General features: G+C 42.3%; 2 protein-coding genes across 2 annotated transcripts; both read right to left on the bottom strand.

Annotated features, from left to right (window-relative positions):
* Positions 1-18,567: 18,567 nt before the first annotated feature.
* chrnb1l (cholinergic receptor, nicotinic, beta 1 (muscle) like) lies at positions 18,568-56,096 on the bottom strand. The gene is made up of 11 exons (XM_060924906.1): positions 56,006-56,096; positions 47,848-47,981; positions 44,414-44,458; positions 43,825-43,934; positions 43,418-43,526; positions 43,162-43,309; positions 41,073-41,258; positions 39,237-39,460; positions 32,393-32,574; positions 18,852-18,993; positions 18,568-18,708 (listed from the first exon to the last, which is right to left on the bottom strand). Exons 1-11 carry the CDS (start codon positions 56,094-56,096, stop codon positions 18,568-18,570), a joined length of 1,512 nt encoding a protein of 503 aa, XP_060780889.1.
* A 5,152-nt stretch (positions 56,097-61,248) lies between these two features.
* Positions 61,249-134,328, bottom strand: chrnb1 (cholinergic receptor, nicotinic, beta 1 (muscle)). The gene is made up of 11 exons (XM_060924898.1): positions 134,174-134,328; positions 130,891-131,024; positions 101,805-101,849; positions 101,153-101,262; positions 89,877-89,985; positions 81,081-81,225; positions 80,732-80,920; positions 77,862-78,085; positions 72,069-72,241; positions 64,858-65,005; positions 61,249-61,699 (listed from the first exon to the last, which is right to left on the bottom strand). Exons 1-11 carry the CDS (start codon positions 134,232-134,234, stop codon positions 61,553-61,555), a joined length of 1,485 nt encoding a protein of 494 aa, XP_060780881.1. The 5' UTR covers positions 134,235-134,328; the 3' UTR covers positions 61,249-61,552.
* Positions 134,329-144,179: the final 9,851 nt, after the last annotated feature.

The raw sequence follows: 144,179 nt of genomic DNA, 5'->3' as shown, positions 1-144,179 counted from the left end.
TCTGGGGACTGAGGAGACAAGTTGCTCAAGTTTAGGGATAGGAATGTTAACCCATTCTTGTCTAATGTAGGATTCTAGTTGCTCAACTGTCTTAGGTCTTTTTTGTTGTATTTTCTGTTTTAAGATGCGCCAAATGTTTTCTATGGGTGAAAGATCTGGACTGCAGTCTGGCCAGTTCAGTACCCGGACCCTTCTTCTACGCAGCCATGATGCTGTAATTGATGCAGTATGTGGTTTGGCATTGTCATGTTGGAAAATGCAAGGTCTTCCCTGAAAGAGATGTCGTCTGGATGGGAGCATATGTTGCTCTAAAACCTGGATATACCTTTCAGCATTGATGGTGTCTTTCCAGATGCGTAAGCTGCCCATGCCACACGCACTAATGCAACCCCATACCATCAGAGATGCAGGCTTCTGAACTGAGCGCTGATAACAACTTGGGTCGTCCTTCTCCTCTTTAGTCCGAATGACACGGCGTCCCTGATTTCCATAAAGAACTTCAAATTTTGATTCGTCTGACCACAGAACAGTTTTCCACTTTGCCACGGTCCATTTTAAATGAGCCTTGGCCCAGAGAAGACGTCTGCGCTTCTGGATCATGTTTAGATACGGCTTCTTTTTTGAACTATAGAGTTTTAGCTGGCAACGGTGGATGACACAGTGAATTGTGTTCACAGATAATGTTCTCTGGAAATATTCCTGAGCCCATTTTGTGATTTCCAATACAGAAGCATGCCTGTATGTGATGCAGTGCCGTCTAAGGGCCCGAAGATCACGGGCACCCAGTATGGTTTTCCGGCCTTAACCCTTACGCACAGAGATTCTTCCAGATTCTCTGAACCTTTTGATGATATTATGCACTGTAGATGATGATATGTTCAAACTCTTTGCAATTTTACACTGTCGAACTCCTTTCTGATATTGCTCCACTATTTGTCGGCGCAGAATTAGGGGGATTGGTGATCCTCTTCCCATCTTTACTTCTGAGAGCCACTGCCACTCCAAGATGCTCTTTTTATACCCAGTCATGTTAATGACCTATTGCCAATTGACCTAATGAGTTGCAATTTGGTCCTCCAGCTGTTCCTTTTTTGTACCTTTAACTTTTCCAGCCTCTTATTGCCCCTGTCCCAACTTTTTTGAGATGTGTTGCTGTCATGAAATTTCAAATGAGCCAATATTTGGCATGAAATTTCAAAATGTCTCACTTTCGACATTTGATATGTTGTCTATGTTCTATTATGAATACAATATCAGTTTTTGAGATTTGTAAATTATTGTATTCCGTTTTTATTTACAATTTGTACTTTGTCCCAACTTTTTTGGAATTGGGGTTGTATAAAAACACAGAACATTAATAAATTTTAACATTGTTAAATTCCTCAATGTACCGCAAGTTGGCCTAATTGTTAGTGTGTCTGCGCCCTGACCAGGAGATCATGAATTCTACTTGCGGTTAGGTCATACCAAAGACCATCATGAAAATGGTACCTACTGTCATCTGGAGAGTCATGCCACAACACAGATGTGAGTAGGGAGTCAAACTCTTGTGGTTACCAGAGGACCAGCTCCCCACTGTAACCCAAGCTATATAATAGGTGAGAGGCCAAGGGTTTCTGAAACGGAGATCGGCGCTACCTGATGTGCCTTGTGTACTTGGATTTTTTTTTATTCCTCACTGTACTGTAGCAAAATAAACTGAAATCAAGTGAAAAAGTAAACATACTGTAAAAATATGCCATTCATAAAGAATGTTGAATACAGTAAAATAAGTTCCATGTAGTTTCCAATATTAACATAAAGAAAGAAATCACATTTATTCTGCCTCAGCATCATGAATCTGGTCTGGGTCAGGCCAGAGATTCTTATTAATATCACAGGTAATATTAGCCCTAGCCAGACAAGGGGGGACCTTGCATACCTTATCCACCCCTGGCAAGCCTCAACTGTAATATCAAAAAAGCAGAGTTTGGGGTCTCACTCACAGACCTTCCACCACCATGCCAAAAAACAAACAAACAAACAAACAAACAAAAAAAACATCCAACTCCTTAATGGGGTTTAGGAAAGGAGAATATACAGATATAAAGATGTTGGTGAATCTTGGGTTGTTTGTGAAACAGTCACAAGCAGCCTGGTGGAAACTGACTGCCCCAAACAACATTGCATGGCTGCTCTGGTTGTTCTGGTTCCCTCTGGTCTAGTCAGTATACATGATCTAGAGACTATTGACTATTAGACTATTGACTATTAGACTATTGAGGAAAGTCAGCAGAAGCATGGTGCTGTATGGACTAAGGTTGGCATGGCAGTGGAGGACTCCCAAGTGACTGATGGCGGTGCACATGGTCACATTTCCCCCTTGCAGGCCAGGGACATTCACAATGGCCCAGTAGCTAATTATGTACATCTCCCTTCTCTTCCTTTTTGGTCAGACTAAATCCTGCTTCATCAACAAAGAAGAGTTCATGAGGAGTGATAGGCCATCACATAGCCTGTATTTTATCCCTCATCAAAAAACTCCCGTGCAGGGAATATTTTATGCCTTGGAATATTCCTTCATCCTCAAAAACTCTCTTTTGTATCTCACATAAGCGAATGATATTGTCGGCTACAACCATATTTATGATTTCCATCTCTAGCTCTTCTGAAAATAGTCGTCTTCTGCCTCCATTAGGTAGTCTTCTCTCAGTTCTGCAAAAATACAAGTACTGATGGGATTACTGCAAACCGTCCATTTTACAAAACAAGAGCATACAGTAATTCCAAATTAACTGTATGTATGTAATATGCTACAGTAATACAGTGCATTTCAGACAGTGTACAGTACAATAAAGCAAACAGCTACATGTATGCCATGTAACAGCGCATAGTACAACACTCCAAAATTACAGTAAAGAAGAGTGTGTAAATTACATACCTATGTTCCTTTCTGAAGGTCTGGATTATAGAAGCTCCTCTGAATTGACTCAGAATCGGCTGCACTCTTTGCCCAGCTTCCCTCATCGACATCCCATGGACAGGGGCATAAACAACTAGAGTTGCATGAATCTCATGAGAAACTATTTGTCTCCTTGCCCTTCCTCTTCCACCTCCTGACCTGTATCCTCTTCCTCTACCTTCAGGTCTTTATGGAACCATTGTTCCAAATCAAGTGAACTGACACAGGGCCCTTTAATCTATGAGACTGGCATGTGAGCAATTTTGACTCTTAGTGTTTCCATCTTGGTAAATATACGTTCATTGAATTTAAACTGTGATGACTGACTTGAGTTAATGGTATTGAATTCAAATCTTTTCTAAATGAGAACATGGTTCAGCCAGTAATAATAAGAAGGGACTTCTTATAGAGCGGTGGCTACAATTATCAACACCTTTTCAGATTTACCAATAAAAACAATTTTGCAAAGGCAAGTTTCAGTTACAACGGTTATCATTGGTTAATTAATCAACCGGAAGACCCTCCTCGCCCTTTGATCTTGTCATCTGATGACACAGCTCATTACTTGAGATGGAATTTTTTTAGCACGATCAGCAATTTGAAGAAAACCCGGACGTTATCATCACAGGTAAGCATGGTGGAAAGATCATGGACATGTTTTTACTGATCAAATTCACCAATATTTCATAATCTCCTTGTCGAAACCTACTTTGTTTCTTACTCTTTCATTTGACAGTCGCCATTTTGTATCTAAACGTGCGTTTGAAAAGTCATGCGAGGTGTGGATAATAGTGATCACTTTCACCGGTGTCCACCATTATCGACACCCTGTGGAATTAAGTGACATTTACAACTGTTATGGATCGATCTTTGTGTAACATTGTTGAAGTAGATAAAGTCTCATCTCATCATCTCTAGCTGCTTTATCCTGTTCTACAGGGTCGCAGGCAAGCTGGAGCCTATCCCAGCTGACTACGGGTGAAAGGCGGGGTACACCCTGGACAAGTCGTCAGGTCATCACAGGGCTGACACATAGACACAGACAACCATTCACACTCACATTCACACCTACGGTCAATTTAGAGTCACCAGTTAACCTAACCTGCATGTCTTTGGACTGTGGGGGAAACCGGAGCACCCGGAGGAAACCCACGCGGACACAGGGAGAACATGCAAACTCCACACAGAAAGGCCCTCGCCGGCCACGGGGCTTGAACCCGGACCTTCTTGCTGTGAGGCGACAGCGCTAACCACTACACCACCATGCCGCAAAGTACAACCCCGATTCCAAAAAAGTTGGGACAAAGAACAAATTGTAAATAAAAACGGAATGCAATGATGTGGAAGTTTCAAAATTCCATATTTTATTCAGAATAGAACATAGATGACATATCAAATGTTTAAACTGAGAAAATGTATCATTTAAAGAGAAAAATTAGGTGATTTTAAATTTCATGACAACAACACATCTCAAAAAAGTTGGGACAAGGCCATGTTTACCACTGTGAGACATCCCCTTTTCTCTTTACAACAGTCTGTAAACGTCTGGGGACTGAGGAGACAAGTTGCTCAAGTTTAGGGATAGGAATGCTAACCCATTCTTGTCTAATGTAGGATTCTAGTTGCTCAACTGTCTTAGGTCTTTTTTGTTGTATCTTCTGTTTTATGATGCGCCAAATGTTTTCTATGGGTGAAAGATCTGGACTGCAGTCTGGCCAGTTCAGTACCCGGACCCTTCTTCTACGCAGCCATGATGCTGTAATTGATGCAGTATGTGGTTTGGCATTGTCATGTTGGAAAATGCAAGGTCTTCCCTGAAAGAGACGTCGTCTGGATGGGAGCATATGTTGCTCTAGAACCTGAATATACCTTTCAGCATTGATGGTGTCTTTCCAGATGTGTAAGCTGCCCATGCCACACGCACTAATGCAACCCCATACCATCAGAGATGCAGGCTTCTGAACTGAGCGCTGATAACAACTTGGGTCGTCCTTCTCCTCTTTAGTACGAATGACACGGCGTCCCTGATTTCCATAAAGAACTTCAAATTTTGATTCATCTGACCACAGAATAGTTTTCCACTTTGCCACAGTCCATTTTAAATGAGCCTTGGCCCAGAGAAGACGTCTGCGCTTCTGGATCATGTTTAGATACGGCTTCTTCTTTGAACTATAGAGTTTTAGCTGGCAATGGCGGATGGCACGGTGAATTGTGTTCACAGAAAATGTTCTCTGGAAATATTCCTGAGCCCATTTTGTGATTTCCAATACAGAAGCATGCCTGTATGTGATGCAGTGCTGTCTAAGGGCCCGAAGATCACGGGCACCCAGTATGGTTTTCCGGCCTTGACCCTGACGCACAGAGATTCTTCCAGATTCTCTGAATCTTTTGATGATATTATGCACTGTAGATGATGATATGTTCAAACTCTTTGCAATTTTACACTGTCGAACTCCTTTCTGATATTGCTCCACTATTTGTTGGCGCAGAATTAGGGGGATTGGTGATCCTCTTCCCATCTTTACTTTTGAGAGCTGCTGCCACTCCAAGATGCTCTTTTTATACCCAGTCATGTTAATGACCTATTGCCAATTGACCTAATGAGTTGCAATTTGGTCCTCTAGCTGTTCCTTTTTTGTACCTTTAACTTTTCCAGCCTCTTATTGCCCCGTCCCAACTTTTTTGAGATGTGTTGTTGTCATGAAATTTCAAAATGTCTCACTTTTGACATTTGATATGTTGTCTATGTTCTATTGTGAATACAATATCAGTTTTTGAGATTTGTAAATTATTGCATTCCATTTTTATTTACAATTTGTACTTTGTTCCAACTTTTTTGGACTCGGGGTTGTAGATGAAGTACTTAAAAAAATAAAAGTAATAATAATTATAATAAAATAATACTTTTTTCTGATTCATAACAGAATGGAATGATTATAGAGTATTTGGAATCCGATTGCAATAAATAGAATTAGACCAGATTCCTAGCATATAAACAACTATATGCTAGAAATATTCAGATTTTTCGATTCCATTCAGAATTTTTTTTTGCAGTTTGTTGTAAATGTCTACCACATATTACAATATCAGTCGACATTTTATATTTTTAGATGTAAATTTAAAATCTCAATTTAAAAAAAAATATCGACCTTTGACCTGGATTTTCATGTGGTTACAATGTCAATTGCCTTATGACATTTATTGGTAAACTACAAAACTAGAAATTAATACAAACAACAATGAATGATTAACCCTCGTCCTACCATGCTATTTTACACCTTAATCTTACCATGTGGGGTCCGTTTGGACCCCAATACTTTTCTTTAAAATTAAAGCTTATAAAGACAAAATCACCAGATAAATTTTGTTCAGAACATTTTGTATTAATAACAGCAATACACTAAAGGGCCCAAGGCATAAAGAACACACTTAACCTTCATCCTACCAGCCAATTTTACATACACAAACTACCAGGCGGGGTCCGTATGGACCCCAGGAGGGAATACCTTGAAATCAATGCAGTAAGAACCAATTCAATGCAGCAAACAGACATAACTTTATTGAAGAACAAAATCCACTATGGCTGAATATCAATGATGTATTATAAATGCAATAACATTGCAATAATATTGCAATAACTAGCATACATGTAGCAAATTATAGCGCCACAAAAAAAAAAAAAATTGGCATTATATACATGATTTTTGCAGCTCATGCAGCTGTAAAACATTCTGGTTACAACTTAGGTCTTTTCTTACAGAATTTAAAACAAAAAAGTAATTGTAAAATAATTTAGGGCTTTTGTTTTGCAGCCTGTGCTTATTGCAGCAGTGGGGTCCACATGGACCCCAAGAAGGAATGCCTTGGTAGTTTCATTATGGAACATAAAAGAAATAAAAGAAGTTAACTTTCAGTGTGCTATTCAATTATAAAATAAAAGACAGATAAACTTTACTCTGGGGTCCGATTGGACCCCAGTAACAAATTAATTATACCTTCACAATGCAAAAAGCTGATCTTCCGGTGCTTTAGTGTTTTAATTAAGACATAAATTCCGACAAATTCATAAAACGGTGAGGCAGTATGTCACATATTTTTAAAATGGCAAACAAACATATAGGTTCGGGGTCCAGATGGACCCCACTTGGTAGGATGAAGGTTAAAAGTGTGATCTAGGAAAATACTTTGAAAGTGGGTAGAAAGTGGAACAAAAAGATTAAACACAGGTTAAACATTATCAGTTCATTTGTTTACAAACAGAATTACTTCCTTATTTACATCAGCACCAACATCGATATGTTTATATAAAATATATTTTGTATCAAGGGGCGGCACGGTGGTGTAGTGGTTAGCACTGTCGCCTCACAGCAAGAAGGTCCTGGGTTTGAGCCCAGCAGCTGTTGAGGGCCTTTCTGTGTGGAGTTTGCGTGTTCTCCCCATGTCTGCGTGGGTTTCCTCCGGGTGCTCCGGTTTCCCCCACAGTTCAAAGACATGCAGGTTAGGTTAACTGGTGACTCTAAATTGACCGTAGGTGTGAATGTGAGTGTGACTGGTTGTCTGTGTCTATGTGTCAGCCCTGTGATGACCTGGAGACTTGTCCAGGGTGTACCCCGCCTTTCGCTGGGATAGGCTCCAGCTTGCCTGCGACCCTGTAGAAGGATAAAGCGGCTAGAGATAATGAGATGAGATGAGATGTTTTGTTAACTTAATACCACATACCAATTATTATTATTATTTTTTAAAATAAATTATCATCTGGGTGTCAATGATTGTGGAACAGTATCAATAACTGTGGACAAAGGTGTCAATACTTGTGGAACGATGTCACGTGATCTGATACGCTAAGTAATCGGGAATCAACTCATTTTTTTCCTGTGGAAGTTTGAATAATTATTCATGCACATTTTATGTATTGAAAGTCTTTTCTACTTTTGCAACAGCCAAATTGCAACATTAAGGTGTCGATAATTGTGGCCGCCTCTCTTGTGTAGAGTTTCTGACAAAAGGTTCAACAAATCTGAATCATGCGTGAAAACAGGGGAATATTGTTTATAGTTTTGGGAAATTGTACTGTTTTTTGGTAGACGGCATCATGATTTTGGATATTTAGTCAATAGGCCGAGTTATAGTGTGTAAGTGATCGAGAAAAACTGTCAGCACATAATAAATATTTATGTGACATACCTGTATAAAAACGTACATTCCCATAATATGTTTTATAATTTAGTTTATTTCCAATCTCATGTCAGTACACTGTTGCCTGAAAAAGGCCACAACATTCCTGATCATAGCTATGCTTTAGACAGGAATAAAGGAAAGAGAGAATGTGGAATGAGACAAAACATCTCTTTTCTAAGATTATATGTGGAATTGGTGTGTTTCCTTGCTCAAACACACTTTCTAAACCTAGTGATTAACTGGTGAAGTGAATCCTTTGTCTTCACTTTAATATGAATAAACTGTATACTGTACACTTGTTCATTCATGCAGTGTGGCAGCAGTGCAGTGCATACAACCATGCAGAGCTTCAGGTAATATACTGCTTGAACATTGTAAAGGGGGGAAATTGCACAGAATGAGTTGAGAGGAAAAACGCATCCAGTTGGTGATCCTGTAGTTATGCGGGTGGAAATGCCAGAGTAATAAGAGAGGTCAGAGGCCAGACTGGTTCAGAGGAAGATAGGAGATAAGAAGGCAATGGCAATGCAAATAAGCACTCTTTACAACCATAGTGAGCAGAAAAGCATATCAGAAAGTCCAACACATCGAGCTCTCTGGTGGATGGTTTACAATAGCAGAAGTCCACACTGGGTTCCAATTCTGTCAGCCAAGAACATTAACCTGAGGCTACAGTGGACACAGGTTCACTGAAACTGGACGGAAGATCAGATGATGTCTCAAATCAGCCCGTCTGGTACCACCAAATATTGCACAGTCAAAGTCACTGAAATCACATTGTTTCCCCATTCTGATGTTTGATGTGAACATTAACTGATGCTCTTGATATATCCTTGACTTGCAAGCAGGCCCGCCAACAGGGGGGGACAAACGGGTATGTTGTCCCGGGCCCAGGAATGGGGGGGGGGCCAGAACTGGGCTCTCATGAAGTTGCGATTATTTTATCTCATCTCATCTCATTATCTCTAGCCGCTTTATCCTTCTACAGGGTCGCAGGCAAGCTGGAGCCTATCCCAGCTGACTACGGGCGAAAGGCGGGGTACACCCTGGACAAGTCGCCAGGTCATCACAGGGCTGACACATAGACACAGACAACCATTCACACTCACATTCACACCTACGGTCAATTTAGAGTCACCAGTTAACCTAACCTGCATGTCTTTGGACTGTGGGGGAAACCAGAGCACCCGGAGGAAACCCACGCGGACACGGGGAGAACATGCAAACTCCACACAGAAAGGCCCTCGCCGGCCACAGGGCTCGAACCCGGACCTTCTTGCTGTGAGGCGACAGTGCTAACCACTACACCACCGTGCCGCCCGCGATTATTTTATTTCATTTCAAAATGTGTTGATTTGGGGGAGAAATGTGCTATATTTGCATTCAATAAATGATTTCTAGATCTTTTGCCTTTATTGTCTTTGAAAAAGGCGTCAAGAACCCCCTACCACCCCAATGCAAAAATGGCTTGGTCTGACTCTTTGATTAAGGGGAAAAAAAGACATCGTTCGATCATAGCGCTTCAACAATCAGCGTGCGTGCCATTTGTCAACATGCACAAGTCAGGAGCACAGAAAAAAAAAGAGAAAAAGAGAGGAAGAAACCAAGAGACTCAGGGGCTCACTGCATAAATATTTAAAAAAAAAGATTCGGATGATGCAGCAGGTACTAGCAAAGGCAGTGGGGCAGCTGAGCCAGGTAAGACACAGCCAACTTTTTCCAGCCCCGTAAAGTAACCCATAGTTCGAATTACGGGGGGTACTGGGGGGTACTATACCCCCCAATGAAGACCCAGTACCCCCCAAAGAGACAAAAATATAAGTTTTGGGGGGCGTCCGATATTTTTTCTGATATTGTGAAAAGGAATATATAATTCAAACCAACTCCCATTCGGCATTCTTATTGTAGGAACATTTTAATGTAAATTGATTTCAGACAGACACCCCTATTGTGGACCGTACCATTTTTAGTCACCGCAGCGCTAGAACGCGCTAGAGCAGGGGTTCTCAAAGTGTGGGAGAGTCAGACCCCCCCCCCCCCCCCCCGCAGAGAGCAAATAAACAACAGCGCCCCCCCCCTACAATTTTTGTTGTTGCTATACACTGTAAAAAAAATCCCGTTGTTTTTACGGAAAAAAACTGGCAGCTGGAGTCACCAGAAAAAATCCGTAAAATATACAGCAAAACGGTAATTGCTTTTACAGCACAGCATGTACATTTTACAGTTTAAAGTAGCAAATATAACAGAAGTCCAGTGTTTTATATGCTGGATTTAACTGTAAAATGTACAAGCTGTACCGTAAAAGCAATTACCGTTTTGCTGTATATTTTACGGATTTTTTCTGGTGACTCCAGCTGCCAGTTTTTTTCCGTAAGAACAACGGGATTTTTGTATGCTGGTTTCAATGATCTACTAGACAGATATTTTTTTGGGGGGGCTTTTTTCACCTTTATTGAATAGGACAGTGTAGAGACAGGAAATGAGCTAGAGAGAGACTGGGAAATGACCTTGGGTCAGAATCGAACCCGGGTCCCCAGATTCACGGTATGGCGCCTTAGTCGACTGAGCCACGACAGTGGCCATTTTTGTATTTTTTTTAACAGGGCAATTATGTAATTTTAACTATCACATTCTGTTTTAGTATTACAGTTTGTCTGTGTTTAAACTACAACAATTTGTAAATTCTACAAAAAAATATGATCAATTCAACATATTCTTACTGTTAAATTAACAGTGGTATTTGGTGAGGAGTTTTACAGTATATTGATGTAAATTACACACTGCTTCATTGTTTTTGTATTTACAGTTTTTTTATGTCATGATTTTACATAAATTCCCTGTTAATTCTACGGACATTTTTTACAGTGTACTTAATGTTCCATTCGTATTTAAAAAAAAAAAAATGGGTGTTGTACACATTTTAATTTTTTTCTTTTACACATTTTAAACATCTGTGCTTTTTGAAAGCATCTTTTTTTTTTTTACACATTTAAACCATATGAGCTTTATTAAAACATCTTTTTTTACACATTTTAAACATCTGTGCTTTTTGAAAACCTCTTTTTTTTTTACATATTTTAAACATCTGTGCTTTTTTTAAACATCTTGTTTTACACATTTTAAACATCTCATAGCATCGTTAGCTAGCACCTCTTGGCAGACAACACACTGTGGCAGTGGAGCATCTTCAGATCCAGTCCATGAAAATCCAAACTTTAAATAATCGTGGTCATACTTCCTTCTTTTTTTGCTTGGCCCAGACTCTGTCTCCTCACTCACTTTAGCTTTAGGTACTAAAAATCGATCCATTTTGTCTCTGGCAAAGGCTAGCTGAAGTTCGCTAAATGTCCGCAATAGTAACTTATTCTGGTTTATTTTTCCTCATGTTGCGCCCCCCCCGAAGAACTCTGGCGCCCCCTAGGGGAGACGCGCCCCACACTTTGAAAAGCCCTGCGCTAGAAGCAACAGCTTCTAGTCCACACCATATTCAGTTGATTCATCAGATACAGTCCATGGGTTTGCAGCAATTTATACAGTCTGTGGTTTGCAGCAGAAGACGTGCATTGGTAATGTTAGTTGCTAACCAACTTTTAGCCTGTTGAAAATGTGTTATTTTACAACTTTCATTTATTAAAGTGATTTGTTCTTTCAGCTCATGTCACATCTTTATACATTGAATTACTTACTCACTGAGGCCAGAAGGCTACAGTGGACGGACATTAACGTTAGTTACCAACATTAGTTAGCAAGATAAGCTAAGTCTCTATTTAAATCAAGCTTATTACAGTGTGGTATAGAAATGATTCTCATTTCAAAGGAGAAGAACTCCATATGTTTCCATTCTCATTTTATCATGAATAAATTGTGCCCTTCTGAAATTCATTTGGCACATAGGCCCATCCTGTGTGTGTGTGATTAGGCACAAGAAGTTCTGATGTAGGCCTACCTAAGCCTATGTAAAATTACAATCAGAACCTCTGGGGACTGGGGGCAACATAAAAAGAGCCAGGTAGTAGGCTAGCCTAGGCAAAATAGCCTAGTACATGGATGTTTTCTATTGTTTTTACTTACATTCCTTTGTATTATTTTTAAGATAGTCATAGTTTCATCTGAGTACCCTGTTTGAGTTTATTCACAGAGACAGTAGGCCAAACATGAGGAAAATAAAAGGGCCAGACATCAGGCATTTTTTTTGGTGCTAAAAGAGTAAGTAGTAAATATTAGCACTAAGATCTACAGACAATTACAGTACAAGTGTAGGTGCAGTTAGGTTTTATACACTGTTCATGTGAATAAAGAAAATGGGTTCCCAGCAGACAGGAGAGGCACAGCAGGACGAAAGAGAGCAAGACATTCAGCAGGACTGTTCTGCATGTGTGTATGTGACTCATTTGTAGTGTTGATAACCAGTTTGTTCTGACAAAGAAGGTTATCAGGTTGTACTGCTGTTTTTCTTCTGTGGTAGTACTGTATGGTTTGTCATGCTTCTTAATGACATTAAAAATTATTGTTCAGAGTTATTGTGTTGAGTTACTGACACCGACTTCCATAGACGAGACGGGACAGGACCGGGGGGGGGGGGGGGGGGGGCGATTGATATGATAGTGGACCATGATGGTACCCCCCAATTATGGTGGGGTAATTCGCACTCTGAAGTAACCCCAACCAAGGCACGCGCGGCACGCAATTCATGTTACAAACGAGGGGAGAGCAAGTCACACTGAACACCATATCAAACGCACAGGGCATTGAATCATTTCATAACCACAACGGCTTAATAACATTGTGTTTCATATATCTGATTGAAGCTAAGAATATTCACATTAGCCCGCAATCATATCCCGCCGTTTCTCGAGCGGTGTGTTCTTCTCTGCTTTTCGCACTGGACAGTATGCACGCACGCACGCACAACAAAAGTCCGGCGCATTGCATTTCACACCTGAATAGTTGGAGACTAAGGAAATGTTAAAATGTTAAAACTGTAAAAATGTTGAAATGCTAAAATGTTGACCGGTTGAATGGTTTTTGAATACCTGTCATTTAAGGGTTGGAGTGAGTAGAGACTGGGATAAGCAGTGATGGGAATAACGGCGTTAGAAATTAACGGCGTTACTTTTTTTAGTAACGAGTAATCTAACTAATTACTTTTTACATCGTTATAACGCCGTTCCCGTTACTTACAATAAAATACTATGCGTTACTTTATTAAAGCTGTTCTCATCTGGCACGCTGCTCGTTCAGCCTTTCTTTACTTTGCTTTCGTGTGGGGCGGGGAGACACGAGACAACGGCATAGTAAGCCAATCAGAGTAGATTTTGACAGCATACGTAGGTAGGCCACGCCTACTGCACTGCGCACTTTTTCAATCAGAAGACCCAGCGATGGCGAGCGGTCAGCCCGGCACTGCGCTTTCACACTGGAAATACAGCCATTACTTTTCATTACTTGAAATAAAAGGCAAAAATGTCTACGTGCAATGCACATTATGTCGAGGAACAAAGCGTTTGTCCTCGTCAGTGGCCAGTAATTAGTAACATAATTTTAATAACTACAAAAATATATTACATTTGATAGATGTCTTATCTCACATTGTCCCACAAAAATATTAATATAGTGTAGATAACGTTACTAATTGGTTCTGTTAAGTGTCCATTTCAGTCATTAAACACATTTAACATTCACTTTTATTATGATTACACTAATTGAATTTGATTTTTTTTTTTTGAGGGGGAACAAAATGTAACGGAATAATTACTTTCCCTGGTAATTAGTTACTTTTATCACAAAGTAACTCCGTTACTAACTCAGTTACTTTTTGGGAAAAGTAACTAGTAACTATAACTAATTACTTTTTGAAAGTAACGTGGCCAACAAGAGAGGTGTGTGTGTGTGTGTGTGTGTGTGTGGGTTGGCCGGGGGGGGCCCATTCAGAGCATTTTGTCCCGGGCCCAGCCAAAGCTGTCAGCGGCCCTGCTTGCAAGTGACGTCAAAACAAAATAGAAACCTAGATGTTGCCATGTTGGTGGATATATAAATACGGGGTCAAGTGACATTCCACACAAAACATAGTCATGCGTGCGCAACTCTCTTTGTTTTTCCACTGCTTTAAAGGTCCCATGGCATGAAATTTTCACTTTCTGAGGTTTTTTAACATTAAAATGAGTTCCTCTGACCTTCTTAAGTCACCCCAGTGGCTAGAAATTTCATAATGTGTAAACCAAACTATGCCCAACATTTGAGAATGGCGTGTCAAAACTGCGCGTTGATAAGCTCTTCCCTTTACTACGTCAGCAAGGGAGATGATCCCCACGCCCCCCCTCTGGATTCCCACCCACTGTATGGATTGCCCCGCCCAGTTGTAGTGAGGAGACCATAGAGGACACAACAACATGGCATCACCTAAGCGAGCGAAACATGGAAATTGCGCTGTACATGGATGTGACAACATAGAAAAGAGTCTGTTTTTACTGCCGACAGGAGAGCCCCTGAAGACGCAATGGCTTAATTTTATTTACTTCAATAATACGCCGTCGAGTCTACCTAAGACGGTGTATGTTTGTCAGAAGCATTTTCCTGAGGAATGTTTCCACAACTTGGGACAGTACAGGGCAGGTTTTGCACATCAACTGTCACTGAAGCCTGGGTCCGTACCAAGCATCCCTGCCTCATCAGCAACAAACACCGAACAAGTAAGTGTATAACTGGTCGTTTTGCCGTGTTTTAAAATCGGTGCGTTAGCCTAGCAATGGCTACATTAGCTGTGCAGCTAACCACTTCCTGCAGTTAGCCAGGTAATCTGCGCTACAAAACTAGAGCATGCAGCATGCTCTGTTAAACTGAGTTTAGTCTGGAAATTGACTGTAACTTATGAGCTTATGTTTGACTATTGCTCCACAATGCATGTCTTCTGTTGGATAAGCGATATGTTGCTGTAGTTGCTGCTTCTATCCTCTTTGGTTATGGAGTGCGTGTTCAAGCCTAGGGTATTATACGTTCATAAACTACCACTCCGAACACTCTCACTCTCTGTTCTCGTGTCATGTTGAGTTTACGAAAGGAGTCCGAGGGAGAACGGGGTTTTGTCTTAGCAGCGTGGCTACAGGCGCTGATAGCAGCGAGTATGTGTGTGCGCAGCTTGGTCAAGCCCCTTCCCCTCCCCCCATGGCCCGCCCCCACCCTCTACCCTTCCCCGCCTCCTGCTTCTCATTAGCAAAACGACGCACTGGGAAAAGCACTGAAATGGGGCTTTCTCCCAGGAGGCTATATTTACGTGTCGAGGGTTCATTTCGAGAAAGGCTGCGGATATAACATCTGGAAGCCTCCACAAGCCCGTTTAAAGCATCAACAAACCACCATGCCATGGGACCTTTAAGTGATCTTTTAGCTCTGCCATATCTTTGTGCTGTATATGGTTGTGGTCACAACAGTACTCGTGACCGTGGCACGTTCTGATTTTTTAGAATTCCATCCGTGACTTGGAAAGAGGGCGAGGAAACTCTGAGGCTTAGTATGGAGAGGAGACGAGCACGGCTGAACAACATCGGCAGGGCTGATCTAACTCAAAACAGCTTGTGTTTGTAGTGATCATTTTATCTCAGGTGAGATTCACAAGCTTTCTCAATAATAGATTAGATTAGATAGAACTTTATTGATCCCTTTGGGCGCGTTCCCTCATCATGGAAGAATTTTATTTCGTGTTGTGAGAATTTTGCTATAAAATGAGCATTCTCTTGTCATGGTTCACTCGGTCGTTGTTATAATTTTAACACGTGTATTACCATTTCGCTTCTAGGAGCGCCAGCAAAATTATACGATAGAAACAATCCAGACTGGGCACCCACTCAGAAAATGGGCTATGTTTCATCCAAGGTCAGACTTGATTCTTCAGCAGCCAAACCAGATAGAACGCGATATCTGGGTACTCAATGGTTGGTAGAAGTGTCTTATCTTCAGAAAAGTCTGACTTTTTAAAATAATATGGGTCAAAACCGCACATATCTATCTTCTCTTTGTATTGAATCTTCGCTCGACCATTCAAATCATTGTAATACTGAGAAAATTCAGCATTGTTTACAGACACGCTTTCAGTGGCTGCCATCCTAGTTGCTTTGTATATCCACCATCATCACGGGTGCTCATGACATAGCAAATTTTGATCATGTGGTTGCAAGTCATCTATATCTGCATGATAGTATGTATTGTGCTGCTGCCACCTGATTGGCTGATTGGATAGCTGCATGAATGTGTTTCTATTAAAATGTCTGGTAATTGTATTTTATTCACAAACAAATGTTTTCACAGAGTCACACTGATTCAATGAGAATACAATTTTTTTCACAGCAATGCACTGCACATTTTAATCAAAGTGACACTGCATAATGTACAAAATATTATGTCCTTTGATTTATCAGAGTAACCATGTTCCCTATACACACCCACCTCAATCACACCATTAAATCAGTACATGAAAAGTCACAGATCGTATAAAGACGTGAATGAGGTGCAGAATCTGAAGAATGCTTTGCAAGTAGGAAATTATTTGATCATGAGTCCATGCAAGAATAAAATTAGAACAAATGCAATACAAACAACTGCACTTAATGTCACATATACAGTGTCATCCACGATTACTGGCACCCCTTGTAAGGATTATTGAAAAGGGTTTAAAAAATCCACCTTTTGGTAACGTCACTTCATCTCACACTGAAAAATGAGAAAAATCCAATCTTTTATTGAAATAAATTCATTCAGTGAAAAACAGATCCCTCATCAAGTAATAACTATAACACCCCCCCCCCCCCATGTACCACTATTACTGGCACCCCTGGAGAGTATAGTGAACACAATGTCACTGAAGAATGTTTCCCATTTATATTGGACATTTTTGAGTTGACTGGAGTGTGTAGGAGCTTTCAAACTGTAATCCATGACTTCCTGATAAACTGGGATACAAATATGAGGTGACACAGAGGCCAAATTCCCTTAGCCATCCATCAACATGGAAAGATAAGAGAACACACAAACCAAATGAGGGAGAAGAAGTGTGTTGACTTTCATAAGTCAGAGAATGATGATTAAAAAAAAACAAAGCGAAAAAAGAAACAAAAAAACAGCTATTCGCCTGAAAAATTCCATTTCTACTGTTAGGGCAATAATAAAAAAATGGACACCACTTGGAACTGTTACAAACTCGCCTGGAAGAGGACCCAAGTTTATTTTGCCCCCATGTACTGTACAGTGAGGGGGGTAAGAGAGGCAAAAAATCCACAAGGACCACTGTTGGTGAATTACAAGAAAAAGTAAAATCTTGGGGTTTCCAAGTCTCCAAAACCACCATCAGATGCCACCTCCATGCCAACAGATTATGTGGACATTATGCCAGGAAAAAAAGCCTTTGCTGTCAGTTAAGCATAAGCACCTAGCGTTTTGACTGGAACTGTGTTCTCTGGTCTGATGGAACAAAAATTGAGCTTTTTGGCAATAAACACTTAAGGTAGGTTTGGTGTAAAAAAAAAAAAGGATAGCTATAATGAAAAAACCTGATCCTGATATAAAATGTAATGGAAGTTCTATGATGTTTTGGGGATGTTTTCCTCCAAAGGCCCTGGAAACCTTGTTAGAGTACATGAGATCATGGACTCCATGAAATTCCAGGACATTTTAAATCAAAATCTGGCTGCTTCTGCCAGGAAACTAAAACTGGGTTGTCACTGAATCTTCCAGCAGGACAGTGATCTGAAGCATGCATCCAAATCAACACACAAAAGGTTAGCTGACCACAGAATCAAGCTTCTGCCCTGGCCATCTCAGTCCCATGACCTGAACCCCATTGAAAACCTGTGAGGTGAGCTGAAGAGGCGAGAGCACAAGAGAGGGTCGAGGACCCTGGATGATCTGGAGAGACTGTGTAAAGAGGAACAGTCTGAGATGCCCTGCTCTGTATCTCCAACCTTATAAAATATTATCGGCGACTCAGTGCTTTTTTACTGGCAAAGGGAGGTCATACAAAGTAAGTTGTACAAGTAACAGTGGCACATGTTTTTGTTGAAAATAATTATTTCTTGATGAAGGATTTGCTTTTCTCTGAGGTTGTATTTTTCTCATTTTTTCAGTTTGAGATGAAGCTACTTCACCAAAATTTTGATACTTTTCTAACCCTTTTTGCTAAACTTTACAAGGGGTGCCGATAATTGTGGAGGGCACTGTAACTCATACTCTGGTGTCCTCTTCTGATTTGGCGAAGGAACTACAAGCTGAAAAATATCCAGTTTGCACTAAAAAAATCCGATGTTTTAGGCAAATGCTGGGAATTACAGTATGTAGAAATAGGTGAGTTGTCACAGATGCCGTGGAGAGACTGTGCATGTGATATACTTTGTAAAAGAGTATGGATGTGTGTGTGTTTGTATGTGTTGAATTAGGTTGGTCGTCTGGTGTGTGTGATACACTCATGGGAAAGGGTCCTCAGGTGTGTGATTGAAGCTGGCATCCAGAAACATGGCGAGGGTGCCCACGGTGGTGGTGAGGATGAAAAGCCAGAGGAAGAGGCGGTCCACAACCATGGCAATATACTGCCAGTCATCAGTCATCTGCCAGCACATGCAATCAGAAAATTAAATATTAAGCAGAGAGAGAGAGAGAGAGAGAAATGGCAAGAAAAGAGCAAACATATACCAATGGCATTTGGTGTGAAGACGTTTACTACATCAAACGAAACAAAAATCTTGCTCACAGTATCATCCATATCTTGTTTTTTCAGTTGCTCAGCCATGTATGTGATGGCAGCGATGGCAGATTTTAGATCAGGAGGCAGGATCAGACAGTAGCTGTCACTGTCAAAAAGCCTCTGTAGCTGCACTGTGTTATCAGGGTGACTGTAAAGCACATATGCGTGCACGTGCGCGCACACACACACACATACACACACACACCAGAAACTTTATCAAAAATAGTTTAGGCTGATGGTTTCTTTTAAAAGTAGGCATGTCTGATTTTCCCATGATATTTTTGCAAAAAAGAAGAAAAATGCAACATTTATTTTCCTAGATCTTTATCAACTTAAATATTCCTTTTGTTCAATTAAACCCTTTTATTTCATTTTTGAAATAACCAACAATAATTATTTACTCACACTTGTAAAGACTGTAGTAAAATACAATAGCCCATTAATTAAAATATTCCTTTTATTAAAAATAGAAAAAAGTATTAATAGATCAAATTTAAACTCTTCTGAACATTTTGCTACACTGTAAAAAAAGAATAGTTGAGAATACTTGAAATTTCAAGGCAACCGTCTGCATTAAGAATTTTATGTTTTGCCAACGATGTGCCCATGATAATCCAAACACTGTTATCTTTATTAAGAATTCTTAATTAAGTCAATTTTCAATTCCTCATTCTGCCAACATAGATTTTCTTTTTGCTGAACAGTGGCATTCACAGTAGTACAAAAAGGCAATCGAGGTTATCGCAATTTTTTTTTTAGATTTTTTTTTACATTTATTGGATAGGACAGTGTAGAGACAGGAAATGAGCAGGAGAGAGAGACAGGGATAGATTGGGAAATGACCTCGGGTTGGAATCAAACCCAGGTTCCTGGATTTATGGTATGGCGCCTTAGCCACCTGAGCCACGACAACATGAACTTCAATTGGAGAGAGAACCACACTGCCCAGCCCTTGCATTTGGGAGAGGAACCCCTGTGTCTTGGTCATTAAAAGCATGCGCTGAATAAACACCTGTGGCAATTATGTATTTTCAATTCAGATTATTCACTATTGTATATTTACACATCATTGAGGTGCACCCTATCAGTTTGATGTGGATTTTTCTGTTCGTTAATAATTATTCATATTTTCTTGTCCATTCAATTGTGAATATGGAATTACTTGAACAAAGCGTAATTCTATTTTTTACAGTGTACTTGATATTTTTCTTCCCTTTTCTTTAGCTTTCATGAGTCTGTTAAAAGGGTGCTCTGATTTCTTGTTAAATTCTATTTATGCAGTCAATCACACAACAGCTCTTTCCCATTTTAAATCTGTTTCTTGTGTGTTTTCGTGGCAGTAGAGCTGTGCTACTTCTGCCTACTGTGAAGTCAGGTGTATTCCCGCTATTTTCTATATTAGAAAATAGACTCTGCCGGCTAATCGAGGCAATTAGAGTTCAGAAAACCTAAGACATTACACAGCCCGATAATAATTGCAATTCATTTTTTATATAATCGATTCAAAATGTCATAAATTTTAATTGCAATTTATTGTCGCACTACATATAGTTACATACCAAAGATCCCTCCCAGAGACCACTTGACTCCTGTAGCCTGTCTCTGAATGCCATTGGAAAACATCACATGTATTTAGAGTCATTCCCTGATCACTCATTAAACCATTTCCACATTTTACAGTATATTGTGATATTAACTTATTCACAATTATATCAACAGACAGAAAACAAAATGCCATTATGAAGGCCACCCAAAACCAGTAGAAAACACTAACATTTAACACCAATTTCCAACAGGAGAAGTAAACACAGACAAAAACCTACAATTTAATATCCACTGATATACCCCAGCTTACATATACGCTTCTCAGGATGTGCAATAAAGTACTTAATGGTTTCAAAAAAGGCTACAAGTTATAAAAATAAAGTTTTGTACAATATCAACCCCCCAAATGTACAGTGCCTTGCAAAAGTTTTCATACCCCTTGAACTTTTTCACATTTTTCCACCTTACAACCACAAACTTAAAAGTTTTTTATTGAGATTTTATGTGATAGACCAACACAGAGTAGCACATAATTGTGAAGTGAAATGAAAATGATATATGGTCTTCAAAATTTTAAACAAATAAAAATCTGAAAAATGTGATGTGCATAAGTATTCAGCCCCCCTGCATCAATACTTTGTAGAGCCACCTTTTGCTGCAATTACAGCTGCAAGTCTTTTGTGGTATGTCTCTACCAGCTTTGCACATCTAGACAATGAAATTTTTGCCCATTCTTCTTTGCAAAATAGCTCAAGCTCAGCCAGATTGGATGGAGAGCGTCTGTGAACAGCAATTTTCAAGTATTGCCACAGATGCTCAATGGGATTTAGGTCTGGACTTTGACTGGGCCATTCTAACACATGAATATTCTTTGATCTAAACCATTCCATTGTAGCTCTGGCTGTATGTTTAGGGTCATTGTCTTGCTGGAAGGTGAATCTCCTTCCCAGTCTCAAGTCTTTTGCAGCCTCCAACAGATTTTCTTCCAGGATTGCCCTGCATTTAGCTCCATCCATCTTCTCATCAACTCTGACCAGCTTCTCTGTCCCTGCTGAAGAAAAGCATCCCCATAGCATGATGCTGCCACCACCATGCTTCACAGTGAGGATGGTGTGTGCAGGGTGATGAGCAGTGTTAGTTTTCCGTCACACATAGCACTTTGCATTTAGGCCAAAAAGTTCAACTTTGGTCTCATCTGACCAAAGCACATTCTTCAACATGTTTGCTGTGTCCCCTACATGGCTTCTTATGCCTGTCTTTCAACAATGGCTTTCTTCTTGCCACTCTTCCAAAAAGGCCAGATTTGTGGAGTGTATGACTTATAGTTGTCCTGTGCATAGATTCTCCCACCTGAGCTGTGGATTTCTGCAGCTCCTCCAGAGTGATCATGGGCCTCTTGGCTGCTTCTCTGACCAGTGCTCTCCTTGCTCGCTCTGTCAGTTTAGGTGGACGGCCATGTCTTGGTAGGTTTGCAGTTGTGCCATACTTTTTCCATTTTTGAATGATGGATTGAACAGTGCTTCTTGAGATGTTCAGAGCTTGGGATTTTTTTTATAACCTAACCCTGCTTTAAACTTCTCCAGAACTTTATCCCTGACCTGTCTGGTGAGTTCTTTGGTCTTCATGATGCTGTTTGTTCTTCAGTGTTCTCTAACAAACCACTGAGGCCTTCACAGAACAAGTGTATTTATGCTGAGAGTAAATTACACACAGTAGGACTCTATTAACTAATTAGATGACTTCTGAAGGCAATTGATTGCACTGGATTGTATTTAGAGGTATCAGAGGACAGGGGGCTGAATACTAATACACACCACATTTTTTCAGATTTTTATTTGTTTAAAATTTTGAAGACCATTTATCATTTTCATTTCACTTCACAATTATGTGCTACTCTGTGTTGGTCTATCACATAAAATCTCAATAAAAAATACTTTTAAGTTCATGGTTGTAAGGTGGAAAAATGTGAAAAAGTTCAAGGGGTATGAATACTTTTGCAAGGCACTATATATCACAAAATAATTTGTTTCAGGTTATTAGAATGTTGCTCACATAACCATCAACAAAAAACAAGCATACAATTTTCCTGCTTGTGGTAATTAATTAATTAATTCATTCATCTTCAGTAAGCACTTTGTCTCGGTCATGGCTGCAGTGACTCCTGACTCCAGTGTTTGTAGTCATGTTCTTACATTTCTAATTTTTGTAGTGACTTTAAACATTATGGAAAAAAAAGATTTTCGATCATCCAGAAAACACGAACATAATTTAGAACCAAAATGTCGTGCAGCCATCATGTTCAGATAATTGTGCGAACTTAAATTTGTTAGCTGAGACATCAACAAGATTTGTGAGAAATGTGTGTCCCACCATGGGATTTTTATACCAGTTGCTCTGTTTACAGAATGCATAGAAACTGCGTTGAAAAGCATGTGATATTTTGCACCGTTTTCGCTGGCTGATCCGGAAACTATCAACGAATAATCACCTCAATAGCGCCCCTACGGGATACATTTACCACTTTTAACATCATCCACGACTGTGTTGGACTGAGGCTGGTTTCAGAGGACTTGAGACAGGGACTCATTTTAAATGAATACCATGTAGTTACTGTCCAGAACCGGAAATGAGTCAACACTTGACTTGACAGCGTCCATTCATCATACATGTACTGACTGATTCTGAGTCCTGGTCTCCATGTCTTCTTTCAACACCACATACTCAGAGGTTAGAAAGAATAAAAACACATTTTATGACTGACCATCTTGTATCAACAATGGTTCTAGCTTTGTTGGTATCATTGTGTACAGGTTAAATACTTTTGCAAGGCCCTGTATGACTGCAGTATGTTTTCTTATCTTCAGTGTCAAGTGACATGATCATCCTTATCCTCATCACATTACCAACAATGGGGTGTATTTTCAAAAAGAGTAAGCTTTCCTGCAGAAGGTGTTGCAGTAAACTTGAATTTACTGGCATTTCCTGATTTGGTAGTTTCTGCTAAATTATCTACTTTATTTAAGATTTGCTACGAGAACCTGATCAGTGATTTGTCTCTTGTCTGTTGTAGGGTTTCCTCAAACCAGTTCTGAGGACTCCATTATCATCTCCTTGATCTCAGCTGATGAATGGCTTCATTATCTTAAAGAGTTTAATCAAATTTGTTGAGGTGCTAAATCAAATTCTGTGAAGAGTAGGGATTAGGGAAAACACGTGGCTGCAGTGGCGCCTCCAGAAATATTTCATAGGGGTGGCCAGATGGGGACACTTAAAATCTTGGGGTGGCACACCAAAACTAAAAGCCATAATTTCAGGATATCATTATACTGTTGTAGTAAACCAGCCAGTAGAAAACTATCAGAAAGACTGAAGGAAATGCCTACTGATATACTTTGGTTTATTGTGTTATATTTAATGTTACTAATGATCTAATGTGCACAGACTAATAACAGTACAGTTAACATTTTGAGTTCCACAATAATTATGTTTCATTGTGTAATGAATATACAAGGCACAAGGTGTACATTTATTGTAAACAAAACAACTACTGGAGACAGAAACGTCAAAAATCCGTCAAAAAGCTGCTGTAACAGCACTATTTAGCACTTAAAAAGCACACGTTACGACGCATACTTCCCCCTCTTCTTTTACTAAAGAATATTTTGACTTATTTACTTACTGGTAGTCTTCTCCGTCTTCTCTCTTAACTCCTTTTGAGGTCATTATTTACCTGTGTAGGTACAAGCGGCGGTCACGCGCACACGCTGAGCCGTTGCTATAGGAGCGCGCAAAAGCAGTGGTGGGGAGGGAAGGGGCTGCTGTGAGTGAGGGAAGATGATCTTCCCTCACTCACCGAAGATCAAGAGCGTCTTGCCTGGCTGGCTGTGCATTTGGGATGAACTGCATAACTGAGGCTACTACAATCTATACTGGCCAGTGGGGTGGCCAGTAAATTTGTAGGGGTGGCCACAGCCCCCCCTGGCCACCCCCTGGTGGCGCCACTGCGTGGCTGCGTCACAAATCATAAAACTATGCACTGTTTTCATAAACCACACACTATGTACCAGGTTTTTGGAGGGTAGTAACATCTATTTGAAACACAAACATTTGGCAATTTGTCATTAGAAGCTGTTAATTTAAAAATTCCCTCAAAGTTTGCTTGATCAGGTGTTCAATGTTTTTAGTACATTATCCAAGTATGAATAGTGCACAGTGTCTCACTGAAGACACTGTTCACACTCGATGTAGGTAAAGTAGGTAAAGTGCACAGTTTTACACATAGCCACTGTACTGAAAGCTTGTGCTTGTGAAAAGTGTAAAAGGAACAAGTGTACAGGCCTTTTGTGAAGTGTTCTGTGTTCTGTCTTTGATCATGTGTGTTTTCTCAAGGGTAGCTGAGTTTGTACACTGGACACCCCCCACAGACATCGCGACACAAAAACTACAGTACACATATCACCTAGCCACATCTGCCTAAAAGTAGACTCCATTTCAGATTTTTCAAGTGTAGATCATAAAAAGAATTCTCCCTGACACCCAATTATTTTTGTTTAGTGGACCGAAAGCTACTGAATTCAAATCACAGACTTCCAATTTTATTAGATTTTTAAAAAATAGAACAATTAATGAATTTAGAGCCACATGACCCTAAATTCTCTGCTATTTTTTCTGCTTCACCATGACCCAATTCAAGATACTACGTCATGCATGACGTGGTGGGCTTTCCCTGTTCGCGCAAGGCATTGTGGGATACAAATTTGAAAGAGGAGAGAAAAATGGAGGATGTGAGTGTGTGAATGAAATGTGAAAGACTGACTACAGTAATGGAAAATGAGAAGAAAAGACGTTATGTTACAAAGGAAAGGAAACGCAGGACCAAACTAATAAATATCGGTGGTCAGCGAGCACCTCGGGGTGATCAGCTGTTCGTTTAGCGACAGAATGATGTAACTGTCAGTGCACGCGCAAAGGTAAACCTGTAGATGGCAGTAATGCAACACTGTGGATGCCAGCTGCCGTAAAACCCTAAAGATGAAGGAGAAGATGACTAAGATAAGCGTACACATGCGCACATGGACTTCCTCTGTCTGCTTGACTGCACGAAGTGAACGATTTCATGCACATTATTTGCTAGGGAATCCCCTCAAATTAAATACGTTCCCAGCCATAGAATGGCCTGTTTTTTTGTTAATATCATATATCACAATGACCAAATTTCAGAGGGAACTAAATTTCACCGATTTTATGAAATCAAAAGGCCATCTACTTTTAAGGCTGCTTTATGTCAGGATGGGGCGGCACAGTGGTGTAGTGGTTAGCGCTGTCGCCTCACAGCAAGAAGGTCCGGGTTCGAGCCCCGTGGCCAGCGAGGGCCTTTCTGTGCGGAGTTTGCATGTTCTGTCCATGTGGGTTTGCTCCGGTTTCCCCCACAGTCCAAAGACATGCAGGTTAGGTTAACTGGTGACTCTAAGGCTACGTTTACACTAGACCGTATCTATCTCGTTTTCTTCGCGGATGCACTGTCCGTTTACATTAAACCACCTGGAAACGGGAATCCGCCAGCGTCCACGTATTCAATCCAGATCGTGTCAGCTCCGGTGCTGTGTAAACATTCAAAATACGCGGATACGCTGTGCTGAGCTCTAGCTGGCGTCTCATTGGACAACGTCACTGTGACATCCACCTTCCTGATTCGCTGGCGTTGGTCATGTGACGCGACTGCTGAAAAACGGCGCGGACTTCCGCCTTGTATCACCTTTCATTAAAGAGTATAAAAGTATGAAAATACTGCAAATACTGATGCAAATACTGCCCATTGTGTAGTTATGATTGTCTTTAGGCTTGCCATCCTTCCACTTGCAAGTAGTAAGTGATATGCGCTGGGATCACACACACAGCGGCTCAGTCCCGAATCGTGGCTTGTGCACTTCACTCGCGCGCTGTGTGAGCTGCACAGGGCCGGAGTGCGCACCCTCCAGAGGGCACTCGCTGTTCAGGGCGGAGTGATTTGGAGCGCAGGATGCCTGCGGAGCTGAGCGTATCCGCGTATTGGCGTTGCTGTGTGCACGGCTAATGGTTTTAGGGTAAACGCAAATCGTTTTAAGAACGTTAATCTGATGATCCGCTGAGTCGACGTAATGTAAACATAGCCTAAATTGACCGTAGGTGTGAATGTGAGTGTGAATGGTTGTCTGTGTCTATGTGTCACCCCTGTGATGACCTGGCGACTTGTCCAGGGTGTACCCCGCCTTTCGCCCGTAGTCAGCTGGGATAGGCTCCAGCTTGCCTGCGACCATGTAGAACAGGATAAAGCGGCTAGAGATAATGAATGAGATGAGATTATGTCAGGATCAGACTACATGAATTCAGCCTGATTTTGACATAATTTTGTCATGGCTTACAAATGTCCAGCATCAGGCCTGAATATGAAAGTCGTGAATGGTGAATGGGCCTTGTACCGTGACATAATCAAAGAACAGCATTGTGGAATTTGGGACGCCCCACAACATTCCAATGAAAAGTGTAGCAAATCAGAATTTTTGTATTTTCTTACCTAGTGTGAGAACTCCTACAGTGCATTCCTTGATAGCCATGATTGGCAATTCTTGACCCTCCTCCCCAACAACACGCAAGGACATGAACAATGATTTGTCAGGGTCAAACTTGTAGTGTTGCAAGTCTCCTGACCACAACACAGCAAGAATTTATGGCACTATGATTACCTAATCTGACCTGGTGACTAATCTGACATCATGAACGACAAAAATATCGTGTTGTCTGATCCCAGCATAAGACTCACCATGCCAGTGAACCACAAACTGAGGCTCCTCCCATAAGTATAAATCTCATGCAGAAGCTCTGTAGAGGAGGCAGGTATGACAAAGGAGAGTTGTTGTGTTCACAGACACACTGTGCCTATGGAGAGATAGACAGACACACCCATACACGCACACATTTGTCTTACTTCTCTTTCACTGATATAATTATTAACAGAGCTAATGTATGGCAAGACCAAAATCTAAATCTTTTAAAATGAAAGCCACTGCTTTTGTAAAACAACAACAACAACAACAACAACAACCTCCATCACCACTTTTCCTTGTGGGGACCAGCCAAAGATCCCCACAAGGCCAAAAATGGTCAAAAATATCATTCAGTGGGAGTCATACAGGCTTCACTTCTTAGAGTATATGTGACAACTGTGCATTTTCAAGGCACCTGTTGAATTGCTATGAGTTTGGAGAACCAAGGAACCAAATTAAGTGGAAGAGAGCAAGAGAATGGAACAACAAGTCATGAATTATTTTGTCACTCCAATCATCCAACGGTACAGAAACAGTGGGATAGAGAGAAAAAAGGGAGATGTAGGGTGAGAGAAAGAAAGAATGATGGAGCTATATAGTGCTTGGCATGCCTGCAAACATTCCCTTACTTTGCTTCAGTACCACAAACCGATGGGAACTCCCATTCAGTGCCTGACAGACATTCCTAGACAGACAGACAGACAGACACACACACACACACACTGAGCGGAATTCCACAAACATTGGACCATCATCTCCTTAAACACATTTTAACTGAACTATATACACATAGCACTAAAAAAAAAAAAAAAAAACCACACAAACAAAGATGCCTCTGTAGTTTGATGTTTCACCACTTCAAAATTTCAGCTATTTCTCTACATTCCTCAGCAGCATTCATCGTCTACGCATTTATCCACTCCTCCTCACTTCACCCGTACTTTGTGTCCTGGGCTGGATTAACCCTAATGCCCAAACTAAACAGGGGCTTAGAAGCTGGCGACAGTGGCTAGTGACTGGGTTTAGCTAGGCTGAAATCAAATGCCTTTGTAAGGAGAAAAGAAATGACTACAACCATATGACTGGAGGACCCCAGAGCTATGTTTACAGGCTCCCTGCATAATGTAGCAGGATACCGTTAGTGTAAGCTACAGACAGATTTACCTGTAACTGCCAGACAATCCCTTTCGAGGAAAGGCAGAGAGACAGCATGTGAGAGAGGAGTTGAGATTTTTCCCCCCGCAATGCTATAGAGCTCTATAAAGAGCGCCAAATCTTCTGCTTCGTACTTTAACAGCTGAACTCTTTCTACAGGGACATTCTTTAATAAGCAGACTACTGCTGCTGCCAAGTCTAATACAATTAGTCCACTGTGACAGGAGAGGAAATGAGATGACACACAGTGAAAATGATACCAATTGGGATGAGAGTTCAGCAGAGTTTTTGGTGTCCATTTAGTACCAACATGTCCACACTGGACCAGATTAATCCATGCTGTCATTAATGTATGCACAACCAAGGGACATTATGTACATTCTTTCCAAAAATCATCGAGTTCTACTTCCTTTCATTCCAAGAGCAAGTCCATCACCTCTCTTGGTAGTCTTTAAAAGGTTCTTACTTATTCTTTTTTGCAATTTTTGTCTTGGTGATTTAGTGGATTCAAAGGTGCTGGGTGTATCTCTGTAATCATTTCTCCCTTTGCTAATAATATTGTTACGATTGATAAATCTGTATTGTTAGATGAGTGCACACCTTGGGTGACTAATTCTTGTATCCATGTGTCCAGTGAGAGCTCTGAAGCGTTATGTGGAAGTGACTGCCAGCTGGATTACGTTACATTACATTACATTAATGGCATTTAGCAGATGTTCTTATCCAGAGCAATGTACAACATACCCAGAGCAGCCTGGGGAGCAGTTGGGGGTTAGGTGCCTTGCTCAAAGGCACTTCAGCCATTCCTACTGGTTCAGGGAATCAAACCAGCAACCTTTTGGTCCCAAAGCTGCTTCTCTAACTATTAGGCCATGGCTTCCCCCATGGATGGCCATTGACCAGCTGTTTATGTGCTTTGGAGAACATCATAAAGCTACTCGACTGTCTAAAGACAGGTTCAACTATGGGCTAAAGGAAGTGATCGTGTAAGTATACATAAACACAAGTCAATAGGTGACTTTTCTGTTAAATGTAATAAGACGCATACCATGACTATATCCTCAGTATCACTTACTGCAAAGGAATTCATTATCTAACTTTACCAGATTTTGGACTGAATGGTGCTTTATCGCAGCCTATGTGCTCTGATCTGTGTCATCATCACCCTCAGTAGACTACAGTATCAGCACCTTGAGCAATTCTTATTGGAAAACAATATGAAATTTATGGAGCTATTTTTGTTCTCAGTTGAGAACAGTGTCAGAATTGTGAGTGATTCACATCCTCAATAAAGAACTGCATCAACACTTGAGTGATTCTCATCCTCAAAACGGAACAGTATCACCACACTGAGTGACTCATATTTTTTAAGTACAGCATCAGCACTATTTATGAGTGCTGTCTTTTATTGTCTGGCAAGCTACAATTGTCAGGAGGTGTTACAAACCCTCATGATGACTTTGAAATATGGCCTCCACCTATTCCAAAGGAAAGTGCTCTGGAAATCCAGAATGAATTTTCAGTGAATAATATTTGTCATCAATATAGAATTTAAAAGTTTATATATCATCGACGAACTGCATAATGAATAACATCATCTGAATAATAAACACAGTACACAGAAAAGTTGTAACCCTTTTGTTCGAACCAAAAAATATTAAACTTATGGTTTTGCCATCTGTTCTGTTGTGTAATTTATACTTTGATTAGCCGATGTGTCTATGAAGTCTATGAAGTTTCATTTACTCCTCCAAACATATTTTAGCAAAAAAATAATGATGGAGTAAATAATCCACTTCATTGACATCATTACACCTGTGTCTGAGTCCATAACAAGCTTAATGGCAATGTCCATTTATAGTCCTGGGTATGACTTTAAACTGCAACCGGTGGTGAGTCTCAGGTCCAGGAGGACTTGAGTATTAGGAAAAGTGGGGTTACCCCTTAATCACCATTGCTCCCAGGTCTGCTCTGACCCAGAGTGGTAGCACCTGCCTGGGTTCCAGCTATGGGTTAAACAGTACATCACCAATAAGGCACTGGCAGCAGGGTGCTTTTCGGTGCAATGTGGCAGATGAACCCAACAGGGTCAATGGCACACCACCAGATGGCATGCGGAAGAGCCACTCAATTGGCCAATGGATGACATCACTCAGCAAGTCAGTTGTCACTGTGGGGCAACTTCCATACCCATCAGGTCTGTGACACTTTTGTGCACCACTTGGCATCAGGTCTGGAGGTCCAGAAAGACAACATGATGGGGGCACGACATCGTTTGTCTTACCTTACTGTGCAAGGCACTTCACTAGGAGAGGAGAATAGTATATGAGAGCTCATGAGGCCAGGCATTCCATGGTGGCTCAGCCAGGCCATTTGTGCCGCCGCTGTGGATGGCTCTGTTGCTCTGGTATGGGCCTCACAGCCCATCTGCATTTCTGTGCATCCTAATGAAGCAGTCATCATCGCTAGCGACAGACAGCCACAACCCCTTAATGGCAACATATTACGGAAATGTCACCAAATTGGGCTAGAATATACACTGCCTGGACAAAAAAGTCACCATTTGAATTTAAATAAGCAAATACTTTAACATAAAAACATAAAAAATGACAGTAGAACTCATGGCTATGTTTGATAATGAAAATAAGAGCATTTCCACATGCACAATGCGATGAGAGCTCACATGATTGGGACTAAACAGCTGTGTGGCCATGAGAAAGCCAAAAGTTGTTAGTGAGGTTAAGCAGAAGAAAAGGCTTCAATTTGCTAAGGAGCATAAAGATTGGACTCTGGAGCAATGGAAAAAGGCCATGTTGTCTGATGAGTCCAGATTTACCTGATTCCTGAGTGATGGGTCTGTCAGGGCTGGAAAAGAAGCGCATGAAGTGATGTACCCATCATGCATAGTGGCTACTGTACAAGCCTCTGGAGGCAATGCTTTTTCAGTTGGTCAGGTCAAGGCTCAGCAATGTTATCTCATCTCATCTCATTATCTCTAGCCGCTTTATCCTGCTCTACAGGGTCGCAGGCAAGCTGGAGCCTATCCCAGCTGACTACGGGGGAAAGGCGGGGTACATCCTGGATAAGTCACCAGGTCATCACAGGGCTGACACATAGACACAGACAACCATTCACACTCACATTCACACCTACGGTCAATTTAGAGTCACCAGTTAACCTAACCTGCATGTCTTTGGACTGTGGGGGAAACCGGAGCACCCGGAGGAAACCCACGCGGACACGGGGAGAACATGCAAACTCCACACAGAAAGGCCCTCGCCGGCCACGGGGCCCTCGCTTGCTGTGAGGGGACAGCGCTAACCACTACACCACCATGCCGCCCCAGCAAAGTTATGTGAAAATAAAATGAAGTCAGCTGCCGACCTGAATGTACTGAATGACCAGGTTCACATCAATAGAGTTTTTCTTCCCTGATGGCACGGGCATAAAATTAGAGCTCAAACTGTGAAAGAATGGTGCAGGAAGTATGAGGAATCGTTTTCACACATGAATTGGCCACCACAGAGTCCCAGGTTGTTGAAATAATGCCATGATGAATGTATGCCATAATCAAAGCTAAAGGCAGTCTAACAAAATATTACAATGTGCAATTTTTTTAATTTTTTGTCTGGGCAGTGTATTAGCTCATTGAAGCTCAACTCTTGGGGGGCATGTCACGTTGTGTAAGCACATGGCACAACTGTCACTGATTGGCTGCATGAACCTACAGCACTGGGCTCATTATGGTTAGTCCACAGCATCACTTCATATCATTTGGTGTGTTTTTTGTACGATTACTAGTGGTGCTGTTACACTTGGCTTAAAAAAAAAAAATCTTTAAAACATTTTTAAACACAGATAAGATGATATGGATGCCCAAAATGAAACCTTATATTGTTTTTCTTTTACCTTTGAAAGCTGGGTGGGGCCTAGTCCTGCTAGCCCATTAATATGAGCTGTCCCTGAATGTCACTTATCATTTAACTGATGGTTTAATTGATGAGAGACAGCTGAGGACATTATATATTCTTTTTTGCTTATTACCTTCCCCTCCATGGTGCAATCAGTTCAGGATTAATTTTTCGAATGAAATATTCTCCTCCAGGCCTGAGGTTGTGGTCAAAACGTGCAATGGGAGGGTCCTCTTTAGGCTCCTCCATCTGTACAGATTCTTCTGGGCGGGGTCTGAGCACACCCAGGTAGGGAGGCAGGAAATTGATGAACACCTGAGATAATCAATAATTCAGTAATTGGTAAACTGTAAATTCTTATTGGGAATAAAATGTGATTTATCGTTACTCTGAATGTGTAACTTTAAACCTTTAAAATAATTTACTTTGATTAATAATGTGTTTGACATTTAAAAAATATTCAATATATTTAAAAGCACATCTCAAAATCCTCATTTAATCTCAAATTAACTCACATTTTTCACAGGTAGACATTAGTAGGATTTCTGTATCAGAGTTTCAGCTGCCATGTTCTTAGTGATTTATCTGACATGATGTAAATCTTTCAAAAATATACCATAACCATGAATTTGTTTGTCAGTACCTAGCTAAGTTGGTTAGTGTGGATTTTAGCATGTAGGCTCTGTAGCTGAAGGTTTCCGAGTATCACATCATCTTCTAAATTTGGCAATCATAATCCCAAAGACATGGTGCTTATTTCATGATGTCACTGAGCTCATACATAACGTTCCACGGATATTTTAACAGAAGTACAGAGAAACTTTACGAGTTTAAAAAGACATAACAAAAATGAATTTGATACTGTCTTTACAAATCTGACCCAAACAACAACATATGTCACTGGAGTTTGGTATTTTGTGCTTACATACTACACTTGTTTTTTTTTGGGGGGGGGGGTTCATTAAAGGTCCCATGGCATGAAATTTTCACTTTCTGAGGTTTTTTAACGTTAAAATGAGTTCCTCTGACCTTCTTAAGTCACCCCAGTGGCTAGAAATTTCATAATGTGTAAACCAAACTATGCCCAACATTTGAGAATGGCACGTCAAAACGGCGCGTTGATAAACTCTTCCCTTGCCTACGTCAGCAAGGGAGATGATCCCCCCCCGGATTCCCACCCACTGTATGGATTGCCCGCCCAACTCAAAAGTTGCTGTTTGTCCTACCAAGCCTACTGCGCATGCGCGAAGCCTACTGCGCATGCGCAGAACACATGACTACATTTTGTAGTGAGGAGCCCATAGAAGACACAACATGGAAATTGCGCTGTACATGGATGTGACAACACAGAAAGGAGTCTGTTTTTACTGCCGACGGGAGAGCCCCTGAAGACGCAGTGGCTTAATTTTATTTACTTCAATAATACGCCGTCGAGTCTACCTAAGATGGTGTATGTTTGTCAGAAACATTTTCCTGAGGAATGTTTCCACAACTTGGGACAGTAGGGCAGGTTTTGCACATCAACTGTCACTGAAGCCTGGGTCTGTGCCAAGCATCCCTGCCGCATCAGCAACAAACACCGAACAAGTAAGTGTATAACTGGTCATTTTGCTGTGTTTTAAAATCGGTGCGTTAGCCTAGCAATGGCTACATTAGCTGTGCAGCTAACCACTTCCTGCAGTTAGCCAGGTACATGGGCTCGAGTTGTACCATTTTTTTAGACAGGGCGGACGGACCAGGGCATTCGCCCGCCTGGCCGTGCCCGACGAGGAGCGCTCTCGGCCGGCTTGGGAGGCAGACGGCAGCCCCTCCTGGAAGTGCAGTTTTACCATGGGCCTCATGCAGAAAAAAATGACAAAGTCCCACTGCTCAGTTTTACCATGGGCCTCAGGCGGGAAAAAATGACAAAGTCCCAGTTTTACCATGGGCTCGAGTTGTACCATTTTTTTTTTTAGACAGGGCGGACGGACCAGGGCATTCGCCCGCCTGGCCGTGCCCGATGAGGAGCACTCTCGGCCGGCTTGGGAGGCAGACGGCAGCCCCTCCCCATGGCATGCCCCCACCGTCTACCCTTCCCCGCCTCCTGCTTCTCATTAGCAAAACGACGCACTGGGAAAAGCCCCTGAAATGGGGCTTTCTCCCAGGAGGCTATATCTACGTACCGAGGGTTCATTTCGAGAAAGGCTGCGGATATAACATCCGGAAGCCTCCATGAGCCCGTTTAAAGCATCAACAAACCACCATGCCATGGGCCCTTTAAAGTTTTTTTGGATAGTAAAGGGTTCTGACTTCCTGAAAAAGGTTTCATGTGGATTCCTTGACAATAGGGAAACCCTCTGTTGTAGAGTTCTTACATTTAACGTTGAAGGGTTCTCTACAGTGGTGCTTGAAAGTTTGTGAACCCTTTAGAATTTTCTATATTTCTGCATAAATATGACCTAAAACATCATCAGATTTTCACACAAGGCCTAAAAGTAGATAAAGAGAACCCAGTTAAAGAAATGAGACAAAAATATTTCCGGTAACTGTTGATTAGTCCTGCACACCGGCTTGGAGGAATTTTAGCCCATTCCTCCGTACAGAACAGCTTCAACTCTGGGATGTTGGTGGGTTTCCTCACATGAACTGCTCGCTTCAGGTCCTTCCATAATATTTCGATTGGATTAAGGTCAGGACTTTGACTTGGCCATTTCAAAGCATTAACTTTATTCTTCTTTAACCATTCTTTGGGAGAACGACTTGTGTGCTTAGGGTCGTTGTCTTGCTGCATGATCCACCTTCTCTTGAGATTCAGTTCATGGACAGATGTCCTGGCATTTTTCTTTAGAATTCGCTGATATAATTCAGAATTCATTGTTCCATCAATGATGGCAAGCTGTCCTGGCCCAGATGCAGCAAAACAGGCCCAAACCATAATACTACCACCACCATGTTTCACAGATGGGATAAGGTTCTTATGCTGGAATGCAGTGTTTTCCTTTCTCCAAACATAACGCTGCTTATTTAAACCAAAAAGTTCTATTTTGGTCTCACCCGTCCACAAAACATTTTTCCAATAGTCTTCTGGCTTGTCCACGTGATTTTTAGCAAACTGCAGATGAGCAGCAATGTTCTTTTTGGAGAGCAGTGGCTTTCTCCTTGCAGCCCTGCCATGCACACCATTGTTGTTCAGTATTCTCCTGATGGTGGACTCATGAACATTAACATTAGCCAATGTGAGAGAGGCCTTCAGTTGCTTAGAAGTTACCCTAGGGTCCTTTGTGACCTTGCCGACTATTACACGCCTTGCTTTGGAGTGATCTTTGTTGGTCGACCACTCCTGGAGAGGGTAACAGTGGTCTTGAATTTCCTCGATTTGTACACTGTCTGTCTGTGGATTGGTGGAGTCCAAACTCTTTAGAGATGGTTTTGTAACCTTTTCCAGCCTGATGAGCATCAACAACTCTTTTTCTGAGGTCCTCAGAAATCTCCTTTGTTCATGCCATGATACATTTCCACAAACATGTGTTGTGAAGATCAGACTTTGATAGATCCCTATTCTTTAAATAAAAGAGGGTTCCCACTCACACCTGATTGTCATCCCATTGATTGAAAACACTTGACTCTAATTTCACCTTCAAATTAACTGCTGATCCTAGAGGTTCACATACTTTTGCCACTCACAGATATGTAATATTGGATCATTTTCCTCAATAAATAAATGACCAAGTCTAATATTTTTGTCTCATTTGTTTAACTGGGTTCTCTTTATCTACTTTTAGGACTTGTGTGAAAATCTGATGATGTTTTAGGTCATATTTATGCAGAAATATAGAAAATTCTGAAGTATTCACAAACTTTCAAGCACCACTGTCATAACTCATAGCAACTCTTTACAACCGTGGTGAGCAGAAAAGCATCTCAGCATGCAACAGCAGAAGACCACATTGGGTTCCACTCCTGCCAGCCAAGAACAGGAATCTTAGAATCAAAAACAAGTTCCTTTTAAAGTGGCTGGTGAGGGTATACCGGTACCTGAACATGCAATTATCCAATCAGCAAATCATGTGCAAAGTAATGCAGATACACATCAAGAATTTCAGTTAATTTTCACAAATTAGAATGAGAATTAAATCTGATCTAAGCAACTTTGATGGAAGTGCCAGAAGAGTTGGTCTGAGCATTTCAGAGACTGCTGACCTCCTGGGAATTTCACACACAACAGTATCCAGAGATACAGAATGGTGGAAAAAACAAAACAAAAACAACAACCCCAAAACACCCACTGAATGACAGTTTGGCAATAAATAAATGACCAAGTATAAAATTTTTGTCTCATTTGTTTAACTGGGTTCTCTTTATCTACTTTTAGGACTTGTGTGAAAATCTGATGATGTTTTAGGTCATATTTATGCAGAAATATAGAAAATTCTAAAGGGTTCACAAACTTTCAAGCACCACTGTATGACAGACTAGTGAAGAACCCTTATTGGTTCTAGATTGAACCTTTTTCTCCTAAGAGGGTAGTTAGTGTAACAAAGTAAACTTGCATAATGGAGCACTTGCATGTGACGTCACAGTCGATCCAGATTGTGACAGACGCCATCTTGTCGGTCAAACGCCATATTCCGCCTTCTACTTTTACTTCTACCTTTTCTTCTGGAAAACCCTACTATATACCGGTACAATTCTACTACAACGGCTGCGGCTACAAGCTCTCCCTACCTGTGCACGTTTTTTATGTTTTTTGTGTGTATTTTTGCGTGTTGTTCGTCTGTACTGGACTTCAATATCCACTACAACTGTATGGACTTACTGGACATTGGTTTCCAGCAGAAAATGATGGTTTGTAGCGATTTCCATCGCATGCACAACATTCCGGACGAGATAGCGAGACCAGCGGGGTCTCCATGGATTGTTATCGGAAGCAAAGCGAAGGAGGCGGCATCGGGAGCAGAAGCAAAAGCGAGGCTGCAGAGCCAGCCTGTTGACTAAGCTCAGAAAACAGCCACTCAAACCTCCACTGCTAAGCCTCTACCTCTTCAACGCCAGATCCACGGTAAACAAGACGGACGATTTGGAATTACAGCTGGAATTACCTTATTCTATTCTATAATCGGCTGGTCAGTGCTATACTCAATACTTAAGTGACTTACCCATCCAATGAGGATTCTTGTTTACAAGATGCCACATCTGAGTCGCTGACAAATCCTGAATTTCTGTAAAGATAACTGTCCAGAGATTTATAAGCATGCAGTGCTTCACCACTGAACAGCGAGGGAAAGTTAATGAGGTAATTATACACGTCCGGGTATTCCGCTGGCAGTTCAAAATCCGGTCGTGAAAACTCCGTCCGGTAAGCCATAAGGGTCACTAATCTGTAGATCGTTTATTTTAGACATATATCTAGTTATCTGTTCATTAGAAAAATGAGCCGTGTAGTCCGTCGGTTGAAATTGATCCATTCTGTACACGAGTGCAGCAGTATTCAACGGTGTTTTTGACCGACAAGATGGCGGTTGTGTACTTTCCGGTCACGTGACTGCAAGATCTCTATAACACTGTAAAAAAAGAATAGTCGAGAATACTTGAAATTTCAAGGCAACAGTCTGCATTAAGAATTTTATGTTTTGCCAACGATGTATGCCCATGATAATCCAAACTATGATAACACTGTTATCTTTATTAAGAATTCTTAATTAAGTCAATTTTCAATTCCTCATTCTGCCAACATAGATTTCTCTTTTTGCTGAACAGTGGCATTCACAGTAGTACAAAAAGGCAATTGAGGTTATCACAATTTTTTGGGGGGCTTTTTTTACTTGGATAGGACAGTGTAGAGACAGGAAATGAGCGGGAGAGAGATCGGGAAATGACCTCAGGTCGGAATCGAACCCAGGTCCCCGGACTTATGGTATGGCGCCTTATCCACCTGAGCCACGACAACATGAGCTTCAACTGGAGAGAGAACCACATTGCCCAGCCCTTGCATTTGGGAGCGGAAACCCCGTGTCTTGGTCATTAAGAGCATGTGCTGAATAAACACCGGTGGCAATTATGTATTTTCAATTCAGATTATTCACTATTGCATATTTACACATCATTGAGGTGCACCCTATCAGTTTGATGTGGATTTTTCTGTTCGTTAATAATTATTCATATTTTCTTGTCCATTCAATTGTGAATATGGAATTACTTGAACAAAGCATAATTCTATTTTTTAGAATTATCCACATCAAGAAAAATCCACATCAAACTGATAGGGTGCACCTCAATGATGTGTAAATATACAATAGTGAATAATCTGAATTGAAAATACATAATTGTCACCGGTGTTTATTCAGCGCATGCTCTGAATGACCAAGACACGTGGTTTCCTCTCCCGAATGCAAGGGCTGGGCAATGTGGTTCTCTCTCCGGTTGAAGTTCATGTTGTCGTGGCTCAGGTGGATAAGGCGCCATACCATAAATCCGGGGGCCTGGGTTTGATTCTGACCTGAGGTCATTTCCTGATCTCTCTCCTGCTCATTTCCTGTCTCTACACTGTCCTATCTAAATAAAGGTGAAAAAAGCCCCCCCAAAAATTGTGATAACCTCAATTGCCTTTTTGTACTACTGTGAATGCCACTGTTCAGCAAAAAGAGAAATCTATGTTGGCAGAATGAGGAATTGAAAATTGACTTAATTAAGAATTCTTAATAAAGATAACAGTGTTATCATAGTTTGGATTATCATGGGCACATCGTTGGCAAAACATAAAATTATTAATGCAGACTGTTGCCTTGAAATTTCAAGTATTCTCAACTATTCTTTTTTACAGTGAAGCAGCAATTTCCTAAAGTATAGTTTTAGCATATTGTTTTCAGCAGCTATAATACACTTGAACTCTGAGTACACACTGTATTGCTGAAGCCAGTAAGAAAGTGAATAAGGACAACTGGGTAACTCATCAAAACCTTATTGCTGTAATGATTCGTAGCATTGCCATGCTGGCTCACCTTGCGCACCCAGATGGGCATATAATGTGTACTGGGGGTCCTGTGGTGAAGGTTTAGCACCACAACACTGAGTACAACCGAGAAGGTCACGAGGATCATTGTAAACATCACATAATTCACAATAATTGGGATTCCCAGAGATGTCTCAGGGACTTTATCAGCCAGCAGGAGCATGAAGACAGTGAGGGCAATAAGGACAGAGATGGACAGAGTCATTTTCTCTCCTGTGGGGAACACCAAAGAAGATGTACCAAAGAAATGATTTAAAGGAGAATTGAAAGCAAATTTTTTATTATCAAAATTCTATTTCTCATTTTATTAAATATAGGAATGCATTTTTGATAGCTATTTTGTCACTGCTATAGCAAGTTATGAGTGTTTGAAATATGCTATGTAATATATCAGTCCATATGTAAAAGCAATGGCTGTAAACAAGATTTGTTGAGACCTGTGCAAGACATCGTAGGACGGAAGTAAAACATACAGCAGAAATCAAAGTGACCAACATCTGCCAACGTTGTCAAAAGACGTGCACGACCTCTTTCGAATGCTGATGTAATCAAGCTGGAAGTTTTGTTTGTTTTGATAGCAATCAGGAAAGTTTGAAAAAAGTAGGCAATAATCATCATTTAAACTCGTTTTTGTGCAATATTTTGTTTGGAAAACAGTTTTCAAAATGGCGGCACTGACACCTGGCTGACACTTCACGTTTTGAAGTCTCGCACAAGTGTCGTGAAGGTCGCGCGGATAAGTGACGCCTGCCGTGGACCAAACAACTAAATTCAACATGGCTAAAAAACGAATAGGCCAATAAGTTTAATATTTAATTGCAATTATTTGCCAATATGAGTCACAATATAAGGTTACTAAAATTGGAAACATAATTGAATAACACGTTAATTAAGAAATAAAGTAAGTGTAAAAATGACTTCAGTTCTCCTTTAAATATACAATCTTTGAGAGCACAAACATGACCCGAATGACTCAACATGCTGTTAAAACAATGTTTAAGCTAAACTTTTATAAGTTTCTAATGCTGACAAGACAAGCCTCGACAGGTTACTAAGGTTGCAGAAGAGAGGTGCCTGCATTATTCTCCAAAAGAAGACCAGAGAAGAACGATCTGAAAACTTGTTTAGAGAGTTGGGTTGGATCCCTTTCACTGATCGTTGGACTTTCCATAAATGACTATTTGCATTCAAATGCTTGAAAGAACTTTTCCCATCATACCTCAGGAACATGTTTACCCGCAATTCTGAAGTACATAACTATAACACTAGAAACAAATCTAACATCCACATGGTCAACAGATCATCCAAGTCTGGTTCTAGATCCTTCAAATATTCTGCTGCTCAATTATTCAACAGTCTAGATTCTATAGTTAAAAACTCTAAGCATGTTAAATCATTTTGCTCAACCTTTTGGTTATATATATAACTAAAAATATTCTAGATTAACTCTAAATTGTCCAATGTACTCAAACCTCTAAGTTATTAAAAATTTCACACTATTTCTTAAAGTTTCAGCTGTCAATACAAATCGCCATAAGTTGTAATATTTTTATCCACATGATCATATTTTTATTTATTCTATGCTATTATATATTTGCCATTCATTTATATTTATGTTATGCACAGCTTTCATGGAAATAAGTGTCAGCTTTTGAAACCCTGTGCCTAATAAAGTTTATTATTATTATTATTATTATTAAGTCTCAGTGTTTAAAGTTAACCAATGAATCACTTACACTGGCTGAAGATTTAAGCACTACTAAAAAGATAAAGACCACCACGAGCAAGTGTGAACTCTTACTGTAACTATGCTATGTAATCTCACCTGCCCCTGGTGGCAGATAGAACACAAATATAGCCAACACACTAGTAAGGATGCAGGGTACGATGATGTTGATGATGTAGAAAAGTGGTTTCCTCTCGATGATCAGATAGAACGTGATGTCTTCATAGAGGTCCTCCTGGATGTTCTTCCTGCTGGGTTTGTGGCAGATCTGCCATTCTCCATTCTCTGAGCAAAGATGACACAAAATCAACACTAAAATCCATCCATCCATCTTAATGCACTGCAGTAAGTTAAAGCTAGACGACCTTTCGATTTCATAAAATTGGTGAAATTTAGTTCCCTCGGAAATTTGGTCATTGTGATATATGTTTATTTCTGTAATATCTCACAAAATATCAGGCCATTCTGTGGCTGGGAAGTTATTTAATTTGAGGGAATTCCCTAAAAAATAATGTGCATGAAATCGCTCGCTTCACACAGTCAAGCAGAAGTCCGTGTGCGCATGTGCAGATTTACCTTTTACCGTGCACTGACAGTTACATCATTCTGTCGCTAAACAAACAGCTGATAATAATAATAATAATAATAATAATAAGTTCAACTTATATAGCGCCTTTCAAGAAACCCAAGGACACTTTACAATTATAGACAAAGAAAAAAATAATAACAATAAAACATAATAAATAAATAAGTGAATAAATAATAAAAAATAAAAGTAAAAAGTCCACCAAGTAGGGGTCAAGATGTAATTCCAGTGGTGTAGCAGCCACAGTCCCACCAAAAGGCGCATGAAAACGAGTCCCACATCTCCAGCACAGCCGCCGTGACGCCGTCAGCCACATCGCTCGAACACCACGCCATGGATCCACAAAGCGAGCACAGAAGCTCCACCACGCAGAGCGCTGGTGTGTCCCAAACTGCCTGCACAGCCGCTGCGACACCACCGAGCAACATCACTCGGAACATCACGCCAAGCATTAAAGCGCAGAGCGCTGGACAACCACGAATGTTAAATGAGCAGCGAGCTCACTGCAGTCCATAGCTGGGAGCACAGGCATCACCCACAGCGAACCAAGGCCTAGAGGGAACCAACGCCCAAAACTGGGTCCGGAGCTACACCACCACTGGCGGACAAAACACTCAAACAAACATCAAACTACACAAACACACAGAAAAAATAAATAAATAAAATGAAAATTGAAAAAGAAATAAAATAAAATAAAAAAAAAAGCTCTGGTGAGAAGCGGCAGCCAGAATGCGCACGACGTACTCTCAGCCGGAAACGCTGACCACCAGTATTTATTAGTTTGGTCCTGCATTTCCTTTCCTTTGCCACATAATATCTTTTCTTCTCGCTTTCCATTTCTGTCATTGGTCTTTCACATTTCATTCGCACACTCACGTCCGTCATTTTCCTCTCCTGTTTCAAATTTATATCCCATAATGCCTTGCATGAACGGGGAAAGCCCACCATGTGATGCATGATGTAGTATCTTGAGTTGGGTCATGGTGAAGCAGGAAAAATAGTGGAGAATTTAGGGCCATGTGGCCCTAAATTCATTAATTGTTCTATTTAAAAAACCTAATCAAATTGGAAGTCTGTGATTCGAATTAAGGAGCTTTCGGTTCAGTAAACAAAAATAATTGGGTGTTGGGGAAAATTCTTTTTATAACCTACACTTGAAAAATCTGAAAGGCAGTCTAGCTTTAATATCCAAACAATCTAGTCTACTGTACATGATGCACAGCACATATCAAATCAAATCAAGTTTATTTGTACAGCGCTTTTAACAATAAACATTGTCGCAAAGCAGCTTTACAGAATTTGAACGACTTAAAACATGAGCTAATTTTATCCCTAATCTATCCCCAATGAGCAAGCCTGTGGCGACGGTGGCAAGGAAAAACTCCCTCAGACGACATGAGGAAGAAACCTCGAGAGGAACCAGACTCAAAAGGGAACCCATCCTCATTTGGGCAACAACAGACAGCCTGACTGTAATATTAACAGCCACATATAATGCTTTGCAGTTTGTAGAGAACCTTTTTTTTTTGGATACAGGGCAGTTGGGAAAACATCAGACAGATGACAGGAAGTAATGTTCCTAGACACAGGAAGGGGACTGACCAGTAAAAGCATTTTCATCTATGACTATTTCATGAATCTCTTTTCCATCCTCATCCAAGCTGTACTGTAGGTCCACCTCTGAGGCGTCATACGTGTATGAACGAAACACCATCGTGCAATTCTGCCAGTCAAATGGGAAATAGGCCACCTGGAGAAACAGAGCTGCATATTAGCATTAGCTTTTATCAGACAATTCCTTGTTTAATATTGTTAAGTTGATGAATGATTGCAGTTTGTGCGACAGTTTTAGCTGTACCTCAATGGAGCAGGAGCTGCGGTATATAGCTGGAGGCAGCCAGGAAACCATGCCATTACTATTAACCAGCACATTCACATAAAGAGCAACATCAAACTGCCCATCATTACTGCAAAATGAACAAAACCACTTTCACTTAGTGCTTTTTAACAACATCTGAAATACAACAGATATAACTTTTGATACACTTCCAGATGCAAGTATGCAACACTGCTTTTGACTCTGTTATTTCCGCTGCATAGCTTTGGGTGCATGGACACAGAGGTCAGATATACACAGAGCTTAAACAAGAAGTTATGACAGGTTATGACAGGCTGGACGTCATATTATAGTAGAGCCACAGGATATAGGTGTAGCTGTAACATTTAAATATGAAGATGGTTTAAATATGGACAATGAGCACTCACTTGTTGATCAGGTAAATGTCTGGGCGCCATACTTTGGCAGGGGGGATTCGGATAACATCAATATTATCGTATTCCTTTGGATTCCAGGACAACCTGTAGTCAGACCACGCCTGAAGAAGGAAGGATGGGGAGGCAAAAGGAAGCAGGGACAGACAGAGGGAGAGCAATGGTAGGAACAGGGGTGATACGTAACATTACAGGCCGTTCCTGGAAATTTACCTCTCTCTAAAATTCAGTTCCAACCCCACACACCATCCAGATCATTAATAGTCTGTGGTTTGGGTCAGAACTGAATTACACATGAAGGTTTATTATCAGGAAACAGGAAGTGGTATTTTGATTTTATAATTGAAACTAAATTTTATCGAGCCCTCTTTCAGACACACAAAGAATGACACATTACTGTAGAAATTATAGCACACTAATTAGTTGCACAACACCAGAGAACATAAGAGACGTTACAAAGAAAGCAGGCTTGGAGCAAAACAGAGATGTAATAAATTCTAATTATACAAAGTGACAAGTGAATTAAGACAGAACAGAAACAGAGCCAATCGGTGCAGGAAGATAAATGGAGTGTGCTTCTCACCAGGTTCATATACACATTGGTTGTCATCTCTCCATTCTTCTCGTCCTGCAGGAGAGGAGACACACTGATAGAATCACGCGGTGGCTAAATCCTGCAGCAGTGGAACACTCAATCCTGTTAGATGAAGTCTAATGGCTCACGCATGGCTCGGCACTTTATTAAAGCTTTCATTAATGCCATAGCCAGCGATGAAGAAATGTTGGAAAAAAATAGTATTGTGTCAGACTATTTCATTTAGCCGTTGTCTTCTGTGATTTTTTTTTTTTTTTGAGCCCAAATAATGGTCAGTAGTCAAATTGCAATTAGTGGTTGAACTGAAAAACATTTACAACATTGTAAAACATTGGCTGTTTATTTGACAGTAGTTGGATGCTAAGATGTTAGTTACAGAGAGAAACACACGTTGAGACATCACTTATCTTAACATAATTCTGTAGTCATTAGATTTTAAAGGTAGACTGCCTTTTAGATTTTTCAAGTGTAGGTCATAAAAATAATTTTCCCTGACACCCAATTATTTTTGTTTAGTGGACCAAAAGCTACTGAATTCGAATAACATACTTCCAAATTGATTAATTAAAAAAAAAGAACGATTAATGAATTTAGGGCCATGTGGCCTTAAATTCTCTGCTATTTTTCCTGCTTCACCATGACCCAATTCAAGATACTACATCATGCATGACGTGGTGGGCTTTCCCCGTTCATGCAAGACATTTTGGGATACAAATCTGAAACAGGAGAGAAAAATGGTGGACGTGAGTGTGCAAATGAAATGTGAAAGACCGACTACAGTAATGGAAAGCAAGAAGAAAAGACATTATGTTCCGAAGGAAAGGAAATGCAGGCCCAAACTAATAAATATCGGCGGTCAGCCAGCACCTTGGTGTGATCAGCTGTTCGTTTAGTGACAGAATGATGGAACTGTCAGTGCACAGTCAAGGTAAACCTGTAGATGGCAGTAATGCAACACTGTGGATGCCAGCTGCTGTAAAACTCAAAAGAAGAAGGTGGTAAACCTGTGCATGCGCACATGGACTTCCTCTGTCTGCTTGACTGTGTGAAGCGAGCGATTTCATGCATTTTCTAGGGCAGCGGTTCCCAAACTTTTTTGGCCGCGCACCCCCTTCTATACTCCAACCAGGTTGACGCACCCCCAGTTCCCCAGTTTCAAAAAACACACGCTTTCTTATAAAGGCAGCATCTTTAATCGTGCTAAAATGATAACAAACATCGTTTGCCACACCTGCAGGAAACCACAAAAGTGAAGAAAAAAAACACCAAAGCTTTCTTACAAAGGCAGTACGTCGTGCTCGAATGAGAACATCGAATCACATTAACATATTATGTGCCCTCGTATTTGAATTAGATAGAATTTGATTGAAATGTAACAGTTTTAAAACGTTGCAACACAGTAAATGCGCAAATTCATTACAAAGTGAGATCACATCGAGGCGTAGTCTACCAGCCAGATATGGGGAAAATATATTATTTTCATCCGTGTTTAAAACACTAGCAACACAACCCTGTCATTACAAGGTTATGAAAATGAATTGAGAATGAATTTAATTTGCAAAAAAGTTAACATATAATAACAGTAAAAATAGCAATGATAATTATGAACATATGCATTTTAAAGAGATACAACAATTAAGGAGCATATCAGGAACAGATAAAGAAGAGGATCCATCTGATTGTGAAGTGCAGCGCTGGCGGCTCAGTCTGCAGCGACAGACAGACAGACAGACGGTGGGTCAGTAGGCTATATAGGTCCTATTTTCAGTAGCAGTATATATTTTTAGCAAGATCAATGCCATTTGGCCAAATACATACCAATATTAATGCAACGGATGGGCCTGCATCTTGGTACAGAGCTCTCCGATGTTTGGGGTAATTGAAGACAGTCTCAGCCTCAAATCTTTCTCAACATCTCCCAGTCTTTGCCGATGTTTAGTTTTAATTGCTGCCAAAGCGGAGAACCCAGCTTCGCACAGATAAGTTGTTGCGAAGGGCATCAAAACTCTCAAGGCCTGTTTTGCCAGGACTGTGTATGACGGCATCGACGCAGTCCAGAAATCCACAAGTGCCTTTCGCTTGAACTGCAACTGTAGTGATTTGTGGTCGCGTATTTAGTTTTGCCGATTTCAACCAGTTGAGCATCGCGAATGAATGAATGAAGCCACAAACTACTGCAGAACCGTTACGGCGTAGAAGAAGAGTTAAAAATCGCCATTACATTTTTTATCTTGTGCACCCCCTAGTGGCAGCTCGCGCACCACACTTTGGGAAACCCTGTTCTAGGGAATCCCCTCAAATTAAATAACTTCCCAGTCACAGAATGGCCTGGTTTTTTTTTGGCAGATATTGCAGAAATAAATATATATCACAATGACCAAATTTCAGACGGAACTAAATTTCACCGAGTTTATGAAATCGAAAGGTCGTCTCACTTTAACTGGATTACAATGTACTGTACCAGAACTCATTTTATTTTACCAAAGATCATTTCAATACACTTGTACTATAGTTTGCATACATAAAATGTTATAATTTATTCATGCTAGATGGTTTTCAGCAAATAAAATCATTCCTAATTGATGTGGAAAATACATTCTTTGGATTGTTCTCAAAGTGTCAAACAGAGAAGAATGGTAATCGCATTTTCCTATCTTAAAATGTTGGTTTGGGATCAAGAAGCCTGTATTTGGGACAAACTGCTGTGTCCCAAACTATGCAATCTTTATATTGCATCGTTATTGCATATTCTATATACCCTCACCGGCCACTTTAATAGGAACTTGTTCTTGATTCTAAGATTCCTGTTCTTGGCTGCAGGAGTGGAACCCAATGTGGTCTTCTGCTGTTGCATGCTGAGATGCTTTTCTGCTCACCACGGTTGTAAAGAATTGCTTTGAGTTACTATATCTTTCCTGGCAGCTCGAACCAATCTGGCCATTTTCCTCTGACCTCTCTTATCAACAAGACGTTTCCACCCACAGAACTGTCACTCACTCACCCAATTTTTTTTTTTTTGTTTTTCGCACCATTCTGTGTAAACTCTCGAGACTGTTGTGTGTGAAAACCCCAGGAGATCAGCAGTTTCTGAAATACTCAAACCAGTCCATCTGGCTCTCAAATCAACACCCATGCCACAGTGAAAGCCACACTTTTTCCCATTCTGATGTTTGAAGTGAACATTAACTGAAGCTTTTGATTTGTATCTGCATGATTTTATGCATTGTGCTGCTGTCAAGAGATTGGCTGATTAGAGAACTGCATGAAACAGCAGGTGTATGGGTGTTCCTTATTTTGCTAATTGTTTTAACCAGGGAGCTGGCTTTCCTGTGCATTTCCGCTCAAACTGAGCCCTGAAATACATAATACAGTTCATGTTTGTGTGTGTGTGTGTGCTCATGTGTGAGTGTGTGAAATCCTACCAGACTAATGAGCTGCACTAGCGTCATCCCAACTCTGACCATTACTGTCTCATTCCAGGCCCGAGCAGGACGCACCTTCAGGTTATAATCCTTAAATAGAGTCTGCAACAGCCTTCGCTCTGCCTCAGAACCTCCTAAATACAGACACACACAACATCTTTGTGCATTTAGTGAAGTGGGGCATGACAAGAAAAATTTACAGTGAGGACTTTTGGTGAATATTACAATAGATCATAGAAATGTCACATTTGTGTCAACAGTACTAAGGAAACCACACTGCGTGATCTGACCACATATCCTCATGCACAGGCAATGATTCTGAGACATGTATTTGAAAAATAACCAATTAGACAGTTTTGGTGAAGTTAGCGTTAGTGATAATCAAGTCAAGTCAATGTTTTTCTATAGCGCTTTTAACAACAGACATTGTCGCAAAGCAGCTTTAGAGAAAAATATAGATTTTGAACATATGAATGAATACATTTTTCCCTAATGAGCAAGCCTGAGGTGATGGTGGTCAGGAAAAACTCCCTGAGACAACATGAGGAAGAAACCTTGAGAGGAACCAGACTCAAAAGGGAACCCATCCTCATTTGGGTGATAACAGATAGTGTGCTTATAAATAACTCACTACTCTATGTAGGCCCTATATGGTCAAAAAGTGCAATTGTATAACCAGGAAATTCATTATAGTTTTAGCATAAAGTCTATTTTGTTGAAGTTATCAACTGTTTATTGATGGAGACTTGAGTGCAAAATTGTTCATGACAACTGCAGTCCTAAAGTTATAATGGCAGTTGTAGTCCTCAGCCATCATAGCAAAATTGTTTGTATTAATTGTCTAAAGCCAGCTTCAAAATGTATCTTTAAACTATCCATATAGGTCATCCTGCACAGGAGCGATGTGATGAGAACCTTAGCAAGAAGTTGGGCATCAGGATGGATCAGGCAGGTCTGGAGAGCAGTTATAACCCATCAGGAAGCTAACATTATATTTAACTGAATTGGATTGCCTTTAGAAATCTTATTTCCTCCTCACAAAAATATATTTCTTTATCATATAACCCGTACGAGGCGGCACGGTGGTGTAGTGGTTAGCGCTGTCGCCTCATAGCAAGAAGGTCCTGGGTTCGAGCCCTGGGGCCGGCGAGGGCCTTTCTGTGTGGAGTTTGCATGTTCTGTCCGTGTGGGTGTGCTCCGGTTTCCCCCACAGTCCAAAGACATACAGGTTAGGTTAACTGGTGACTCTAAATTGACCGTGAGTGTGAATGGTTGTCTGTGTCTATGTGTCAGCCCTGTGATGACCTGGCGACTTGTCCAGGGTGTACCCTGCCTTTTGCCCGTAGTCAGCTGGGATAGGCTCCAGCTTGCCTGCGACCCTGTAGAAGGATAAAGCGGCTAGAGATAATGAGATGAGATGAGATAACCCGTACGGACCCGTGTGCATGCTCTGAATAAAACTGTCGGGAAAAGTCACATGACTGGGCAGATACGGATTTTTGAATCTGGTCTGGAAAAAGCCGAATGTGGGCCCGAATGTGGGCCCATTTCCCTCGCTTCCACCATTTTTGTTTTGCTCTGAATTGTTACTTTGAAAAATGTCAATTACATTGTGGCAGCGGGGGCGTGGTCAAGCGCCGGTCTGTGACAGGAGGGCGGAGTCAGGGAAGGTAAGTGGCAGAATCACGCCACCTGAGAGCAATTAACCTGTTTGTGTGTCTTCCCAGTGACTGCGCCCTATATCAGGAGGGAGAGCGAGAGCAGAAGGAGCTCAGCCCTGAACCAGACGCCGGTTGTGTGTCTGTCATTGTTATACTGAAAAGTGTGGCAATAAAGCCCTTTATAAAACCTGATCTCTGTTCTGCCGTCCTCTGTGCTCCACCCACACGTAGGGTCTCTTACAGTGGTGCCGAAACCCGGGACAGTGGAGCACCAAACCAGCAGCCCCATGGAATCCTCCCCGTTCGCCGATCTGGTCCACGCCCTCGCCACGGCTCAGCAAAGCCAGCACCAGGCACTCGTTACGCTCCGAAAGGAGCAGGAGCAGCGCTTCGAAGCCCTGGTGCTGGCCCAGCAGGAAGATCGCGAGGCGTTCCGGCATCTCCTCGCGTCGGCGGGGTCCACCAGCGCTCCGGCCGCGGGCCCGTCTCCCCTCATTGTCACCAAGATGGGCCCGCAGGACGACCCCGAGGCGTTCATCACGTTGTTTGAACAGGTCGCCGAAGCCTCGGGGTGGCCGATGGAGCAGCGCGCGGCGCGCCTCCTCCCCCTGCTCACGGGAGAGGCACAGCTGGCCGCGCTACAGCTCCCCGCCGACCGCCGGCTGGCCTTCGCGGACCTCCGCCGGGCCGTCCTCCAGCGCGTGGGGCGCACACCGGAGCAACAGCGCCAGCGCTTCCGCGCGCTGCGACTGGAGGAAGTCGGCCGGCCGTTCGCGTTCGGCCAGCAGCTCCGGGACGCCTGCTGGCGGTGGCTGAGGGCCAACGATCGCGACGCCGAGGGAATCGTCGACCAGGTGGTACTGGAACAGTTCATCGCCCGCTTACCAGCCGGAACCGCGGAGTGGGTCCAGTGCCACCGCCCGGCGTCGCTGGATCAGGCAGTCGAGCTGGCGGAGGATCATCTGGCGGCCGTCCCGGCGGCAGGACAGCAGATGGCATCTCTTCTCTCCTCTTCTCTCTCTCTCTCTCCCCCTCCTCCTGTGTCCTGTCCTCGCCCCATTCCCCCTCCGCGGAGGCGGGGGCCGGCACCCCCCCAGCCGGCCCGCCGCACCCGCGGTGCCCTCCCGTTTCTCCCTTCTGTGTCTGTCTCTCCCCCACCTCAGGTGAGTGAACCCCAGATCACCGGTGCAGAGGGAAAGCCCGGGCCGGTTTGCTGGCGCTGCGGGGAACCGGGCCACCTTCAACAGCAGTGCACGGCAATGGAAGTGGGCGCGGTGGTTCGGATCCCCGACGCGCCAGAGGCCGCCCTCGATCGGGCCGGAGCGTATCGCATACCGGTGAGTATCCAAGGGGCTACATATCAGGCGTTGGTGGATTCTGGTTGTAATCAGACCTCAATTCGCCAAAGCCTGGTTCAAAACGAGGCATTGGGGGGAGCACAAGGGGTGAAGGTGTTATGTGTGCACGGGGATGTTCACAGCTACCCTTTGGTGTCGGTCCACATTATTTTCAGAGGGGAAAAATTCATAGTAAAGGCGGCGGTTAATCCTCGCCTTACCCACTCTCTAATTTTGGGGACTGATTGGCCGGGATTTCGGGGTTTAATGACACGCCTAGTCGAGAGTGGGTCCTGCCATTTGACAGGGGGAGGTCCCGGTGTCGCTTTGGCGGGAGCAGCTGTCACAGAGCCGTCTACGTCATCTCCGCGTCAGAGTGAGGAGCCGCCGGCTCCTCTCTCTATTGGGGAATCCCTCGCGGATTTCCCATTAGAGCAGTCGCGAGACGAGACTCTGCGGCATGCGTTTGACCAAGTGAGAGTAATCGATGGTCAAACGCTCCAGCCGAACGCCACCCCGTCCTTCCCCTACTTCGCGATTATGAAGGATAGATTATACCGAGTGACGCAGGACACTCAAACGAAAGAGCGAGTCACGCAGCTTTTAATTCCGAAGAGCCGCCGGGAATTGGTATTCCAGGCGGCTCACTTTAATCCCATGGCTGGACACTTAGGGCAGGATAAGACACTAGCCCGAATAATGGCCCGTTTCTATTGGCCGGGGATTCGCGGCGATGTCCGTAGGTGGTGTACGGCATGCCGCGAATGCCAGTTAGTAAACCCAGCGGCCATTCCAAAAGCGCCTTTGCGCCCTCTACCGTTAATCGAGACCCCGTTTGAGAGAATTGGGATGGATCTCGTCGGGCCATTAGATCGGTCAACACGAGGGTACCGCTTTATATTAGTTCTGGTGGACTATGCAACGCGATACCCGGAAGCAGTGCCTCTGCGCAATATCTCAGCACGCAGTATTGCAGAGGCACTCTTCCGCGTCATCTCCCGAGTTGGAATCCCGAAAGAGATTCTGACTGATCAAGGCACTACGTTTATGTCACGAACACTGCGCGAACTGTATGGGTTATTGGGGATTAAGCCGATCCGCACCAGCGTGTATCACCCACAAACGGACGGTTTAGTGGAACGATTCAACCGCACCCTCAAAAATATTATTAAAAAATTCGTAAGTGAGGACGCACGTAACTGGGATAAGTGGCTCGAACCCTTGCTGTTCTCAGTGCGAGAGGTCCCCCAAGCCTCCACGGGGTTCTCCCCGTTTGAATTATTATATGGGCGTAAGCCGCGCGGCATCCTGGACGTGCTGCGGGAAAATTGGGAGGAGGGACCTTCACAAAGTAAGAACGAAATTCAGTACGTTATGGACCTGCGCGCAAAACTCCACACGCTCACCCACCTAACTCAGGAGAATTTGCGGCAGGCCCAGGAACGGCAAGCCCGCCTGTACAACAAGGGTACGCGCCTTAGAGAGTTCACTCCGGGAGATAAGGTACTCGTACTGTTGCCCACGTCGAGCTCCAAATTGATCGCCAAGTGGCAAGGACCCTTTGAGGTCACACGGCGAGTCGGGGACGTCGACTATGAGGTGAGGCGAACGGACAGGGGTGGGGCGCTACAGATTTACCACCTCAACCTGCTTAAACTCTGGAACGAGGAGGTCCCCGTGGCGTTGGTGTCGGTAGTTCCAGAGAAGGCGGAGCTGGGGCCGGAGGTTCAAAAAGGGACATTGGCATCACGTACCTCTCCGGTCCCCTGTGGAGACCACCTCTCCCCGACCCAACTCACGGAGGTCGCCCAGTTGCAGACCGAGTTTTCGGATGTGTTCTCGCCCCTGCCCGGTCGCACTAACCTCATAGAGCACCACATAGAGACGCCCCCGGGGGTGGTAGTGCGTAGCCGCCCTTACAGGCTACCTGAACACAAAAAAAAGGTGGTTCGGGAAGAACTTCAGACCATGCTCGAAATGGGCATCGTCGAGGAGTCCTACAGTGACTGGAGCAGCCCGGTGGTCTTGGTACCCAAGGCCGACGGGTCGGTCCGGTTCTGTGTGGACTATAGAAAAGTCAACGCGGTGTCTAAATTCGACGCGTACCCAATGCCTCGTATTGATGAGTTGCTCGATCGACTCGGCACTGCTCGCTTTTATTTGACACTGGATTTGACGAAGGGATATTGGCAGATCCCCTTGACTCCACTATCCCGAGAAAAAACGGCCTTTTCCACACCGTTTGGTTTACACCAATTCGTCACCCTTCCGTTTGGGCTGTTTGGGGCCCCCGCAACGTTTCAGCGGCTGATGGACAGAGTCCTCCGCCCTCACGCCACATATGCGGCAGCATATTTAGATGACATAATCATCTATAGCAATGACTGGCAGCGGCACCTCGAACATCTGAGGGCCGTCCTTAGGTCGCTGAGGCGAGCGGGGCTCACAGCCAACCCAAAGAAGTGTGCGATTGGGCGGGTGGAAGTACGGTATCTGGGCTTCCACTTGGGCAACGGGCAGGTGCGTCCCCAAATTAATAAGACGGCAGCAATTGCGGCCTGCCCGAGGCCCAAGACCAAAAAGGGGGTGAGACAGTTCCTGGGGCTGGCTGGCTATTATCGCAGGTTTATACCTAATTATTCGGACGTCACCAGCCCGCTGACTGATCTCACTAAAAAGGGGGCACCAGATCCGGTCCAGTGGACGGAGCAGTGCCAGCGGGCTTTCTCAGAGGTAAAGGCTGCACTGTGTGGGGGGCCACTTCTACACTCCCCTGACTTTTCTCTCCCTTTTATGTTGCAGACCGATGCGTCGGACAGAGGGCTGGGGGCGGTTTTGTCCCAGGAGGTGGAGGGGGAGGACCGCCCTGTCCTGTATATCAGCAGGAAGCTGTCGGTGCGTGAGGGGCGCTACAGCACCATAGAGAAAGAGTGTCTGGCCATCAAGTGGGCGGTTCTTGCCCTCCGGTACTACCTGCTGGGGCGCCCTTTCACCCTCTGTTCGGACCACGCGCCCCTCCAGTGGCTCCACCGCATGAAAGATGCCAACGCGCGGATCATCCGTTGGTATCTGGCGCTCCAACCCTTTAATTTCAAGGTGGTCCACAGGCCGGGGGCGCAGATGGTCGTGGCGGACTTCCTCTCCCGTCAAGGGGGGGGGGAGTCGGCTGCAGGCCGGACGGCCGCCCGGCCTGAGTCGGGCGGTGGGGGTATGTGGCAGCGGGGGCGTGGTCAAGCGCCGGTCTGTGACAGGAGGGCGGAGTCAGGGAAGGTAAGTGGCAGAATCACGCCACCTGAGAGCAATTAACCTGTTTGTGTGTCTTCCCAGTGACTGCGCCCTATATCAGGAGGGAGAGCGAGAGCAGAAGGAGCTCAGCCCTGAACCAGACGCCGGTTGTGTGTCTGTCATTGTTATACTGAAAAGTGTGGCAATAAAGCCCTTTATAAAACCTGATCTCTGTTCTGCCGTCCTCTGTGCTCCACCCACACGTAGGGTCTCTTACATACATGTTCTGAAAAAAAAAGTTGTTATTGAGTCGTCATCAGATGAAGAAGACTGAACTGACTTGACTATTTTGTTTTTAAATCAAAGTTCTTTTGTGTAGATTTAATAGGCTTGTATTGATGTTGTCTCCGTGAGCTGACCCGAGTTTGAACTGACTTTTACTTGTGATGTTATCTTCAAATCATTTTCATTTTGAGAGAACAGTAAAGTCAGTTATATTTTATAGAATTCAAGCTGTTATTTCAAACTTGTGCAAATGTGATTCAGGATATACATGGTTTGATGTCAATCAAATAAAAAAATTGATTGGTTTGTTTTCGCACACCGTTGTTCATTGTTTTCCACTGTGTATCTTAGTTAAAAAAGGTTGTATGATAAAATGCTTATTGACTAAGTTAGGTTGGGCCGGACGGGAAAATATTTGGCCCTTGGTCGTTTGTACGGACTGAGCTCGGTCCATACGGCATGACCTTGAGCCAAATATTTTCCCATCTGGCCCGATCTAACTCAGTCAATAAGTACAAAGTATTTCCAAAATAGAAAATACTGTAAATAAAGTTTGATGCATTTAAATGTGTGGTGGTTTGTTTTGTACTGTGTATCATAGGGTGACTTAAGGTCTGACATCAAATAAGTATGTTGATTTTTTTTTTTTGGCATATTGCTACTGCAAGAAATAAATGATAAAATATGACTTAGTGATGTTTTACTTACTGTGATTATTACTTAATCAGTTCATACTGAATTTAAAGAAATTTTAGGTCTGAATTTGGAAAAGTATTGAAGATTTTATAAAAACCCTGCTCTTGTTGTTATTGATGTAAGAAATTAATAATAGAATATTACTAAGCTCAACATCTCAATATGTATTTTATTTTACTGAATCCTCTATATTTGTACAATATTAGAATATTTTGATGGAATTTTCTTTCAAATCTACATCTAATTGAGGATGGAAGTAAAAGCCTGGCTCATGTGTGTCCTAAATTGTTAAACATCATTAAAATAATTTTCAATCAGTTTTGACCAAAGGGTAAGTCATGCTTTTCTAGAATATGATATAAATATAATTTTTTTCCTTCACATGAAGATACTTAACACCTTAAGTACCGTATTTCCTAAGTGTTGGGTATTTTGTTTCATTCATGGAAAGAAAGCTTAGACAAAGTGAAAATTCAAAAACTCAGTATAATCGAATTCATCCTGTATTATGATATTTTTTGTCAATCCTTTTTTTTCCCCTGACACCTCTCTGTTTCTTTCATGCACAAACGCCATTCACTGTTATGACCATAAAGCAAGTCATGTGGCACCCGGCATTAGTGTTGGAGCCTGTCTACACCTGTGCACTGTATATTTTTCTGTTTATATTCACTGTACATTCCAAGGTCAAATAAGACTTTCGCACTGCCCTTTGGTACTTAGGATTAAATCCGTTCCTGTTTTAGAAATTGGTTTAAAACTGACTTCCAGAGATCATACCTGTAAACTGTCAACACACTCACGACCGAGTACTTAACTCGTTATCAAATACATCATATTTAAATCACTGAGCACATAATAACTGAATAATGATGCTATGTTCATAACATTATGAAACACACCAAAGACTAGTAAAAGACATTTGACGACGGCACATAAACCTATTAGTCTTACCTGTGAGAGCAAACATGCTACTGGACCAAAGAACCCAAAGCAGAACCTTCATTCCTCGCTCCATTTTGCCTGTTTGACTCACGTCACACATTGGCCCCTTGACCAGATCGTGATGTGTAGCACGTCTCACACACACACACTCACTCTCGGATACACACCAGATCTCTGTCCTTGCTCTTCTGATCAGAGGTTTGTTCAGAAAATAGATGTGTCAGGGTCGTGAATATGGTTCCTGTAACTGTATACAGTTTTTTTTTTTTTTTGCCTGAACTATGGCATGATCACACCATCCTTTCTTTCCTCTCTGGGTTTCAGTGCTCTGTAGATCTGTGGGATGATTGGCAGGACAGGGAATTATGGGATGTAGGGAATGGTAGGCACCAGTGGCAAGCACCTGTTGATGGGTTTGTGTGTGTGTGTGTGTGCGTGCGCCTATGTGTTTCAGTAATTGAATGAGAGGGGGAATCTATCGCAATAAGGGTATTTTGGCAGTAAGAACAAAGTAAAGTAGACAGCAGGAGCTTCTCCCCCACAGGATCCAAAGGGAACACAGACTCTCACACGGACAGAAAGTAGGCACCAGGCACGTCTCTCAGGCACCTTTCAACATGCCACACTTTCATGCTTTCATTCTCCTTTCTTTCATTCCTTGTCCCTCACCATCTGTCTTTCACTCATTCAGCTCCTGGCTTTATCTGCTGTGGTCAGTTTGTTCTTTGTGTCTCTCGGAGGTATGACATGCATTCACTGGGGCTGCTAAGTGTCACCAGCATAAAGCATTGGACACTCAATCATGCATACACACACACGCACACACATACACACCCACATACAGCTAAAAAAACAACACCACAAAAACAAACAAACAACCCACAATAGAACTTTATTGTATGGTAGTTATTTTTTATCATGTGAAATAAAAAAAAACACAAAATGGATACAACAACAACAACAACATTTAAATTAAAAACTTTATTTATGGAGCTCCTTTTATTCAATCAGTACCTCAAATTGCTGTACAATCAAGCAGTCAAATTTATTTCATTTAAATGAAAGTAGAATAAACAAAAGTCTTAATAGAATGCTATAATAAAATGAATGCTTTAACATAATGCAGGATTATAAAAAAAAGGATACAATTCTAACTACAATTCCTGACTTCAGAATTTCAGATGAAAATCCTTCAAGTTGTAATTACAAGTAGGAGTGCCAGAAATAATTCCCTTAAAAAAAGCCACCTGACATTTACATGTGAATTAATACAATTTAATGATGAAATTTATCTATGGGCTTTTTAGATATTTCATTTTTCACATGTAGGATGTACGGTTTATTTTTTCACATGTAATACACCATATGGGAAATGTTTGTGGACATCTGACCATCACACCCATATGTGTTTCTTCCCCAAATTGTTCCCACAAAGTTGGAAGTACATGATTGTATAGAATGTCTTTGTATGCTGTAGCCTTACAATTTCCCTTCACTGGAACATTAAGACCTGATGTGCTAAGGTTGGAGTGGAAGAACACATGTGGCCTGCACAGAGCCCTGATCTCAACCCTCACCTCACACCAGTGCCTGACCTCACTAATGCTCTCGTGGCTGAATGGACAAATCCCCACAGCCATGCTTCAAAATTGAGTGGAAAGCCTTCTCAGAACAGTGGAGGCTATTCGAACAGTAAAGGGGGATGACATCTATAATGGGATGTTTAACTAGCACAATATGGATGGAGAAGCCATGGCCTAATAGTTAGAGAAGCAGCTTTGGGACCAAAAGATTGCCAGTTTGATTCCCTGGACCAGCAGGAATGGCTGAAGTACCCTTGAGCAAGGCACCTAACCCCAGGCTGCTCTGGGTATGTTGTACGTCGCTCTGGATAAGAGCATCTGCTAAATGCCATTAATGTAATTGTCAGATGTTCACAAACTTTTGGTCGAATGACAATTATTTTCCAGTGTTATTTTTTCACATGGTGCTTTGTGGTTTCATTTTGCAGATGTGATTTTTCCTGTAGGAATAATTCCTTTTCACAATTGATCACGCATTTTTCATGCATTGTTCATTTCTGAGAGTAATTTCTATGTCTGTGGTGTTAAGGACATAACATGTTGAAACACACCTCCAGCTTCTGGTTTTTCACATGATAACATATTTTATCATCACATGCAATTTTCATAAATGCCTTGATATAATTTTTTTTTAAATGTCTAGTATGCATCTAAATACAATTTTCATTGTCATGGTTTCAGCTATAGACACTGGATTACATCCTTAACATTATTTTCTGAGGAAGTTACTGAAATACATCAAGCTAGCTGACTAGCTAACAATAAAAGTGCACACGTAAACATCATTATTACGTGTGTGTGTGTGTGTGTGTACCATTCAGTGAGCATGTGTTAGTCAAAGTTAGAAAACTGTATGAAGAGCATATTTAAAACACATATACCATCTCATTGTGGCTCCACAACCTGAACCTATGACCTCAACAGGAAATTGGAGGCTGGCCATCAGATACTACACCATGCAAGTTATAAATAATTGCACACTTTGTTTTATATTCCATCTATAAACAAGGGTTGATCCTGCCTGGGAATCCTGATACATTTTCTTACCATACACCACACATGAGTAACGTGTACAGGAGCACAGAGAATGTGGAAGATGACAGCACTGAGCTTCCCGCACTTCCACTTTAATTCTGTTTGGATACTAAGCCAAGATATATTCAGGTCAGATGAGAGCCAGCTGAATTAGTTGAGCTGTTCAAATGCAATACATGCTTGGCAAGTTAGCACCGAGTCCAGAATTGAACCGGATGTAACAGCAAACCGTTTTCCACAGCAGAGCCAAGTGAAACATAAAAGGGCAACAGAACATGGGAATTACGCTGATTTGATTAAACTCTGTGGCTGGTCCACAAAATAAGACATCAGAGGAACATGAGAAATTTTGACATGATGTCGACCATAACATTCTCTCGTATATATTGTATAAGCAACATAAATAATACATGATGCCCAAGATTTATACAAACAGAAGTTTTTTTCTTATTTTTTTAAACAGCTATTTGTTTTATTACAATTATCACAAACCACATTTGTACTGCAGGGGGGAAAGTTTTAATTTATATAGTGTGTCCTACCAGAGATGCCTTTTTTTTAGGAGAAATATTTAACAGTTATTCCATGAAATCGAGTCGTACACAAGCTGACAGCTGATGAGGCCTGTAGCTCCTAGTTGGCTATAAGCCATGTACATATGACAAGATTGAGTGGAATAACTGTTTTATTCTATCCACATTCACTGGATTTTGAGAAACAGAACATTTTTATTTTTTGTAAATTCGATAAATAAAACTTTATACAAAACATCCAACAAAATAATTTCCACTTAGAATGTAAACAAAACCGGCGAAATGACCGTAGCCATTTGTGAAAAATGTGTGAATAATAATTCTTGAAAAATAAAAAAAGATACGTTCTTACAATCAAATACTTTCATTCCATATATATATTTGTATTTTTTGAGGTTTTGTTTTTGAGTAGAGTTTTTATTTCATCCTCAGTTGATTCAGCAACACGCGCTGCCATTTTGTTTTTCTCTACTCACAGTATATGAGCTGATAGCCTAGTAGTAGATTAGCCAATCAGAGTGCTTGATTGCTCATATCCAGTGAATGTGGATAGAATAATTTCAATTATGCTTTAACAACATAGCTGAAAGTACCTTAGTTTCTGTCTGATTGCATGTGGATACCACAAAACCCTGTGGAAAATCTCAGCAACCTGAATTTTGTTGTATTGGTGGAAAACTGGATAAAGCTAGATAATAGCTTTGTTAAAACTTTCTCTCATTTTAGTCTTCTCCTAAGACCTTCATGATGAAAATGTAATGGCTGTAGTTAGTTAGCCAGTTCAATTCAATATTCAATTCAATATTTGTTTGTAGAGTGCCTAACAATAGTCATTGCCACAAAGTAGCTTTAAAGTAATCTGGATGTACTGTTGATTTATATCATTAATGAAGAAGAAATCAGAGGTGACAGCAGCAAGGAGAAAAAAAAAACAACGACAACCCAAGGCAGCCTGAGGATGAAACTTTGATTGGAACCAGACTCAAAGGAAACATGTAGGTGACACTGGCTAGTAGGAATATATTCAAAAAACAGTACTGTGCAAAAGTCTCCGGCACCCTATTTTTTTTCATACAAACTTTGTTATAGATTTCTATTTTATGACTTCTACATTACTGAGTTGGTACAAAAACACTTCAGAGTCCAAACGTTCATTTGTTTTCCAGCACAAAATTAAATGTTACAGAAAACAAATGTTTGTATCTGAGCAGCATATTCCATAAGAGAGCACTTTTCAGACTAATAAAGAAAATATAATGATGTCTGCTGGGTTTTGGTGCAAAATGAAGAAGCAAATGTGACAAAGTGTCCAGAAGAACTGTGGCTGGTTCTGTAAGATGCTCAGTAAAACCTACAGCTCATTTCCTTATAAAACTGCACTCACTGTACCTCAGACTGCTTTTTTTTTAAAGCAAAGGGTCGTCACACACCAAATATTGACTTTGTTTCATTTATTATGGCTTACTGTTATAGTATTTTTTTCATGTTGAAACATTTCATTTCATTATTTAAGCCATTTTTGGTCTAAAGCATTTTTTTACATGTGCCTAAAACTTTTGCACAGTACTGTGTATAAGAAATGTGTCAAATATTACAGATGATTCCTTTAACAACAGTGAATGTGAGTGTGGCATACCATCTTTCGAACTGGTAGTTACACTTACATTCTATCCATTATGAGCTGCATTAGTGCTAATTAGTTAAAGTGTCACTTCATGTCCTTGCATGACTGTACCTTCCGGCTGTGTTGCCGGAGCTCAGAAGGTCACATCGCTAATACAGCCACAGAGATCACATTCTCGGAACAGATGGAAGATCCTACCACTTTTCATTCTCCCACTCTCCCTGACCATCTCTTTGACGTTAAACTGCAAAACAACTGCTGTCTGTCTCACTGCATAACTCAGTGTTAGTGTTTTATTTTTTGAGAATTCCCTTATTTGTTGATATAGTTGATGCATGAAGGTTAAGGATTTATCTATGAGAATAACTTGCACACAGACATTCATGAGAATAAGGTATGAGAATATTACATCCAGGTCCTGACTAATAGATGGTAATTTCGTTTTGACTTACACAGTTCCTTTATTTAACACATCAATCTCATACATTTCTCAAAAAATATACATTTCTACAGAAACAATTTCTCATAACTGAAACAATAATCCAATACACATTACTAGTAAATAACACAAAAGCACTGAAGTGTGTCTAAAACCTGTGTTGCTTACTTGTCAGCTTCTTTAACATCCAGATTTGTAGACTGTACACTGCCTCCTTTGCAGACCACTTTGCATACTATAAAAGCATCTGCCAAGTGAAGAAACGTCAATAGCTAGCAGTATGTAAGCAACATACTGCCGAGTGCTGTGGAGTTCAAAAGGTCTGAGCGATGACTGCTAGGATCAAGGACTCACGAAGGGGTCAGTGGGAGTAGCATTGAAACTAGCATCAATAAAAATGGCCAGTGTTCCAACGGTGGTGAAGATGACAAAAATCCAGAGGAAGAGTCTATCAACCACCATGGCCACATACTGCCAGTCTTCCTTTAACTGAGAATGAAAGGGAAGAAAAAGATGAGAGTAAAAAAGAAATGATAAGGGCATGGGAAGAGGAAGGGGAAGAAAATGTGAAAGAAGGACATATTCACAGCAAACACAGCAACAATGTAAATAAAAAAAAAGAAACATGGGCATAGAGCTTTAGAATATTTCAGATTTCCGTCAACTATGCACAGAGTTACACTTTTTTAAAAAAATCTAGCTCACATATTGTTTTCTGTTTTCACAAGAAATGCACACTCGGCGGCTACTTTATTAAGAACACCCATCCACCTGCTGTCTGTCTGATGCAGTTATCTAATCAACCGATCCCTAGACAGCAGCACAATGCATAAAATTATGCAGATACAAATCTTCAGTTAATGTTCACTTCAAACATCAGAATGGGAAAAATTGTGATCTCAAAATGTGACTTTCACTGTGGCATGGGTGTTGGTTTGAGCCAGATGGACTGGTTTGAGTATTTCAGAAACTGCTGATCTCCTGGGGTTTTCACACACAACAGTCTCGAGAGTTTATACAGAATGGTGCAAAAAACAAAAGCCCTCAAATGAGCAACAGTTCTGTGGGTGGAAACGTCTTGTTGATAAGAGAGGTCAGAGGAAAATGGCCAGATTGGTTCGAGCTGCCAGGAAGAATACAGTAACTCATAGCAACTCTTTACAACCGTGATGAGCAGAAAAGCATCTCAGCATGCAACAGCAGAAGACCACATTAGATTCCACTCCTGCAGCCAAGAACAGGAATCTTAGAATCAAGAACAAGTTCCTATTAAAGTGGCCAGTGAGTGTACGTAGTAGCTGCACATATCAATCATTTTACTTGCCATTTCCTGCCTTTAGCAGTTGTGGTAATATATTGCTTAAAAAAAAGCCATCACTTTTAAGCTGTTTTGTAACTGCTCAACTCATGTGTGTACAGACATATTTCTTCAGCTTACTGGTGCTAGTAGAAACTCTGTCAGATTCATGGCCTTCAAACCCCCTGGACTGATGAGTAGTGAGCCTGAAGGTTCTGCTGTTTTTGTAGTATATACTTTCTTATTCCTTGTACATTTCCAAAGCGCAGCCACAGTTAATCTGGCAAATTGCATACATTTTGCTAATTATTCTGTCGTTCCTGCATAATTAGGAGTACTGAATAATATGCTGTCAGATGATTCACCTGAAAGTAAGAAATTGTTTAAATTTAATTGTTATTATGAATGGGGGTGCCACGGTGGTGTAGTGGTAAGCACCGTCGCCTCACAGCAAGAAGGTCCGGGTTCGAGCCCCGTGGCTGGCGAGGGCCTCTGTGCGGAGTTTGCATGTTCTCCCCGTGTCCGCGTAGGTTTCGTCCGGGTGCTCCGGTTTTCCCCACAGTCCAAAGACATGCAGGTTAGGTTAACTGGTGACTCTAAATTGACCGTAGGTATGAATGTGAGTGTGAATGGTTGTGTGTGTCTATGTGTCAGCCCTGTGATGACCTGGCGACTTGTCCAGGGTGTACCCCGCCTTTCGCCCGGAGTCAGCTGGGATAGGCTCCAGCTTGCCTGCGACCCTGTAGAAGGATAAAGCGGCTAGAGATAATGAGATGAGATGAATGGGGGTGGCACGGTGGTGTAGTGGTTCGCACTGTCGCCTCATAACAAGAAGGTTCTGGGTTCGAGCCCAGTGGCCGACGGGGGCCTTTCTGTGTAGTTTGCATATTCTCCCCGTGTCTGCATGGGTTTCCTCCGGGTGCTCCGGTTTCCCCCAAAGACATGCAGGTTAGGTTAATTGGTGGCTCTAAATTGACTGTGTGTGAATGGTTGGTTGGTTGTCTCTATGTGTCAGTCCTGTGATGATCTGGTGACTTGTCCAGGGTGTACCCTGCCTCTTGCCCATAGTCAGCTGGGATAGGCTCCAGCTTGCCTGTGACACTGCACAGGATAAGTGGTTATGGATAATGGAAGGACAGATGTTATTATGAATGAGTATGTTGCCTGTGTATGATTTTTGTGGTGGTGCTCTCAAGGGTAGACTTTTTTTTCCCCTAATTTAATGGAACATAACTTTTGAGGCACTTGACCTCACTGGACCTTAAATTAATAGAAATGTTCAAAAGGTCAGCACCAAAAGCAATGGTGAAATACGTACATTTACTGAATATACTGTTATGACAGCGAGGCATAGGGTTCATGCAATTATGATGTTTTAAATGCAGTTATCTCCTTATCTCCGATTATAAAGCCCATTCTGGACAGCTTTAGATGGCTGAATTAGATTATTTACTAACAGGCAGATATTTAACAGTTATTCCATGAAATCGAGTCGTACATGAGCTGATAACCGATGAGGCATGTAGCACCAAGTTGGCTATAAGCCATATACAACAAGATTGAGTGGAATAATTGCTTTATTCTATCCACAGTCACTGGATTTTGAGAAACAGAGCCTTTTTATTTCTCATCTCATCTCATCTCATCTCATCTCATCTCATCTCATCTCATCTCATTATCTCTAGCTGCTTTATCCTGTTCTACAGGGTCACAGGCAAGCTGGAGCCTATCCCAGCTGACTATGGGCGAAAGGCGGGGTACATCCTGGATAAGTCACCAGGTCATCACAGGGCTGACACATAGACACAGACAACCATTCACACTCACATTCACACCTACGGTCAATTTAGAGTCACCAGTTAACCTAACCTGCATGTCTTTGGACTGTGGGGGAAACCGGAGCACCCGGAGGAAACCCACACGGACACGGGGAGAACATGCAAACTCCGCACAGAAAGGCCCTCACCGGCCACGGGGCTCGAACCCGGACCTTCTTGCTGTGAGGCGACAGTGCTAACCACTACACCACCGTGCCGCCCTGCTATAAACATAATTTTTGAAAAATAAAAAAGATGTTTTTACCATCAATTACTTTTTCCCCATATTTTGTTGCTTTTTTGTATGGGGGGGTTCAAGTAGAGTTTTTATTTCTTCCTCAGTTGGTTCAGCAACACGCTCCATCATTTTGTTTTTCTCTACTCATGCTATATGAGCTGATAGCCTAGTAGTAGAGTAGCCAATCGGAGCGCATGGTTGTTCATATCCAGTGAATGAGGATCGAATAAACTAAAATATATGTACTCAATAAATAACTAACATCTAAAAGCATGTAAATGCAATAGTCTCTTACAGCTTCGTAGTCTTTTTCAGCTTGTAGCTGCTCAGCAATGTAACAGATAGCCTCCACAGCCGATTTCAGCTCAGGGGGCAGAGTTAGATGGTGACTGGGTCCATCGATGAACTTCCGCAGGTCAGTGCACAGGCCGTCTGGCTGGTACCTGAAATACAGTTCCATTACTGAATTAATTTGTGTTACTTCAGCAGGTTTCCTGAGCACAAGGCCACATGACTGATGTTAATTAGAGGAGTAGCAAAGCTTTTATTTGCAATTTTAATAAAACTCACAATAAAAAAAAAAAAAAAACACACATTTTGAAGTTTAGTTATGCAATGCATTTTCTTTGGTTTATTCATTTGGGCTCCTGAGGAAAGATTATCAGCCACAGATAGAACAGATAGGCTCCAGCTTGCCTGCGACCCTGCACAGGATAAGCGGTTATGGATAATGGATGGATGGAATTGAGAAATGACTTTGATGATCATTTTCATAAGTTGCTCATAAGCTCATAAATTCCTTGCTGTGCACTTGCACTTTCTGACAGTTATAGAAGGGTAATTATATAGAAATCATCCTATCAGGCGTCTCCCACATGAGGAAGGATTCCCCTTTGCATCTGGTTCCTCAGAATGTTTCTTCCTCATCTCACTTCAGGGAGTTTTTCCTTGCCACCGTTGCCTCTGGCTTGCTCATTAAGGATACATTTAGAAAAAATATATAGCTGGAATGTCTATATTTCTGTAAAGCTGCTTTGTGATGATGTCTATTGTTCAAAGCACTATACAAATAAAATTAAATTAAACTTGAATTCTCCTCATTTCCCTAACTGCATGTCATGAGGCATATTTAGTTTTTAACAAAGGTGGTTGGGTCTGCAAGGGCAAGTGGATGGAGATAGCCATCACTGCAGAACCAAAAGTTCAAGTGGTGGAACTGGACCTGAACTAATACATCTGATATGTCAAGCCCTAACCCACACAACACTGTACAACTTGAAACAATATACTTAACATACTTTTCCAGCCTGAAACACACTGTGAACCATCTCCAACCTCTGGCTTTATGGCTTGACTCTGCCCAGGTAGGAGGAACGCGAATGGATTTGACTTCACTCGACTTTTTGTTCTGCAATGAGTGGTACTTGGGAGTGGGAGGCTTGTTGATTTACAGTTGCATGTTGCAGGCAGGAGAGGGCTCTAAACACTACAGACCACTTCTTTACAAAGTCCATCCATCCATCCATCCATCCATCCATTATCTGTAACCACTTATCCTGTACAGGGTCACAGGCATGCTAGAGCCTATCCCAGCTGACTATGGGCGAGAGGCGGGGTACACCCTGGCCAAGTAACCAGGTTATTCCAGGGCTGACGCAGAGACAAACAACCATTCACACTCACATTCACACCTACAGTCAATTTAGAACCACCAATTAGCCTAACCTGCATGTCTTTGGACTGTGGGGGAAACCGGAGCACCCAGAGGAAACCCACGCAGACACGGGGAGAACATGCAAACTCCACACAGAAAGGCCCCCATCGGTCACTGGGCTCAAACCCAGGACCTTCTTGCCGTGAGGCAACAGTGCTAACCACTACACCACCGTGCTGCCCCCTTTACAAAGTCAAGATACTTATTTTCCATTTAATCTAAAACAAACAGGATTTTTTTTTATATTTGAAACTGACAGCAGTATAGAAAGACAATGATGACACTGAGCTACTGTGTGCTTCTACGGTATGCATGTTCGTATATGATCTGATTGCAGATATATTATAATCCCAAATTATAGCATGTCAGCTTCCCCAAACACAATTACCAAGGTGACTTTGGCTAGTGAGGACAGCAAATCTCTCTTTCCTTTCACATCTCTCTCTTTCTCATTTTTGTTCTTTGGTGACTGGGGGCTATTTGACCACCTGTTAAATTCCCAAAATGCAGATTATCTGGCTCACACAACAGCTGTGCTGTGTCTCCATTCCATTGGAGTGTCCTTTAACATCTGTTTCATTATGAAACCTTCTCACTCCATTATGAAGCCCTCTCCATCCATCCCACTCCTGACCTTTCATAGCAGCACCTTAGCAAGTTCATCTGCTGGCCCTTGCAGTGCAGTAATTGCATCATCCTGCCACCAGGAGGCAGAGTAGCTCTTCATTTCTTTCTGCACATGTTTCTTGATCCCTTCCTGTGGGCTGGTTGAGTATTTTGGGCATGCTGCAGTTGCTGTGCACTCCCAGCATGCACCAGAGACCTAAGCAGTACTCTTATTATAGAGGGATGTCCGTTAATTTGATTAAGTGCCTTATTAGTTCAGATGTTATCACTTTTCTATATTTACAGACACAATGTCATGCATTCACATACAGCATCCTGAGTGGAGACATCTCATTCAAACCACGTCTCATCTTAAAACATGAACATTGATTTGAAAAAGCATCTCAGACATTTTTGTTCTGATCCACCTATTGGATCAATACTGTGTAGGTAAGTAGAAAGTTTTAATTGTAATGATGGAAAGAAAAAAATATCAACATGAACATGTTTTACAGAAGACAGTGTGTCCTGATAAAGGAAGTTAATAATTTTCCTATAACAGCATGTCCCAAAGTGTATCTTCCTCTAATACCATAGCAAATGACCAACAATTACAGTTTTCATTAATTAAAGAATCACACCTCATACTTTTTATTCATTTATATTTATATTTATTGTTGTTCCTGTTATCACTTGCATTATAATAGCAAGAAAGAGCCATTCCTTCATCAGACTTTTTTTTTTCCTGTCTATTGTTTATAATACGAACACAGAACTTTTCATGTTCCCAAGAAATGGGCAAACTTTCCTGAACACTTTGGCAAAGTAAGGCAAAGTGTTTCAAAGCACTGACACTGGAGACTCCTTACATGAAACAAAGTTAATCTTACAAGAAGAAAGAAGAGAATCTGTACTGCACTGAGTGATAGAAAACACCCGGTCTAACTGATAGCAGCTAACAATGGATGTCGCAATAATTATTGCAATATGTGCAATTCTGTTCTCTTGGATAGTTATAGGTGGCACAGTGGTGCAGTGGTTAGTACTGTTGCCTCACAGCAAGAAGGTTCTGAGTTTGAACCTTGAGGCTGACTAGGGCCTTTCTGTGTGGAGTTTGCATATTCTCCTCGTGCCTATGTGGGTTTCCACCTGGTGCTCCGGTTTCCTCCCACAGTCCAAAGACATGCTGCTTAGGTCAACTGGCTACTCTACAATGTCTTGCAAAAGTATTTATCCCCCTTGGTGCTTCTCCTGTTTTGTCGCATTACAAGCTGGAATTAAAATTATTTTTTTCATTTGGGGGGGGGGGGGGGGGTTAGCACCATTTGATTTATACAACATGCCTACCACTTTAAAGGTGATTTTTTTTTTATTGTGTCACAAACAATAATTAAGATAAAAAAAAAAAAAACAGAAATCTGGAGTGCGCCTAGGTATATACACCCCCCCCCCCCCAGTCAATACTTTGTAGAGCCACCTTTTGCTGTAATTGCGAGTCTCTTGGGGGTATGTCTCTATTAGCACATCTAGCCACTGGGATGTTTGCCCATTCCTCAAGGCAAAACTGCTCCAACTCCTTCAAGTTAGATGGGTTGCTTTGGTGTACAGCAACCTTCAAGTAATGCCACAGATTCTCAATTGGATTGAGGTCTGGGCTTTGATTAGGCCATTCCAAGATATTTAAATGTTTCCCTTTAAACCACTCCAGTGTAGCTTTAGCAGTATGTTTAGGGTCATTGTCCTGCTGGAACATGACCCTTTGTCCCAGTCTGAAACCTCTGGCTGACTCAAACAGGTTTTCCTCCAGGATTGCCCTATATTTAGATATTTAGTGCCATCCATCTTTCCTTCAGTCCTGACCAGCTTTCCTGTCCCTGCAGATGAAAAATATCCCCACAGCATGATGCTGCCACCACCATGCTTCACTGTAGGAATGGTGTTCTCAGGGTGATGGGTTTGTACCACACACGGCATTTTCCATGATGGCCAATAAGATCAATTTTCATCTCATTTGACCAGAGAATCTTCTTCCGTTTGTTTGGGGAGTCTGCCACATGCTGTTGGGCAAACTCCAAATATGTTTTCTTAAGCAATGGCTTTTTTTTTCTGGCCACTCTTCCGTAAAGCCCCGCTCTGTGGAGTGTACAGCTTAAAGTGGTCCTATGGACAGGCACTCCCATCTCCGCTGTGGATCTTTGCAGCTCCTTCAGTGTTATCTTTGGTGTCTTTGTTGCATTTCTGATTAATGCCCTCCTTGCCTGGTCTGTGAGTTTTGGTGGGCGGCCTTCTCTTGTCAGGTTTGTCGTGGTCCTATGTTCTTTCCATTTTGCTATAATGGATTTAATGGTGCTCCCTGGGATATTCAAAGTTTGGGATTTTTTTTTATAATCCAACCCTGATATACACTTCTCCACAACTTTGTCTCTGATCTGTTTGGAATGCTGCTTGGTTTTCATGTTGCTTGCTTAGTAGTGTTGCAGAGTCAGGGTCCTTCCAGAACAGGTTGATTTATACAGACATCATGTGATAGATCATGTGACACTTTGATTGTACACAGGTGGATCTTAATCAACTAATTACGTGACTTGTGAAGTGAATTGGTTGGACCAGCTCTTATTTAGGGGTTTCATACAAAAGGGGGTGAATACTTATGCACACTCCAGATTTCTGTTTTTTTTTTTTTTTATCTTATTGTTTGTGTCACAGTAAAACAACAATTTTCACCTTTAAAGTGGTAGGCATGTTGTGTAAATCAAATGGTGCTAACCCCCCAAAATCCATTTTAATTCCAGCTTATAATGCGACAAAACAGGACAAAGACCAAAGGGAATGAATACTTTTGCAAGGCACTGTAAATTGCCGATAGGTTGTGAGTGTGAACAGTTGTCTATCTCTGTATTATTATACCCACATTCACTGGATTTGAGCAATCACATACTCTGATTGGCTACTCTACAACTAGGATATCAGCTCATATACCATGAGTAGAGAAAAACAAAATGGTGGAACGTGTTGCTGAACCAACTGAGGAAGAAATAAAACCTCTTCTTGAAAACAAACCCCCCCAAAATACAAAAAGCAACAAAGTATGGAAGGAAAGTATTTGATGGTAAAAATGTACCTTTTTTATTTTTCATTCAAGAATTATTATTATAATATTTTGCACAAATTGCAACTGTCATTTTGCCAGTTTGTTAAACAGAAATTATTTTGTCAGACATTTTGTGTAAAGTTTTTATTTCTCGAATTTGCAAAAAATCTAAATAAAAATGCTCTGTTTCTCAAAATCCAGTGAATGTGAATATAATAAAACAATTATTCCACTCAATCTTGTCATACATGGCTTATAGCCAACTCAGCGCTATGCACCTCGTTGGCTATCAGCTCATGTACGACTCAATTTCGTGGAATAATTGTTAATTAGCTGTGTTAGACTGTACCCTGCCTCTTGCCTGAAGTCAACTGGGATTGGCTGCAGTGACCCTGATGGATAAGCAGCATAGATAATGGATGTATGGATAGTTAAACAGAAACATTATCATGAGATTTAACTCTATGAATATTACAGACATACTGTCTTTACTCTTTGTATTAAAATGTTTTGAAATTAAAGAACATTCACCATTGTACATATTTGGTTGTGTTGGGCTTAAATGTTCTTGGAATGTTCTGGAAAGTTCATAATTTTTACTCATTTTTATCATTTCCTAAACTGTCCAAAATGTCCTTATAACTTCCCATTTTCTCCTCCATTTGGTCTTGGCCAATTCTTCGGCATCATCAGGATTCGAAATTGTGATCTCAGGACACAACTTTTAAAGATGCCCAGGAAAGGATCTCGTTTTGTGACCTGCTTCATGGCAGTTAAAAACAGTACACAGGATACACTCAACAGGAGTGAAACCACACTACAGTCCTGCTTCCTTACTTCTGCACAGATTTAAAACAAACACGCAGCCACGGCAATAATTCATAATTCTCTTGCTTTCACCCTGGTAATGACCCTGCTTAAGCTGATAGGTTCACTTCACCTGCCTTACATCTTCCTGCCATCTATCTCACGCTAGATCCTGAGTTGTGGGTCAGCAGGCACAACTGGCTAATCAAAAACAATTTGAGTAAAACATGGTGCTTGCAATGCCAAGACACGTCTTAAATCCAATTAAAAAGCGCAAAGTACTGCCGCCTCATCAGATCTCTTAGATATGCTCTCACCTCTCTTTTCCCTCTCATTTTCTCTCTTCTACTTTTCCTTAATGTTTCTTTCACTGACTAGCTGACATGCCTTGAGACTTTAGCCAAGTAGTAACATTTTACATTATGAGAGTTGTGATGCATTTTCATTAGATTCTCAATACTATACAGCAGGCATCTACTATAATTGTAAAGGATTAGCTACATAAAATTCATTGCTTACATATCCAGATAAGCAACTAACATGACTAAACTGAGATTATATCACCATTCAGTGCTTAACTGTGAGTAGTTTGTGTCTGCAAGTCAAAGTCCTTCCCGCACCATTCATGGCACGTTTGGTGGCGCCGATCTCTGTTTCGCAGCCCTCGGCCTCTCGCCTATATTACATAACTAGGGTTACGGTGGGGGGCTAGTCCTCTGGTAACCGCAAGAGTTTGACACATCTGTATTGCAGCGTGCCTTGCCAGATGGCAGTAGGCACCATTTTTATGATGGTCTTTGGTATGACCCAACCGTGAGTAGAACTCGTGATCTCCCGATTGAGAGGCGGACACGCTAACCACTAGGCCACTCGCTGGTAAGACACACAATTTGAAGTGGTTATATTTTGTTTCATGCCAGTGCTTATTACTTTTTGGCTCAGACATTTGTTTTGAAGAATAAACACTTTTGGCTTTGTCCAATCACATTTAAACATTCTGTTTTCATTGTACAGAAGCCAAAATGGTTCAAGTTAAAAAAAGGGAGTTGCTGAACTACAGCCAGGTTTTTATTTACATACATTGATCTGCTCTGCTATGGTGTTTTTGGAGTGCACAGTTCAGTCTGCTGAAATACCTTGCAAACAGACTGAGGCCTGCCCATTGGTGACCCCTGCAATACAGAAAACTCTAAAGCCGGAATGGCTTTTTTGTTCAACTTTTGCATTTTGTGGATATCATCTACTGCTTCACACATTCACTACCTCCCCCTGTTGATGGTGATCTTACCTGTTGGGTTTGGGAAAGAGCACACAGGTGTTGGGCTTTCGGATGAAGTATTCGTCTGCTGCCCGGCTGATGGTTTTGTGGTTCTCCTTCTTGTGTGGACGCTCGAAAGACAGCGGTGTTTCCACTTTTGGTCTTAGGAGACCCAGATATGGGGGAAGCATGTGGATGAAAATCTGCAGGAAAAAAATGGACCACAATGGAAGTAGTTATGATCTTAAGATGTCTGTTACTGTATTTCACATTTAACTCAAATTGGAAACCATTTAATCGACAACGTTTTATAGTGTTCATAAACTTTCCCATGAATTACTAAATGTTTAATGATAGCAGTTAGCTGAAGTGAAGTTCTTAGCAATAAATAGCATATATGAGATGCTTGCTTGCAATCAAGCAACATCTGGTTTGAACTTTCAAAGTTTACAAGAGTGTATAATAGTACTTGAAACGTGTTGACAAAAGAAACAAGGGGTCAGTGTGTAAAAAAGGTTGAGTATGTGATGAAATATAACAACAAACCTTGTCAGTGAAAGGCAAATGAAAGACAGGTGAGCTTGAGATTTTTTTTTTGCCTTGTACAGTCTTCTAAATGCCTCATGTTTCACATATGAGAGGTTTATTTTCACTGCTGTTAATGTTGACGGTTGTCATGCACAATTCAGCGAAAAGTTTAATGAGCATAATTTATATTTGTTACAGAGACAGTGCTTTAAATATAGCCGGAGTGAACACAACTTAAGACTATAATTTACGACCCTGTGTTTGGACTTTTTCCTTGAATAACCTTGAATGATAATAAAAAAGTAGTGGGATGGTGTGCAGCTGCCAGCTATTTAAGCTATGGACAGCAGAGGCTGCCAGGCATGGCTTCATGAAGTATGCAGGAGACAGAAAATTATGTGATGAGGGCTCACCTAGTAGACACACACACACACACACACACACACACACACACACACACAATCCCAGTTGCCATATTCATACAGTACCTCTTCTGGCACTGTCTGACCATTTAGACCACATACTGTACATGTACATAGAAAAGATGTAAAAAGTGCAAGGAATTGGAACTTGAGTTCATTGCATGCATTCATTCATTTTGAAATTACAAACAACAACAAAATGCAAATTAGATGTTCAAAATAAATTCTGGGTTTAAAACAAGAAAACATAAATGAAAGCCCAGATATGTATCAGCAAATATGGGAAGCAAGAAAAATAGACTAAAGATTACTGTTCATGCCTGATGTGCTGTTAATATGGATCACGATATGCTTTTTAAAAATAGTAAAATGGTGATGGTCTTTACAGATACTGCAATTTAATCACATTATATAATAAAGATATTAAAAATGTAATTCTACATATTTATTTATCCAATTTTAATGATATTCTTGATGAAAAAAAAACCCAAAGTGCACATCATAACTAGAGAATAGCTTGTGTGTACTTTTACATCAATTCTGTTCAGAGGTGGACAGTAACGAAGTACATTTACTTGAGTACTGTACTTAAGTACGCATTTTGAGTTTCTGTACTTTCCTCGAGTATAATTTTTTAGGAGACTTATAACTTTAACTTCACTACATTTGAAAGACAAATATCGTACTTTTCACTCCACTACATTTCTATCAAGGTCCTTGTTACTATGAAGCAGCTTTGAAAGTGGATGTTTTCTTTTGTTTTCTAAAACGTGATGTTTTTTTTGCAGGTGACACTGAGACAGCCTATCAGTAATCACTAGGGTCATGTCACATCAATAGACTGTATAAAATCAAGTTCAGTGATTTCTCCGCAGCATTATTTGAACACAATCAGTTGATGGCAGAATGGAAGGAGGTGGTTCTTCTGGAGAATGCACACACCCATGGTTATACCTAGAAACCATATTTCAGTTTTCTCTCTGGATTAAAGATTTGCTTTGTTTTAATTGTTTGCTTTGTTTGCCTAAAACGAACCACATCATGGCCTACAAAAACTCGCTGTCCAACCTGCGGAAGCATATTGAGGTATTTAAACATTTTATTCCAAGAGAAAGCTTGCAATAAAGTTGTCTGCGCTTTTAGCACTAGCACTAACATTGCAATAACTATGCAGTCTGGTTTGTCAAATTTGCCCGTCAAGTTGCTATAGCCTTGTCCATGGCTAATGTTAACACATAGCTGGTTAACTTGGACACTGTTAGTTGGCATATAAAAACGGAGTTACACTAACATGAATAATGTTAAGGTCAAGGTCTTTTTATTTGTCATTTCAACCAATCAGGACTACAAATCTACATATAACAACATAAAGTGCAAGAGTGCAACGAGTGCAACACTGCAGACAATCAATGACACAATAGACAAGCAATAAATGGAATAAACTACACAAATAACATTAAGTGCAGACACAAACAACATAAGGTGCAGAGTTGAGTATGCATGTTGTTAACTTATCTGAAGTCCTTTCAGAACTATATTTTAGCATAATCTTGCCAAATAAACAGAATGTAGAAATCTGTGTTTATCCATGATTAAAGGTGCTTATTCTACAGGTTCTACAAGCTAGTCAGTAAATCCAGTCAGTTGCTTCAGAGGCATTAGGTTTTGTAAGTGTTGTGGCAATAATACAACAATGCATTGACAGAAAATGTCCTTTTAAGACTGAAGTATTTTTAAAAGCAAGTACTTCAGTGCTTTAACTTTGGTAAAAATTTGACTGTACAACTTTCACTTGTATCGGAGTAACATTTGACCAGTGGGATCTGTACTTCGACTTAAGTAATGAAGTTGGGTACTTTATCCACCTCTGATTCTGTTCACCTGGAAATGTACTGCCATGGGCAGTTTTGAAAAAATATTTGGATTCATGAAGATTTGAGTTCTAGATTTGATTAAACAAACTAGATATCACTGGATTGAATTTTACATTTGAGAAACAATTAAAAACAATTCAATAATTTGTTTAAAAAATTATTTCATGGATTTCATGAAAATGAAATCATTTCTGATTTTAGTCTATTACAACCCCAATTCCAAAAAAGTTGGGATGCTGTGTAAACCATAAATAAAAACAGAATGCAATAATTTGCAAAACACAAAAACCCTATATTTCATTGAAAATAGTACAAAGACATCATATCAAATGTTGAAATTGTGAAATTGTATTGTTTTCTGAAAAATATCTTCTCATTTTTAATTTGATGTCGGCAACACACTTCAGAAAAGTTGGCACAGGGGCGTGTTTACCACTGTGTTGCATCACCTCTACTTTTAACAACACTCTGTAAACGTTTGGGAACTGAGGAGACCAGTTGCTGTAGTTTTGAAAGAGAAATGTTGTCCCATTCTTGCCTGATATACAATTTCAGTTGCTCAACAGTTTGGGGTCTACTTTGTCACATTTTGCACTTCATAATGCACCAAATGTTTTAAATGGGAGACAGGTCTGGACTGCAGGCAGGCCAGTTTAGCATCTGGACTCGTTTACTACAGAGCCATGCAGTTTTAAGATGTTCAGAAAGTGGTTTGGCATTGTCTTGCTGAAAGAAGGAAGGCCTTCCCTGAAAAAGATTTTGTCTGGATGGCAGCATATTGCTCTGAAACGTGTATATATCATTCAGCATTAATGATGCCTTCCCAGATGTCCAAGCTACCCATGTCACATGCACTAATGCACCCTCATAACATCACAGATGTTGGCTTTTGAACTGTGCACTGATAACAAGCCGGATGGTCCCTCTCCTCTTTAGCCTGGAGGACGTGGTGTCCATGATTTCTACAAAGAATTTCTACTTTTGATTCGTCAGACCTCGGGACAATTTTCGTTTCGCCTCAGTCCATTGTAAAAGAGCTCAGGCCCAGAGAAGGTGGTGGTGTTTCTGGATATTGTTTATATCTGGTTTTAACTTGCATTTGTGGATGCAGTAATGAGCTGTTTTCACAGACGATGGTTTTCTGAAGTGTTCCTGAACCCATACAGTGATTTCCACTACAAACATGTGTCTGCTTTTAATGCAGTGTCACCTGAGGGCCTGAAGATCACAGGCATCCAATGTCAGTTTTCAGCCTTGTCTCTTACATACAGAGATTTCTCCAGATTCTCTGAATCTTTTAATGACATCATGTACCATAAATGATGTGATCCCCAAATTCTTTGCAGTTTTACATTGAAGACCATGATTCTTAAATTGTTGCACTGTTTGTCCACGTAGTCTCTCACAGAGCGGTGGACCCCAACCCAGCTATACTTCTGAGATATCTCTCTCTGGGATGCTCTTTTTATACCCAATCATGTTACTGACCTGTTGCCAATTAACCATTTATTTATTTATTTATTTATTTGTTTGTTTATTTATTTTTTATCATTACACAACTTTTTCAGTCTTTTGTTGCCCCGTCCCAACTTTTCTGAAACATGTTGCTGATATCAAATTCAGAATGAGCATATGTTTTTCAAAAAGCAATAAAATTTCTGTTTCAACATTTGACATGTTGTATTTGTACTATTTTCAATGAAATATATGGTTCCCAAGATTTGCAAATCTTCACATTCTGTTTTTATTCATGTTTTACACGGTGTCTCAAGTTTTTTGGAATTGGGGTTGTACAAAAAAAAAAACTTTAAAATGAAAAATGACTAAACATGAGCTACATTGGCCCTGGTTTTTAACCAGTGCTGCTATTATAAGATGCTTTATGAATACAGACCACACAAATAAACATTGAAAAGCTGAAGTGATTTGATTCTGAATAAAAAAAAAAAAGTTTCATTTAATTTTGTATGGCGACCCTCTGCTAGTCTCTGCTTGATGTACTGCTTTGGAAGGACCATCTACCATCTACATTCATCTTTTCACACAACAAAACCATAACAAAAGCTTTCCGGAGAAACAGACTGACACTAAACTGGTCACAGTAATATTTCTGAGCCATGAATCTCAGGCATGTGCATACTTCAAGCAATGTTAAGCAGCTTAAACGAGTGACCATATTGCACACATTACATATTATTCATATTACTTCATTCCCTCATTAAACAGCTACTGAACATATAGTGAATCATATAGGAACAGGGCTCATAGTGACTAGTGCTGCTATATCACATTCTCACATTCTTCTCTGTCCACTGTTCTTACCTAGTTCATTCATTACACTGTTTCTATTACCCCAGAAAACCTCTTGCCCCAGTTTCTTTTCAATTTCTGAGTGGTGAGGAACCATGGTTACCCAATGATATGAAGCTGTGAACTCCGTGTGTGTGTGTGTGTGTGTGTGTCTATAAGTGTGTTCAAGTCAGGGTTAAAAAAAAATGCTGAATGGTGTATTTTTCCAAATGTGCAGTTTTATAGGAAAGTCATGATGTGGGCAAAGCTTGCTGCAAGGACAGCATCTCCTTTACTCATATTCACACTTAAATCAAGTTTTCTTTTTCTGAGCTCAAATACACTCAGTGGTTCAAACAAATAAGCTTATAAGGTCACCAATCGGGTGACCAGGGGTTTTAAATCTATGTGCAAACTTCCATTTGGAGGCCTTTAACTCTAAATCCAAAAATTTAAACTCCTTTCATGAAACCAGCTTTCCAAGGAGAAGTAGCATCTAAAAACTAGAGCCAGATGTATTTAAGGTTTAATGTTTGAACAGCTGGCATTCAGTAGAAATATCGCATTTCCTATCTGATTTTCATTTATGAAGAACTGTTTGCTAAAGACATCTGGTGAAGAAGAGTTGTATATCCACTTCTCTGACTGTGTATAACTCAATAGATTAGTGTTGGAAGATGAATGTTAAAAGTGCTGCACTCTTGGCTCACCTTGCGCACCAACAGGGGCATATGGTGGGTACTTGGTGAGCGGTGGTGCAGATTTAACACCACCACACTCAGAATAACTGAACATGTCACCAGGCTCATAGTTAACATTAGGTAGTTGACGATGATGGGGACACCCAGAGATGTCTCAGGGACTTTATCAGCCAGCAGAAGCAGAAAGACAGTAAGGGTCAGCAGCACATTGATGGACAAACCCATTTTCTCTCCTGCACAGAAACAAATGGAAGGAGGATAAGCAGAAGATTGGCATGCTTAAGAGATAATAAGGTCTTAGGCATTGACATGCATCAAGAAGAATATCTTTACCTTGTCCCGTATACACCCATGACACCCCAATAGTCATTTATTACACAAAGCTGTTTCTGTACATACATGACCCACAGAGTAATACAGAAAACCACACACATTCTAATGTACAGCTTCTTCCCTGAGGCTTCCTCACAGAAGTCACTGAGGTCAGATACCTCGGTCTGAGCAACTACATGTAACAGTGATTTATGGAGTGGATTTTACCAAGATAAAAAATGAACCTAGTGGTCACATAATGAGCTGTAACACTGCTGTTCGAGGCCATACAAGGGACAGCTTTGGTAAATCACCACTGGCTGAGTCAGAGTTTTAAACCAATTAATTGAATGGAACATTCTCTCACAGAGGAGAGTTTACAGACCAAATACTCATGGGGGAAGCTATGGCCAAATGGTTAGAGAAACAGCTTTGGGACCAAAAGGTTGCTAGTTCGATTCCCTGAACTTAAGTGCCCTTGAGCAAGGCACCTAACCTCCAACTGCTCTGGGAAGTGTGGTGGCATACCTTGTGTCTGATTAGCCAAAGAAAAACTGATGATGCGATTAAAAGAACCTGGCCATAATGTAACTAAATATCAGAAATCTAAACATATATATATATATCACACCATGTTATATCAAACTAGAAGGGGACATGGTAACATGCATACCTCTGCCAAATCACATATTATAAAAATCAAATCACTTGAACCTAGGATAATACTAAAGCTATACACCAAATTTTATCCAAATCTGTTCACTAAATTTTTGAGTAACATTGGGAACAAGCAAAAATAAATAAATAAATAAATACAAAATAAAAATCCTGGGTCCTCATACTTATCCAGATTTGCATCAAAATCTAATCAATGGTTCTTTGGTCCATGGCCCACCTTTCCTCAAAATTTTATCAAAATCTGTTCACTACTTTTTGAGTTAATTTGGGAAAAGTCAAGCAAACAAACAAACGGAGGTGAAAACAATCTCGTAATGAGCAGCTTTGTATTAAATTACTTATCTACAAAACAGTGTTTGCGTGTTCGACTAACAATGTGTTTCAGTGTTTGTGAATTATGATGAACTTAGTCATAGGGGTAGCACGGTGGTGTAGTGGTTAGCACTGTCACCTCACAGCAAGAAGGTTCTGGGTTCAACCCCAGTGGCTGACGGGGGCCTTTCTGTGTGGAGTTTGCATGTTCTCCCTGTGTCTGCATGGGTTTCCTCTGGGTGCTCCGGTTTCCCCCACAATCCAAAGATATGAAGTTAGGTTAACATGGGCAGCCATGGCCTGAGGTTGGGCTGAAGTGCCCTTGAGCAAGGCATTTTAACCCCAACTGCTCCCTGGGTGCTGTAGCATAGCTGCCCACTGCTCTGTGTGTGCGCGCGCTCATTGCTCACTTGTATGTGCATGTGTGTGTTCACTACTTTAGATGGGTTAAATGGAGAGGTTAAATTTCACTGTGTGCTTAAGTCTGTGCTTGAGTGTACATGTGACAAATAAGGTCTTCTATAGATTTTCAGCCACAGGTTATACTATGTTTCATTGATTTTCCATTTAATGATCAACTTGTAGTAGTATATGAACTATATTTTGGACTAGCTTTAATCTGCTCCTGAATAATTGCCCATTCAAATAGTTGGGGGCGCTGTCAAAGACTGAAAACTGATGGTTGCAGTTTGCTATTTGATAAAAGGTTTAGCTACATATTTCTCATTCCTAATTTAAGTGTTTATGTCTGGGTAAATGATTAAATGTAACTTTAACTAAACAATTGTAATTAGTAACATTTTAGTTTTCTCAATTTTATCTTTGTAGCTAATTGTTGTTTACTGTGATGACACCACTGGCTGGCTGCTTTGATAAAGCAGTAATGAAGTATTTCCTTTTAAGGTTAGAAATCCTCATGGTGATTTGATTAATTAAAGAAACTCATATTAGGATCAGTGTCTCAGCAGTTAATCTGTGCTACAATACACTAGATGTGTCCTTTCAAATGAAGATGGATCCTTAGCTTGGGGGAAAACCAACCACAAAATGTGAGAACCTAATGTGTCCAACCCAAGGCTGAGGATGTCACTTCTATTGTCAGAGAATTTATATACAAATAGAGAAACTGTCAAATCCATTCAGGTCAAGTTCATGCTTAAAATGAGTACACATAACTGAGTTAAAACCTGATCATATATACAATGTGGTTTGGGTTACCCCTTTAAACAATGCTGTGGATGACGCTGTGCAAACAACCAGTGAAACAAACAAACAAACAAACAAACAAAAAAAACAAAAAACAAAAAAAACAACAACATGGAAGTCTTTTTATTTACTATTTAATCTTGTTTTTCTTTTTTTTTTCTGGCAAAAACCATATTGAGTAAAGAGTGAATTCTGGGTGGAACTAGTGGGTCAAAACATCCCTCTAATTTGAACAAAATAACATCTGTAAATGATAAATGGTAATACCAGTCTACCTCTAAAAGACCTTTCCAATAGATTATTCCCAAAGAAATATGAATCTGTTACTGTAAGCTTCAAGAATGTGGCTGATTTGAGTTATTCGGCCTCACCAGCATCAGGTGGCAGATAGAAGTTGAAGATGGCGATGATTGTGATGAGGATGCAAGGCAGAATGATGTTGAATACGTAGTACATGGGTTTACGCTCAATGATCAGATAGAAGGTGATGTCTTCATACAGGTCCTCTTTCTTTACATTCTTCCTGGAAGGCTTGTGACGGATGTACCATTCACCACTCTCTGTGGAAAAGGCAAGCAATTAAGAGTGCAGGTGTGTGTTCATGTGTGTATTTTATTTAATCATCCAATGCTCTCCATAATGAAAAAATACAGATCTTTTTTCAGTACTCTCTCCCAGAGTCTGCCAAGGCTTGTCTGAGCTGCTTATGTGTATTCATACCACTGAAACCAGTGTCATAGATGATCTCTCGTATCTCATTTCCTCTCTCGTCAAGGGCATGCTGAAGGTCCATTTCAGAGGAGTCATAAGTGAATGACTTGAACACCATGGTGCAGTTCTGCCAGTCAAATGGAAAGTATGTCACCTGAAAAATGAAATGAAAGATTTGTGGGAAGACACAAAAATGAGAGTATGAAAATGGAGTAAACAGAGTCAGTATGTCAGTATTGTGTGTGTATGTATATGATGTTAGTATTTTTGTGTGCATGTGCCATTCTATGACATGCAATGAGAGATAGAAAGAGCGAGAGAGAGAGAAAAGAAAGAAAAAGAAAGAGAATAAGCAGTAATGAGCATCTGAGAGAGGACAAAGGATGGAGTAAGTTAGGAGAAACAGCTCAGATTAATGTGATGAAAATAGAGGAGACAAATATACAAGCCTGGAATACACACTTAAAGTTATTGTTACCACCCTGAAGTTGATTATTTTTCAATAAAAGCACATCCTATCAAAGATGCTTGAACATGCTGTTGCTAACCAACTCTCCTTTTTTCTCTCATAGAACAACTTCCTGGATCCTCACCAATCCAGCTTCTGAGCTGGACACTCAACCGAGATTGCCCTTCTCTCCGTCAGTGAGGCATTTCATGCAGCACATGTCGCCTCCCTCTCCTCTGTCCTGATTCTCCTTGATCTTTCTGTTGCATTTGACATTGATCACCTCATCCTCCTGTTATCCCTATCAGCTCTGGGGATTTGTGGGACAGCTCTAGACTGGTTCAAGTCCTACCTCTACAATTACTCCTTCCAGGTTACCTGGTCTGGTTCTATATCAGCACCATGCCCATTTACCAGTGGTGTCCCTCAAGGTTCAGTCCTTGGTCCGCTTCTCTTCTCCCTCTACACCCAGTCTCTTGGTCCTACCACTGCTATGGTGATGACACCCAGCTGTTTCTATATTTTTCTCCTTCTGACATATACATCCCCAGTTGTATCTTTGCTTGCCTGCGTGACATCCAGAGCTGGATGGACAACCATCACCTGAAGCTCAACCCAGGCAAGACGGAGGTAATCTACATTCCTGCTCCATCCTCTCCACCCCTGGACATTATCATTTCCCTGGGGACATCTCTAGGTCACCTTCACCCAGTGCAAAGAATCTCAGAGTTGTGTTTAATGACAAACTATCCTTCTCAGCAAACACTGCTGCAGTGACCTAGATGTGTAGATTCCTCCTCTACAACATCTGGAGGATCTGCTCTTTCCTCACCACCAACTCTACTCAGCTCCTGGTCCAAGCACTGATCCTGTCCTGCTTGGACTATTGTAACTGTCTCCTTGCTGGCCTTCCAGCATCTGCCATCAGACCCCTGCAGCTCATCCAGAACACTGCAGCTCACCTGGTCTACAACCACCCTCATTCTTCCTATGTTACCCCTCTGCTTGCTGACCTGCACTGGCTCCCTATCACAGCTTGCATCAAATTTAAGACATTGGTACTAGCTTACCAGGCTGTCAAGGGGTTAGTGCCAGCATACCTCCAGAGTCTGATATGCCCCTACCCTCCAGTCAGATCCTATGCCCTGCTACTACTGGTCGCCTGGCCCCTCATCCTCTCCACTTCTCCCCAGCCTGCTCAAGACTGCTGTCTGTCCTGGTTCCCTGTTGGTGAAATGACCTTCCTATTGAGGTCAGAACTGCTGACTCCCTGACCACCTTCAAGCACAGACTGAAGGCTCACCTCTTCAGGCTGCACCTCTCCCCTTCTTCCCTGCCCACTGTGTAACTGCATATCAGTCTAGAGCAACCCAGGCTGTGTACTGTCTAACCTGGTGTTAGCTGTTGGAGTTTTATTTTTCTGTATTTAGTTGTACTTTGTCATTTCATTTGGATGATTGGCTTGTTTCCTTGGCTGTTTGCTGAGTATTGGTACCGTACTTCATCAGAATATTACACTAAGTATTATTCTGTCAGTTGTTAATTTGGCACTAGAACTTTCTTGTCTAGAAGTTCAGCACTTCTTGTACGTACCTGACTTTTGCACTTGTTGTACATCACGCTGGATAAGAGCATATGCTAAATGCCATGTAATGTAATGCAATGTAATGTAATCCTGAAAGGTTTTATTTCACAGCAATTTGCCAATGTGTTTTTTTATTTATTAAAGAACACTATGTCACACATTTACAGTTACATTTAATGTTGAAGAAGGCAACACATTCGTGCTTTAGTGACTCAGGACTTTGGTGACTCTACTCACATCTGTAGTGTGTAGGCCAAAAGTATTTGAGCATTCATACAATGTGCACTGCAACCCCACTATAACGAGCTCTTTTACAATGAACTTTCGTATATAATGAACTGTGTTCATCCCCCCCCAATGACAATGAGCTGGAGTCTTAAAAAAAAAAACACATCACTGTGTCACATCCACGCATGTTAGCAGTTGGAGTGCACAGCGTGCTTGCGCGCAGTGCCATTAAGACTAATTACTATGCACCTGTTCTGGATTACAACACAACCACAGAGCACTCTTATAAAGACTCTCTAAACACACAGTCTTGGAGAAGGATTTGCACTATACCTAGTGTCTCACATTACCAAGCCTTGTATCTGTGGATTGTCTTTATGGTTTTGACTTTGTTTTGTGTATTTGAACTCTGCCTTTTGCCTTTGCCGTTCTCTTTGTGCCTTGTTTGACCATTGCCTGTTTTATGACCCTGCATTTGTCTTAGGTTTTTGAACTGTTTACCTGCCTGTTTGTCAATAAACACTCCCTGCAATTGCCTGCTTAAGGCCCGGTCCCACTGCACTTACGGATGCAAAGAGGATGTAAAACGTAAAAAAATCTTTGCCATCCGTTGGAAAACGCTATGCATCCGTTGTGTACTCATTGCATACGTGCTTCATACGCTCTATCCATCGAGCATCTGTCCACTGTGATTTCATCCACGCAAAAAGTTTTGAGCTGCACAAAACTTTTAGAACGGATGAACTTTCCGCCGTGTACGATGTAAATCCGCGACATATACGAGCAACAAACGTTCTATGTCTGTTATCATCCATTAAACGTCTGCTGTATCCTCTCTGCATCCTCTGGGCATCCTCGCAACTCACATCCGCTGCAGCTGAAAACGGAAAGAGGGAGGAAAGATAAGGTACATGAAACGTCTATTCATCGTTAGTAGCATGGAAATAGAAAGGATGTAAGCGTATGCATCTCGTATATAAAGTATTCAAAACGGACAAAGCGTTTATATCTGGGATGTATCTCGTATATTTAGGATGTCTGGAGTATGTCTAGAGTACGTAGAAGGACACCTAGCGGACAATCGATATTTTGTATAAAAAGGGGGAGAAAATCATCTAGTAGTAGAGATGTATCGATGTAGCCGCCAGCACGTCTTTCCGCTTTATGCTGACGGCGTGCGTGCTGCATCCCTTTATATCCGCGGAGCAGACGCAATTCATACCCCCCGCATGCGCAGTGAACGGTCTGCATCCGATATACATCCGCACAACATCCCCTTTGTTTCCGTTAGGCGTACGTGATGCATCCCCTTCATCCGCTATGCATCCGCTCTTTCTGCTATGCGTCCGCTTCTCAGTTATCACCGGTAACCCCTTCGGAGCTGTCATCCACTTCCATCTGCTTTCATCTGCTAGGCTTCCTATGAACATGCGTTTAACATCCCCGCTATATACTACCCACATCCGTTCTTTTCCGTTCTGTTTTCACAAATTTTCGCCAATTTTGTCCATTTCTGGAGCGGATGAAAACGGATAGCGCCACCCCCGAAATTTTGCTCGTCCGCTGTGTCCTTTTTGCATACATTTTGTGTCCATCGGCCAGTGGGACCGGGCCTTTACATGACACACTGAGCCATGCGTTCCTCTTCCTAGAGGACAAGCAATAAGTAATCAAGTCCACAGTCAAGTTAAAAATACATGTTAATGCCATAAAACAAAGGCTTAATGAGCCTTGCTTAGGTGTTGATCATTAACAATTATCAAGAACTTTGATCAATGGATTGATAAAAGGATGAAATGATTGCTGATACTGCAAAACTTACCACCTAGTTAAAGCACACTGGTGGCATTTTTATAAACTACCCCGCTCAGCCTCGCAGCGCAACATAAATGACATCAGTGATTTGCAACACATGAATGAAATGAATGTTGAAGAGTTAGAAAACATAGCAAGTCAGTGGGTGGACACTGACGGCAATACACCGATAACCTCCATCATTTCCATAACAGTTGAAGAAATCATCGCCTCCATTCGTGATCCTTTAACTCGGTCAATGCACTGTGATAGTGACTTGGAAGGAGAAAGTCATGATAAGGAGTATGTGCCTAAAATTTCACATACCGTATGACATGAGTGTTTGATGTGACAAGTAGGTCCATTTTAATATTACAAATTTTTCGATATCACAAATTATTTGGACATCCCCCAAAGAGTTCATTATAGTGGGGTTGCAGTGTATGTCATTTTAAGTCCATAAGACTTAGTCCCAGAAACTCCATGACTTTGGTTTTTGATTTCTTGAGTCAGTGTGTCAGGAATGGTGGTGGTAGACAGATGTAAGTACAGAAGACTTTTTATTATAAAAACAAGTCCAAACAGGCATATAATCCAAATCATAATCCAAAATCAAAACAGAGGACAGGCAAAGGTTGGGTGAGGCACAAACAAACTGGAAGAGGCAAGAACGAAGGCAGAATCAAAAGTACAAAACTAAAGTTGGGAACCAGAATAACAATGCAACAGTGTTGGCAGCATCCTTTTATGGGCATGATGATTACGCTCCAAATCACGAGTAGGTGTGTGCAATGATCAATTGTCACAAGGGTACACACAGTGCACTCTGTGCGTGAGCTCAAGCACATGAAGGAGTGACAGGACACCCCCCCCCCCAAAAAAAAGAGCTCCCTCCAAGAGCTAAAATCTTCTTTGAGCTGCCTCAGGGTAAATGGCCTGCCATGAGAAAATGTCTCCTCAGAGCTCTGCTCAGGCTCTGGGCAGATGTGGCACCAGATCCTCGGCTTAGGTGGGGGTTTAGGCTCGGGTCAGGCCTTGAATAAGGGCAAGGACATAAATGGAGGCTTGGATTCCAGTCAAAACATGGACTTGGGTTTGGGCTCTGGCCAGGACACAGGCTCCAGACAGGACATGGACATGCACTCCAAACAGGACATGAACTTGGACTTAGCTTCAGTGATGGTTTTATCCTCAGTGAAGCCCAGCAATGGAGCGACAATGTCCTTGAAGCCCAGCAGCACAGCAATGATGTCCTTGAAGCCCGGTGGTGGATTGACAACATCCTTGAAGCCTGGTGGCAGAGTGACAGTGTCCTCAAAGCTGGGCGGCATGGTGAAGAGCTTGTTCCAACTGAAATCTGGAGCAGAGGCCACCCTGTCGGCTCCTGGCTCTGGAGCAGTGGCTGCCCTGTCGGCCCCTGGCATTGGCGCGAACACTGCCTTGTCAGACCCTGGTGCTGACTCTGGAGCAGATGCTGCCCTGTTGGCCCCTGACACTGGAGCAAAGGCTGCCCTGTTGGCCCCTGGCACTGGCTCTGGAGTGGAGGCTGCCCTGTCGGCCCCTGGCACCGCTTCTGGAGTGGTGGCTGCCCTGTCGGCCCCTGGCACTGCTTCTGGAGTGGTGGTTGCCCTGTTGGCCCCTGGATGGCACTTTGGAGTGAAGGCATCCTTGTCTGCCACTGCATCAGCCTCTGGAGGGAAGTCTGGAGCGAGGGCATCCTCCTTTGCCACTGATGCCCCTTTTCCACCAAATCAGTTCCAGGGCTGGTTCGGGGCCAGTGCTTAGTTTGGAACCGGGTTTTCTGTTTCCACTGACAAAGAACTGGCTCTGGGGCCAGAAAAACCGGTTCCAGGCTAGCACCAGCTCTTTGCTGGGCCAGAGGAAAGAACCGCTTACATCAGCGGGGGGGCGGAGTTAAGACCAACAACAATAGCAAGACCGCCAAAGCCGACATAACACCAGCTAATGTTAGCTCATAACAAAGGCTAACATAACCATCTCACATTCAGTGTAAGTAAGAGTCAAAACATTATTAGGTTATTACCTGTCTCCTAGAATGTAATCGCCGTCCACTCAAAACCTGTCGATCAACACAAACATATTGGATCTGCTGTTTTCTGATCCCAATGAAGCACCATAAAGCCAGAAGCAGCAGCTGTACAAATGCGAAGTCATCCATTATTGTTGTTGTTGCTGCTTCTTCTTCTCTGTGTTGTTGTTGCATCGATGTTCTCCCCAAGGTTTATGCAAACGCAGCGACGTAACTGACGTATACAGTGACATAATGACGTGGCTCCCCTTAGCACCCCGAGCTATGGAAAAGCAAACTGGTTCTCAGCTGGCTCGCAAGTTGAACGAGTTGTGAACCAGCACCAGCACTGGCCCTGAACCAGCCCTGGAACTGATTTGGTGGAAAAGGGGTACGAGTTGGTCTCTGGAGGGAGCTCTGGAATGACAGCCTCTTCCTCTGCTGCTGTACCAATGTCTTTAGGGAGCTCTGGAGCAATGAGCTCGTCCTGCTGAAGCCCGGCAGCGGAGTGAAGACATCTTCAAAGCTGGCCAGTGAGGTGAAGAGCTTGTCCCTGCTGAAGCCTCGTGGTGGAGCGATGACATCTTCAAAGCCTGCAGTGGAGCCAAATCTCAGCCCCCCCCCCCCAAAAAAAAAAAAAAAAAAATATATATATATATATATATATATATATATATATGGGGGGTTCCTCCTTCTCTGCCTTGGCATGGAATTGTGCAGTGTACCTGCTCTCTTCCACTACATCCATAATTAGGCAACATATTCTGTCAGGAATGGTGATGGTAGACAGATGTAAGTACAGAAGAGTGTTTATAAAAAAAACACCTCCAAACCTCCAAAAGAGGTTTATAAAAAAAAAAAAACCTCCAAACAGGCATATAATCCAAATCATAACCCAAAATCAAAACAGAGGACAGGCAAAGGTCAAGCAAGGCACAGACAGACTGGAAGAGGCAAGGATGAAGGCAGAATCAAAAGTACAAAATTAGAGTTGGGAACCAGAATAACAATATAAACATTTAAGGCTTGGTATGGTTTCTGAGAACACAATACTTCATGCCGTATGTGTTGGAAGCATCCTTTTATGCACATGCTGATTACGCTCCAAATCAGCAACAGGTGTGTGCAATGATCAATTGTCCCAAGGGCACGCATAGAGCACTCCATGCATGAGCTCAATTGGAGCTCGATTTTCTTCATGTCAGTTTGTAATACATCTATTCAGTACTCTATCTTTTGACTGCAATCCAAGTCTTTTGTTCTGTTTTCATCTACTACTCAGTCCCCCCAGGATTCCGCGGGCCTTTTTTGTGATTGTTGCGGGCTAAAATGTCTGATGTTGCGGGGATTTTCCAAAAAATTGCAATGAAAGTTGTGGTGTTTTTTAGGTTTTTGTTGCGATTACATTGCGGGAGGAAGTGAAAGTTGCGAGAAATTGTTGCGATTTTCTCTTTTTGTGATTAAAATTGAGTGATATGTTAAATATTAAGTTATTACTGAAAAACTATTGATAAAAAAAAACAAAGACACTGAGAAATGGTCCTATAAACAACTTTACCAATATAAAAGATTACCAGGACTCCAAAAATGCAGAAAAATAGGCTTTACTTATCCAAATGCACCTGTTGGTTCAAAAGTTAAAGTGCATAGAACCTCACAGCACAACATGAAGTTACCTTAAAATATAATATAAATGCCTCAGCTTTCATGTAAGAAAAAAAAAAAAACTATTAACACTAGTACTGTGTGCAGGCAGTCTCTCCTGAAGACTAAATTAAACAATAATTATAAACTAATAAAATAAATAGCTCAGGCTTCACAGAAGAAAAAAAAAACAATTTGAACAGAATCTCACAGTATGATGCTGAAGCTGCCTAAACAATGGAAAATAAAATACCATTTTGGCAAAAATGTTGGCATCCATTAATTTCTTGTATTAAGTAAAAAAAATAATGTAAAGTGCACACAGTCCTTCACTGTAAACATAACACACTTTCAGTAACGGAATTTAAGCCTATATAAACACTGACTCGCACATGCAGTGTTGCCAGATACTGCTGACGTTTTCCAGTCCAAAATATGTTTAAAACCCGCCAAAATGCACTTAAAACCGCCCAATCTGGCAACACTGCGCACATGCTGCTTCTTTTGAACGTATACACGGAAGTAAGGCGGAAGGTAGTTTGTTGACGTCACCTCAAGACGACGCCAACGATTGGTCAAATTTGCGGGAAAGTTGCGGTGATTGGATATAATTGCAACACTGCCCTGAAATCGCGGGGATTGGTTGAATTTGCGTTGAACGCAAAATCCTGGAGGGTCTGACTAATGTATTTGTCCACAATGTGTCAGGTTCTTTACTACTGCCTCTTTCATCTTAACACTGTACCTAAAAATTGATATCCAAACTAATTTCTAATATTTTGAATATGGCACTGATTGATTTGTTCTGGTTTTTTTTTCTTCATGATCATGTGTGAAATTGTGTGTGAAATTGTCCATTGTCTGCACAGCTGGAACAAGGACTCAGGACATTTCTCCAATGTCACACAAGTCTTGAAATAAGGCTGAGATTCTGCCATTTAATGTAATAATCATGGTTCCATTTCAAAGCCAGAGTGCTGGAGTGCAGAGTAAAAACAAACAACGACAACAACACCAATACTGTGTCACTATCCAAATGTTTTGTATATTTAATAAGATGGAACATTTTTGTCTTACTTTTACACCACAAGAGCTGCGGTAAAGGGCAGGAGGGTTCCATTTCACTCTGCCATTGCTGTACACCTGAACATGAACACGTAGAGCCACTTCGAACACACCATCATTACTGCACACACACACACATAGAAGTGGAATAAGATGATGTAAATACTTTCACATAAATATTAGAGTTAAACATTTGCATATTCTTGAACAATTCACATAATATAGACATGTCACTATTTTAATGGTTTTGTCTTTTTGGATATGACATGAAACAGTGTTCAACAGACCTGCTTTAATGTGAATGTGGTATTTTAGCTGAACCAGGAATGCAGCATCCTCAAAACTACCCAAAAAAATACAAATCAGGTCTGGACACTACATTCTTATTCTAGCTTTAAGCTGAATGTTTATTTGCTTGACAAAAAGTACAGAAGACTTAATTCTCTGAAATTGGATAGGATGTGCCCCTGTGCCCTTCAAGCCTCCAGCATTCCTGGGGTGAGGATTGATACACACATACCTTTCTATTGTACACAGTGCCATTCCTGGTGATTCTCTGACAAAGCTTTAATGCAGGAATTTTCTCTGATATTTTAGGGAGGACTGTCCTCCCTTTCTACAATAGGTGAGCCTCCTCTGACACAGATATAGATATATACAGATGTATAGATATACATCGATCAGCCATAACATTATAACCACTGACAGGTGAAGTGAATAGCATTGATTATCTCATTACAATGGCACCTGTTAAGGGGTATATTAGGCAGCAAAAGAACAGTCAGTTCCTGAAGCTGGTGTGTTGGAAGCAGGAAAAATGGGACTGTGTAAGGATCTGAGCGACTTTGACAATGGCTAGATGACTGAGTCTGAGCATCTCCAAAATGGCACATCTTGTGTCTTGTGGGGTGTTCCTGGTATGCACTGGTTAGTACCTACCAAAAGTGGTCCAAGGAAGGACCACTTCTGGCAATCCAGGAAGGTGAACCGGCGAGAGGGTCATGGGTGTCAAAGGCTCATTGATTCACATGGGGCACGAAGGCTAGCCCATATTGTCCAATTCCACAGAAGAGCTACTGTAGCACAAACTGCTGAAAAAGTTAATGCTGGCTAAAACAGAAAAATATCAGGATTGGATTGGACCATATAGGCTAGCCTTTGTGCCCCATGTGACTCAGTGAGCCTTCGACACCCATGACCCTGTTGCCGGGTTACCGGTTGTCCTTCCTTGGACCAGTTTTGGTAGGTACTAACCACTGCATACCAAAAACACCCTGAAAGAGGTGCCATTTTGAAGAATGTCAATTTCAAATATGTCATACCCCTGTTCTGCTGTTCCATCTGTCCCTTTTATACAGACGTCAATGCTGGCTCTGTTACTACCAATCATTCTGGCTCAGCGGCGAAACAATACAGACTGTTCCACATTCCCTCTGTTCCACATTCAGACATTTTATACAGAACACAAAGTGGAATAAAGGTGTAAGATTTCTGCCCTGAACAGGCTGTATAAAAGAGGTTAATGTGAGATAGCTAGCCAGCTAGCCAATGGACGATAAAATGAGTGTGGCTTCTTCAGGATCTATTTCTACCAGTGGAGCAAAAATAAACAGAACATTTGGCCAGACTTTACCGAAATGTCACTTACTCAATATTAATTTCTTGTTTATAGAACTGCTGTATAAAAGCAATATTGAACTTGAAATCGTGCTATTATACTGAATATTAGCCGATCGCTTGTGTGATATTGTTTAATTGAAATGTGGAAATAAAACACCCATATAGAGCACATTTAATGTAAAAGTTCTTTGCTTTAAGTTTATAGGTACTGTTTTAAATAAAATATCCTATAGCACCAAATCAAAATGACAAAAACTTACCGTCAGGCTGTCTAAAAACTTATGGCTTGCAAAATGATCATTATTTATTAATGCCTTAATCTTATTTTGAGGTCTAATCAGCTCTCATCAATAACCAGTAATGGACAGCTGTCTTTGGACTTGACCAACAATTAAGGTGTGAGGTATATATGTCAGTGAGATTTCAGTATGTTTTAATGACATTATTTCAATCATAAATCATCATAAATTGACCAATAAATATATTTAGCACTATTGTACACAAACATATTGCTGTTCCATACATGTCAACTCTCACAACTTTGCCATGAGACTCACAAATTTTTGCACTGAATCATGCGCTCACGCTTCCACTATCAAATTCTCATGATTTTTCAGAAAAAAAATATATTCATGGAAAACAAAGCATTATCGATGTACCAGTGCATGCAATGTCCACTATGTACACGATTTTGTGTTTCCAGAAGCCCAGTGAAAGAGCTTTTGAAACGATGTTCGTGATTGGTTGACTGCAGGAAGTTGACCAATGAAATAGCGTCTTACTTTGTTGTCATCATTTCCACGTTACCGGTGGGAAAGATGCACATGCCGAAAATGAGTGACAATGATTCTGGATCAGAGGGCCGTCCAAGTTCTAAAAAACAAAATTTCCGAGTATCAAGGTGCAGCTAAGTATGATAGGAAGTCCAATTTCAACTGGACCAAAATCTATCCATGCATTATCGCTGATTCAGCGAGCAAGCACCATTTCTGATGCACTGTTGCAACAGGAGTATCAGTTGTAAACACCAAGGCCTTTGAGATGTTGAACTTCACATGCAAAGAAAGTCTCACAAAGATCTTAATAAAGCAAGATTGTCATCAGGATCACTCTTGACCACATTTGCAGCACAGACTTCTGTCAGTGAGAAGGTATATTTTTATATTTTTTCTGTCAATCCTGCGCACTATGGTGCATGCACCTGAAGGCGTGCCCTGGGCTACGTGCGCTTCGAGCGGACTCTAGCACATGCGCCATTAACGACACGCACCTGAACTTAATTAAGGAGCTATACTGGTATGTGCACCTATTTAAGGACTGTTCAGATGCAGTATCACTGTGAAGTATTACGCTACGTCAGTACGCATTACTGAGCCTTGTTTCTGATTTCCTGTTTCCTGATGCCTGTTCCTCATTCTCATTTTTTGCTCTGCCTTTGATATTCTGTTCGTGCCTTGCCCGACCCTTTGCCTGATTAATGTTTTGGATTTAGCCTGCTGATTTGGATTGTTTGCCTGTGTCTGTTTTTACGTTTGTATATAATCTCCATCACTGTTATTAAAAATACTTCCACACATACATCTGCCTACCTCATACCTGACAGAATACTTCGCCCTACCATGGATGTAGCAGAACTATTTCAGCATGCGATTCCACGCCTCTTCCGGGTGTCCTTATCTCAGTTCCTGGCCTCGTATTTCCAGCTGAGATCTGACTGGAGTCCCCTGGCACCCTACTATGGAATATATCATCCTAGGGGATTCAGCTTACAATGTGACTTGTTCTATGAGGACCTCCAAGAGCCCAAGCCAGCAGAACCGATCTGGGTAAGCTTTGTACTCACATTTATTTCTGGACGAGCATGCCATTGGGTGGATTTCCTCATCAGAGTAGAGCACCCATGCCTCCGGAGCTCACAGACCTTTTTTGCCATGCTCCAGTGTATCTATGAATCTTTGGAAAAGGGGGACTGCCATGAAATTTTTTGGGAGGGGTCTATCATGCCTGAGGCCGACGCGGCAGCAGCGGAGGAGGTCATTGCTCTAGAGTGCCTCCTAAAGGCCGGCAGTCCAGAACCAATCCCTCAGCCTGTTTTACAGTCAGCATCTGAACCAGAACCAGTTCAGCAGCCTGCATCAGAGCCAGCACCTGAATCCAAGATAGAGCCAGCATCTGTTCCAGTGCCAGAACCAATGCCAGTGTCAGAGCCAGCGCCAGCTCCAGAACCAGTGCCAGCACCAGAGTCGGAGTCAGTGCCAGTGTCTGCTCCAGAACCAGTGCCAGAGTCTGCATCAGTGCCAGTGTCTGCTCCAGAATCAGTGCCAGCACCAGAGTTGGAGTCAGAGTCAGCACCAATGTCTGCTCCAGAACCAGTGCCAATGCCAGAGTCGGAGTCAGAGCCTGAATCAGTGTCTACTCCAGAGCCAGTACCTATTCCAGAGTCAAGACCAGTGCCAGAACCTGAGCCTGTTCCAGAACCTGTGTCAGAGGATGACAGCGTGACCTCTGCCATAGCTGGTTATGAAGGCATCATTGTCCCGCCGCCACCTGGCTATGAAGACATCGTCGTCGTCGTCCTGCCGCTGCCCAGCTATGAAGATGTTGATGTCGTGCTGCTGCTACCTGACTATGCAGACATTGTTCTGCCGCCACCCGGCTATGAAGATGTTGTCATTGCCCTGCCGCCTGGTCAGGTCCATAGCGATGTGCTGACAGAGCTCGAGCCCATGCCTGAGTCCAGTTCAGAGTCCAAGTCATATCCTGAGTTTGAACTAGAGTCAAGTCCAAAGCCCAAGTCAGTTCCAGAGCTTGAGCCCGAGTCCGAGTCCAGAATTTGTATCCAGCCCAGAACGCGAGTCATCCCCAGAGCTTGAGACCAGCCCAGAGCTCAAGCTCACTTTCAGTCCTGGATCCGAGCCAAGTCCAGAGTCCAAGTCAAGTCCAGAGTCTGAGCATGCTTCCTGCCCAGAGCCCAAGTCATTTCTGGAGCCAGAGTCCAGTCCAGAGCTCAAGTCATCTCCAGAGCTTGAGCCCAGCCCAGAGCTTGAGCACACTACCAGCCCTGAGTCCGAGCCAGATCCAGAGCTCAAGCCTGAGTCATCTCCTGAGCTCGAGCCAGAGTTCAGCTCACAGCTCGAGCCCAAGTCCAGTACAGAGCTTGAGCCCAAGTCCTGTCCAGAGCCAGAGTCATTTCCAGAGCTCAAGCCCAAGCCATCTTCAGAGCCCAATACCAGCACAAGTCAGGAGTCCAAGTTTTGTCCTGAGCCTGAACTCAAGCCCCCACTGGAACCAAAACGAATGGATTTTTGCTCCCAGAGGGAGCTCTTTGGGGGAGGGGTTCTGTCAGTCCTGCATGCTGTGGCGCATGCACCTGAAGGCGTGCTCTGGGCTGCACATGCTTTAAGTGGACTCTAGCATATGCACCATTAATGACGCGCACCTGAACTTAATTAAGGAGTTACATATATGTGCAACTATTTAAGGACTGTTCAGATGCAGTATCACTACGAAGTATTACGCTATATCAGTGCGCATTACCGAGCCTTGTTTCCTGTTTCTGATTTCCTGTTTCCCGATTCCTGTGCCTGTTCCTTGTTCTCGTTTTTTGCTCTGCCTTTGATATTCTATTTGTGCCTTTCCCAACCCTTTGCCTGATTAACATTTTGGATTTAGCCTGCCAATTTGGATTATTTGCCTGTGTCTGTTTTCACATTTGTATATAATATCCATCACTGTTATTAAAAATAATTCCGCACATACATCCGCCTACCTTGTACCTGACATTATCGTGTTTGAAAAAAGTTGAACGTGACTTGTTTCAGTTAATATAAGCTCAACTAGATTGATTTGCAAAGTTGCTAAGTTAAAGTAAAATAATAGCTTATTTTGAACTGTCCCACAGATATGTTATCAGAAATTTATTGTCAAATTTTTTTTCAACAGGAACTTTGCATGCTGTGTTTGATATGTTTATTATTGTTACAGTAGCAGCCTAGCTAGTCTGTGTTGGTGATGGGAAATAAAAAAAAAATAAGCACATAAATGTATAAATCTATAACTATATAATTGGAAGTTGTTAATATATTATTGTCATAATGGTTTGGGGATTTTTGGTGATGGTATTACTTTGAGTAATTCACTAATTTTATATTCCTTTAATATTACCTTTCTAATTTATTTAAATGTTATAAACTCTAAGGAATAAATATTTTATAAATGATATTTAATACATAGGACAGAATATTAAATTTACTCAGCTTGTAGGAATAGTAATCTTTGAAGAAACAGTCAAGGCCATAGAACAGCTAAAGAGTGGTAAGGCAGCAGGAGTAAACAGCATTCCGCCGGAGATCTGGAAGCATGCGGGTCTAGCATTGCACACCAAACTTCATGAGCTCCTTGTCTGTTGCTGGGAGGAAGGAAAACTATCACAGGACCTCTGTGATGCAGTTATCATCACCCTGTACAAGAACAAAGGGGAAAAAAAATCTGATTGTTCCAACTACTGGGGGATAACCCTGCTATCTATTGCAGGAAAAATCCTGGCAAGAATTCTCCTGAAGAGACTGGTGCCCACCATTGTGGAAACACACCTCCCTGAGAGCCAGTGTGGCTCCAGAGCCAACCGGGGTATGACTGATGTGGTTTTTGTTCTCAGGCAGCTTCAATAGAAGTGCAGGGAGTGGAACAAGGGTCTGTATGTGACGTTCATCAATCTCATGAAATCATTTGACACTGTGAGCAGGAAAGGTCTGTGGCTGAACATGGAACGCCTAGGATGTCCCCCAAAGTTTCTTAGGATGGTCATCCAACTGCATGAAGATCAGCGTGGCGAGGTCAGACACAGCAACAACCTTTCAGAGCCATTTCCAATTGGCAATGGTGTCAAGCATGGTTGCATTCTTGCGCTGACACTTTTCACCATCTTTTTCAGTATGATGCTCCAGCAGGCTACAGATGAGCTTGACGATGAGAATGGTGTCTACATCTGTTACTGTACTGATGGCAGTCTGTTCAACCTGAGATGATTACAGGCCCATACTCATCCATGAGCTGCTCTTTGCTGATGATGCTGCCCTTGTTGCTCACATGGAGGCAGCCCTTCAGCGTATTACATCCTGCTTCGCAGAGGCTGCTCAACTCTTTGGCCTGGAAGTTAGCTTGAAGAAAACAGAAGTTCTCCATCAGCCTGCACCTTGGGAAGAGTACTGCCCTCCACACATCACCACTGGCAAGACAGAGCTGAAGACTGTCCATCAGTTCACCTACCTAGGGTGCACCATTTCTTCAAATGCCAAGGACGACAAGGAGATCGATAGCAGACTAGCCAAGGCAAACAGCACATTTGGCAGACTGTACAAAAGATTCTGGAGCAACAAGCACCTAAAGAGCACAAAAGTCAGTGTGTACAGAGCCATTGTAGTGACCACCCTCTTGTATGGCTCTGAGTCGTGGGTCACTTATCGACATCACCTGCGACTCCTAGAGCACTTCCATCAGCGCTGCCTCCACATTATCCTCAACATGGGATGAGTGACTTCATCACCAATGTCGAGGTCCTCCAGCAGGTGGAGGGCACCAGCATTGAGGCCATGCTGCTGAAGACGCAACTACTTTGGGCAGGGCACGTCTCCAGGATGGAGGATCACTGCCTGACTAAGATAGTGCTGTATGGCAAACTCTCCATTGAACACCATGCCAGAGGGGCACTGAAAAAGAGATACAAAGACTCTCTTAAGAAATCCCTTGCTGCCTGCCACGTTGACCACTGCCAATGGTCTGACCTAGCCGCTGACCGCAAGGCCTGGCGACACATTATCCACCAGGCTGTCTCCTCCTTTGAGAACTCCTGCCAGGCTAGCCTTGAGGATAAAAGGAGAAGAAAGAAGTACTGTGTGACAGCACCAAACCTGGAACAGATAGTTTTCCCTTGCAGCCACTGCAGTTGGACCTGCCTGTCCCACATCAGATTGATCAGCCACCAGTGCACCTGCAGTAGACATGAACAGCCCTCTTCATAATCTTTGCTCGTGAAGCCAAGCCATGATGAGTAATAGTAATAGATATGTGTGGAATAATATATGTTGGTAATAGATGTGTGCAAACAAGTTTTGTGTTCACCATGTTATTAATTTGTACAACCCTGATTCCAAAAAGTTGGGACAAAATATAAATCTCATCTCATCTCTTTATCTCTAGCCGCTTTATCCTTCTACAGGGTCACAGGCAAGCTGGAGCCTATCCCAGCTGACTACGGGCGAAAGGCGGGGTACACCCTGGACAAGTCACCAGGTCATCACAGGGCTGACACATAGACACAGACAACCATTCACACCTACGGTCAATTTAGAGTCACCAGTTAACCTAACCTGCATGTCTTTGGACTGTGGGGGAAACCGGAGCACCCGGAGGAAACCCACGCGGACACGGGGAGAACATGCAAACTCCACACAGAAAGGCCCTCGCCGGCCACGGGGCTCGAACCCAGGACCTTCTTGCTGTGAGGTGACAGCGCTAACCACTACACCATCGTGCCGCCCACAAAATACAAATTGTAAATAAAAACAGAATGCAATGATGTGGAAGTTTCAAAATTCCATATTTTATTCAGAATAGAACATAGATGACATATTAAATGTTTAAACTGAGAAAATGTATCATTTAAAGAGAAAAATTAGGTGATTTTAAGTTTCATGACAACAACACATCTCAAAAAATTTGGGACAAGGCCATGTTTACCACTGTGAGACATCCCCTTTTCTTTTTACAACAGTCTGTAAACGTCTGTGGACTGAGGAGACAAGTTGCTCAAGTTTAGGGATAGGAATGTTAAACCATTCTTGTCTAATGTAAGATTCTAGTTGCTCAACTGTCTTAGGTCTTTTTTGTCGTATCTTCCATTTTATGGTGCGCCAAATGTTTTCTATGGATGAAAGATCTGGACTGCAGGCTGGCCAGTTCAGTACCCGGACCCTTCTTCTACGCAGCCATGATGCTGTAATTGATGCAGTATGTGGTTTGGCATTGTCATGTTGGAAAATGCAAGGTCTTCCCTGAAAGAGACGTCGTCTGGATGGGAGCATATTTTGCTCTAGAACCTGGATATACCTTTCAGCATTGATGGTGTCTTTCCAGATGTATAAGCTGCCCATGCCACACACACTAATGCAACCCCATACCATCAGAGATGCAGGCATCTGAACTGAGCACCGATAACAACTTGGCTCGTCCTTCTCCTCTTTAGTCCGAATGACACGACATCCCTGATTTCCATAAAGAACTTCAAATTTTGATTCGTCTGACCACAGAACAGTTTTCCACTTTGCCACAGTCCATTTTAAATGAGCCTTGGCCCAGAGAAGACGTCTGCGCTTCTGGATCATGTTTAGATACGGCTTCTTCTTTGAACTATAGAGTTTTAGCTGGCAATGGCGGATGGCACGGTGAATTGTGTTCACAGATAATGTTCTCTGGAAATATTCCTGAACCCATTTTGTGATTTCCAATACAGAAGCATGCCTGTATGTGATGCAGTGCCGTCTAAGGGCCCGAAGATCACGGGCACCCGGTGTGGTTTTCCGGCCTTGACCCTTACGCACAGAGATTCTTCCAGATTCTCTGAATCTTTTGATGATATTATGCACTGTAGATGATGGTATGTTCAAACTCTTTGCAATTTTACACTGTCGAACTCCTTTCTGATATTGCTCCACTATTTGTCGGTGCAGAATTAGGGGGATTGGTGATCCTCTTCCCATCTTTACTTCTGAGAGCCGCTGCCACTCCAAGATGCTCTTTTTATACCCAGTCATGTTAATGACCTATTGCCAATTGACCTAATGAGTTGCAGTTTGGCCCTCCAGCTGTTCCTTTTTTGTACCTTTAACTTTTCCAGCCTCTTATTGCCCCTGTCCCAACTTTTTTGAGATGTGTTGCTGTCATGAAATTTCAAATGAGCCAATATTTGGCATGAAATTTCAAAATGTCTCACTTTCGACATTTGATATGTTGTCTGTGTTCTATTGTGAATACAATATCAGTTTTTGAGATTTGTAAATTATTGAATTCCGTTTTTATTTACAATTTGTACTTTGTCCCAACTTTTTTGGAATCGGGGTTGTATTTCTCAGTATGGGTTCCTTTGGTGATCACACTGGTACTGTTGTTGGTTATCAGTTGATTTAGAAATGACTTGGTGGCAACACAAATTGCATTACCCGTTTTCCTATAAAGTGACATGCATACGTAGTTTTGTGGTGAAAGCTTATTGAAATGTGATCATTGCACATCTTTCATTTTATGATCATATTGAAGTGTGTGATTGTTTACCTGGCATTGTATTGTTAATACATGTGGTGCCATCATGAAGCCATTTTTTTCATTAATAGTAACAACAAGGTGAAAACTATTCATCCTAAGGCCACCAATCCCCTCTTAACGTTGATAAAATCGTTTTCAGCTGGGGGGCTTTGCCCCCCCAGAACCCCCCACCAACTTTGTCCCTGGACCCCGGCTTTCTCACTTTTTTCATTTTGGGGTTGACAGCTTTGCTGTTCTACAGTACAGTTTTTCAGTATAGCAGTTTGATCCATCCTCTGTCATCTCTGACTCAGCTCAGTGGGGGGTTGATATTTAGCAGATTAGACATGTAATATGCCAGCACTAACTTTCAGGGGTTACTGTGATGGAAAGACATTGCCCTCCACATCTGAATTAATATTATTAAATGTTATAATTGCATGTGTTAAATTAGCTTTACTTGGCTGATTATGTATGATATACAGTACATCAATTCTTGTCATAAATGGTAAACTATTTAATCTGCATTAATATTTTCTGAATGTGAGGAGGAGGAAGATGCCATGCAAGATGCTGATCTTAATTTAGAGTTATGGCAAGACAATACAGATGAAAAGGGTAATTTTTGAAAACAATCAGTGGATTGCTCATAGCTTTACAAGTATTTTCGATATTGGAACTTTTTGCTAAATGAGAAATTATTTATGCAATGAGGCTTGATCTAATTAAATGTGTGTAAATAATTCAAACAATCTCATCTTTGTATAATTGTCGAATTAAAACATCAGTTTTACAGTGAACACTCTTCACATAAAGAGTTTTATCGAACAGTTGAATGGAATTTTAATGCCAGTTTTCAGTATAAAATCTAGCATAACTCCAACAATTATCAAAATTTTAAGAAACTTATAAATAAACACAGGAACTCGCATGTAACATTTCATGAATGTACTGTAAGTCATCTGGAAACTGGAATTTGTGGTTGTGAACAAAGAAAAAAATATTTAGATCTTTTCAAAATATTACATAATGTGGTTGTGCCAAATGGATGGAGCTTAATGTCTTCCTCTATTGCAGTTTATCAGTCAGATAAAGTTGAGGTCATGAGTCAAAAAAAACAACAACTCCTGAGTGGTAAGATTTCTCATACTACAATTTAAGACATGTTATAGATTTATATTTCATCCAGAAATCTGAAAAATGATTTCTACCTCTAATATCTTACCATGACAGATAAATGTCAACTTCGAACAAACTACCATTCATGCGTAACAGTAGTGGACAAATTGAAAGAGTGGCAGAAAGACTGGACTGAGTTTGTACAACTTGCTTTCGAATTGCATGTCCAGATCATGGTAACACACACTCACTTGTTAATAAGAACGATGTCTGGGAGCCACACTTTTGCTGACCGAATTCGCATTACATCAATCCCAGAATAGTTTTTGGGATTCCAGGCCAAACGGTGATCGTTCCACTCCTATCAGAGATATCAGACCTGAGTGTTATCCAGCAGATTTACTCTTTTTATGGCTCATATCAAAATGAACACAGAGTTTGGAACAAAAAAGGTGAAGGCAAATGAGGATAAAACATGCAGGAAACAAAGCGAGACGCCTCGGAAATGAGAAATCAAACCAGTTTATCATTTCATCATGTTATTTCAAAATTTCCTCCCTCCACCATTAATTATACTCGATGCAATTTCTCTGTGCAGTTGTCTGTGAATAATATCTGGGACATTTGAATAATAATGGTTCATTTTGCATAATTTGTTCTTTATTGTTTCTAGTGTTCATAGCTCGTGCATAATGGATGCATGTGTATTGTGTTGGCATTTAGGCTCAGTAAGCTTCTGAGACTGGCATTTCACAAAATGGACAAATAAGGCTTTCTACAATTGAAATGATGAGCTGGTTAAATATTGTTTTCTTGTTTTTTTTTTCCAATCTGCTGCCATTTCCTTCTGTTCTTGGAGCAAAAGCCAAAAGCATATCACAGCTCTGCAGTAACAGCACTCACCAGGTTCATGATGACGATGGTGTTCATCTCTTCATCTTTCATGTTCTGTGGTGGGAAAAGGGAAACACATGAGAAGAAATCTGCTAATTAATTGCAAATATATGTAAATCTTTTTGTGAAATAATGACACATTTTAAAGGTTATATGGGTATTAAGACTGAATGATTAATCTAATTTGAATTGCGATTATGATTTTTGTCTTTGTCACTTATGAAGCTGTGCTATCAAGGAGCTTCACTAAAATTAGCTTAGCTAAAGCTAATTGGCTAATTGGTGGGTTCTTACCACCCTAAACTTGATTATTTGCTTATACCAGGATGTCTCGAAGTTTTATTTCACTTAAATTGCAGCAACTGGTCAGTTATTAAATATATTATTGATTAAAGAACTAGTTTATCCATTTATAGTTACAACCCCGATTCCAAAAAAGTTGGGACAAAGTACAAATTGTAAATAAAAACGGAATGCAATAATTTACAAATCTCAAAAACTGATATTGCATTCATAATAGAACATAGATAACATATCAAATGTCGAAAGTGAGATATTTTGAAATTTCATGCCAAATATTGGCTCATTTGAAGTTTCATGACAGCAACACATCTCAAAAAAGTTGGGACAGGGGCAATAAGAGGCTGGAAAAGTTAAAGGTACAAAAAAGGAACAGCTGGAGGACCAAATTGCAACTCAATAGATCAATTGGCAATAGGTCATTAACATGACTGGGTATAAAAAGAGCATCTTGGAGAGGCAGCGGCTCTCAGAAGTAAAGATGGGAAGAGGATCACCAATCCCCCTAATTCTGCGCCGACAAATAGTGGAGCAATATCAGAAAGGAGTTCGACAGTGTAAAATTGCAGAGTTTGAGCGTATCATCATCTACAGTGCATAATATCATCAAAAGATTCAGAGAATCTGGAAGAATCTCTGTGCGTAAGGGTCAAGGCCGGAAAACCATACTGGGTGCCCGTGATCTTCGGGCCCTTAGACGGCACTGCATCACATACAGGCATGCTTCTGTACTGGAAATCACAAAATGGGCTCAGGAATATTTCCAGAGAACATTATCTGTGAACACAATTCACCGTGCCATCCGCCATTGCCAGCTAAAACTCTATAGTTCAAAGAAGAAGCCGTATCTAAACATGATCCAGAAGCGCAGACGTCTTCTCTGGGCCAAGGCTCATTTAAAATGGACTGTGGCAAAGTGGAAAACTGTTCTGTGGTCAGACGAATCAAAATTAGAAGTTCTTTATGGAAATCAGGGACGCCGTGTCATTCAGACTAAAGAGGAGAAGGACGACCCAAGTTGTTATCAGCGCTCAGTTCAGAAGCCTGCATCTCTGATGGTATGGGGTTGCATTAGTGCGTGTGGCATGGGCAGCTTACACATCTGGAAAGACACCATCAATGCTGAAAGGTATATCTAGGTTCTAGAGCAACATATGCTCCCATCCAGACGATGTCTCTTTCAGGGAAGACCTTGCATTTTCCAACATGACAATGCCAAACCACATACTGCATCAATTACAGCATCATGGCTGCGTAGAAGAAGGGTCCGGGTACTGAACTGGCCAGCCTGCAGTCCAGATCTTTCACCCATAGAAAACATTTGGCGCATCATAAAACGGAAGATATGACAAAAAAGACCTAAGACAGTTGAGCAACTAGAATCCTACATTAGACAAGAATGGGTTAACATTCCTATCCCTAAACTTGAGCAACTTGTCTCCTCAATCCCCAGACGTTTACAGACTGTTGTAAAGAGAAAAGGGGATGTCTCACAGTGGTAAACATGGCCTTGTCCCAACTTTTTTGAGATGTGTTGTTGTCGTGAAATTTAAAATCACCTAATTTTTCTCTTTAAATGATACATTTTCTCAGTTTAAACATTTGATATGTCATCTATGTTCTATTCTGAATGAAATATGGAATTTTGACACTTCCACATCATTGCATTCCATTTTTATTTAGAATTTGCACTTTGTCCCAACTTTTTTGGAATCGGGGTTGTACATTTAGTTACATTTAATACTGTGGAACACATCACTTATGCTACAGCAGCAATAGCCAGTCATCCCTTCACCAGTCCCCAAACACCCCAAAATTAAAAATGCAGCTTGTCATGTTAATCAAAAATAATGCCCAAAGTCCTCTGTCTTGAAGTCTTTCTTGTGGAGGAAAACTTTGTAATGGTTATAAAGTTCAGACACTTGAGACGTTTTCCATAAATGATTAAAAAAAGTCACCTTACAGAAAGGTTCTCCAGTCATTCTACAATTTTCTTTGTTATAAAACAGCATGATTGTTTACTTATTTGTTTGTTTGTCTATTTTTGCAGTTTATATGGAACATCCTCTATATCTGTAAATGAGCTGTTGTAGCAGAAACAATGATGCATGAGAACAAGCAAATAACTACTATCGGATTTGCTGTTAAACAGCATTAAACAGCATCTTCTGATCAATCAAAACAGAGAATTAAACAGAACCATGGTATAACAAGCAATAAAAAGTATTACACTCCTAAATCTGCTCAATGATTGCAATAAATATTCATGATTCTAATACTGAACATCCCTGGGCGGCACGGTGGTGTAGTGGTTAGCGCTGTCGCCTCACAGCAAGAAGGTCCTGGGTTCGAGCCCCGGGGCCGGCGAGGGCCTTTCTGTGTGGAGTTTGCATGTTATCCCCGTGTCCGCGTGGGTTTCCTCCGGGTGCTCCGGTTTCCCCCACAGTCCAAAGACATGCAGGTTAGGTTGACTGGTGACTCTAAATTGACCGTAGGTGTGAATGTGAGTGTGAATGGTTGTCTGTGTCTATGTGTCAGCCCTGTGATGATCTGGCGACTTGTCCAGGGTGTACCCCGTCTTTCGCCCGTAGTCAGCTGGGATAGGCTCCAGCTTGCCTGCGACCCTGTAGAAGGATAAAGCGGCTAGAGATAATGAGATGAGATGAGACTTACATCCCTATTAGATATATAATGTATATGTACTGGGTGGCACGGTGATGATACACTTCCACAACATGTTTGTGGAAGTGTATCATGGCATGAACAAAGGAGATTTCTGAGGACCTCAGAAAAAGCATTGTTAATGCTCATCAGGCTGGAAAAGGTTACATCTCTAAAGTGTTTGGACTCCACCAATCCACAGACAGACAGATTGTGTACAAATGGAGGAAATTCAAGACCGTTGTTACCCTCCCCAGGAGTGGTCGACCAACAAAGATCACTCCAAGAGCAAGGTTTGTAATAGTCGGCGAGGTCACAAAGGACCCCAGGGTAACTTCTGAGCAACTGAAGGCCTATCTCACATTGGCTAATGTTAATGTTCATGAGTCCACCATCAGGAGAACACTGAACAACAATGGTGTGCATGGCAGGGCTGCAAGGAGAAAGCCACTGCTCTCCAAAAAGAACATTGCTGCTCGTCTGCAGTTTGCTAAAGATCACGTGGACAAGCCAGAAGGCTATTGGAAAAATGCTTTGTGGACGGATGAGACCAAAATAGAACTTTTTGGTTTAAATGAGAAGAGCTATGTTTGGAGAAAGGAAAAACACTGAATTCCAGCATAAGAACCTTATCCCATCTGTGAAACATGGTGGTGGTAGTATCATGGTTTGGGCCTGTTTTGCTGCATCTGGGCCAGGATGGCTTGCCATCATTGATGGAACAATGAATTCTGAATTATACCAGCAAATTCTAAAGGAAAATGTCAGGACATCTGTCCATGAACTGAATCTCAAGAGAAGGTGGGTCATGCAGCAAGACAACGACCCTAAGGACATAAGTCGTTCTCCCAAAGAATGGTTAAAGAAGAATAAAGTTAATGTTTTGGAATGGCCAAGTCAAAGTCCTGACCTTAATCCAATAGAAATGTTGTGGAAGGACCTGAAGCGAGCAGTTCATGTGAGGAAACCCACCAACATCCCAGAGTTGAAGCTGTTCTGTATGGAGGAATGGGCTAAAATTCCTCCAAGCCGGTGTGCAGGACTCATCAACAATTACCGGAAATATTTTTGTCTCATGTCTTTAACTGGGTTCTCTTTATCTACTTTTAGGACTTGTGTGAAAATCTGATGATGTTTTAGGTCATATTTATGCAGAAATATAGAAAATTCTAAAGTGTTCACAAACTTTCAAGCACCACTGTATATGTACATTACCATCTATGACACTTGTAACATTCGGCCTTATCCACAGCAGCTTACATTTGTCTCATTTATACCCCTAAGCAACTGAGGGTTAAAAGCCTTTGATCAAGGACCCAATAGTGTCAGGTTGGGAGTGTTGGGATTTGAACTGACAGCCTTCTGAGAGTTGTCAGAACACTGAAAAACAATGGTGTGCATGGCAGGGCTGCAAGAAGAAAGCCACTGCTCTCCAAAAAGAACATTGCTGCTCGTCTGCAACCACTGAGCTACTACTATGTACATAGCGCAGTCATTCTACAACCCCAATTCCAAAAACGTTGGGATGCTGTGTAAACTGTAAATAAGAACAGAAAGTGATAATTATATTTCATTGAAAATAGTACAAAGACAACATATCAAATGTTGAAACTGAGAAATTGTATTGTTTTTTGAAAAATATATGCTCATTTTGAATTTGATGTCAAAAACACGTTTCAAAACAGTTGGGACAGGGGCATGTTTACCACTGTGTTACATCACCTTTACTTTTAACAACACTCTGTAAACGTTTGGGAACTGAGGAGACCAGTTGCTGTAGTTTTGAAAGAGAAATGTTGTCCCATTCTTGCCTGATATGCAATTTCAGTTGCTCAACAGTTTGGGGTCTTCTTTGTCATATTTTGCACTTCATAATGCACCAAATGTTTTAAATGGGAGACAGGTCTGGACTGAAGGCAGGCCAGTTTAGCACTTGGACTCTTTTACGATGGAACCATGCAGTTTTAAGATGTGCAGAAAGCGGTTTGGCATTGTCTTGCTGAAAGAAGGAAGGCCTTCCCTAAAAAAAGATTTTGTCTGGATGGCAGCATATTGCTCTGAAACATGTATATATCATTCAGCATTAATGATGCCTTCCCAGATGTACAAGCTACCCATGTCATTTGCACTAATGCACCCTCATACCATCACAGATGCTGGTTTTTGAACTGTGCACTGATAACAAGCCAGATGGTCCCTCTCTTCTTTAGTCTGGAGGATGTGGTGTCCATGATTTCTAAAAAGAATTTCTACTTTTGATTCATCAGACCTCAGGACAATTTTTGCTTTACCTCAGTCCATTGTAAAAGAGCTGGAGCCCAGAGAAGGTGGCGGTGTTTCTGGATATTGTTTATATCTGGTTTTAACTTGCATTTGTGGATGCAGTAATGAACTGTTTTCACAGGAGATGGTTTTCTGAAGTGTTCCTGAGCCCAGACAGTGATTTTTCACTCCAGACACGTCTGATTTTAATGCAGTGTCACCTGAGGGCCTGAAGATCACAGGCATCCAGTGTCAGTTTTCAGCCTTGTATACCTTGTATCAATGTCAGTTTTCAGCCTTGTATCTTACATACAGAGATTTTTCCAGATTCTCTGAATCTTTTAGTGATATCTATTATGTAACACAGATGATGTGATCCCTAAATTCTTTGCAATTTTCATTGAGGAACGTTATTCTGAAATTGTTGCACTGTTTGCCCATGCAGTATTTCACAGAGTGGTGAACCCCTCCCCATCTTTACTTCTGAGAGACTCCGCCTCTCTGGGATGCAATTTTTATACCCAATCATGTTACTGACCTGCTGCCAATTAAACAAATTATTATTTTTTTAGTATTACACAACTTTTTCAGTCTTTTGTTGCCACTGTCCTAACTTTTCTGAAATGTGTTTCTGACATCAAATTCAAAATGAGAATATATTTTTCAAAAAACAATACAATTTCTCAGTTTCAACATTTGGTATGTTGTCTTTGTGCTATTTTCAAAGGAATGTAGGGTTTCCATGATTTGCAAATCTTCACATTCTTTTTTTATTTATGATTTACAAGTCCAACACCAACACTCCAACAGTGTTGTGTTGGAGTGTTGGTGCTGGAGTTTACCCCAGTGAACGAGAGGGTCGCCTCTCTGCGCCTTCAGGTCGGGGAGAGGGCTCTTGCTTTTGTTTGTGCCTACGGGCTGAATAGCAGTATAGAGTATCTGGCCTTCTTGGAGTCCCTGGGAGAGGTACTGAGAGGTGCTCAGACTGGGGACTCCATTGTTCTACTGGGGGACTTTAACACTCACGTGGGTGATGACAGTGACACCTGGAGGGGCGTGACTGGGAGGAACAGCCTCCCCGATCTGAACCCGAGTGGTGCTTTGTTATTAGACTTCTGTGCTCATCATGGTTTGTCCATAACAAACACCATGTTTGAGCATAGGGGTGTCCATAAGTGCACGTGGCACCAGGACACCTTAGGTCGGAGGTCGATGATCGACTTTGTTGTCATTTCATCTGATCTCCGGACCTATGTCTTGGACACTCGGGTGAAGAGAGGGGCTGAGCTGCCAACTGATCACTACCTGGTGGTGTGTTGGATCTGCTGGCAGAGGAGGAAGCCAGACAGACCTGGCAGGCCCAAACGTATGGTGAGGGTCTGCTGGGAACATCTGGCTGAGCACTCTGTCAGGGAGGTCTTTAACTCCCACCTCCGGGAGAGCTTCTCCCAGCTTCTGAGGGAGGCGGGGGACATTGAGTCTGAGTGGACCATGTTTTCTGCCTCCATTGTCGACCCGGCTGTTCGGAGCTGTGGCTGCAAGGTCTCCGGTGCCTGTCATGGCAGCAATCCCTGAACCCGGTGGTGGACACCGGAAGTAAGGGATGCTGTCAAGCTGAAGAAGGAGTCCTATCGGGCCATGTTGGCCTCCGGGACTCCCGAGGCAGCTGACGGGTATCGGCAGGCCAGGTGTGCCGCAGCTCGGGCAGTTGTGGAGGCAAAAACTCAGAACTGGGAGGAGTTTGGTGAGGCCATGGAGGAAGACTATTGGTCGGCCTTGAGGAAATTCTGGCAAACTGTCCGGCGCCTCAGGAGGGGGAAGCAGTACCCTGCCAACACTGTTTACAGTGCGGGTGGGGAGCTGTTTACCTTGACTGGGGATATTGTCGGGCGGTGGAAGGAATACTTCGAGGATCTCCTTAATCCCACCATCACGTCTTCCATTGAGGAAGCGGAGGCTGATGACTCAGAGGTGGACTCGTCCATTACACAAGCCGAAGTCACTGAGGTGGTTTGCAAGCTCCTCGGTGGCAAGGCACCGGGGGTGGATGAGATCCGCCCTGAGTATCTCAAGTCTCTGGATATTGTGGGGCTGTCTTGGCTGACACGCCTCTGCAACATCGCGTGGTGGTTGGGGACAGTGCTTCTGGAATGGCAGACTGGGGTGGTGGTCCCTCTTTTTAAGAAAAGGGACCGGAGAGTGTGCTTCAATTATAGGGGAATCACACTTCTCAGCCTCCCCGGGAAGGTTTACTCCAGGGTACTGGAGAGGAGAATTCGGCCAATAGTCGAACTTCAGATCCAGGAGGAACAATGTGGTTTTCGTCCTGGTCGTGGAACACTGGACCAGCTCTATACCCTTCACAGGGTGCTTGAGGGTTCATGGGAGTTTGCTCAACCAGTCCACATGTGCTTTGTGGATCTGGAGAAGGCATTCAACCATGTCCCTCGTGGTATCCTGTGAGGGGTGCTTCGGGAGTATGGGGCTCGGGGCTCTTTGCTAAGGGCTGTCTGGTCCCTGTATGAACAGAGCAGGAGTCTGGTTCGCATTGCCGGCAGCAAGTCAGACCTGTTCCCAGTGCATGTTGGACTCCAGCAGGGCTGCCCTTTGTCACCGGTTCTGTTCATAATTTTTATGGACAAAATTTCTAGGTGCAGCCAGGGGCCAGAGGGAATCCTGTTTGGGAACCACAGGATTTCATCTCTGCTTTTTGCGGATGATGTTGTCCTGTTGGCTTCTTCAAACCAGGACCTTCAGCATGCACTGGGGTGGTTTGCAGTCGAGTGTGAAGCGGCTGGGATGAGAATCAGCACCTCGAAGTCCGAGGCCATGGTTCTTGACCAGAAAAGGGTGGCTTGCCCTCTTCAGGTTGGTGGAGAAGTCCTGCCTAAAGTGGAGGAGTTTAAGTATCTCGGGATCTTGTTCACGAGTGAGGGAAGGATGGAGTGTGAGATTGACAGGCGGATCGGTGCAGCCTCCACAGTGATGCAGTCACTTTACCAGTCTGTCGTGGTGAAGGAGCTGAGCCAAAAGGCAAAGCTCTTGATTTACCAGTCGAACTATGTTCCGACTCTCACCTATGGTCATGAGCTTTGGGTAATGACCGAAAGAACAAGGTCGCGGATACAAGCGGCCGAAATGAGTTTCCTTCACAGGGTGGCTGGGCGCTCCCTTAGAGATAGGGTGAGAAGCACAGTCACTTTGGAGGAGCTCGGAGTAGAACCACTGCTCTTTCACATCGAGAGGAATCAGCTGAGGTGGCTCGGGCATCTCTTTCGGATGCCTCCAGGACGCCTCCCTGGGGAGGTGTTCCAGGCATGTCCCCCTGGGAGGAGGCCCCGAGGAAGACCCAGGACAAGCTGGAGGGACTATGTCTCTCGGCTGGCCTGGGAACGCCTCGGTGTTCTTCCTGAGGAGCTGGCCGAGGTGTCTGGGGAGAGCGAAGTTTGGGCTTCCATGCTCAGACTGCTGCCTCCATGACCCGGCCCCGGATAAGCGGAAGAAAATGAGATGAGATGAGATTTACAAGTGTCTCAACTTTTTTGGAATTGGGGTTTGTTACACTCCTAAGGAAGGGTGAAGCACAGAGGATGGCAGGACAGAGATCAGGTTCAGCAAAACTCTTTTATTTTCCACTTTTCACTGTATCTAATCTCCAATCTCCCAGCCACGCACACACGCGCGCACACACACAAGGCGTCTGGTTGGGGAGAGACCCTCTGCTCTCTGCTCTCCCTCCTTATATAGGGTGCGGTCACTGGGAAGACACACACACAAACACAGGTTAATTGACGTCAGGTGTAGTGATTCTGCCACTTACCTTCCCTGACTCCGCCCTCCTGTCACAGACTGGTGCTTGACCACGCCCCCGTGGCCACATACCCCCACCGCCCGACTAAGGCCGGGTGGCTGTCCGGCCTGCAGCTGACTCCCCCCCCTTGACGGGAGAGGAAGTCCGCCACGACCATCTGCGCCCCCGGCCTGTGGACCACCTTGAAATTAAAGGGTTGGAGTGCCAGATACCAACGGGTGATCTGCGCGTTGGCATCCTTCATGTGGTGGAGCCAGTGGAGGGGTGCGTGGTCCGAACAGAGGGTGAAAGGGCACCCCAGCAGGTACTGTAGTAATGGAGGGCGAGGACCGCCCACTTGATCGCCAGGCACTCTTTCTCTATGGTGCTGTAGCGCCCCTCACACACTGACAGCTTCCTATTGATGTACAGGACGGGGCGGTCCTCTCCCTCCACCTCCTGGGACAAAACCGCCCCCAGCCCTCTGTCCGACGCATCGGTCTGCAACATAAAGGGGAGAGAAAAGTCAAGGGAGTGTAAAAGTGGCCCCCCACACAGTGCAGCCTTTACCTCAGAAAAAGCCCGCTGGCATTGATCCGTCCACTGGACCGGATCTGGTACCCCCTTTTTAGTGAGATCAGTCAGTGGGCTGGTGACATCCGAATAATTAGGTATAAACCTACGATAATAGCCAGCCAGCCCCAGGAACTGTCTCACCCCCTTTTTGGTCTTGGGCCTCGGGCAGGCCGCAATTGCTGCGGTCTTGTTAATTTGGGGACGCACCTGCCCGTTGCCCAAGTGGAAGCCCAGATACCGTACTTCCACCCGCCCAATCGCACACTTCTTCAGGTTGGCTGTGAGGCCCGCTCGCCTCAGCGACCTAAGGACGGCCCTTAGATGTTTGAGGTGCCTCGGCTAGTCATTACTATAGACGATGATGTCGTCAAGATAGGCGGCCGCATAGGTGGCGTGAGGGCGGAGGACCCTGTCCATCAGCCGCTGAAACATAGCGGGCACCCCAAACAGCCCAAACGGAAGTGTGACGAATTGGTGTAAACCAAACGGTGTGGAAAAGGCCGTTTTTTCTCGGGATAGTGGAGTCAAGGGGATCTGCCAATATCCCTTCGTCAAATCCAGTGTCGAATAAAAGCAAGCAGTGCCGAGTTGATCGAGCAACTCATCAATACGAGGCATTGGGTACGCGTCAAATTTAGACACCGCGTTGACTTTTCTATAGTCCACACAGAACCGGACCGACCCGTCGGCCTTGGGTACCAAGACCACCGGGCTGCTCCAGTCACTGTCGGACTCCTCTACGATGCCCATTTCGAGCATGGTCTCAAGTTCTTCCCGAACCACCTTTTTTTTGTGTTCGGGTAGCCTGTAAGGGCGGCTACGCACTATCACCCCCGGGGGCGTCTCTATGTGGTGCTCTATGAGGTTAGTGCGACTGAGCAGGGGCGAGAACACATCCGAAAACTCGGTCTGCAACTGGGCGACCTCCGTGAGTTGGGTCGGGGAGAGGTGGTCTCCACAGGGGACTGGAGAGGTACGTGATGCCAATGCACCTTTTTGAACCTCCGGCCCCAGCTCCGCCTTCTCCGGAACCACCGACACCAACGCCACAGGGACCTCCTCATTCCAGAGTTTAAGCAGATTGAGGTGGTAAATCTGTAGCGCCCCACCCCTGTCCATTTGCCTCACCTCGTAGTCGACGTCCCCGACTCGCCGTGTGACCTCAAAGGGTCCTTGCCACTTGGCGATCAATTTGGAGCTCGATGTGGGCAACAGTATGAGTACCTTATCTCCCGGTGTGAACTCCCTAAGGTGCATACCCTTGTTGTACAGGCAGGCTTGCCGTTCTTGGGCCTGCCGCAAATTCTCCTGGGTTAGGTGAGTGAGCGTGTGGAGTTTTGCGCGCAGGTCCATAACGTATTGAATTTCGTTCTTACTTTGTGAAGGTTCCTCCTCCCAATTTTCCCGCAGCATGTCTAGATTGCCGCTCGGCTTACGCCCATATAATAATTCGAATGGGGAGAACCCCGTGGAGGCTTGGGGGACCTCTCGCACTGAAAACAACGCTCGAGCCATTATCCCAATTACATGCATCCTCACTTACGAATTTTTTAATGATATTCTTGAGGATGCGATTGAACCGTTCCACCAAACCATCCGTTTGTGGGTGATACACGCTGGTGCCGATCGGCTTAATCCCCAATAACCCATACAGTTCGCATAGTGTCTGTGACATAAATGTGGTGCCTTGATCAGTCAGAATCTCTTTCAGGATTCCAACTCGAGAGATAACGCGGAAGAGCGCCTCTGCAATACTGCGTGCTGAGATATTGCGCAGAGGCACTGCTTCCGGGTATCACGTTGCATAGTCCACCAGAACTAATATAAAGCAGTACCCTCGTGCTGACCGATCTAATGGCCCGACGACATCCATCCCAATCCTTTCGAACGGGGTCTCGATTAATGGTAGAGGGCGCAAAGGCGCTTTTGGAATGGCCGCTGGATTTACTAACTGGCATTCGCGGCACACCGTACACCACCTACGGACATCGCCGCGAATCCCCAGCCAATGGAATCGGGCCATTATTCGGGCTAGTGTCTTATCCTGCCCTAGGTGTCCAGCCATGGGATTAAAGTGAGCCGCCTGGAATACTAATTCCCGGTGGCTCTTTGGAATTAAAAGTTGCGTGACTCACTCTTTAGTTTGAGTGCCCTGCGTCAGTCGGTATAACCTTTCCTTCATAATCGCGAAGTAGGGGAAGGACGGGGTAGCGTTCGGCTGGAGCATTTGACCATTGATTACTCTCACTTGGTCAAATGCATGCCACAGAGTCTCGTCTCGCGACTGCTCTAATGGGATATTCTGTGAGGGATTCCCCAACAGAGAGAGGAGGAGCCAGCGGCTCCTCACTCTGACACGGAGATGACGTAGATGGCTCTGTGACAGCTGCTCCCGCCAAAGCAACACCGGGACCTCCCCCTGTTAAATGGCAGGACCCACTCTTTACTAAGTGTGTCATTAAATCCCGAAATCCCTGCCAATCAGTCCCCCAAATTAAAGAGTGGGTAAGGCGAAGATTAACCGCCGCCTTCACTATAACTTTTTCCCCTCGGAAAAAAATGTGGACCGACACCAAAGGGTAGCTGTGAACGTCCCCATGCACACACAACACCTTCACCCCCTGTGCTCCCCCCAATGCCTCGTTCTGCACCAGGCTTTGGTGAATTGAGGTCTGATTACAGCCAGAATCCACCAACGCCTGATATGTATCCCCTTGGATACTAACCGGTACGCGATACGCTCCGGCCCGAACGAGGGCTGCTTCTGGCGTGTCGGGGATCCAAACCACTGTGCCCACCTCCATTGCCGTGCATGGCTGTTGGAGGTGGCCCGGTTCCCCGCAGTGCCAGCAAACCGGCCCGGGCTTCCTCTCTGCACCGGTGTTCGGGGGCTCACTCACCTGAGGGAGGAGAGACACAGACACAGAAGGGAGAAACGGGAGGGCACTGCGGGTGCGGCGGGCCGGCTGGGGTGGTGCCGGCCCCCGCCTCCGCAGTGGGGGAATGGGGTGAGGACGGGACACAGGAGGAGGGGGAGAGAGAGAGAGAGAGAAGAGGAGAGAAGAGAAGAGGCTGTCTGCTGTCCTGCCGCCGGAACAGCCGCCAAATGGTCCTCCGCCAGCTCAATGGCCTGATCCAGCGATGCCGGGCGGTGGCACTGGACCCACTCCGCGGTTCCTGTGGGCAAGCGCGTGACGAACTGCTCCAGCACCACTTGATCGATGATCTCCTCGGCGTCGTGATTGTTGGTCCTCAGCCACCGCCAGTAGGCGTCCCGGAGTTGCTGGCCAAACTCCAACGGGCGGCCGACTTCCTCCAAGTGCAGAGCGCGGAAGCGCTGGCACTGCTGTTCGGGGGTGCACCCCACACGCTGGAGGATGGCCCGGCGAAGGTCTGCATAGGCCAGCCGGCGGTCGGCAGGGAGCTGTAGCGCAGCCAGCTGCGCCTCTCCCATCAGCAGGGGGAGGAGGCGCGCTGCGCACTGATCCATTGGCCACCCTGAGGTCTCCACAACTTGCTCAAAGAGCGTGATGAAAGCCTCAGGGTCATCCTGCGGGCCCATCTTTCTCAGGGTGAGGGGGGACGGGCCCGCGGTGGAAGCATCGGTTGTCCCCGCTGACGTGAGGAGGTGCCGGAACGCCCGTTGGTCCTCTTGCTGGGCCAACACCAGGGCCTCGAAGCGCTGCTCCTGCTCCTTACGGAGCGTGACTAGCGCCTGGTGCTGGCTTTGCTGGGCCGTGGCGAGGGTGTGGACCAGGTTGGCGAACGGGGAAGACTCCATGGGGCGGTTCGGAGTTGGTGCTCCAGTCCCGGGTTTCGGCACCACTGTAACACTCCTAAGGAAGGGTGGAGCACAGAGGACGGCAGGACAGAGATCAGGTTCAGCAAAACTCTTTTATTTTCCACTTTTCAGTGTATCTAATTTCCACTCTCCCAGCCACGCACACACACGCACACACACAAGGCATCTGGTTGGGGAGAGACCCTCTGCTCTCTGCTCTCCCTCCTTATATAGGGCACGGTCACTGGGAAGACACACACACAAACACAGATTAATTGACATCAGGTGTAGTGATTCTGCCACTTACCTTCCCTGACTCCGCCCTCCTGTCACAGACTGGCGCTTGACCACGCCCCCGCTGCCACAGGGTTGTATATCAAGTGTTCAGTATGTTGCAAATTTAAGTATTTCTGATCTTTAAATCTATAAAGAAGGTTGGATATTGAGCCTCTGCTCACATAAGGCCAATCATTGAGTACAACAGGTGTGATTAACATGAAATGGGTTCTGAGGGATGGTAACAGCTCATTCTACCCCCATACTGCCTCGTGATCCGGTGGGATTGTTTGAGCAGGCAGGGCATGGCGGCATACATGCAGGAGCTGCTATTTAAAACCAGCAGAGGAATGTTTGAGAGACAGCTGGCTTGACCCCCAGGACAGGACACACATGTGGGGGTTGGAGAAACACAAGAATAAAGATGTCCAACCAACCATCTCTTACACTTACTAAGAGTAGGATATAATTAAAGCCACTGGTCATTACATGAATATGAGTTTACATGTTCCATCCTGTAAGAGTCAGAGTACTAATCATTTCATGGACCATGATAAGTGATTTTATGGGTTATTTTGCATATAATAACAATTTAGAACAAAATAGTAACATATCAATATAGATCAACATATCGATATACCTATTTATATATACTAAAGGTGTAACAGTATTTCAGACATGATATGGTGTCTTGATACAATAAATTTTCAATACAGCAAAAATAAGTATTACTTGAAAGTGTGTTTTAGGAGTCTTTTTTCAAACATCCAACATTATAAAAGTACAATAATGGAAACTTCATAATGACACAGTGTTTGTGTAAGGTTTTCCATTCAGACTCTGAGCGGCATATACAGTATAAGGAAACAAAAGCTGTGCTTTAGAATGTAACAAGATTAACATTACCTCTTGGGCCAGGCAAATACTGGTATGTAGGGTTGAAGGAAGGAGATACATTTTTCTTCTTTCTATTCTGTCTTTGTTCCTTAACAGACTTAATTTTTGGTGTATAAACTACAAAAAAGGTACTGGTGAAGCAATGAAACTCAAAAAAGAGAAAGTGTCTTCATCTTTTATCTCTGCATATAATATAATATAATATAATATAATATAATATAATATAATATAATATAATATAATATAATATAATATAATATAATATAATATAATAGCACCAGCTACCTCTGGATATAATAGTAATAGCACCAACTAGTATGCTGGTATGGTAGTATGCTAGTCCTGGAGATGACTTTAAACTGCAACCGATGGTAAGTCTCAGGTCCAGGAGGACTTGAGTACTGGGGAAAGTGGAGTTACCCCTTAATCACCATTACTCCCAGGTCCACTCTGACCTGGAGTGGTAGCACCTGCCTGGGTTCCAGCTGTGGGTTAAATAGTGCATCACCAATAAGGCACTGGCAGCAGGGCACTTTTTGGTGCAGTGTGGCAGATGAACCCAAAAAAAGTAAATGGCACACCACCAGATGGCATGCGGAAGAACCACACAAATGGCCAATATATGACATCACTCGGCAAGTCAGTTGTCATTGCGGGGCAACTTCCATACCCATCAGGTCTGTGGCACTTTTGTGCACCACTTGGCATCAGGTCTGGAGGTCCAGAGAAACAACACGATGGGGGCATGACATTGTTTGTCTTACCTTACTGTGCAAGGTGCTTCACTAGGAGAGGAAAATAGTATACGAGAGCTCACGAGCCCAGGCATTCCATGGCGGATCAGCCGGGCCATTTGTGCTGCCACTGTGGCTGGCTCTGTCGCTCTGGTGCTACTGTAGCCTCATGGCCCATCTACATTTCTGCACATCCTAATGAAGCAGTCATCATTTCTAGCGATGGACAGTCAACAACGATGGTAGCATGCTAGCATATTAGCTTGAGAAATAGAGCATGCTTAGGAGTAACCTTTTTTAATCCCAGTAACTTCTCTTTACTCAAGATAAATATGAAGCTACTTTTTCAGGGAAGGTAGTATAGGCTTCATGTATGATAAGCCTTATTATTAGCAGCATTTTATGGCAAATAGCCAAAAAGCCTCAAATTGAATGTTATGATAGGCTGAATTGTTACAGTATAGAATACATACAGATATGAGGTACTTATTCATTCAAGTTTCCCAGGTTATTATAAATGCTGTTTTTTTTAGTTATGTACAATATATTCAACACAAATTCTGTGTAACTGGGTATGTTTGACATCAGTGCTTTTTGATTAGTTATATTTAAGTTGCACAAAAACTGCTGTTTACTTGCACTATACAGTAAAGGGGAACCAGTCAGTAATCCCATCAGATCGCTGAAATGCTATCAGATAATGTCAGAAGCATGTGTTGATCAGTGTGTGTGTGTGTGTGTGTGTGTATGTGTTGATTACAGAAAGAGGACGAGACAGAAAGAGTGAGACAGACTGAGACATGGCTGTGTGTGTGTGTGTGTGTGTGTGTGTGTGTGTGTGTGTGTGTGTGTGTGTGTGAGAGATCTGAGACTAGCTATTAAAATCTACGGATGGGAAGTAGAGGATACTGTGACCTGGCTAACACAGTGGGTGCCAATAGTTTGTGTGCTGATTCACACAACTCATATACACACACATACAGATACACAGTGACACCAACAGCTGAGCCAACCTCAGTTACAGGCACAGCAGCTTAAAAAAATCTGAATGGATAAGAATATTGAGCTTTAGACACTTCCTCTCCAACACTTTGCCTACTTTCAGAGATTTAGCTCCAGTAGACTTTAGAATGTAATGTGTCCTGTATAATTACATCAAATTATGTATAATTAAAGTATAAAGCAGGTCTAAAGCTTTGGTGAGAAGTATGATAATAGGTGCTATGGTGTTGTGTAGTGCTTGAGATTTTTTATTAGTCATGTGAGAAGCAGTTAGCCAGTACATAGTTTTGACATGAAGCAGTATCATATTCAACCAAGACAGGGAATAATACTTATTATTCTATCCACATTCATTGGATATGAGCAATCACATAATCTGATTGGTTACTCTACGACTAGGCTATCGGCTCATACTGTATACCGTTAGTAGAGAAAAACGAAATGGCGGAGCCATTTATAGTATTTTTCACAAACTGCTGTTGTCATTTCGCCGGTTTGTTTACATTTTAAGCAGAAATTATTTTGGCGGACATTTTGTATCAAGTTTTTTTTTTTAATTGAATCTGCAAGAAATAAAAATAAAAATGCTCTGTTTCTCAAAATCCAGTGAATGTGGATAGAATAAAACAGTTATTCCACTCAATCTCATTCTATATGGCTTATAGCCAACTCGGTGCGACACACTTCGTCGGCTATTAGCTCATGTATGACTCAATTTCATGGAATAACTGTAAAATATACCTGCAATATTCCCAATCAGGAGGACATTGTTGTTCACTGTAGACTTATATATAACTTACAGAGCAAATAAAAAAACTTTGCTTCTTGCATTTTAGCTTTTTTTAAATATGCAAAAATGCACAGCCACTTTTTTTCTTGAGGAGAAGTAAACAGTAGATGCAGTAAATTCAAAAGTATATTCAGAAGTTTCATAACTTTCACCATAAGCATAGAAAAATTGTTATCCTGGGCACCTGGGATAAGCAGATTAGGCATCTCTAGCCCAAGAGCATTAGCTCAAAATTGAGTCCAACCCGGAACAAATTAGTAACAAGCTGAATTTTTTCAGAATATGTTCAGAATACCCTTAGGAATAACATACTAAAAGTCCCCGGGAATCCACCTTGTGCTCTCTGAGAAATTCAAGATGGTGTCCAAAATGGCCGCCGATTGGAGATTTTTCAATATCTCAGGGATAAAACATAATATAAATGCAATTAAAATGTTAAATTATATGTTCTCTCATACAAGCAATGCAAATTCACCATTGTCACACTGTTAAAATTAAAATTAACCAAGATTACAAGGTCATTAATGTGGAAATTACATGGAATTTGATGGTTGACATGATTGACAGATTAGCTTAGTAGGCTACCTACATACATGAACATAATGTAAGACAACAATTAGACATCAATTTCCTTAATATTTAGTGCATCTTTAAGCTTTGATAAAATATTAAAGGGAAATTAAATTTGAGAACTCTATCTTCTAAAACTACAATGGCAAGCTGTTTCAGTACACTTCTTCAACATTCCGGCGACTTTCATGACAAAAAGTTCTGCCTCAATAAAAGCTCTTGCTTATAAACAATGAGTAGACTTAAACACTTCTCAGTGCCTCAGTTGTAATGCTTGGACCTTTGTTGTACCATCAATGAAGTAGGGAATTTATTCAAGCTTGTTTAAAGGTGGAAAAAAATTAATCTTTGAGTTTCTAGCGCCAGTCTTTACTACTAGCAATGCCAGTGTGTTCGGACAAAAAATGACTAAACTCAGCATGACCTTTTAAAAATGACTGAACTCAGCATGACCTTTTAACATGACATTTTTCATTTTACACCACCAATTTACTTTAATTAATATTAATGAAAATAAGTGCTCCAACCCCTAGTAATTGTGTTTGTTGTTTTGTGAACAGAATAGAATGATACGGAGTGAATGAGTAACCAATGGATCCACACTCTATAATCGGTAGTGTACATTAAATAGCACATGTATAGATTTACAATTATAAGTCTGTAATTATTATTGATTGTTGAAGTTGAAAGTTATAGAACAATGACCAGTTGTCTTCTTGTAAATAGGTTCATTATTTGAGGAACACTCAGTCGCCATGATTTATTGTGTTGGATTAGCTTCTTGTTATAATGAACAATATATGTAAATAAATTGTTATAATGGATTGAAGGTAATGTTTTGGAGTTCATGATGTTTTTGGTTTTAGTGAAACTCCCAGTGCCAAAAATATGACAATCTAACCAGACATGGCAAGCGAACACATTATACACAAATATACTGTTATAATAATGTGTACATTGTTATTATATAATGTTAATACACAATGTAATTAATACACACATGTTGGAATTTACTCTCCTACCCTACAAAACATATATTCTGACCTTTTAATTGCATTAATATTTTGTTTTGGGCCTGAGATATGGGCAGATCTCCATTTGGCGGCCATTTTGTACGCCATCTTGAATTTCTCAGAGAGCACAAGGGGGATTTCCGGGGACTTTTAGTATGTTATTCCTAAAGGTATTCTGAACATATTCTGAAATTTTCAGCTTGTTACTAATTTGTTCCGGGTATAACCCTATTACTCCTGGGCTACTCTGCTATCTGCCTTTTCATTCACAGTTACACTGCAAGTCGGGTAAAAGTACAGCTAGCATAGTAATAATTCACTTAAGTAAAACGAGTGATCAAGAAAATTACTCAAGTAAGAGTACATACTTTGGTTAAAAACATACATGTCTACAATTGACACAACTGTGGAAATGTTCAATATCTGAGACATGCATTTTTAAACAATTATGATAACTAGTTGAGTGAACTGCACTGATGTGAACACCATCTCCATTAACAACAGTATATCAAGAACGGTAACATTAGCTGGTGAGCCAAGTTAGCCAAATACTGTTCGGGTTTCTGTAGTTGCTCGATTCACTGGCTAGCTAGCTCATGTTAAGTCGTACATGTTTCTAGCTATGTATAGTAGTTAGCAATTTAGCAACGATGACCCCTTACACATTATCATGAGCTTTACTTTTAAGCTGTAGCAACACTGTTTTATCTGATATGTTGGTCTAAATGTAACATGCTCTTTATATATATATATATATATAAAGAGTGATTCCACGCTTATGGGTACTGAAATGGGGACATAAACTTATTTTTAAAAAATCACCTAAAACCATTTCTTTTTTTACCATCAGGTCACAAAACATGTAATCTTTAATGAATGATATGTTAAAAGATAACTTTAATTTTCTGAGATGTAATAAAAACATATTTATATGCCAAAGTCAGAATGTAACAGAAGTGTTGTGGACATATATATTCTCAATTTTAACAATGTAGAATTACTTTTTGAAACATAGGAAGGTGATGTTTTAGCAAATATAATTAATAAACATGTGTAGTAGAATAAACATACACATTCTTTCAATAAGATTAACATGGTATATAGCTAGATTGTAATTAATTTGTAACAGACGCGAGATGGACAATCGTAACAGAAGTAATGTAACAGACATCATTTTGGAACTCATAGGCTTGACTTTGGCATATAAATATGTTTTTATTACATCTCAGAAAATTAAAGTTATCTTTTAACATATCATTCATTAAAGATTACATGTTTTGTGACCTGATGGTAAAAAAAGAAATGGTTTTAGGTGAATTTTTAAAAATAAGTTCATGTCCCCATTTCAGTACCCATAAGCGTGGAATCACTCATATATATATATATATATATATATATATATATATATATATATATATATATATATTTATATGTGTGTGTGTGTGTGTCTTGCAAAAGTATTCATCCCCCTTGGTGTTTGTCCTGTTTTGTCGTATTACAAGCTGGAATTAAAATGGATTTTTGGGGTGTGAGCACCATTTGATTTACACAACATGCCTACCACATTAAAGGTGCACATTGTTGTTTTATTGTGACACAAACAATAATTAAGATGGAAAAAAAAAAAACAGAAATCTGGAGTATGCATAAGTATTCACTCCCTTTTGTATGAAACCCCTAAATAAGAGCTGCTCCAACCAATTCACTTCATAAATCACATAATCAGTTGATTAAGATCCACCTGTGTGCAATTATAGTGTCACATGAGATGTCACATTATGTCTGTATAAATCAAGCTGTTCTGGAGGGAACCTGACTCTGATACACGACTAAGCAAGCAACATGAAAACCAAGGAGCCTCCAAACAGGTCAGAGACAAAGTTGTGGAGAAGTATGGATCAGGGTTGGGTTATAAAAAAATATCCCAAACTTTGAATATCCCAGAGAGCACCATTAAATCCATTATAGCAAAATAGAAAGAATATGGCACCACTACAAACCTGACAAGAGAAAGCCACCCACCAAAACTCACAGACCGAGGAAGGAGGGCATTAATCAGAGATGCAACAAAGACACCAAAGACAACACTGAAGGAGCTGCAAAGATCCACAGCAGAGATGGGAGTATCTGTCCATCGGACCACTTTAAGCCATACACTCCACAGAGCGGGGCTTTATGGAAGAGTGGGCAGAAAAAAAGTCATTACTTAAAGAAAAAACCCACACACATTTTGGAGTTTAGCCAACAGCATGTGGCAGACTCCCTAAACACATGGAAGAAGATTCTCTTGTCACATGTGACTAAAATTGAACTTTTTGGCCATTATGGGAAATGCCACGTGTGGCACAAACCCAACACCCTGAGAACATCATTCCTACAGTGAAGCATGGTGGTGGCAGCATCATGCTGTGGGAGTGTTTTTCATCTGCAGGGAGAGGAAAGCTGGTCAGGCTTGAAGGAAAGATTAAAAGTATTACAAGGAAAAGATCTACAAAATATTGACTTCGGGGGTGAATACCTGTGCACACTCCAGCTTTTTTTTTTTCATCTTCAAGCATATACGCAGAGCCATGGCCTCACTTTCATTTATAAATGCCTTGAAACCTCAAGAATGGCAAAGGGATAGTTTTAAGTGTTAACAATAAATCTAATATAGTAATTTTTACAATTAAAGTGATTTATATCAGTAGCGGTCTGAGTGAATGACCTTGACGTCCGTAATGTCACAGCAGGAAGTCTATCGGTCTCATTGCCATTTCCGCTATACTAAAACTCAGAGCTGACTGCAACTTTGAGCTTCTATTTTGAGCTAATTTATCGCCATGCCATGTAGATGTGTTTTTGGTCGGTGCGGCAATATGACAGAAGGTGGATTTATGTTGCATTCATGGTCCAAGAATGTTCAAACAGCAAAGATTTAGACGTGTTTTGCGAGAAGTTCATGGACACATTGGGCGCCTATGAAGTGGTCTCTCCTCTGCCTGCACATTTTACTGAAGACTTGTACGAGACCTCTGATCTGTTGATGAGCATTGGCTATAAGCCCGTTGTGGCAGTGGGGGCGTGGTCAAGCATCGGTCTGTGACCGGAGGGCGGAGTCGGGGAAGGTAAGTGGCAGAATCACTGCACCTGAGGTTAATTAATGTGTTTGTGTGTCTTCCCCAGTGACCGCGCCCTATTTAAGGAGAGAGAGCGAGAGCAGAGGGAGCTCTCTCCCCAACCAGACGACTGATGTGTGTGCATGTGTCTGAGTGTCTGGGAGAGTGTAACACTGAAAAGTGTAACAATAAAAAGAGTTTTGTGAACTCAGTGCTGGCCTGCCGTCCTTCTGTGCTCCACCCACCCATACGAACTATCACAGTGGTGCCGAAACCCGGGAATGAGCACAGAAGAGAACAGCCCCATGGAGTCCTCTCCCTTCGCAGACCTGATCCACGCCCTCACCACGGCCCAACAAAGCCAGCACCAGGCGCTGCTCGCCCTCCGAAAGGAGCAAGAACAACGGTTCGAGGCCCTGGTGCTGGCACAACAGGAAGATCGTCGGGTGTTCCGGCACCTCCTTGTGTCGGCGGGGTCCACCAACTCCACCACCGTGGGCCCTTCCCCCCCACCCTAATGAAGATGGGCCCGCAGGGCGACCCCGAGGCCTTCCTCACGCTCTTTGAGCAGGTAGCCGAGACCTCGGGGTGGCAGGTGGAACAGCGTGTGGCGTGCCTCCTCCCCCTGCTAACGGGAGAGGCGCAGCTGGCTGCGCTACAGCTCCCCGCTGACCGCCGGCTGGCCTACGCAGACCTTCGCCAGGCCGTCCTCCAGTGTGTGGGGCACACCCCCGAGCAACAACGTCAGCGCTTGTGTGCTTTGCGCTTGGAGGAAGTCGGCCGACCGTTCGCGTTTGGCCAGCAACTCCGGGACGCTTGCTGGCAGTGGTTGAGGGCCGACAACTGCAATGCCGAGGGACTCATCAACCAGGTGGTACTGGAGCAGTTCATCGTGCGTTTACCAGCAGGAACTGCAGAGTGGGTCCAGTGCCACCGCCCGGCGTCGCTGGATCAGGCAATCGAGCTGGCGAAGGACCATTTGGCGGCTGTCCCATTGGCAGGACAGCAGACAACCTCTTCTCTCCTCTCCTCTCTCTCTCCCCCCTCCTCCTGTGTCTCCTCCTCACCCCATTCCCCCACCGTGGAGGCGGGGGCCGGCACCACCCCAGCCGGCCCACTGCACCCACGGTGCCCTCCCGTTTCTCCCGTCTGTGTCTGTCTCTTCCCCCCCTCAGGTGAGTGAGCGAGCCCCAGAGCACTAGTGCAGAGAGGAAGCCCGGGCCGGTTTGCTGGCGCTGCAGGGAGCCGGGCCACCTCCAACAGCAGTGCTCGGTAATGGAGGTGGGCGCGGTGGTTCGGATCCCCGACGCGCCAGAAGCCGCCCTCGATCGGGCCGGAGCGTATCGTATACCGGTGAGTGTCCAAGGGGATACATATCAGGTGTTAGTGGATTCTGGTTGTAATCAGACCTCAATCCACCAAAGCCTGGTGCAAGACGAGGCATTGGGGGGAGCACAATTGGTGAAGGTGTTGTGTGTGCACGGGGATGTTCACAACTACCCTCTAGTGTCGGTCCACATTCTTTTTCGAGGGGAAAAATTTATAGTGAAGGCGGTGGTTAATCCTCGCCTTACCCACTCGATAATTTTGGGGACTGATTGGCCAGGATTTGGGGAGTTAATGAGTCATCTAGTGAAGAGTGGGTCCTGCTGTAGTTTAACAGGGGGAGGTCCCAGTGTAGCTTTGGCAGAAGCAGCTGTCACAGAGCCGTCTATGTCATCCCTGCGTCAGAGTGAGGAGCCGCCGGCTCCTCCTCTCTCTATTGGGGAATCCCTCGCAGATTTTCCATTAGAGCAGTCACGAGACGAAACTCTGCGGCATGCGTTTGACCAAGTGAGAGTAATCGATGGTCAAACGCTCCAGCCAAACACCACCCCATCCTTCCCCTACTTCGCGATTATGAAGGATAGATTATACTGACTGACGCAGGACACTCAAACTAAAGAGCGAGTCACGCAGCTTTTGATTCCGAAGAGCCACCGGGAATTGGTATTCCAGGCGGCTCACTTTAATCCCATGGCTGGACACTTGGGGCATGATAAAACACTAGCCCGAATAATGGCCCGGTTTTATTGGCCAGGGATTCGCGGCGATGTCCGTAGGTGGTGTACGGCGTGCCGCGAATGCCAATTAGTAAATCCAGCGGCCATTCCAAAAGTGCCTTTGCGCCCTCTGCCGTTAATCAAGACCCTGTTCAAAAGAATTGGGATGGATCTCGTTGGGCCATTAGATCGGTCAGCACGAGGGTACTGCTTTATATTAGTTCTGGTGGACTATGCAACGCGATACCCGGAAGCAGTGCCTCTTCGCAATATCTCAGCACACAGTATTGCAGAAGCACTCTTCCACATTATCTCCCGAGTCGGAATCCCGAAAGAGATTCTGACTGACCAAGGCACCTTGTTTATGTCACGTACACTGAACGAACTGTATGGGTTGTTGGGTATTAAGCCGATCCGCACCAGCGTGTATCACCCACAAATGGATGGTTTAGTTGAACGGTTCAATCGCACCCTCAAAAATATAATTAAAAAATTCGTAAGTGAGGACGCACGTAATTGGGGTAAATGGCTCGAACCCTTGCTATTTGCAGTGCGAGAGGTCCCCTAAGCCTCCATGGGGTTCTCCCCGTTTGAATTGTTATACGGACGTAAGCCGCACGGCATTCCAGATGTGCTGCAGGAAAATTGGGAGGAGGGACGTTCACCAAGTAAAAATGAAATCCAATACATTATTGACCTGTGCGCAAAACTCCACACACTCACGCACCTAACTCAGGAGAATTTGCGGCAGGCCCAAGAACGACAAACCCGCCTGAATGACAAGGGTACGCGCCTTAGGGAGTGCGTACCGGGAGATAAAGTACTCATAGTGTTGCCCACATCGAGCTCCAAATTGGTCGCCAAGTGGCAAGGACCCTTTGAGGTCACACGGCAAGTCGGGGACATTGACTATGAGGTGAGGCGAATGGATAGGGGTGGGGTGCTACAGATTTACCACCTCAATCTGCTCAAACTCTGGAATGAGGAGGTCCCTGTGGCATTGGTGTCGGTAGTTCCGGAGAAGGTGGAGCTGGGGCCGGAGGTTCAAAAGGGAACATTGGCATCACGTACCTCTCCGGTCCCCTGTGGAGACCACCTCTCCCCGACCCAACTCGCAGAGGTTGCCCAGTTGCAGACCGAGTTTTCGGACGTATTCTCGCCCCTGCCCGGCCGCACCAACCTCATAGAGCACCACATTGAGATGCCCCCGGGGTGGTAGTGCGTAGCCGCCCTTACAGGTTACCCGAGCACAAGAAAAAAGTGGTTTGGGAAGAACTCGAGGCCATGCTCGAAATGGGCATCGTCGAGGAGTCCCACAGTGACTGGAGCAGCCCGGTGGTCTTGGTACCCAAGGCCGACGGGTCAGTCCGGTTCTGTGTGGACTATAGAAAAGTCAACGTGGTGTCTAAATTCGACGCATACCCAATGCCTTGTATTGATGAGTTGCTCGATCGGCTAGGCACAGCTCGTTTTTACTCGACACTGGATTTAACAAAGGGTTATTGGCAGATCCCCTTGACTCCATTATCCTGAGAAAAAATGACCTTTTTCACACCGTTCGGCTTTCACCAATTTGTCACACTTCCTTTTGGGCTGTTTGGGGCGCCCGCTACATTTCAGCGGCTGATGGATAGGGTCCTCCGCCCCCACGCCACCTATGCAGCCGCCTACCTCGATGACATTATTATCTATAGTAATGACTGGCCGAGGCACCTCCAACATCTGAGGGCCGTCCTTAGGTCGCTGAGGTGAGCGGGTCTCACAGCCAACCCGAAGAAGTGTGCGATTGGGTGGGTGGAAGTACGGTATCTGGGCTTCCACTTGGGCAATGGGCAGGTGCGTCCCCAAATTAATAAGACAGCAGCAATTGCGGTCTGCCCGAGGCCTAAGACCAAAAAGGGGGTGAGACAGTTCCTGGGGCTGGCTGGCTATTATCGTAGGTTTATACCTAATTATTTGGACGTCACCAGCCCGCTGACTGATCTGACTAAAAAGGGGGCACCAGATCCGGTCCAGTGGACGGAGCAATGCCAGCGGACTTTTTCTGAGGTAAAGGATGCACTGTGTGGGGGGCCACTTTTACACTCCCCTGACTTTTCTCTCCCCTTTTTGTTACAGACAGATGCATCGGACAGAGGGCTGGGGGCTGTTTTGTCCCAGGAGGTGGAGGGGGAGGATCGCCCAGTACTGTATATCAATAGGAAGCTGTCAGTGTGTGAGGGGCGCTACAGCACCATAGAGAAAGAGTGCCTGGCGATCAAGTGGGCGGTCCTCGCCCTCCATTACTACAGTACCTGCTGGGACACCCTTTCACCCTCTGTTCGGACCACGCTCCCCTCCAGTGGCTCCACCGCATGAAGGATGCCAACGCGCGGATCACCCGTTGGTATCTGGCACTCCAACCCTTCAACTTCAAGGTGGTCCACAGGCCGGGGGTGCAGGTGGTCATGGCGGACTTCCTCTCCCGTCAAGGGGGGGGGGAGTCGGCTGCAGGCCGGATGGCTGCCTGGCCTGAGTCGGGCGGTGGGGGTATGTGGCAGTCGGGGCGTGGTCAAGCATCGGTCTGTGACCGGAGGGCGGAGTCAGGGAAGGTAAGGGGCAGAATCACTGCACCTGAGGTTAATTAATGTGTTTGTGTGTCTTCCCCAGTGACCGCGCCCTATTTAAGGAGAGAGAGCAAGAGCAGAGGGAGCTCTCTCCCCAACCAGATGACTGATGCGTGTGCATGTGTCTGAGTGTCTGGTTTGGATCGGTCACCAAACAGGAGAAGAACAGACTGCAACGGACAATAAGGTCTGCAGAGAAAATTATTGGTGTCAACCTGCCCTCCATTCAAGACTTAAGTGAGGTCAGTTGCACCAGTCCTCTTGGAGTGAGCCAAGGGTTGTTGCTAAAACCTGGGACGGAACGGGATGGGACATATCGCTTGGGCAGTGACCTCCCTGCAGTTGTTACTAAAACCGGTGACATCCCGTTCCGTCCCAGGTTTTATTAATTGCCTGAGCCCAGCAGTAATGGTGGAATACACAGTATGAAGAAAAGTGAATGAGTGGAACAGCCATCTGAGTTCTAAACTGGTACTGGTGCAACAAACAGTTGCACCAGTCCTCTTGGAGTGAGCCGAGGGTTGTTGCTAAAACCTGGGACGGAACGGGACAGGACATATCGCTCAGGCAGTGACCTCCCTGCAGTTGTTGCTAAAACCGGTGACATCCCGTTCCGTCCCTGGTTTTAGTAATTGCCTGAGTCCAGCAGTAATGGTGGAATACACAGTATGAAGAAAAGTGAATGAGTGGAGCAGCCGTCTGATTTCTAAACTGGGTATTGCTGCCATCTCACCATTACATGGAAGAAGTGAATGAACGGAGAACTGAACAAACAACTGAAAGTCAGATTGTTTCAAAAACAATCGGCCTTCAAGAAGCGAGAACACAGACGGGTAAGCTCCGACTCTCATTTGGATAAAAAAAAAAAACACGTTGTTTACCTGTATTTAGATGAATACATGTAACTTGTATTGTGTGTTTAAGTTACCAGTATAAGATTATTTAATTTGCTTCAGAATGTTATTGTCTTGGGGCGGCACGGTGGTGTAGTGGTTAGCGCTGTTGCCTCACAGCAAGAAGGTCCTGGGTTCGAGCCCCGGGGCTGGCGAGGGCCTTTCTGTGCGGAGTTTGCATGTTGTCCGCGTGGGTTTCCTCCGGGTGCTCCGGTTTCCCCCACAGTCCAAAGACATGCAGGTTAGGTTAACTGGTGACTCTAAATTGACCGTGAGTGTGAATGGTTGTCTGTGTCTATGTGTCAGCCCTGTGATGACCTGGCGACTTGTCCAGGGTGTACCCTGCCTTTTGCCCGTAGTCAGCTGGGATAGGCTCCAGCTTGCCTGCGACCCTGTAGAAGGATAAAGCGGCTAGAGATAATGAGATGAGATGTTATTGTCTCAGTTCATCTGATTATTTAATTAGCCTTTTACGTTTTATCAGTGAAAATGCATGCATGTACATGTATGTTGCATAAGTTATAACACCTATCCTGTTTTAATGAGAGTCAACCCACAATCAATGAAGTTAAATCAGTCTTAGTTGAGCAAGTCAGTAATGGTATTTCTTACTTTCACCGTAAATTTTTATTTATATGACTTTGGTCTATAGCTGTCAAAGGCCTCTGCCTTAAAACCAGTTACCGCTGTGACGTCACACACTCAGGGCTGGCTGGCTCAGCGGGGCAGCGCGAATGCCAACTTTGCAGTCGCTTTTAACTCTCAAAAATATATATATTTTTATTCCCATTTATGCAGCATTCAAGAGTCAAGGATGGAGATACTATCCACTTAGAAATTTATTTAAAAATAAAGGTTCTGCATATCTCCTTTAAACAAATCTGGAGTGTGCATAGGTAGTCACGCCCCAAAGTCAATACTTTTGTAGATCATACTTTCATCACATTTGTGTTTGTGTCACAAAAAAAACAAACAGAAAAACAACAACAACAACAATTTGCACCTTTAAAGTTGTAGGCATGTTGTGTAAATCAAATGGTGCTAACCCTCCAAAAGTCCTTTTAATTCCAGCTTGTAATGTGACAAAACAGGACAAACACCAAGGGAATGAATACTTTTGCAAGACATTGTGTGTATATATATTATATATAGGTGGTGCAAAAGACCAATGTTGTAGTGTACGTTATTCTTTTCTGAATCCCACCAGCTGCTTCACTATGCAAGCAAAGATGAGATATGAATTGAAAATGTGCTGTGGTTGTTGGTAGGAGTTATTTTTACTCATCATATTAATTAGCTTGAATGGATGCTAGAGCATGTCTCTGGGATGTGGAAACTGACAAAAGTGCAGTGCAGCTTAAAAAAACAGTTATGCTCTTTGCTAGCATAACATTTCAGTCAGTTCACATTTAAAAACTTCATCGAGAGATAATGAAGACACTTTTGTCAGACTCAAATAACATCTTTATGAGTAACAAGACAATGCGACAGCTCATAGTTGAAATGTTAGCCAAATACTATCTTCAAGGATCTTTCTCAAGGATATGCTTCATTACCAGAGATATTATCAGTCAATGATTAAGATGAGGGCTAAATCAAATTACCCCTCCCATGGCACTTCTTTTGTACCTTTGAAGGACGATGTGTCATTTTCAAAATGCATTTAAGGTACATGACTGAATGTTATGCACCACATTTTTATGGTACACAATATTATTGTAATGTTTATACAGATGCACTGAGAGCCAGACAAATTAAATTGTATCTTTTTTTCAGACAGTGTGTATGAAACATGGGACCATACCAGACTGACGAAGGATGCCAGGATCATGCCAATTCTCACAACCACTTTGCTCTCTGGTGTTTTTGCCGGCCGCACTTTGACATTGTAAGAGGAAAAAAGATCCTTCAATAGCTTATTCTCTGCCTCTGAGGTCTCTGTGGGATAAAGCACAAGGCTGTTTCACACAAATAAAATTACTCTCTTTTTTCTTTTTTTTTCTGAACAATATTTTATTCTAAAAAGACAGAGTAAGACAAATAGAAGCCAAATGTAAAAAGCAATACAAATCCATCCGGATGAGATAAGCACAGGAAAGGCCTGTGGCCTTCATTAAAAACCTACGCTCTCCACGATACACAAATCTGACGGAGCCTTGATTTTTGCTCCATAAAGTTGATGAGACTGATGTTTTTATGCATTACTCCTGTTTCCCTGCTTTTGAAGGTTAGGAGCATTTATAAGCAGCAGCCTCACCACTGCCATATCCATCAAATCTCTCAGCCACAACCCTCCAGGATCCACTCTGACAAGAACAAATGACAACATCACCGCACACCACACTGTCATTAGCAGCCGCCAAGATGGCCTGGTGCTCAATCCTGGCACACGATGAAGATTTTTGACAGTCTCTGTTTTTTAGGATGTACAAGCCAAACACCATTTTTAACTTGCAGCTGCATGGAATAAACTGTAAATTTATGTGAAAATGAACATTGACACTGGTTGCATGCCATGTCTATGTACAACCCCAAATCAGAAAAAGTTGGGACTGGATATATTGAAATTGAAATTAAAGCTGAAAATAATGATTTGTAAATAATCTTTGACCTGCATTGCACTCAGAGCAATACAACAGCACATTGTTTGATGTTTTACCTCATGAACTTTTTTGATTTTTCAAAATAAATCCATTTCAATTTTGATTCCTGCAATATATTAAAAAAAAAAAGTTGGGACGGTAAAGCATTTACCACTTTGTAAAGTTGCCATTCCTTCTCACAACATTTAAAGATGTTCAGGTGTTATTTTGTCCCATTCTTCCTGCAAACAGGTTTTAATGTGTGCAACAGTACAGGGTCGTCGTAGTCATATTTTTAATTTTAAAATTCACCACACATTCTCTATTGGGGACAGAGGGGACAGGCACCCTCTTCTTCCGCAGCCATGCCTTTGTAATTTGTGCAGAATGTGGTTTTGCATTGATGTACTGAAATATCATTGGGAAATATGTCATCTTGAAGGTGGAATATGTGGCCTTATGCAACATCACAACATCGTCGAGCTTTTGTCTTGAGGACAGGAGAGTCGGCCCACTCTGTAAAGTCTTCTCCAGCACATCCCAAAGACTTTCAATGGGGTTAAGGTTGGGACTCTTTGGTGGCCAATTCATGTGTGAAAATGCTCATGCTTCCTGAACCACTCTTTCACAATTTGAGCCCTAATTTTATGCCTGTGACATCAGGGAAGAAAAACTCCATTGATGTGATAACCTGATCATTCAGTACATGAAACTGACTTCAGTTTATTGTCAGATAATGTTGCTGAGCCGTGACCTGACCAAGTGAAGCAACCCCAGATCATAACACTGCCTCCAGAGGCTTGTACAGTGGAATAGAGTAAATCTGGACTCATCAGACCACATGACCTTTTCCCATTGCTCCAGAATCCAATCTTTATGCTCCCTAGCAACATGAAGCTTCTGATTATCCTCACTAACAAGTGGCTTTCTTATGACCACACAACTCTATAGTACCACTCCTGTGAGTTCTGATCACACTGTGTGTATGGAAATGCTTACTTTCACTATTAAACATAGCCATGAGTTCTACTGTCGATTTTTAATGATTCAACTTCACCAAGCGTTTCAGTGATCTCTGATCACGGTCAGTCAAGATTTTTTTCCGACTACATTTTTTTCCATGATGTTTTTTTCACTATCCTTCCAGGTTTTAATATGTTGGACAGTTCTTAACCCAGTTCCAGTAATTTCAGCAACCACCTTATTTGTTTTCTTTGCTTGATGCAAGCCAATACTTTCATCCTTCTGAAACACAGTAACATCTTTTCCATGACCACGGGATACATCTTCTGACATGGTTGTTTAAGAAACGAGAAACTACTCACTGCATCAGTTCGAGTTAAAACAATTGTTCCCAGCTGAAACACATTAATCATTGCAGTAATTATCCACCCTGTGTCTGAAATCGCTCACTTGTTCACTACTCCCTACTCACTACAGTATATAGGGAATTACTATATCGAGGACTATATAGTGAGCTCATTGGTAAAATGAAAAATTCTTGCGGACACTCGTCTGTCATGCTGGTATTTATGTCATTACTGTTGCACAATTAAAATGTGCCAGATCAGTCGGCTGGTGAGTTTTCAAAATAATAAACACATGCATGCATTTTTGTGAAAAATCCATATTATACTGAGCGCATTTCCCACATTAATAAATGCAAAGTACCTGCATCTTTCAGTTCTTTTAAATCAAGGCTGAATACTTTCTTGTTTGCCTTTTATTACATCAAATTTGAGACTTTTAATTTGATTTCTTTCAGCACAACTGCAACGCCTGATGGGATATATTACTTGGTCAGTGACCATAGGTTGTAGACTACTTTTCATGATGCACTGTGGGATACTTTGAGTGCACTACATAGGGTGTAATAATCCTCACTATTGTTTCGGACAGCACTACAAAATGGCATCCTCACTACATAGTGCCCTATATAGTGAGTAGGGAGTGATTTCGGACACAGGACCAATCAAAGACTCTTTAATATTTGCTTATTTAAATCCAAATGGTGACCTTTTTTTTTTTGGCCATTTGGTTAAATTAGCTCTCAACCAAAACTGAAAACTTTTATGCCATATAGTTATATAAGCACTTTGTGTACTAGATTATATCACTGTAAAACAGAATGGAAGAATGTGTGGGTTTTTTTAATCTGAAATTTCATTTCTGTACAATGAAATAATCTTAGCAATTTAGGTATGATGAATGTGCTTCATTTTAGTGCTGCTTCTGTCTAGCACAGACTCAATCTATAGTTAACACTGACATGCTTGTTAAGAAAGAAAGAAAGAAAGAAAGAAAGAATCAACATAAACAGCTTTTGTTGATTGGAGTGTAAGACACCTTTAGTCGCCTTTAGTATGAAACTTTAGAATGATGGTAGATGTAAATCCATATTTACGCATAAGACATACTGAGGGATGAAAAAATATTCTCTCTCTCGCTCTCTCTCTCTCTCTCTCTCGCGCACACACACACACACACACAGAGCTCACTTCTTACCTCCAATTACACACAGACTGAACAGGTAGCAGGTAAGCAGGAGCCATTCCCGGGCCTTCATCCTCACTCACACGTCCAAACCTCTGTAATATGTTCATATACACGGTGTCCAGTTTGAGGAATGTCCGTTTCCTTTTCGGGACTGAGCTTGTCCTGATCAGCCACCGCACTGAAGTGCTCGGGTTACAGCTGCACACTTTACACGCACACACACACACACACACACACACAAACTTCTTGTTTCTGTACACCTCAACTTTTCAGCTTTCCCAAATTAATGATTTTATGAGGCTACTACAGGAGGATAAGATTAACTTTAGAACTACACATTCTTCTTCTTGTCCCTTTGGGGAACCCTTACAAAACCCTACAACCGAGGGTGTATTTATATATGATCATAAGTTTTACACATGTGACTAATATGTGATCACATGAAAAATATGTACACTATGTGGCCAAAAGTTTGTGGACACCTGACCACAACACTCCTTGTTGAACATCCCATTCCAGATTTCCCCTCTTGCTGTTGTAATAACCTCCACCCTTCTGTGAAAGCTTTCCACTAGATTTTGGAACATGGCTATGGGAATCTGTGCTCATTCAGCCACAAGACCATTAGCGAGGTCAGGCACTGATGATGGGTGAGAAGACCTGAGGTGCAGTCGGCTTCCCAAATGTGTTCAGTGGAGTTGAGGTCAGGACTCTGTGCAGGACATTCGAGTTCTTCCACTCCAGCCTTGGCAAGCCATGTCTTCATGGAGCTGGCTTTGTGTACAGGGGCATTGTCATGCTGGAACAGGTTTGCACCCCTTAGTTCCAGTGAAGGGAAAATTGTAATGCTTCAGCATACAAAGACATTCTAGACAAATGTGTGATTCCAACTTTGTGGCAGCAATTTGGGGAAGGAACACATACGGTATGGGTGTGATGGTCGGGTGTCCACAAACTTCTGGCCATATAGTGGATTTAACCACATAATGCCCTGAAATTGTGTGAATGCGGTGTGTGTAGGAAAGGTGTCAGTAGTAACTCCATCCTATGCAGTGGTTGTTCTTACTGGATTCATAAGAAGTGCAGTAATATATATGGCAGACACAAACCTGACCCTACATACAGATGTAGCAGATGTCTGGGCAGAGCCCGTCCCATCGATGGAAGACCAAGTGACTATGTGATGGTCGGGGAGCACCGTTTTGATGTGGTGGACACCTACTGTTATCTAGGTGACATTCTTTGTGCTGGTGGGGGCTGTGAAGCTGCCACCATCACAAGAGTTAAAGCTGCATGGGGCAAGTTTAGAGAACTTTTGCCCCTGCTAACCAACAAGGCCCTATTTCTCCATACACATGGCAGAGTATGCAACTGCTGCATCAGGGGTGCCATGCTCTATGCCAGTGACTGTTGGCCTATGAAAAAGATGCACTTGGCATGCCTTGAGAGGAATGAGTGAGTAATGCTCCAGTGCATATGCAGCATGAAGCCTATGGATGACGTAAGCTCAAACGTCCTGTGTTCAAGGCTTAAGCTAGGGGATCTTGAGACGGAAATCAGATGCAGGCGCCTGTGCTGGTTCGGTCATACTCAGCATAGGTCAGCCTGTGTCAACACCATCCAAGGTTTCCAGGTGGATGGCCACAAGTGTAGAGGGAGACCTCAAAAAACTTGGATGGAGGTGATCAAGGATGATCTGCGTTTAATGGGCCTCACTGCTATGGACGCAACTAACAGAAAGGAGTGGAGAAGACTGCTAAAGAAATACCATGCAGCATCTTACCCACTAGAAGTGGAAGCAGATGTTAAAAGGATAGTGAGTGAGTAAACGTGATGTTATGTGACTACTACTACCAGTGGCGGAACAAGTCAGAGCCGGGCTGGGGGCGGGGCAAATGACCGGGCCCTTTATTAAAGCTTATCATAACATCATTTTAGGCTACAAAATGTCCGCAACTGCGGTGTTTACCAATTTCAACACTACCGGGTGCAACTATGTTATTTAGTACATCAAGTCCTTCAAACGAACATGTAACTCAGAAACAAAAAACATTAGGATACTGTACATGGCTCATAATAAAACATCAATAGCCTATACTGCGCACATTATTTGAAGGGCATACGAATGAGCGCTCAGAGGTTGCAACGGTGACAGGAAGAGTCAGAAATAAAAGGAGGGTGGTGCAAACCTCACTGAATGCACTGTGTTTACCAATTTCAACACTACGGGGTGCAACTATGTTATTTTGTACATTAAGTCCTTCAAACGAACATGTAACTCAGAAACAAAAAAACATTAGGTGACATACTGTACATGGCTCATAATAAAACATCAATAGCCTACTGCGCGCATTATTTGAAGGGCATACGACGAGCCTTGCGCTCCGCGAACTCGTCCACGATGCTCTGTATGTCCAGTTTCTTTGCTCTCTCATTCTCTATGGACAACATGGCAAGTCCACTCAGTCTCTCCTGTCCCATTGCGCTCCTCAAGTGGTTTTTAATCAGCTTTAATTTGGAGAATGAGCGCTCAGAGGTTGCAACGGTGACAGGAAGAGTCAGAAATAAAAGGAGGGCGGTGCAAATTTCACTGAATGCAGAAATTACTGCTGGGTGGTTGACAAGGAGCATTTTTGCCAAATCCGCAACAGTATTTTGCTTTGGTATCTGGTCCTTGAAAGAGGTTCTAAAACAAAGCAGCTGGCCAGGGAAGCTAGGGTCGATGTCCCGGCTGTAGTGCTCACTAAGCCGCCGGGCAGCTGAGCTACGGCAACATACATTATCTTACAACATTGTACACGCTCGCGTGCTCGACTATTTGCAACACATTGCAATGATTTTAAGGGGTGCATCAGATAACTCCCCGGGCCCTCACACGGGCCCGGGCATGAGCACGACGAATGTAATCTCGAAGGACTGAGTGTAAGCGATATATCGGGCTTATCTCCGGGCCCTCCCACGGGCCCGGGCCGGGGGCGGTTCGCCCTCTCAGCCCCCCCCTACGGTCCGCCCCAGACTACTACTACTAATAATAATAATGTTTATTTTTTTATTTATTTTTATTCATTTGGGGGCTTGAACTGATGGACTGCATATGTATTGCCTAGAGGCATATTGTACATAATAAGGGAAAAAATGTATTTTCAAATATATAAAATAAGAGCTGTGCTTTTATGGCCAGTGGAAGTGTTTCCTGTACCATTACTCTGTGTCATTAACACAAATTATTCACATGATATCTGAGCAATTAGACTAAATTATGATTCTCATCTTTTAGTCCTGAGATTTATAATATTGTTGTGTGGTCATACATAATTAAATGGATACCCAAGTGAGAGAGCAGGAGAAAGTAAGGTTTTGTTTCATAACTGTTTTCAACATACCCACATCCACCCTCTTCATTTCCCTGTGGGCGAAATGCTGACATCAATTTTAGAGAGCTATTAGCTCAAGGCATTTAAATTAACATAACTGTAGACTTAATAAGTAAAACTTTTCCCAGTGGACATTGAAATGTGATGCAATTTTCTTCTTAAAGGGAGACAAAGATGTTTGGAAATGTAAATAATCTTTTTAAGTGTATAATACTGCAAGTTGAGTTTCATATCACAAGACTTCTACATCAGTAGGATGGCTGGCTCAATTTTGTTACTTTAATCACTTAACTATTTATTATATATCATGGGAATACACTTACCGGATACTTTAACAGTAACTTGTTCTTGATTCTAAGATTCCTGTTCTTGGCTGCAGGAGTAGAACCCAATGTGATCTTCTGCTGTTGCATGCTGAGATGCTTTTCTGCTCACCATGGTTGTAAAGAGTTGCTATGAGTTGCTATATCCTTCCTAGCAGCTCAAATCAATCTGGCCATTTTCCTCTGACCTCTCTTATCAACAAGGCATTTGTTTCCACCCACAGAACTGTCGCTGTTTTTTTGTTTTTTTACACCATTCTGTGTAAACTCTCGAGACTGTTGTGTGTGAAAACCCCAGGAGATCAGCAGTTTCTAAAACACTCTAACCAGTCCATCTGGCTCAAACCAACACCCATGCCACCACAGTGAACGCCACACTTTGAGATCACAAATTTTCCCATTCTGATGTTTGAAGTGAACATTAACTGAAGCTCTTGATTTGTATCTGCATGATTTTATACATTGTGCTGCTCTCAAGGGATCGGCTGATTAGAGAACTGCATAAAACAGCAGGTGGATGGGTGTTCCTAATAAAGTCATTGGTGAGTATATGTCTCTGACTTGCTTTTATCCCCTTTTTTGATCTACCTCCAAGTGAATGATCACAGTTAAACCAGTTAATAACCCATAACCAGTGGACCCATCACCATTTCTTTTCATACTTGATACCTGATTGGAATATAAAGACATCACTATTAACAGCAGAGTGACTCTAACAGCCTGAAAAGCACAAATAAAACTCTAGGACACCATTTTTACAATCATACAAATATATTAGTTTTATTCAATAATATTCAATAATATGTCTCCCTCAGACTTTGTGTAAGTTAATATAGAAATAGATACAGATTCTATTGCAAATGCAGGGCTGAGGATGGATGGGGGAAGGTATAATGGATGGGGTCACACTGATTTATTAAATAGGGATTTTTTTTTTTAAATGTGTCCAGTAAATGTTGGTTCATGCATGCTTTTAGAGTATGGCTGCTTTCATGATTCTTCATTCATGTCATTTTGCTTCACGCATCAAAGTCTTCAAGCATGTGTCCTTCAGACATCTTCGTCCATGATTATGTTTTTGGTGCCATGTTGGTTGGCTTTCTGTTGTTTTCGTGAAACCAATCTTCACAAGATTCCACATGGATTGTCCTTTTCTCTTATAAAAAATAGTGTCCTTGGAAGACTGTTGAACTGTCTTGGTGTGGAAGACAAGAAAAAAATCCAACAACAATATGGTTCATTTTTAAAATCCTTTTTGGAAGACTTCTTTACAGTAATCTATCCAATCAGAGTAGGTCACACACATGGCTATAAGGTGTGTATGTTTTAATAAGGAGAGTCATAACCAAAGCAAGCAGTCCATATTGCTGCAGGAGTTCCACATACACAACTGACAAAGGTGAAAGGTCATGAGCTTGGTCACCTTTTGAGAAGTATGGGCTGCTGTTCAGAAAGTCCTGCTTAATTCATTCTTTGACTTTAAGTTTTAGCCTACAGTCCCATTTCACATTTTCCCAGACAGGAATGAATCATAGACTTTGCAGTATTAGTCACAATGCAGAGGCGTATGTGTATATCAACATGTCAGTAATAATCCGGTCCTAATCAGACCTCCGTTAAATAAGCAGATTAAGAAAAAAGTGCTTATTGTTTGCATGACATGGCACATGGAGATCCAAACATGTAGAGTAAACAGTCCTAATGGCTTTAGAACAAATAAACAATCTCATTTGAAATCCAGAACTTTCTTCTGATATTGAATTATAAATTACTTCATGTGGTGATTACAAAAGAATTCATTAAATAACGTAAAAGGCACAAAATCACGTAGACTTTTACCCACATCAAGAAATCACATTTTGTGAGATCCATAACCCTTATATGCACTTCACCTCATCTCATTTTCCTGATAAAACAGTGTTACATGGCCTGTATTTGCATATCTGATTGGCTCGTATATTTTATGACACAACACTCGTCTTTCACACGTCTTCAACATTAACTCAGAAAAACTAATATTACACTTTGACGAGCCTGCTCACTCAGATCAATTAATCTGAGAGGGTTTAATCATAAAATCCACACTGTATAATGTTTATAGTGGCTTTAAATTCATCACCATTGAAGACTTTTAATATATTGTGACATATTTTCACATAAAAAAAATCACCCTAAAAGCTGGAAATATTACACACACTTGGGTGTGCACTCATCTACAGCCATATAACCACAACTCAATATAAAGGAGGAAAAAAGAGTAGAGTTTCCACAAGGGGAAAACGAGAGAGTGTAATAATTATGGTAGCGCCTGAGAGGAGAGCCACCGCTCAGAGGGAATCACCGTTTAGTTGGACTGTGTGTGGAGGGCTGGGTTTTCTTTCTTTTTTTTTTGTCTTTTCTACTGCATTGCAGATGCAGAGTTTGGGCTACACCTCAAACCGACACACACGCACACGCACACACACGCACACACTTACAATAGGCAACACTCTTCCACCAAGCATCACTCAGATTGGGCATGTTTCCTCTGAATATACTTCATTTAATCTGCTTGGCAGCGCCTGTCTATCCAGGATACAGCATATAGACTTGTCTGTTGTAACTCTACATGCCTCATTTATCTCTCTCTTTATCTTTCCTCTCTCACACACACTCACATGGATATACACACCCACACACAAGACATACCAGGCAGCAACTGTGTTATACCCAGAAGGAAGAAGAAACAGAAGGAAGGCAATAGAAGGAAGACATGGAAAACACACACACACACACACACACACACATCAATCTTTTATGTCACATCTGCATTATGAAGGAATTCCAATAGAATCTGATTTTGAATAGTTTAGCAATTGGAAAGAAATCAACACACATCACGACTTCACAAATAAACAAGTGAGGTTCCGACCACAATGATGTGTTTTTTGGATAAATATCACTGTAAAGTAACTTTCAGGAACTAATACTAACTCATGCTAAATGATAATACACCTTTTCAGCAAAATACCACATCAAAAATATTTAAAAATATAAAATCTACCAATATGTAGAAGCTGGGAAACATTATACTGCTGGATTTATTGCCTAAATGATCTCACTCTACATTTTACATAAATTTCATATACACAGCTCTCTATGTGATAAATGTACACCTGTACCTGAAGCTGCAGCAGTGCAAATCACAATAAGTATTTTACTCCTAAGTTGTTGTTTTTTCTCCCCTAGCAGGTAGTGGAGTATTGCAGATGGCACAGCACCATTTTATCGTAATGACCTGTAAAAAGATCTGTTAGCTGTATATGGAGTTTTTGTTTGTTTAGTTTTAGTTTTGTTCATGGGAGAGTTTGGAGGAAGATATTAAAATTGGAGTGTTGGGTGTCATTTGAAAGTTTTAGCTCAATCTCCAGCTTTAAATTCAAATCATCACACTTTGGTTGATGATGCTGAAGTCATAACTTGGATGAAGCAACTTACAAGTTGTATACTTATTCTTTGTAGATTTATTTTCCTCAGATTAATGTTGTTTAAAGTTATTACTTCACAGATGTATATAGCGTAAAAGCCACAGTGCAGGGCTGCTAAAGCCATCTTGTATAACAAAAAAAAAAGAATTTTAGTCACTTTTTGTACCTACAATAACATATTTAATTGTCTAAATTAAATTGTTTAAATGTTAAATTTAATTTAATGAAAATTATGTCATAATTTGTCACTTATGTCAATAATTAATACTTAATTATGGCATTTTCATTTACACTTTTGGAAAACTTGTAAACCAGAAACCAAGTCAGTCATACTGCTGAGGATCTGAAGGTTAAGGATTTTGCTTAAGGGCCCAACAAAGAGTGGGATTTGACCACACAACCTTCTGGTCACCAGTTGGGAATCTTTGCTTCTATTGCCCTTTGAAATTCATTAACATTACATTCATCATGTTTGTTATATTACCTGACTTTCAAAATATTTACAGTATACAAATAAAAATCATTGAACCCAAAAATCTTATTAATGAACTTTGTCTCCATCTACAGTACCAAGGATGATCTCTGGGATTTTTTCAACTTACAGTTGTTTCCTTCTTTCCGATATGTTGTTCTGTACTTACCGCAGTACTTTGATTTTAACTTTAAATTGGGTATGCCAACTTCAGTTTGAGTAAATAGTTTAGAATAATATGTTACAGTAGTATTTCACTAGGTGGCACGGTGGTGTAGTGGTTAGCACTGTTGCCTCACAGCAAGAAAATTCTGGGTTCGAGCCCAGTGGCCAACGAGGGCCTTTCTGTGTGGAGTTTGCATGTTCTCCCTGTGTCTCTGTTGGTTTCCTTCAGGTACTCCAGTTTCCCCCACAGTCCAAAGACATGCAGGTTAGGCTAATTGGTGGCTCTAAATTGACCAGAGATGTGAGTGTGAATAGTTGTTTGCGTCTCTGTGTCAGCCCTGCAATGATCTGGCGACGTACCCCGCCTCTCGCCCATAGTCAGCTGGGATAGGCTCCAGCTTGCCTGCGACCCTGCACAAGATAAGTGGCTACAGATAATGGATGGATGGACCTGTCTTTGATTTTCCTTCATTATCTATCACTTTTTTTACTGATATTCTTTTGCAAGTTTTGTGACTTCTTTCTAGTTTTGTCCTGTATTATTGTTTTTAGTAAAGATTTCAAGCTTCTACTTTCTGACCATGAATGTGCCTGTAAGTTTGTAAAGTTTTATTAAAAGGATTATACTTGCAACTGTATCTGCTTGTAACTCAGTTTGTAACACAATTAAATTGGTGTAGACACAAACACACAAAATATACTGCCATCACCACCAATTCAACTCAGGTTTCAATTCCACATAATTATTTATGATTAGCCATGACTTTGAATTTAGCAGTTATGCAAATGAAAACACTGAGTGCATCAGGGGAAGCGATAATTGGCTTTTGCTATAAGCATATTTGAACACAAAGCATTTTAATTAGTTGGCTGTACAAGTTGGAATTGCCATGACCTAAAAATAACTTTAAACGGACCGTTCAAGAGTAGCCAGACATAGAAACAAAATGAACAACTTCATAATGTACAGCAAGTTCTCCCCTGTCTTTTAACCAAGACTTTAGATGTTTCATTTTCAAGCTTATCTTGCTCAAAGAAAGCTGTGGAAATCATGTAAAGCATGTTGACATAGATTTAAAATTATCTCATGAACAAAAGTAGTTCAACTTAGCCTGGGAAATCCCATGCTGCTTTGCACAATCATTCCGATCTGAAAAGACAGCATGGAAACTATGGTCTAAAGGCTCGCCTGAGTTAGGGAGCCAATCAGAGAGTGGGGAGGGGTGGAAAGACGGTGACGTGTACTACTCGACAAACGGAAGCTTGTAGTTTATTTGGGACTGTTTATGGATCACATTTAACATGGCGACGAGCGATACGAACCAAACTTTCGATCAAGCTTTAGACACTGTTCTGAATAGTTTAGAGCGAAAGTTTGTTTTAAAAAAAGAACAGCGTTTGGCGTTACAGTCTTTCGTTGACAGGAAGACAGATGCCTTTGCCTTGCTCCTGACAGGGTTTGGTAAAAGTCTCATTTACCAACTAGCCCCCTTAGTGGCTAAGCAGATGGGGTTTAGCCAAACCCCGGTCGTTGCGGTAGTCTCGCCACTGACTGCCTTGGTGGAAGACCAGGTAAAGGAGGCAGGCGATCTCGGGATTTCTGCGGCACAGCTTGGTCCAGAGCAGGAAAATGCTATCAAGAATTGCCTCTTTGTCTTCTTCGTCGCTCTAACTACGTCACTGGGTACAACTGCCATGATTGGCCATGGGCTACGTATACGCCAAATGATAGACATTCGCAAGGTCCAATAAACGGCCGTTGACAATCGTAAACCACACCTCCCCTACAAGAAATTCAATAGGCGGATTCCAGACCATATTTCACTTGTGATATGGTCTGGTGTTAACCAGACTAAGTTCAACTGGCTTTCATTAATGAAAGTCTAGCAGCTTGCGAGTTTATCTGAAATTTTCTCCAGAGTAAAGTCTTTTAAGAACAGGAACTCCCTGTTTAATATAAAGTCCAAAAATCCCAACCATTTTGAAATTCAACCACAACATCCATGTTTGTAGCATAATTAATTGTAGATGAATCTCAGTTAGTTATATAACTTGAAAACATCTGTAAATCTCCTCTATAATTGGCTGTAGTTGGTCTTAAAAATGGTCTGATTTGTGAAAGTGTATACAAATAATGAGCTCTGCCTTGGGCACATGAGACAATGTGGCAAGAGGGAGTATGAGAAACTAAAAGAACAATTTAGCAGCGTAATT

This window comes from Neoarius graeffei, chromosome 1 (genome assembly GCF_027579695.1).
Source record: "Neoarius graeffei isolate fNeoGra1 chromosome 1, fNeoGra1.pri, whole genome shotgun sequence".
NCBI classification, from domain to species: domain Eukaryota; kingdom Metazoa; phylum Chordata; class Actinopteri; order Siluriformes; family Ariidae; genus Neoarius; species Neoarius graeffei.
The sequence above is the reverse complement of the archived record's forward strand: the minus strand, read 5'-3'. Positions and strand labels throughout refer to the sequence as shown.

Excerpts from the sequence above, each read along its gene's own strand:
- chrnb1l (XM_060924906.1), bottom strand. The coding sequence starts at position 56,096 with ATGTGTGACGTGAGTCAAACAGGCAAAATGGAGCGAGGAATGAAGGTT. Across the intron at positions 44,459-47,847 it reads TAGTGCAGCTCATTAGTCTG|GACGAGAAGAATGGAGAGAT; the intron begins GTAGGATTTCAC and ends CCTCTCCTGCAG. Across the intron at positions 43,527-43,824 it reads GACATTTACCTGATCAACAA|TAATGATGGGCAGTTTGATG; the intron begins GTGAGTGCTCAT and ends TTCATTTTGCAG.
- chrnb1 (XM_060924898.1), bottom strand. The coding sequence starts at position 134,234 with ATGAAGGCCCGGGAATGGCTCCTGCTTACCTGCTACCTGTTCAGTCTG. Across the intron at positions 78,086-80,731 it reads CTATCTGCCACCTGATGCTG|GAGAGAAAATGGGTTTGTCC; the intron begins GTGAGGCCGAAT and ends GTTTCTGTGCAG. Across the intron at positions 65,006-72,068 it reads CTCTTTCCCAAACCCAACAG|GTACCAGCCAGACGGCCTGT; the intron begins GTAAGATCACCA and ends ACTGTATTTCAG.